Genomic DNA, 144,179 nt, shown 5'->3' on the forward strand with positions numbered 1-144,179 from the left:
TTAACATTTTTCCTTACGCGTTTTGTTTCCCAGGGCCAATTAAATATGAAGTGAAACTTCTTAGGCGTCGATGGAGAGTAAAATTTTAAGGCCATGCAACGTTTTGGGCATTTTCGTTCCGGGGGAGAAAAAAAAGATTTAACGTTGAGGGAAAGGGGAGAGAGAGCCATACCTTATATATAATATATCTTAGATACACTTTAGGCTATTTTCTTTAAGTTTTTCCTTGTGGTTGTTAATTTCTAGTGAGAAATAAATCTGCCTACTTTTTGGCCCTCGTTTGTGATGCAAACTTGTAGAAAATAAATTTTGTTGCCTACTTTTTGGCGTTATATTTCCTTGGTGCCTACTGTTTGGGTCGTTTCTTGGTCCCAATTTTTTTGGTGCCTACTTTTTGGCGGTTATTTCCGCTTCCTGGCTAGTGCTTGTGCGTACTATAAAGTGCTATCCATTCCGGCGTCAGATTTATTGGGATTGCCTTGCGGTAATTTGCGCCGTTGCTGCGGTCGTTGCGTTTGTGCGGGTGATAAACGCTCGGAGTAGTGCGCGTTGTTGTCACGGTTTGTGTCCGACGTTTACCTGCACCGGTCGACCCTTTCTCCGTTTTTTGTAAATTTTGTCTATTTGTATTTTCTGCAAATGTTGTAAATTTATTTAATATAGATATATATTCTTTCATTCTCTCTCGGGTCTCTCCCTCTTTCTTTGTCCGCCTTGAAATTTTCACTTCTGTTATGTGTATTACGCTACACGCACTTTTTTTATTTTTACTGCCATCTTGATCAATATTCCTTACAAAAGACTTGCTGAAATGCGGTGATATGATCCTTTGTTTATAAAATCCTTAAGAAACTGTCCCTGCTTGGACCAATTAAAAAACTTGGAAATTAATTAAGTTTTACAATTTATTTACTGATCTTATCGAATTCGTACCAATTTTATTCTCAAAACGTTTTTCAAAATTTTTACTTTTGCCAAGGCGCATTCTTTAAAGGTGATGGCACTAGATCAACAACAAAGTTTTGCCCATTAGTTTCGCCTATAATTCTGTATTTTCATGAAAATATGAAATTCCAAGCAACTCATATTCTTCCGACGATAGTGCCATAATCATACCCCAACTTACTATATAATGATAGGCACTTTTTGAATCACACAATCACGTCCAGCGCACAAAAATATGTACTTATATAAACCTAGTTTCATGTTGTTCGCATTAGCCTATTCAAAAAACCATGCGATTTTGAGGGTAAACATTTCTCTAGTAGCATTTTTCTAGCTTTATTAAACCTACCACAGATTTTAGCTTTCCACTTATATAAAAGCGTTAGATCACTGTAATACAGTGTTATTATTCAAATTCTGGAGCTGACTGACTGCGTGGCACGGGTAAATTATACGTTGTAAGGGCTTACTATCTAACTCCTTTTATAGCAGGAATATGAAATCTATTAGAATAAGATATGTTGCTTAATGCATTAATTTAAATTTATGTAATTATTTAACCTTTTCAGAAATGCGGTGAATGAACATATAAAACGAAATTAACAAAAGCTTCCTCGAAAATTAATTGCTGATTTCAAAACGATATGAAAATGTTTAATAATGGAAATGTATTATTATAATAAAAAAGAAGATATTAATTTCTAAGTACATTTTCATTGTCGAGCAATAAATTTCATTTAAGGTGCATCCGAGAAATAAATAGACTTGTTTACGAATTATGAAACGTTTTTGGGATCAGAAGACGAATAGTGAATAATAGTTGTGCTAAACAAAGACATAACTTATAATCAAAGCTTGAAATATCGTTGAATTTGAACTTGAATGAATGTTGTTCAATGAATCCTTCTGGAGTAGAGAAAACTTCTCTTTTTGACAACTCAAACAGTCAAGCCATGGTTGATGGTACGAAGCGACCACAAATTAGCGGCGGTCGCTTCGATTTTGAAGATGGAGGAACATATTGTGGTGGATGGGATGACGGCAAAGCTCATGGACATGGCGTGTGTACCGGGCCTAAGCATCAAGGAGCCTATGCAGGCGCCTGGACTTATGGCTTTGAAGTCTCTGGAGCCTATATATGGCCAAGGTAATTCATACTTTTAGCACAAAATTATTATTATTATTATTATATAATTCGTACGTGTGTTTTAGCGGTGGTTTTATGCTATATATACCTATTTTTACATAGTCAAAGGGTGCAATTATTGTCCCGATTTTAAGCACTATTATTAAAGATGATTAAATTTGGCTTCCCTTTACAAGGATTTAATTTTACAAGGCTCTTACGGAGTGTGAATGATGTTCAGTACCTCCTTGCTCATTCGTCTAAGTGTACCTAAAACTAATATTTCATTCGAGTTTTCCAACACTATTTCAATTAAGCAATTAGGCAATAACGCTACAGTCTGCGTTCCTTTGGCAACCTGCATTTTTTTTTTCAATAAATAATATTGTGGTGGTACTATTTACCTATGTAATACATTTTGTGCCATTGATTTAGGAATATTATAGAAATTGCTTAAAAAATGCGATTTTAACGCTCGCTGACAGACTGACAGCTCAATTTTGGTTAAGAGGTATGCTCAAATATAATCTAGATTGTTCCTATTCACTGTATTACCGCCACTTTCCAAAGATTTGGGATTCTTCTATATTTAGGTAACAGTTTTTACGAACCCCCACAGACCTTTAATCTGATTGAAAACCGAAGAATTGAGAGAACGTCCATTCGAAGGATGTTCACATGTGTAGTTCTTTTCTTAGTTCGATTCTTGGGTGCGAATGATTACTGTTCTACAAGTATTCAGATTTTGGAATGTTTATTTGAGTATAAGTCTTATTTTCGCTTAATTTCATGAGCGAGATATCGTCTCAATTTTTGTTTTTTTATCACATTATCACGAGTGAGAAGTACAATATATGTCAGCATATGATAAGCTCGGAATATGATAGATTGATAAATTTTAAAATAATTTTTGCTCACTCATATGAAGAGTTGCCCGAACGTTGCGGACATCATTCGCTCATAAATATAAAGAAGACGTTGCAGCGCCTGATCGTCATCAAATGTGAAAATTGTGGTAGCTATAAAGTCAGTAGTGATTATGAATTTTAATGTAGAATATATAAAGAAACTTAAGGAAATATATTTTAACTACATATTTATAATATTTTATATATTTTTTACTGCTATTATTATTTTATTTGTAATTGGCGCTTATACCCTTTTTGGGTGTTTGGCCGGGCTCCTCCTCCTTTTTGTGGTGTCCATCTTGACCTTTTTCCACTAATGGAAAGACCTACAGTTTTAAGCCGGTTCCGAAGGGCTGACATTTTTTATGAGGAGTTTTTTCATTTTATTATGAATGTGATCAATTTAGAGGTATCCGATTTTAAATTGGAATAAAATAAACAAATTCAAATTGATTGGGTAATTTTTATTATATTTGTGTAGAACCATTCATGACACTTGTTTTTTAAAGATAATCCCTTTCAAATACTGGTCGCGACGGTACCTTAATTCGGCCATCTGTAAACACCAATTTTAGAATGAATCGCTGGAGAACTTCGGTGGATATCTCGTGTATATATATATATATATATAATTGGCGCGTACACCCTTTTTGGATGTTTTGCCGAGCTCCTCCTCCTATTTGTGGTGTGCGTTTTGATGTTGTTCCACAAATGGAGGGACCTACTGTTTCAAGCCGACTCCGAACGTCAGATATTTTTATGAGTAGCTTTTTCATGGCAGAAATACCCTCGGTGGTTTGCCATTGCCTGCCGAGGGGCGACCGCTATTAGAAAAATGTTTTTCTTAATTTTGATGTTTTCACAGAGATTCGAACCAACGTTCTCTCTGTGAATTCCGATTGTTAGTCACGCACCAACCCATTCGACTACGGCGGCCGCTGAATCTCGTGAATAACTTTAGTAAATTCTAGATTTTTTTATTCTTTTAGAATTTGAGAATACATCTAAATTTATATACTTAGTTCTGTCATAAGTTTTGTTACAAGTTTAGTTCTGTTACAAGTGGAGTTCGTTATAAATATGAAATTATAATACTTTTTTTAATGAAGTTAGTTTTATTTAATCTTGCGAATATTAAAAAGAAAAAATCATTCGAAATGGTCACCATTTGCCACAAGCCTTCAAATGATTAAGCCATTCAGCTATTGCAGCACGCATGGTTTCCATGGAGATTGACGTCGCTGATCGAACTAAAGATTGTTTGAGACCTTCCAACTTTCTATGAGATCTTCGACAGGCCAAGTTCCTAAATTCTGTCCACAAACTTTAGTCCAATGGATTCAGATCTGTACTTTCAGACGGCCTATCTTCTGCGGCATTGACCCCAGGAATATTGCCACTACTGGGTGGTTTTTGCCTTATGGGCTGGAGCGGAATCTTGCTAGAAAATCCAACGCTCTTCATTGAAGAGAGTACCGCTCAACTGCTTCACCACGCCTTCTAGGATATCCTCCTGGTACACTTAGTTTTTTCCTTAGCTCCACACTGAACTACAACTCCAACGAAGAGAGTGAGTGGCATACCTAGTAAAGCCTAATCCTTTTTTACTCTTAATGAATTCTTCATTAGGAAGCCGAGCATAGACTTAGTAATCATAAGTGTTTAGAAAAGGCTCCCTCATCTTTCTTTTCGTGAATTTTGGCGAAAATAGGAGTTCCTAATCTGTAATGTTACTTAATTGCTACTTTACCTACATACATATGTATATTGAATGAGTAAGCCATCTTGAAGTCTAATGCAGTCAGACATTTTTTATTGCGACAAATATCAAGAAGAGCAATGGTTCCAGATGGATTGCTTGAGGTTCACCGCATCAGATACAATATTATTTATGTGGACGAATTGCGTGCTATCAGCATGATAGGACTCCAGTTTTTAAAGATTTCGAAAAGTCAATGAAAATGACATCTTATTGTTGCTCGATTTCAAATTGTTTTAAAATAAAATTTGAAAATAAGGGCAAGTTGGTAGAAGTGAACCTACTTCTAATGAAACCATGCTGAAAAAGGGATATGAATCCCGTATTCTGGAAAAGAATCTGTTTATGAACTAGTTTTTCGAGAAAATGAGGCATACTTGAGATTTTGCAGATATGACGATAATTTTGGATATCCGGTTTGCTCCCAGATTTATTAATGAATGAATTCTTCCAATCCTGAAGAAATTCCCCTGGAATTAGCAATTTGTTAAAAATTATTGGCAGAGATAAAACTAATGCTGTATCGCAATTCTTTAATAAAGTAGGAGGGAAACCATCTTTCCCAGGATTGGGGTCGTTTGACAAGACCGAAAGGCCAACAAGAACTTCTTCCGCTGAGAGCTTTAAGCCCGTAAGGCCAAGTGTGCTGTTATGTGAGCTTTAGATTGTTCCCGTTTCAGACTGAGGCACATAAACAGAGCGGAAAAAATATGCAAGCGAGCTAGTAATCTTTTCAACGTTTGTAGAAGATTCCCCCAAATTCTGTACCATATAAGGACTGTGTTTTTATTTTTGCTGTTTATAAATTACCTAAATAAACTATTGAATCTTATTTCGTTCCCATTTTTGAGGACATATAGCAGTTATGATGTAAAAATTTGCTCAGTTTGTATGCCTTGGTTTTCTTATTGTTCAGATTAGCAAGCCTAGATTTATACCAAGCCGGTTTGGACGAATTTTTTTACTGGCATAGCAGGGACGAATTTTTCCATTGTCACTTCCAGGTTCTCGGGATATTCGTCATATGGCTGTGACATAACAGCTTTGTCTTAAACCGAATTCAATCTACGCGATATTTCACTGAATTTGACTTCTGTGAAGTATAGGTGTTGTTACTAGAAATTACTAATTCTATACAATTATTAAATTCTAACTCATAGTGTTTTGTGATGCACGGAGTTAGCAAGAGGGGATGAAGAAAGGTATTTGATGTCAGATTTAAGGTGACTGCTAATAAATACCAAATCGAGAATACGATTGATGCCATTATGAACTCCGTTGATTTAAAAGATTAAATTCAGAAAGGTGTCGAATACCTTATATTCACTCTCACGTGTTACTTCAAATGGCAAAAATTGCTTGACGTCATCACCAAAAGACGTTTTAACGTTTGGCAAATTGATATTCAATGAACAACAGTTTTTTGTATATATGGTGGTATATAACTTTCTGATGAATATCGGAAGCTAGGTTGAGTTGTCTACTGGGTAGACTCACACGAACAACAAGTACACCGCTGGATTTAGAGAGACCAGTAGTATGGGGGCATCTGTCTTTGCGAAATACTTTATACACTTGACAATCGAATATTTCTGTAGTTTTTGCCAAGTTTCTGCCAAGTTTCTGTTAAAAATATGATGTCATAGAGGGCCGACGATGCCAGCATTCTAATAATAAATAAGGAATTCTGCAGTCTTGAATGAATTACTAACAGTGTTGGCGCTCGCTAGGCCTGCTGTGGTTTCTCTTATTCTCTTGAAAATTGTAAGGACGGCTGTACTTTTATGTTCTCTTACCAAAGCGATGTGTTAAAAAGTTTAACTTAATATTTGTTTGCTACAGCAAGTTTAAACGATACTCTCTTATAAGCTTCAATTTCGGCATTTTTCTTTACTGAGTCATAGCATCTCATATCCCTCTCATCAATAGCGGCGTGAACGTGTACGTAGTTGATAATATTTTCAGCGGTCACAGTGATTTTGGACCTTCATTGTCCCTTCTTGGTTCTTCAGAGGACAAGGTAGGGTTTTTAAAAAACTAATTTTTTTAACTGCAAAGATAAATACCTAAAAAAAATTGTGCGTCATATACACTTTATCCTTTTAAATAGATTATTTAATGTACTTTCATTCGACATATCGCTTTCTAAAAGAAAATGAATTTTTACAACCATGGGAGAACCTCAAAGTGAAAACAATGTTAGTGATAATTTATGTCAGCAAAAATTTACAACTACAAACTGTCAGCAAAAATTTACAACTACTCCCAAATGAGTATTGAGGGAGTTTTTGATAAAAACCTCACTTTCCTCTTAAGCGAGAAATGAGGAAGCTTTGGATAATTACCCCTCAAGCCTCCTAAACAAGCAATTAAAGATGAAAAGAGAAGTTGTGTGAGTTAGCTGAAATATTGAAATATCTTAGACTTCAACTCTTTAAAATTCAAATCGTGCAAGCCCTTGAGCATAACGATTACAATTTGCGAAAAATTTCTGCGAGACAACGTTGGAGCTATTTCCTACGATTTCCATTTTCATTTAAATGGAAGTGTAAATAAGGAAAATTATAGTTACTTCTCGCTTAGAAAATAGTACTCACTATTGTAACATCAGCAGCCACTTCACAGTCTAAAGGGATAATGTGGAATAATGAAACCATATTTTTTTTGAAAATCGTCGAGGTCAAGCAATTTCTGTGGACGGTGCATGATGAATGATTATACATATGGGCATTTTCACAAAAAGGTCAACCACGAGTGCAAAACTCAAACTGTTCCTGGAAACTTTTTGTTGATGAATAATAAATCTCAAATGTGTTTACTTTATAAATATAAAAGAATTTTTATTTTCTTTTAATTTTGAGCCGAAATATACAACGAATATACAAAATTTACAAAAATCTAACTCTTTTGACCAAATATACCAACTTTTTTCCTTGTAATATTCCCTTATTCAAAGCAATACTATGATGTTTTTATAATTTAAAAATCTTCTACTGATAGTAACGTAATGTTTAACAAGCAGAGAGACTTAGTGGAGATCGGTTAACGGTAGTTTTTTTTTGATTACTTCTGCTAATATTCGTATGTCGCGTCCGTTACCGAAAAATAGCATTTATTGTTCTCATTAGTGCAAAAAGTGTTGAAGTATAAAATGCTTTCAGACTTTAAGCAAATAACTTATTTCACTTAAGAAAAGTAGCCATTGACTCTCGATAAAAACGATTAATAAAATTTATTGGTGTTTGAAATTTGTCGCGTCCGTTACCGCGAACCTTAAATTTTAAATAAAGTCGTAGAAATTGCACAAGATTAAAATTTTATAGATGGCAAAAACGGCAAAAGAAACAAGAAAAGCAATAACAACGAAATATAGAGAGAAAATGAAAGAAGACGTCGAGAAATGGCAGGAATACAAGAAGAAAGAAGCTAAACGAAAGCAAGAGTATCGAAAAAGATTATCGCAAAAAATGAAAAGTGATAGCAATTTATTAGAAAAGAAGAAAGAAAAGGACCGTGTTAGGCAGCAAGTTTTGCGTCAAAAAAAGAGCGTAAATAATATTGATAGTTTGAATTGCGATATTTACAGCTGTAAGCAAACGATGGGAAAAGCAATAAAAAAAGTTGAGCGTGCGTTACCTAAAAACCTGAATAGAAAAATAGCTATCCTCAAATCTTTATGCAATAAATATCTTAGGCCAACAGAAACGATGGATGAAAATACTACCAAGTCATCAAAAAGCCTGATGCATGAAAAATTAATTGAAAAATTCTTTTTGCAAGATGGAATCAGCGTTCAAGCTCCTGGGAGAAAGGATACAATGCTAATCAATGGGAAAGTAGTCTCAAAACGTTTTATGCTTATGACCTTAGCAGAAGCATATCAACTCTTCAAAGCCGAATATACCGAGGAAAAAGTCTGCAAAACTATTTTTTATTCGTTCTAAGCCGACTTACATTCAGTTAATCAATAATTTACGACACAATATGTGTATCTGTAAGTACCATGCAAATTTTATTTTCTTACTAGAAGGCTGTGCAAAGATTATACCGCAGATTCCTGCCAAAGCTGATTTATTTCTTACAAGAGTTTGCTGCGACGTTATGAATGAAAAGTGCATGGCTAATACTTGTGCCAGCTGTGTACGCGATATTAAAGACGATCTAGTTCCAATACAGTTTATTAATCAATTTGATACGCAAATCAAATGGAAACAGTGTAGAAAAGTAGACGATCGCATAACTTTAAACTACACTATAGGTCCTTTAAGCGACTTAATTCATGATGTAGAGATGTAGCTACCAGCTTTTAAAATGCATTGTTTTATTAAACGTCACCAACAAAATTACTTTGAAATCAAAAAGAAAAATTTAGCAGCTAATGAAATTGTTATTCAAGTTGATTTTGCTGAAAATTATCGCTTGACATGCCAAAACGAAATTCAAGATGCCCACTTTAGTTATAACCAAGTAACAGTGTTTACGTGCATAGCTTGGGTTCTTGGTGAAACCAAGTCCTATGCTGTTATCAGTGATAGATTGACTCACACTAAATTCGACGTTTACTGCTTTATTTCCAAAATTATCAATATCTTACAAAACCAGTACAAAGGAGTTACCAGCATTTATATTTTCTCTGATGGAAGCTCTTCCCAATTCAAAAATAAGTTTATTCTTTCTAGTATTCCAAGACTAGCAGCTGAATTTCATTGCGGAATCTTAGAGTGGAATTTTTTCGCCACTTCACATGGCAAAGGTGCTGTAGACGGAATAGGTGCCGTAGTTAAACGAAAAGTCTGGCAAATCATTAAAGCAAGAAATATCATTCTCGGTGATGCCTTATGCTTCTATGAATGTGCTAAGAACGACATTGATGGAGTTAAAATTTTGTATATCTCTGGAAAACAAATTGATAGTTTTTCTAATCAACTGTCAGAGTTATGGCAAAATGTTCCAAATATCAAAGGAGTTAAAAGTATGCATTGGTTTTCATATTTCGACAGTAAATGTATTGAAGTTGCTCGGACGGCCTATTCATTAAAGAAAATAATTAAAATAGACCATCCTAAAAACTAATAACTTTCTTCTTAATTTTTTAAGCCGTTTTTACTGTAATATTACTTAAGTTTTTATTTTCAATAAAATTGAAGTGTTATAAAGAAAAAAATTTTATTTCCTAGCTCATGGAAAATTTTGTCGCGTCCGCTATGTCGCGTCCGTATTTCTTCTATACTCAATTAAAAAAAAACGAAGAGAAAATTATCATATTTCATAAACCTACGAATAACAGTCAACTGTTCGCATTTATTAACATATATATTGTATATATATAAAAATCCTTAATTTGCTGAATTTTGTATATTTCTGAATGCACCTCAAAAAAACTTCTATTTTTTGTCGCGTCCGTATCACTTTATAATTGCTTATAACTACGTACTTATTTGTAAAAGATCTTTCCCGTATATACTAAAATCTAGCACTCCGTCAGCCCTTTAAAACAATATCAATATATATACACTTTTACTTTGCCTTCATTGTTTTGGACGCACTTAAAAGCGTACAAATGTCGCGTCCGTTCCCGTGAAAATGCCCATATATATACTAATCCTACACTCGGAGGTTTGCCATTGCCTGCCGAGGGGCGACCGCTATTAGAAAAATGATTTTCTTAATTTTGGTGTTTCACCGAGATTCGAACCAAAATTCTCCCTGTGAATTCCGAATGGTAATCACGCACCAACCCATTCGGCTACGGCGGCCTGAATGATTAGTTTGTAATAATGAGAGAACATCAACGGTCAGCAATGGAAGGATAAAATTAAAAGAAATTAAATCCGCTCTTACCATATCTTTTTTGTTATAGCTATTGAAATAAACTTTTACAATTAGTAATTATTTTTTAAGTAGCAAGTAGATGAAGCAACTGGTATAAATATACATATCTTCGCAGAGCAGGAATAGAGTCGCCTAAAATTACATTTGTTTGTAAAATAGTAATTTATACTTGTTTTATGAGATATGAGACCTCTTCTTTTCGCCAAGTGTTAGAAAGTGGCGAATATATGAAGCAACTGGTATAAATGAACATATATTGGCAACGCGGGAATATAATATAGCTGCCTTAAATTACATGTGTTTGTACGGCAGTGAGTTGTATCAGCCTAATAAGGTATGAATCTTACTCGATATTTTTGTTGTTACTTTCACATGCAAATTCTTCGTCAAGTGAACCGACAGGAAGATAGCGAGCAGAGAAGTGGCGAGTAGAAGAGGCCTATTGTTGCTTATCTTCATAACTCGTCGACAACTCGATTTTATGTTATTACTTACTCATGCGCGTTTGTCGGTTTGAAATATTTATCAAACTTATAACTAGTTTGGAATTTAAAGTATGCAAATTTAAATAATGAGTAATTATAGTATATATTTTAAGTGGAAAAGAAGGAGAAAGTATTAAATATCATTAAATGCCTTAAAGTAGAAAATATATAGAAACCAAAAAATGACAGCACACACAGAATAATGGGATTATCGTGGGAAACGGTTATTTCTCGATACTACTTGAGATGCTGGATGTAAACTAAAATATTTTCGAGTGTGCATTGGTTGAAAAGTTGGCATGATATTTGAGAGGATTTATTTAAGAGGTGTTTATGTATTATTATAGTGTGACCAAAATGGCATTTATGAGTTTTTTGTTTGGGTTTGTTTTTTGATATTTTTTGGAAGACAACTACATTGTTACTAGTTAAGACAGTGTGAATGAATTTGTTGATGTCTGTTTTGTTAAAATTTTGCGTTTTTTCCGAAATTGCTTGACCCCATATCTACACTTTCTATAAATAATGTTCAAAAAGCTCTGTTAAAACAGAAATCTCAGGTGAAGGTCGCGGATGTTAAAATATGTCTGTCTTACCGAATTTCTCGCAATTTCGTATTGTGACAACTCAATTTTCATTTTTTGCTCCATCTGCATTGACAACATAAATTTTCTACGTATTAGCGAGTATTTTTAAATGTAACGTCCATCGGATATTTTAAGATAAATTAATCTCTATAGGCAGAATGAATGCTTATGGAACTTCAAATTTACAATATGTAAACTAGTGGATCTAAAAAGAAAAGCTTGGTTGCATATAGCAATAGAATTGGAAAAGGATTTGGAATAAGTTAAACCCAAATAAAATATTTACGAATCCCCTACGTTGCAGAAAAGAAAAAAAGGATAGCAAAGAATCGGGTGCAAGAGCTGATACCATATATGTATGTATGAGCCTCACTTATATTATTATGATATGAAATGCCAACGAGTAACTTGGAAATGGTATAGTAATTAAATATAAATTTCAATCATATATGAATATATTGTAGTTATATGCATATTTCTGATTGTGAGAGAATGCTGAGTTGACGACTAAGGTTTTTGAAGGTGTAGGTTTAGGTGACACAATGCCACCAAAGCCTTCACCACAATAATCTCTACCCGTGTTGCATCGTTCTGCTCGTCAACATCAAATACTTGAGTGTCATCGCACACAAATACGTTGGAATATGATATTCTCCTAACAGCTATTTAAAATTTTTCTAATGAGAATAGTTTTGTTTGCAGGATTTAAAACTATTTAAATTAAAGACTATAAAGTGACCCCATTTCTGTTCTACTCCGGCTTGTAAAGAAGAAACTCAACACCACTTCTGCGCAATGCAATTTATTAAGAATATAATGCTATAAATGTTTCAAATCAAATAAGTGTAAAAAAGTTGGGAAATGTTTGGAGATAAAAACACGATTTATTGCCGAAGCTTTGATTTTTATTTTCAGTATGATAAGTATGATAGTATTCACATATCTTAATGCCCAATTTTAACAATCAATTTGATAATTTATCAGACTGCTAAATTGTAAAATTTTGTTAAGAAATTTTCCTATTTTCAATTCAAAACGTCAGATATATTAAATAAATGTTAAGTTATTAGGTTATAATTAATATATTTTGGTTTTGTATTTTTATTTTCTGTGCTCAAGACCGGATTAATAATAAAATGACAAACTAAATAGATTTTGGCTTGTATTGTTTTTTGTTTTGTTTTTTGATATTTCATCCTCAACTAGAAATAATCTTCAGGACTTAAAGATATATCATTGATAACACTATACTAATTACAAACATTAACATAACTTATACTCTTGGTTGTGCCTGCCTTGGTTGTGCCTGACCGACTAATTAAATATGTATGCATAAGGGCACTATGTTGAATCAAATTTTCGAACAAAAGAATATTAACATGAAGAAGTAAATAAATTAAAGAGCAGTAATATTAAACAAAAACACACAAACAACAGTAGGAACGATGGAGAATGGAACTTCTTTCATCTCAGCGGCTACGTGTTCTTGTTGTCACAAGCTGGTTGACAAGGAGTACCGAATTGGACTCCATACGAACGTATTCCACTTTCATCATGTGTGGTTATTGCGCCGTTTAAAAACTAAGTTTCTCTAAACGTGGGAGTAATTGTCAGTGTGCTTGCGTCATAAGGAGTAGTAATTATATGAATAACCCCAAGAAACTAACGTTTATTGCATTGCGTCTATTGTTGGCTTCGTCATCAAAATGTGTGCCTCTATATTAACTTTAAGTTTGATTTGTAAACGGAAATCCTTGTATTTAGTTTTGGTTTATACCTGATATATAGGGAGCCGTTGGCCATTACATGAAATTATGTGAATTAGGTAAGGTTTCTCGAATTTGTGTATTTTGCCCTTAGTGTTGCTGTAAATTTGTTGTAGCGTATACTGTGTTAACGTTATGTTAAAATTTCGATTTTTTGATCGTTTCCGATATTCATGATTGATAACTGATATGCATATTTTCGGATCTGTTTGAATATCTATGTTTTCCTTCTTATGCTTGATGTAATTATTTTGTATGAGTGATCTGACTAACCCAGTAGAGAAATCATTCTGTCCCAGCTTATTTTAATGATGTGAACATTATCTCATAGCAGACGTTGTCATTTATTGGCAGGATCCTTGTATCAAATTGTTAGTTAATGCTTAGAATTAAAATGTGTCAATCTCCCAGTTGCTGTAGGCTTATTGTATCAGTCGTTTAATGAACATTTCTTAATACAAAACTTTCAAAGTCAAAAATAAGTCCTTCGGCAAACGAGTTTGATCTTTATTTGAAATCCACTTTGAGGCTAATATCTAAACAACGCTATGATATGAAACAGCGAAGCGATATCAAATGACACTAAACGTTCACCATCGAAGAAGTATGCCCTTTTTCTTGTTTTTGAATTCCATCGGGCCTTTTACATTGTATTTAGAAGATTTCCTTGATTTTTGAAAACGTTGACAACATATGTATTTATATAAATTATGAGACGGAGAATTGACGGATGAACAAGTAGGTCTGAGCGGAGTCCCTTCTTTATGAATTCTGTACCAACCGCATATTCTTGGTGCATTTGCGGTTTTACTGGTCAATGATTTTGCCGCAGCTGCCGTAACCAAATGGGCTGGCGTGTGACTAGCATTCAGAATGCGGATTCCAAATCCTAGGCACGAAACACTAAATGATAGAAAAAGTTACTTTCTAATAGCGGTCGCTCTTCGGCTGGCAATGGCAAACCTTCGAGTGTATTTCTGCCATGAAAATGCTCCTCATAAAAAAAACTGAAGGTTCCTCCATTTGGAGAACAAGTATTATTTATCTACGACCGCTGTATAATGTAAAGTGAAATTGATGAAGAGTTACTATCTTTCCAATAAAATTCAGGTGGCAACGTTACTGAAAAAAATTGTTTTTGGAATAACTATTTCTTAAAAATATTAGCCGTGATACCCACGACTATGTCTCCTTTTTAATAAACTATTATTTTTAAATACAAATTAGTAAAATTGAACAATATTTTAACCGCTTTTGTAGTAATCCACGGTTTCTAAAATCTTTGAACGATTTTCGTTACGCAGATCGAGGAGTTCATTTCCTCAATTATCACTTCCTTCGAAGAATTTTTCTGTATCTGTTATCAAGGAAAGAACACGATTTTAGTTTCAAGTGTAATATATTCCTTTTTTCCTTTCAGTGGTTCGCACTATGAAGGGCAGTGGCAAAATGGACGTCGTCACGGCTTGGGCGTGGAACAAATCGGCCGACAGATATATCGAGGTGAATGGTCGAAAGACGGGCATAAAGGAAGATATGGCATTCGGGAAAGTACGGTTTCAACTGCGCGATACGAGGGAACTTGGAATATGGGCTACCAGGATGGTTATGGTTGTGAAACTTATGCTGATGGAGGTAAGGCATTAAAATATGGATAATAATTTACATATATATATGCTACACCTGAATTTCATAAAAAATTAAATAATTTAGGTACTTTAGTTTTTCCTATTCCAAAATAAATTTTCTCCTGATCCGCATACATACTTATACGTATGTAATTATATAACTAAAAACACGGAATTTTCAGATTTAAACCATTAATTTGTAGTGATTGCTCTTGCGCTTTCTTTATTGTTATGGAGAAAGTAAGATGGGCGGGAAACTTAGGCGTTTGAATTAAATGGCACATTAGCAGGTATCGCAGGAATTCTTGGAATCAAGAATAATCTGTGACCCAAGACTATTATAATTTTGTTAACATAACATAACACATAAAAATATAAATACGAAGCAAGTAAAGTTTTGAAAAACGTGCGAAACCAGGCCCTCTGTTAGGTAAATTCGTGTTGCTCGATGACGACTTATTCAAATTCGGCCAAAAATAATAAAGCCCAAAAGTTTTCATAGCTATTAAATTGTACCGAAAAGATGCACTATGCAAATAATTACCGAAAACAAGCGATGAGTTCAAATTAAATTATGGTTTGTTTCGATTTTAAAATTTTAACAATAATCATTATAAACACCTTATAATATTTAAAATGAGCATTAATTCATTAACCATTTTTGCATGATGGAAAGAATAATGAGATGGCGCCTATCATAGTGCCGTTACTTTACGCTCAGCGAATTTGACAATGAGTTACGTGGTTTTAGCTCCAGTATAGCCAGATTACCATTTTCGTAACTTGATTTAGCATTTTTTTTGTTATTTAGTCTCGGAGTCTTAGTTCTTTCTTCATGCCATTTTTGTGGTCTGTTCTAATTAAAAGTAATGTTTATAATTTTGTAAAATATACATTTTTTAAAAATTAGTTCAATTAATTAATTTGTGGGTAGAACAGCTTTTATTTTACAGAGTAAGCCATCATGCCAGACACGGTCGAAGGCTTGAGATGTGTCGAGATATGCAGCTGTGCAATACTTCATCTGTTCACATGCTTTTTTATATTATTTACGAGTCTATGCACTTGTGTTTTTCTGAAGCCGAATTGGTGATTTGCGATTAATTTTCGGTCTTCAATTATGGGCATCATTCTTTTTAGAAATAGTGACTCCAAAACTTTTTAGGGCTTGTTGCCTAGCTGATGGGTCGATAAGATTCCACTTTTCGGCGATTTTTCCGTGTTTAAGGATCAGTTTGATTAGTGCAACTTTTCATTGGGGAGGAACAAAACCAGTTAATATTGAGGCATTTTATACATATACGCGTGAGGAACTCCTTTTGCTGAGAGTTGCTTGAGCACTTCTCCAGTGATGAGATCATATCCGAGGGTCTTCTTAGTTTTAAGCTTTTTTATTGCTTCTTTCACTTCGTTTTTCGAAAAAAACGTTATAAGTTAACTTTTTGAGCAGTACTTAGCGAGGGTTCGATATCATGTGGGGTAAATCTTCGGAATAAAGCAAATGTTTGAGCTTTATCAAGATCCGACTTAACCCATTTGTTATTTTTTAACTTTTTTGTTTCTTTCAAAATAGAGTAGTCTGAGAAAGAGGATGAATCGAGGTTACTGTGATAGTTTTGTAGTTGAGAGTTACGTTCATTTTTGAGAAGTTCCTTAAGTTCTTGAGTAAGCTAGTTCAGAGTTTTTTTGTCTCCAGGGAGTCTGATTTGTTGCCAATGCGTTCTCGCCTGCCATTTTTCTATCAGTTTTTATTTAACTATACCAGATATCTATTAGCAAAGTGTGGATTTCCAAGCTGCTCTCAGGACGCAGCTATGAAAATGCTCTACAGATTTAGATATATCTTCGTTGGTCTTGAGAGGGTGCTTTAGATCAATTAACATTAGTTATAGGTTATTTCACTAGGCGGAATAACTCTTGCTACACAAAAGTCGATTAAATCGGGTATTTTATTTGTGTCAGTCGGCCAATATGTTGGGGAGCCTGAAAAGGCTGTGATGAGACTCAATTTCGTTACCGCTGCTTACAGCTGGCGACCTTTTGTGGTAGAGAGTCGAGATCCCCACTACGTGTGTTTGAAGTTATACAGGTAGTCTCTCCCTGCAAGGAATCTGTTGAGAAGAATTTTTCATATTCCTCAGATTTTATAGCACGCTTGAGTGGAATTTCTAGGAGGCCTTGCGGGTTTTCCACAACTGTGTTCGTGGTTTGGATAGCTTCTGTGTTAAGAGTTAATGATATAGTGATTGATGGAGTTTTTTATGAGAATAGCAGAGCCAGCATGCGATTTTTTAACGTTGTGCATTGCATTATATAACTTACAAAAGGAGTTTTTATCGGTGAAATTAGGCGTGTCAATGTCGAGTGATTTGAGAAGCAGTTTTATTTCTAAAATGTTTTTGGAGAGCCCATTAGCGGAGCAGAGGAGAATATTCACGGGTTTGAGGGGTTAATTTTGGAGTCGTGAGGGCAACGAGTAGGTTCATCATTGAATAGACTTGTTGCAAAACTTGTTTAAGGAGTGCCATCATTTCTCGCATTTCACTTGAGGACTCCGTTGTTGTTTCTTTGAGCTGATGTACTCATATTTTCTGGGATATTTTTAGCAACTTGAGAATATGAAAGTGAGTTAGGGTTGTGTCTGGGCGCTTGAGTAGCAGGGATGGACTTTAATGAATTTTGAGCGAAGGGTGTTGGGTTCTCATCCTTTTTTCTCAATCGTGGGTATATGAGCTTCTGTAGATTTTTATACATGATGCAGTTTTTATAATTTGCTGGATTATTTCCTTCGCATAAGGCACATTTGGCGTCGTCTGTTTTCGTCTTACGCGTTTAATTTGAGGATATGTGAGCTCCAGCGCACTTAATGCAAACGGGTTTTCTGTAGCAATAGGTTTTTTGTGACCAAACTGCTGGCAGTTATCGTTATGGAAGTTATTTAAATGTGTAATAAGTGTTTTGTTAAATAATATTGCAGAATAATAATTCAAAATAATTATAAAAACTTTTTAATCATAATATAAAAATTTAATGTATTTTTGGCACTGCTATTTTAGTGTTTGCAACTGTATACTTGTATGTACGTATGTGGCCACAATCCACAATCGCCTAAGTTGATTTAAGAAAGGTTTGAGATTTATATGCTACCGCCTTATACCAAGAAAGGTCTGTATTTACGTGAAATCCCTAATTTCTGTACATGTTTCTTTAACAAGTTATTGATGAAAATATATTGGCTTCAACTGTCATATGCAATTTGCTGCTCTACCTTCAGCAAATACAGTTATCCACCACCTACAATAATTTCAAGTTAAGGTTACGCTGGGTAAACATCAAAACGCGTTTTTGAGAGTATTGAGTACTTTTTATAAATACGCAAAGCAAGCACTTGGAACTAAACAAGTTATTATATACTTAAAAGTACACCACTTTATCTACTTAGTATTACTCTAACTAAATTATATTAATTATACAATAAAGTACATATTACTATAACTTGAAAAGCAGGAAGAAAAATTTAGTATCACTTCACAGCATGACATTTGCGAAAAAATTGTTGAAATAATATATTTCCATATAGGTAAATACCAAGGCCAATGGCAAGAGGGAAAACGGCATGGGTATGGAATCCGTACATCCGCTCCCTTTGGGCTAGCATCTCATTATCGTCGAAAAGATATTCATTCATCACTGAACTCTCTACGCAGTTCTGACATTGGCGAAGTCGATAAAGGCCGGTCAGAAGAAATCAGAGGTGGCTTTGTCCTGACTGCAAAATCTGATAAACTTCCGACGCGGCGCAATAGTTTAACGGAAAAGACAAAAAAAGGATTTTTATCGGTAATAAGGAATTCAAAGTTAAAAATATAATTTATTTTAATTATTGACTTCCGTTTGGCAGGGGTTTAAAATGCGTAAACAAAAAAGCACAGGGGATTTGGAAAAACGAGGCACATTGACATCGAGCAGCGTAAGGTCCACAACGTCCACCTCATCATGGGTAAGCACAGGGTCAGAACAATCGAATTTAACTACGAGGTAAAGAAATAACTTGTGATTAAAATACGATTTCAATAACGTCTTTTGTATTTAAGATCAACGCGTACGGATTCTAATGCTAGCTTTACAATGGAAGATGAACAGCTAGATTCTGCAGTGACAGAGACATATATGGGGGAATGGAAGAAAGACAAACGTTGTGGCCATGGTGTTGCAGAGCGTAGTGATGGTCTAAAGTAAGCACAAATTTACATTTACACATTTATTTATACTTGTATCCGCTACTGCTAAAAATCCGCTAAAAATCGACTACGGATCAATTTTTTCGTATGATTTATTTAAATCTAAAGGAAAAATTGATAAAAGATTATTTATTTTATTGACATAACATAAGCATATGATTTTGGCATTCATCAAATCATAGGATGGAATCCCTTATGTGCATCTAGCACGGGTTTCCTTTATCCGCTGCTGCATTCCCTATTGCCTTCGAGCAGATTATTAATAATGAAATAATATTAAATCGTATTGATCATTTAGATAGAAGATGCCATCTTTTATACCGAAAATGAGATCTTAGCTAGCCTACGCCTATTGTTATTATAGTCAAAACACCAACATATGTGTACATATCTAAAAAGCAGAGATTTTAATCTAATAATACTTCGCTATATTGAAAAAACTGTCTACAGGCCCATGTAGTTTTTGAAATGTAATAAGGCTATACATACAGCACACGTGGATATTTCTAAATGAATTTTATCGCATTGGGAGGGTAAACCTGGCACATTAAACATGGAACTTGATTTCATTCAGCACTCTTTCGCCAGTTTCGGCACTTACCTCACCAAAGGCAACTTCGATTTTATGTTCCATACATTTATCCTTAACAACCTCCACAAAATAGTTCAATGGAGTCAAATTTCAGTTTGAGGTTGCTGTTCCGGCACGTGTGCTGGCCTGTAATGGCGGCTTGCCACATTTCTGTTCGTCAACAAATCTCCGAGGTAAAGATGGGCTTCAGATGAAAATATTATTGTAATTTTGGGCAAAAATGCTCATCTTTCATTTCCATATGTTTTAAAAGCGTGTATGACCGTGCTCATGAAATCACTTTTATATACATACGGACACAATTTAAGTGTGATACGCTAACTCAAAAACTTCTCCAAGCGTGATACCACATATTTCTTCGAATCAGCTTTAATGTTTTCTCTCCTCATCTCTCAAAGGATTCCTTTTTAATACAAACTCTTGACTATACTACAAAGTATATTAAAACCATAAACAAAACGCTGTTCAACACTTTTCGTCTCGCGGCATCCCGCAAACCTTATTATGATTGACCGGAACCTCACAACTTGGTTCGGTTAATGGCCCCACACATCATTGATTATTGCCCAAGAATGATAAAAGGAAGATTACGGTCTGGATGACCCATTACCTTTTTTTAAATAGACTCAGTCTCATATGTGTGGCATTATTCTGACAATAGCACCTTGAATGGTAGCCTCGAGCTAGTTCAAGGGGTGTCAAGACGTTGAATTGCGGTGGCCTACTGAAACCACAGCTTAGATATATCGATGTTGTCGGCCTGCCGTCACAGAAGGTCGATTGACATCGCCCTATATCGAGGATCGTTGATGGTTACGGTATTTCCTTCTTCACTTTGAAATAAATAAGGTGATGATGCCGCCATGCCAAAAATCGCACCAAGCAGTAAGTATATGTGAATCCCTTGATCTTTAATTGAACATTCGAACACTTGGATTGTGCCTAACAATGACAAATTTACATACCCACTGAGCCAAAATTGGTCTTTGTCCTAGCAGAAGATTATGTATCGGATTTATGTATTTGTAAATTTACAACAGAACCAGAAATTCGATAAGGAACGAAAACAAAACCACCACCCACGGTTGTGAGCACTATATATAAGGCGCAGAGGTGTGGCCAAAATCTCTCAGAGATTTTGAAGCAATCAGCTGATTCAGATTACAAGGTTAGCCATCCGAAGAAAAGTTGTGAAAGTAACTTTTTTTGTGTGTGTTCCCGGAAGAGTTCAGAGAGTTTTTGAGTGCCGTAATTTAAAATCTTTCCAGGGTAGGCATGCATTAAGTTTGACTGCCAAAATTTGTCGTAGATATTTATGGGGAGGTGGTCCAATAGAGCCTCCAAGGCCTGGGTGGGTATGATAGATATTGATGCTGCCCTTTGTACCCTTTCCAGTTTGCTCTTGTATGTCATATTTTCCAAACACTGACTCCGTGGAAGATAATGGGCCTTGCAATCCCAGTGCATCCGTTTTGCATTAAAATGGGACATCTTTTCGATGTTTCAGTTCTAGTTCAGTCTATGGTCTAGAAAAGTCCAGAGGTACTTTACCCTGGGCGCAAATGTAAATCTCACCTCACTTAGTGAAGGGGCCTTGAAAACGGATATTTCATATTTTTTTGTGAATGCCACCATTTCGGTCTTTGTGGGGTAGACACTCAGTCAATTCTTAATGGGCAATGTATATAGAAAGCGTTTTGCAACTGTTCGCTCAGAACTTGGATCCGCATAAACGATGTCATTACAGCTAGTATTTTGCAATCTTAAGAGTAGATTGCTTACAGTAAGATTACAGAGTATGGGGGAGAGGACTCCTTCGTGAGCAGTGCTTCTCACTGCGTATCAAGAAGTAGCTGAACAACGAAGGCGGTAACAGCATCCGGGTCGAGGTTGTTGAAAGCTCTTCTATATCGAGAAACATGCCTCGTGTAATTTTCTTTAAAGGCATGTCTCCTTTGTACAATAGGTACATGTAGAACTGTGTCGTGGACAGCTTGCTTTAGGGAGTTCGTGCTGGCATGGTGAGATACGATTCGGGTGGATTTGTAGTCGGGTGTGGACGTACAACAATCTATCCAAAATTTTGAGAAAGAAGGGGATAAGATCTATTGGCCTAAAGTCTTGGTATTCCATACGCCTCCTCTGAGGATGGAAACTACTCTTGCCATGGTCCATCCCTTAGTATGAAGCAAGTCTCATAGATATTCGAGAGAGGGAACTTAAAATATAACAAGCCCTTTATAGTTCAGGGGGAAATATGCCATTTAGAGAGAGGCTAATCACTCTAGATCGTGTTAAAATTAATTATAAAAACCTTAAACACATCATGTGTAATTTCAATGTTTTCTTTGATGGGGAGCAAACAAGTTTTAGAAATCCGTCGCTTCAGATGTTGGTAAATACAGTGCAGTGTATTGACCCTTACCAGACTTATGCACTCTCGCCTACAGCCAGTAGCCAGGAGCACTACTCCCCTGTTACAGCAAAACGAGGTCATTGTATTCGTCAGCCCATCGAAGCCATAAATGTTGCTTTAGGCGATGACATAGTTTCTAGCGCTTCAGGTGGTCGATATTAGAGTCAAGCAGGATCTCTTCTAAGATGCAAGTTGTGAATTCACCTGTAAAAAAGTGTGCAGGTGTCAACGTTTGATGATCAATGCGAAGTACTGACAATAATCGAAATTTTCAATACGTGCAAGAACTAAATTGGATAGCACACTTTATCAAAGAAGCTGACTTATTTTGACTAAATGTTTATACTAAATGTTGGACACTTTCAGTATGTCAAATGACTTTATGTGCACGTTATTTAAGATCGCTAAATGATATGATTTATGATTACAAAACAATTAGTTCATATTTTTAAAGTTATTCGAATTAAAAAATTGGCATTTTTAAAAATGCAAAAACAACTTTTAAAGCTTATTGTGCGCGCTTTTGACTGTAAGAAATTAAAACCGAAACCGTAGTTTGATGCTGAAGCCACACTGCAATTTATATACCACAAAATGCACCAAATTTGTTCGACGATTTCTAGTTGGACAAATGGCACATGGGTTGCTTTGTCTTTAATAAATAAATGTCTTTAAAAAATAAATGTCATGAATGATTCTACACAAAAATAATAAGGATTGCCCAATCAACTTTAGTTGTTAAAATCCGATACCTCTAAACTGATCATCCTTAAGTACTATATATGGGTGCTTAATTTATATGAAACCTCAAGCACTCGCCATGACAAAAACTCACCATTCACCAAATATTGCCGAACTCGCGAACAATTCTAAATAATAAGAAATATTGTAATGTCGACTAATTTCGAATGGCCGTCAGTGATTTCTTCAATTTAAGATTTAAAACTTTTGTCTGGCATATCAAATCGGCTTGTTTTATGAAAACTCTATGCCGGAGAGAATAAAATGAAATGTTCGACAACTGATTTACCTTGTTTGCGTCGTTGAAATTTCTTTGATGATGCATTCCATGTGAATTATTTTAGTATTTAAGAATAAAGTAATGTTTTTGTGAAAGGATCATCACGACATAATGAAAAAAACTCGATTATTGTGTAGGTTGTGCTGCTCGGGCTTGAACGTTTTCTGTAATAAAATGAACACGTTGTCTATTTACTAAACACATTGTCAAATGAACGACGGTTAGATGTCGCTTGAATATGATACAACATTCCAAGCAGCCATGTCTCGTCCTTTGTTCACATACTTGAAAACGTATTTGATTGATTTGATCGAATTGCAATACTCTGGATTGATATGCGCTTTGTAAGTTTTCGAAAGTATTGAAGAGTATGGTACAACCCAACGACTATCGACTTCAATTTCAATGCCTCTCACTGTCAAAGCTATGGATTTATAATTTTAGCCAGTTGATCGAATATGATATTGTGGATATCCATCACAACCAGCTACAGTTTCTTGAAACAAATTTCTCGAATATCGTTTTGAACATTTTCCATCAACCATACGTGGAAAGTTGGGATTCAAAAGGCCACATGGACCATGAATACTATTTTTGGTAACCACCTGAAATACATAATACAATTTTTATTTGAACACCGGAGCAGGAATATCATTACTCGTTTCTAATTAGATGTCAAAATAATTAATTTTCATTCCCATAAGAATTTTCACTCACAATATTCAATAATATTGTCAACTAGATGTAAAACTGCCAAATTTAACGTTAACAAAACACTGATCCCAACACAGTGTCACCTATCGGTAACTTTTCGTGCACATTATCTACACTTTTCCTGATAGCGAACTTAAAATAAGAGTGGCTGACAGAATTATTTAAAACGGTAAAAGTTTTTATAAGTAGTGCTTAAAACAGTAAAGTGAAGAAAAGTAAGCCGTCTCTATTTTTTTGATTTATGAGTCTAATTCGCAGCAATGACGGCCGCCGTAGCCGAATGGGTTGGGGCGTGACTACCATTCGGAATTCACAGAGCGAACGTCGGTTCGAATCTCGGTGAAGCACCAAAATTAAGAAAAACATTTTTCTAACAGCGGTCGCCCCTCGGCAGGCAATGACAAACCTCCGAGTGTATTTCTGTCATGAAAAAGCTCCTCATAAAAATATCTGCCATTCGGAGTCGGCTTGAAACTGTAGGTCCCTTTATTTGTGGAACAACATAAAGACGCACACCAGAAATAGAAGGAGAAGCTCGGCCAAACACCCAAAAAGGGTGTACGCGCCAATTATATATATATATATATATAATAGTTGATAAAAAAATGTAGTACTCGTTTTGGAAATGCACAAAATATTTAAAAAGACCAAACTGTCACGTTCCGCCAGTGAAAAATGCAAATAACACCTGGGCGAGAAGTGATAAGCATAAAGCTATAACATTTACAAAGCTTCTATCCCACATCTTTCTACCGAACGAGAACTAATAATATATTCCTCCTTAGATCAAGAAACCACTCTAATCTCTAGTACATATAACTTTAAGCGAACTGAAAAGAGAAATCAAGATCTCTAATCAATCTAAAATTAGCAATCCGACTCCAGTTTGTTCAGAATCTGTGCAAAGTTCCTGAGATGATTATGATTGCCTAACTAGGAAAGGATCCACCTATTGATTCTTCATACCGGCAAATCTCCTTGTTGCTACGAGTTTCAAAACTACTAGAAAAACTCATCCTATCTCCACCATAGATCAGGTGCACAGAATTACACCTGAAATAGAAAAAGCGTTCGATAAAACAAACATATGCTCAGCAGTCTTGCTGGACGTCGCGCTAGCATTCTACAAGGTTTGGCATGAAGGCCCTTTCAACACACGAAATCGTATATAACTGAACGCTATTTACCCGTAAAGGGAGCGTGCCGTAAGGGAGCATCCTTGGACCCCTTCTTTACCTTCTGTATACGAAGGATATACCATCACTATGATCGCCACCTTTGCTGGCGATACAGCAATCCTCGCAACTGGAAAAACCGCCGAAGTAGCGGCAGTTAAACTTCAAACCGCTATAGATGCAGTAGAAAAATTGATGAAAACTTGGCGAATAAAATTAAACAGTAACAAATCAATTCATGTGACCTTCACCAATAAAAATGCAAACCATCACCCAATAATACTACTAGGAACTTCGACTCTATTGGCAAATAGTACCAAATATCTTAGCATAACCCTCGATGCTAAGCTACGTTGGAAGGAACATATAAAAATAAAACGAAGCGAACTTCATTTGAAAATACAATACTAAAAATGAACTGGCTCATTGGACGGAATTCAAAACTTGCCATATATAACAAAATAATGCTATACAATCAAATTATCAAACCAGTGTGGTCTTATGGCGCACAAATTTGGGGCACATAGTTCAACGATTTCAAAATAAAATTCTCAAAAATATTATGAGCGCACCTTGATATATTCGCAATGCAGATATTTATCCAGACCTCAACATCCCTATGGTCGCTGAAGTTATTAAAATACAAGCAGAAGCCCAGAGGCACATAAACGAAAAAGCCAGGAAACTTTTCAACACCGCAGGCCTAACCCAGCGTAAGAAACCATATGATCTTATTGGTAGTTAATATAAAGAAGAAATTTTAAAATTCTCTTCATAAAAACTCAACAAAACTGTTAAAATCCTGCTGTTTGTTAGTTTCTTTTAAACTAGTATTAGTGTTAACAAGCATTGTATACCTAAGTATATATATTTAAATGTTTGTAATAAAATAAAAATAAAAAATCATTGAGCCTCCTAAACTTTGTAACGGAGCAAGACTGGTAGTAAATCAAATCATGATCAAGAAAATTGAAGCAACAATTATTACTATATGCGACCAAGAATCTCATTAACCCCCACAGATCTTCCATTTAAATTTAAAAGGATTTAGTTTCCACTGAGACTTAGCTCCGCCATATAGATAAGCAAGTGGCAAGATCAAACGTTAAAGACGGTGGGCCTCTAGTTGGAAAAACCTTACTTTACCCACGGTCAGTTGTATATCGGACGTTAAGGAGTGTGAAGTTCGTACTCTACAATACATTGTTATGTTTATGTATCACACAATGAAACTAAACATATTTTTTATAAGGAGGCTGCTGAACTACAAAGCCCTCTTGACAACTATGAATAGCAAAGGAATCAAACCAATTTTTGCTTTCATGTACATATGTAACTATCTTTTCACTAACGATATAAAAGGTATGATGCCATGTGCTTAACTTTCTAAAAAATTGTGGTATGCTTGCGGGTGTATGTTGGTTCGACGAGAACTGAGAACATCTTCTCCCAATTGAACTTTTACTTAACATGTAGTTGACAAAAAGTATTATAAAACAAGAAGTACTCTATTAATGAGGGAAATATTTTTTACTTTATTACAGATATGAAGGAGAGTGGTACAATAACAAGAAGCATGGTTATGGTGTAACTACATTCCGTGACGGTTCATTTGAAGAAGGGAAATACAAAAACAATATTTTAATTACCAGCCAAAAGAAAAAGCACTTATTTCTAGCGCGATCACGGAAATTTAGAGACCGTATCACCATAGCAGTAAATTCTGCACAAAGGGCGTTAAAAATGGCAATGCAACGATCTGATATAGCCATTTCCCGTACCTCAACTGCATCTGACAGAGCTCAAAACGCCGATATTGCAGCTGATCAGGCTCGTGACGATTGTGAAGTTGCAGTTAGAATGGCACGGGAATTCGCTCCGGATTTTAAGCCATCAGTTTTAGAACGATTCGAAAAAATGCGGTTTCGTAATCAAATCAAATATACTACAATCGCAAAAAACAGCATTTTATCGCCTTATACTGGAAATGTTGCAGAACCTATCAAAACTGGGTCTATACTGAAGGAAATGAGTAGATCTGATCTCAATCAGCACATCCGTCAAGAATCGAACATGCAGCTTCAAAATTCGGTGCAACCACAAAAGCTTCATGTAACACCTCAAACAGACTTTGTTAGTTTAGTTAACCAACAAAGCTATTCCGGCAGCAATCCTTTTACTCCGATGTATTCTTCACAAATAAAGCAGAATGAACAACCATCTAGCCAATACCAGGAAAACGCTCAACAAAATAATGTAGGCCACTTTAGTAGACACATGGAGCTGGGTACAAGTAGTTCCATAGGAAATAGCAACTTAACTCAAGGCAGCAGAATGGAACAAAATGAAATCCCGGCACAGTATAACAGGAACAATCCGAACAAAACTAATTATGTTTCGAGCACGAATTCAGACCAACTTGATGGCAACGTGTATCCCATTCCTGGCCTTGAATCGAACACAATGCCAAATAACTTTCAAACTATTTTAAATGAACAACATTTACAGCAAACTTCACTGCAAACGTCTACGCAAGCATTGCCCAACAAAAATTCTCATCCTACACGTGCACCATCTCAACAAAGGGAGGTGTTCGGATCAATAAGGAAACAGACTAAACCACATCCTTTCAATGAAATGAATCAACAATTATCTATCGATTACTTTGATCATTATAAAAGACCTCCAAGCCGAGACTCGTCAATAGATCGATATGCCAGAACAACTAGTCGTGTTAGTGAAAGCGCAGGGTACACTTCACGACAATCTTCGGTGGATAAAACTTTGCCATTGCAAACACGAGATGTAACATCACCCAACAAAGAAATGAGAACTCGTGAAGGTTCAAACTTAAGGGAGAGTTTACCACGTTCCGCTGCAATGAAACCAGCATTTAATGTATCAAATCAATCGATCAGTGGGATGGAAAAAACGTTACCAATCAATAAACCTTTCGAAGATGTTCTTTTGTATCAGCGGTCACTAGGCCAGGATATTATTCCTTCGCCAATGACTCCGAAACGGACAGAAAGCTTATATACCCCTCCCAAAGGGAATTTTCCAAAAGATGCTGCAATGAGCGCTTATAACTATGCAGGAAGCAAACCGCTTAAGGTACGTAACTGTCTAAACTTGCCTATGTTTTATGCTATAAAAGGTTCCAAATTATTTCACCAAGGTTAGTTGGCTCTGCGAATAGAAAATAATTTATTTGCGGATATCTTTAATCAATATCTGAGGTATTAAAATCATGCAAACAGTTATGCCCAAGCTATATGGTACAAACCTCTCTATTTAGTGTACTGTGTAACCCTCGATATATGGAGTTAGTTGAGCAATAGCGCATACCGATAACACGGCGTCAGTAAATTTCTCGGTTCGAGAAAGAGAGAATATCGATCAAACCGCCTGACAACATACGCATACACAAATGCCATTGATAATGATTCAATATTTAATATAATCGCACGAAACGGCTGTTTATATTCAGCCGCAATCCACCATAACAGGTTGTATGAGCACTAACATTAATGAAGTATGCGGTTCTCAAAGGTTCTCTGATATGTCAAAATACTGAATACAAGCACTCTTAAAATATTGTTTAACACTTAACGGACCGCATATGCGCAGGCGCGTAGTTTTACATAGTAGGTACAATTCTGCGTATGGGATTGCAAAAACCATCTTATTTTGTTTTTTTCACACTCATTATTGTTATACCATATTTATTAGTGATGCGTAAATTGTTGTGACATGTTGTGAAACAAGTTTTGGAACGCCTAGTTTGAAAGCTCCACATCATTTGCAATGGAACTAAAAAAACTGTTTAGTCTGATCAAATCGAACAGTTCCGGGGTGGAGACAGGATACCAGATTTTACCGTAACACTTGCTCCCGAAGTTCAGGAAAATAACATTGGAAAGTGTTGTGAAAAGTACCATACTTTAAAAAGATAAAATGTAAATTATATTCCTATCTAATTATTGCTCTGATTATATATGGGTTTACAAATGTTTATTTAAATATATTCTTTTCTATATATATACAGTATATACTCGTGTATATAATTGGCGTGCCAACTCCTCCTATTGCGGGGTGCGCCTTGATGTTGTTCCACAAATGGAGGGACCTACAGTTTCAAGCCGACTCCGAACGGCAAATATTTTTTATGAGGAACTTTTTCATGGCAGAAATACACTCGGAGGTTTGCCATTGCCCGCCGAGGGGCGAACGCTATTAGAAAAATATTTTTATTAATTTTGCTTTCACCGAGATTCGAACCAACGACCTCTCTGTGAATTCCGAATGGTAATCACGCACCAACCCATTCGGCTACGGCGGCCGCCTAAGGTACTTGATAGATATGGTGAAAAAAATGTTAGGGGAGATTTGACCTCAACGTTACTTGAAAGAAGCGAATGAAATGAAAACAAAGTGTGTAGTTGAATACAAGTGGTGTGATTAGTTGAATACAAAACAAAAACCAAGCGTGGTTAGCAAATTATGAAATTGTGAAAAGTTTTGTGTTCTAAATTAAAAAAACAGCATAATTCGCATATTTTGCAGCTATATTTGGGTTGCACACAAGAGCTACATGCATGTGCAAGAGCTAAATGTGAATGTGTTACTACTGGCCCTTAGATTACCTGAATCAAGACTGCCTTAACTTAAAGATTGGTTGCCTACGGTTTTTGTGCTATCTCAATTTCAATTATACAAAAACTCACTTTAAATAACGCGTAATAAAATTACGCACTTTCGCACGTTTGTACTCAGCGTATTCGGAAACAAACCACTGCCATGGCATGAGCATTGGCTGTGTTGATTTTTTTGGTATTTCACTAGCACAAGCTAAATTTTGTTAAACATATCCCGAGTGACGTCAGTCCATCAGTTGATTCTGTAAAATTCGTTCAGAACCGAATAACGGTCTGTGTGCTGGATATCTCTAAAAATCGTTTCACCATGGTAGAATTGTGTCCGCACATTTTGCCATACACGTATTTACACACAGATCCCATAAGTCCTTCAGCCAGCCACGAAGTAACACAACACAGTTTGAGTTTTTGACGTGATAACGTCTTATAAATCGATTTAGCCGGCTGCCCGCACGAAAAAATGTGTCGTTACCTTGCTCATTCGTCGTTACCTTGCTCATTTGTCGTTACCTTGCTCATTCGTCGTTACCTTGCTCATTGTCGTTACCTTGAATGAACTGCAAGCGAAAGCGCGGAACGAACGACAAAGCAAACAAAGCAAACGAACGGCAACGTTCGACATCTTGCTCTCTCCTACTTAAGTGAGCGTATATATGTATGTATATGCGCATATGTACATATATAAATTCATGTATTTGTATTTGCATATGCCTTCTTATTAGGTTAGGTTAGGTTAGCCTGGTTGGCAATAAGCCACGCATAGACCTTTTGGTCCCTAGCGATACCAGATGGAGACCGACCTCTATGAATACCTAAAGTAGACATCATGTAGGATGTCAGCTCTTTTGGCGAATCTAAGTAGGGCTGGGAGCTCCGCTTTTGAGACGTCTTCCAGACCCTCAAACAGTGGGGCTCCCAGGTATCTTAGTCGCGTTTTTGATAATGCGGGACAAACGGACAGAAGGTGTTCTAAAGTCTCCTCAACATCCTCTCTGCATTTGTCCGTGTTAGCAATCCCTATCTTGTACGCATGTGCAGCCAATAAATTGTGACCTGTTAGCATACCTATGATAGTTCTGCATTCCTTTCGCGAGAGCGTAAGTACGAATTGAGTAAGTTTTTTGTCGTTAGTTCTACACATGACTTTTGCTGTTTTGCATGTGGTCAGGTTAGTCCACCTAGCTTCCACTTGCCTTTTCATGTGGTCGTCCATTTCCTTGTATATTGTGTTTAGCGGTCTTGGTATGTCGTTCTCTTGTTCAAATGGTAGTCTCACAGCACTTTTTGCTATCTCATCTACTATTTCGTTCCCCATAATGCCTTTGTGACCAGGTACCCAGTAGAAATGCAGCCTACTGTTTCCGGCTAACCTTTCTATGGCCTCCCTGCTCCGTCGAACATTTTTGAACTTAATACAATATGAGCTTATTGCTCTTATTGCTGCTTGACTATCCACGTATATATTAATTGTTGAATTTTTTCTTGTTCTAGTGTAGGCTAGCTCCGCGGCCTTCCCCACAGCAAAAACATCCGCTTGGAAAATACTGCTGTGGTCTGGCAGCTTGATAGGCTGCCTTATCCCTAGTTTTAAGCAGTAAATACCCGCTCCCACTCCGTCTAAAGTTTAAGAGCCGTCTGTATAGATGTGAAAAGTTCTATGGCCAGGCTTCATGCCTTTGTGCCATCCGTCCTCTTCAATTGTAGTGCGAAACCTTCTCTCCCAACTAAAGTACGGAGTCATGTAGTCTGTGCAACCTGAGCTCCACTTTCCTATTGAGCTGTGACCGAAGGTTCTACAGGTGAATACTCCAGCGGTCACCAACTTCCTCGCGGATTTCGCTGCCAGGATTTCCGCCATAAGGTCAATAGGTGGCATACTGAGTATCATTTCCAGCGCCGCCGTTGGAGTGGTCTTCATCGCTCCAGTTATGCACAGAGCAGCGAGTCGTTGAATCCTTTCCAGCGGCATTAAGTATGTCAGTTTTTTTGTCGCAGTCCACCATACTAGGGTTCCGTACAGCAATATCGGTCTGACTACTGCTGTGTAGCACCAATGCATCAGAGAGGGTGATAGACCCCAAGTAACGCCCAGCATTCTTTTACATGCGCACAACGCATTACTGGCCTTTTTCACCCTCTCCTCAACGTTGTGCTTCCACAGCAATTTTCTGTCCAGTATTACTCCGAGGTACCTTGCATAATCTTTGAGAAGTAGTTCGTTGTTGCCTAGCTTCGGGAGGTTCCACGCCGGAACTTTGTACTTTGTCTTATCTTTCTGCTAGCTAATAGCTGCCTTATCCATAGATAAACCGCGGGTTGCACCCCTGATATATCTAGAAATACTCCTAGAGCATACTCCTTATATTCTAACGCCTTTTCTATGCTTAGTACAAGTGAGTGAAGTGCAGTTTCAGTGGATCTGCCTTTAGTGTAAGCATGCTGCGCCTTTGATAATTCGTCCGGCGCAATTGTGTCTCTAATGTATGTATCTAGAATCTTCTCTAACGTTTTCAGGAGAAATGAAGTCAAACTAATGGGCCTGTATTCTTTTAAGTATAGAGGGTTTCTTTTTCCTGCTTTTGGAATAAACACAACTCTCGCTTCTCTCCACAATACAGGAACGTAGCTGAACCTCAGGCATCCCCTGAATATCGTTCTTAACCATGGTACCACAAGGTGGCTTACCTTTTGGAGCATCGCTGGGAAGATTCCATCCAGTCCTGGCGATTTATATGGGTCGAAACTTTGTACAGCCCATTCTATTTTGTTGGTTGTAATTACGTTCGTCAGGATTTCGTGCACAATATCTCCCTTAGGTTCGAGATCTGCAGTGTCCGCACACCCTGGAAAATGTGTACTGACTAGGTCTTCTAGAGAGTCCTCACAGCTATCAGCCCACTCCCCGTTAACTTTTCGTATTGTTCTTGGCATAGACGGATTCTTGGATAGCAGTTTCCTGAATCTAGCCACATCGTTAATGTCTTCCATACTGCTACAGAAGTCTTTCCAAGATTCTCTCTTGGCTTTACGTATCTCTTTCTTGTATACTTTTAGTAGATCCTTATACTCTTTCCAACAAAACTCATTGTCAGCAACTTTGGCTAACCTATAGAATTCATGTACTCTACGTCTTTGTGCTCCTAATTCCCTGTTCCACCAAGAAGGCTTCACCTTGCGTCTATTATGTGTTGGAGGGCAGGATCTTTTAAAGGCTCTGACAAGAGTAGTTGCAAACAATTCAACCCCTTTCTCATGTGCGACGTGTGACTTGTATTTCCGGGGTATCATTGGTGTTTTTGATAGTATATCCCTATACAAGTCCCAGTGCGTATTCTTAGGATTTCTAAAGGATGTAAGCTTGTTTTTTGAGCGGAATATAACCTGAAAGCTTATGTATCTGTGATCAGAGAATGAGGGCCTACTCAACACTTCCCATTCCTGAACCATAACATGCCTGCTTGTGTAGAGTGTTAAATCGAGTACATTCTTCGAGGTTGGTCCCACATATGTTGGTCCTTCACCTCTATTAGCTATTTCTAGGCTACTCTGGAGAATATAGGTAAATAGTGACTCACCTCGGTCGTTAATGTCTGCACTTCCCCAGACCGTGTGATGTGCGTTTGCGTCCGTACCTACCACCAGAGCATGCTTCTTTCTGGCAGCTGTTTCTACCAGCTTCCGAAGTTCCGTCTGTGGTGCTTCTTCATCATGTGGTATATAGCAGGACCCAAAGAGTAGCGTCTCATCCTTGCAGCCCTCCAGCGCCACCACTGTCAGATCGTCTGAAGAGAGATTATGATCAATATAAGAACATATACTTTGTTTGACCATTATCACTGTTCTTACCTTATTTTTTACAACCGGGATGTATGTGTTGTAGTTGTGTGACTTTAGACCGGAGACTATGTTGCCCGATGCTATCCATGTGGAGGTTTATCTGAAGGACTTTCAGCATCTGGCCTCAGTACCTTCTCGGGGTTGGATACTACCTCCAAGTCACCCTTCTCCACTTCCTGTATATTGAGGGAATCTTCCAGGATCTCTTCTATACCGAGATCCTTTTCCACCTCCCCCGCAGCGAACGTGTTGTGGTTGTCATCTGTCGGGTTGCGCTTTTTGAGGCGAAGATGCACGCTACCAACTCCCCAAGCCATCCTCCCGAATCGCGCGTAAAGCAGGTCCTCTGCCGGCTTGTTGATTTGGATGATGTAGTCCTGGCCACCATCAGCAGTTGCTGGTTTTGCCACGCTCAACACTTTCCAATCGTCTGTCGGCACGTCCGTGTTTTGTCGTTGTAGTAGTCGCAGCGGTTGTTGTAGTAGTATTCCGGTTTTACCACTCGCGGAATGAAAACCTTTGCCTTCGGTATTGAGGGAATGCAGCTGCGATCAACAATTTCCAGTGATGCCCCCTCCCACAGGCCGTGAAGCGTTTTTACCGCTTCCTTTAGCCATGTGAGCGTGGGGTCATCCTTGCATTTTATGATTTTGACGCCGCTGAACCACCCTGCTCCGTCGAATGCTGGCATGGGTGCGTTCGGCTCTGCGTCCATTTTTGTAAACAAGGTTTCCAGTAGCTTCATTTCCACTACCTTCCACCGTTCCTGCGACATTCGCCCCAGCTGGTCGCTACGGTCAGTGAGTGCCACTATGAGGTGTCTCTTGGCAATTTCACTGGCCGCTGCCGCTGCTTTCGACGTCGTAGGTCTTTCGTCACCGTTTTTCGGTTTAGCCGTCTCGTGCCTGTGCTTCTGCTTTTTTGATGGCCCTGAGGCCTCACTATCCGCAGAACGCTACCTCTTGATGGCTAGCTCTTCTTCGATTTTGTTCGCATATTTCGGATTGGAAGCCGCGAACATTGGCTTTGCTGCGTAGAAGGCCCGGCCATTTTTGATCTCCTCTCTGGCCCAAGCCAACCGTACCACCTCTTGCTTCGTCAGGTTGGACTTGCTGCCAAATCGGTCACAAACTTTGACCGCGGCCTTGTATCGGGCTTTGGCCTTCAGCTTCTCTTTATCAGGCTTGATCCTTGGCCTGTTCTTGCTATCCGAAGCAGCACCATTGGACCCAGCCGGAGAACTCAGAAGAGCCTCTTCCTCAGCTGTGTTAGTGCTCCCGACGCTTTCGTGGTCCGAGTCTTCGTCGACAACGGCACCTCCGCGCTGCAGAGCGTTATTCGTGTGTTTGACAGTAGAATTACGACCACTGTAGCCTGCTCCCGCTGCAGTGAAAGTTTTGTTACTTAAATTTTTGTTGGTATTCATCTTTTTCTTACGACCACCTGCTCGACGAGGCGAGCGCAGTGGTCTATTTTTATAATGGTGAATTCAACACGGTCCACCACGGCAGCGCCCCATGCCGTGGCAAGGCCACAGTTACTTTCTAAGACGGCCCGGTGTTAGGAAGGCGCCGTTGAAATACAGCCGGTCTGGTGTACCCCCTGGCTGCAAACCATCCAATGGGCACGGTGTCGCATAACACCCTGGGTTAGGGGGTGGGCTAGGAGAGGAAATAACGGGTTGTAGGGGGTTTGGGGATGACAAAGGGATCTTCGTCGGTACGGTGATCTTCGCATGGTGATTGGGTGGCCACCAAGTACGCCGTAAAGCGAGTGGATGGCTAGCCAATCCCCATGTGGAGCTTCCCTCTTAGTTCGTGTTGGGTTGGCCCCCATGTTATGGGGGTCAGACCACCACTTAAGCCTCATCCCCGCGTCAAGGAGACCAACATGATGAGGTGCCTTCTTATTGATTATTATTAATTTGATTTACTTGAAGAATTTAAAATAAAACCAAGTTTGTTAATAATACCTGTTGTTTTAATATTATTATTAATTTTTTTATTATATATGAAGGAAAAAATGTATGGTAATATTTACCACATACCTTATAAGATATGTTGTATACTAATATATGTATATAAACATGCATATACATATACAATTTCGCGCAATTTTCAAAAAGAACAAATCTATATGTAAAGATGCATACAAATCATATGGACATATCAAATATACGAATCTATTCCGTACGCAAGCAAATGTAAGCTAATGTTCTTGAACTGCAAGCGAGAGCGCGGAACGAACGACAAAGAGCACAATCGGCCCCCGCGTTCGGCAACGTTCGACATCTGGCTCTGTCCTACTTGAGTGAGCATATATATGTATATATATGTATGTATATGCGCATTTGTATACAAATATATATATAAATTCACATATTTGTATTTGCATATGCCTTCTTCCTGTGTGCATGGTAATGAACCATTTCTCTGTTGAGAATAGGTCGATGAAAGAAAAAGTAGGAAATGAAAGGGAGTGTTTCGAGTGCAAAGTGTCTTGAAAAAGGCAAATCGATGATGGTGCCCCTTAGTCTTGTTGACTTATTAACGTCTGATGCACAATCGAAATTGAACATATCTTTCATGGATTTGAAAAATGTTTCGTCATTTTTCACGTTTGTGTAAATGTAACTTGACCTATTCCATTGCAATTCCATTTACCCCTCCTCTATATCCATACAAAATATCTATCAAACAAATAAAATTAAGATTTTGTTTTGAAAATTGCCACCCTTACATCAGTATTTTCTTATGACGTTGTCACGTTAAAATATCTTCAGTAAACCGACTTTACAGACAAACAAACCGATGTCATAATCCCGGTTACGTCAGCCAATCAATTAATTCCTTCGAATTCGCTGAGAGCCGGTTAACATTCTAACGTTTGCCACACCTCTGAATATTTTTCTCCATGACCTTGTATAAGAAATTTCTAATGGTACCAGTTATGAATTTAATTTTGGAGACATAGTCTGAACATCTTATACTTATATGTACTATAAATAGAATTTGAGAAATAATTATAGTATTAATTACTTTTCTCTCTGAAGCAGCTTAAAGAAAATACAGTAAAACCTTAAAAGAAAACTGCTTAGTGCTCTGGTTGAGCATTCGGAAGGTACGAGTTTAACAGCCACTGAAGTCCATAAAAAGTTTGTAAACTTATTTCACAAATAAATAATAACATAGCCATAGTCATTGTCCTTTTTGTATTTAGTAGCCCTGTCAAGTCCGTTGCGTAAAGTATTTAACTGGTAGTTTTTGTATTCACAGCGCCACATTCGCGATTAATATGCTGTGTCAACTTTTGCTGTACCATAAGGCTAGACTGAAAAAAAAATTTAGAAACAGGGTAATTCTTATTTATATTTGTATGCTAAACAAGTTGGTAACGAATTTATATAAAAAGAAGCCATCACAAATGGAAATAAAATGTTCACTAAGAAACTTTCAGAGAGTGCAAATTGCTAAATATGATTAATAATCAAATTATTTTTGTTCTGTAGGCTTTCAACGGCTTTTTTTATACAGCAGCTAAATTCAGACGGTATTTCTTTTGACAGAAATTAGCAAATCTTTTGCAATCTTGTTGCTGTTGTTGTTGAGGTGGTTGAGTATTTCTGAGCTGAATATGTTCCTAATTAGTGGCCAGCACCGTTTTACTACCACTATCCCGTGTGATGATGCTTTTTTTTCATATATAATATTTTTTTTTTTTTTTTTTCCAAGTCAGATCCATTTAGTGAGGTCCAAGTATAGCAGCAAATCCTTTATCTCGATGTCTGAGATTTCCTTAATTTGCTGTAGGAAAGGCTTACCGAAGGATCGGAGTCGTGCCCTGGCTAGTCCCGGACATTCACATAAATAGTGGAAAAGACTTTCCTTTGCCCCTTCCGCTTGACAGCTTCTACAGATAGGATTGAAGGGTAGATTAAGTCTAGCTGCATGATCTCCTACTTTCCAATGTCCTGTAAGGGTTGCAGTGATGCGTGAAATGTTTGGCCGAGAACATTCTAGCAGGTCATTCGTCCTTTGGATTTTGTATGACGGCCATGTGTTTTTTGTTGCAATCTTACTCTCCTACTTTTTTTGGGTTAAAAGCAAATGACTAACTGACACTTCGGCATTGCACAGATCCATAAGTTAAAACACTCTCTGGTGGTTATCAAAAAATGCCCGCAGCTGAGATGATTTGATTCCAAAATGCTATTTTTCGTAACATGGCTGCATAAAAAATTATTATACGAGTATTGTATTTCATAGAAAATCTTATAAAAAAGTCTAAAAAATGACGTAAAAATTCAGATATTTCTCAATAAAAAGCATTATTATAGCTAAGAAATGTATTAAAAATATTTTTTATTGTAAATTTTCCTAGCCAAAGATATTATTTTGCATTTTTTCTATTCGCGGCCGGCGAAGCCGAATGGGTTGGTGCGTGATAACCATTCGGAATTCACAGAGAGGTCGTTGGTTCGAGTCTCGGTGAAAGCAAAATTAATAAAAACATTTTTCTAATAGCGGTCGCCCCTCGGCAGGCAATGGCAAACCTCCGAGTGTATTCCTGCCATGAAAAAGCTCCTCATAAAAATATCTGCCGTTCGGAGTCGGCTTGAAACTGTAGGTCCCTCCATTTGTGAAACAACATCAAGACGCACACCACAAATAGGAGGGAAGCTCGGCCAAACACACCCAAAAAAAAGGGTGTACGCGCCAATTATATATATATATAGATATATATTATAATTAATTTTATCATAAAAATTCTAACTTGGCATAGCAACCACGCCACTACGCTCAAGCAAACATACCAAACACTCACCCCATCACACTTGGCGGCCTGTCAAACTCACACCAAGGGTGCTGTCAAAAAATAGAACGAAGAAAAGTGTTTTTACTTGTATTTTTGTAGCCCAAACAAAATATGTAAATATGCTTATTTGACAGTTCGTTTGAATGTATTGGTTGAAAATTTTCATTAAGTGGCATTAGTTTTAACCCGGATGAAATTAAAATTGAATTAAAAGAAAGCAGCGAAATTCGTGTTTTTTGTTCAAAAACACTTAAAGACTTACGATTGTGTTTATGCTATCGAAAGAATATTTGACTTCGGTCAATTTAACCGCCAAAAAGTAAAATTAGCAGCTCATTTTTTTTTCGAATACTACAGCGGGTGACATAAGACGCTGTTATACCACTGGCCATAGCTTGCACAACATGCAGTTGTGCCGATTTCATAAAACTTTACCAGTTTGTATGATTGCTTCGATACCCTAAAATCAAAATTCGAAAATGTTACTAACACTGTATTGAAGAACCCATTTGGCTTCAAAATTGAAAGGCAGATTTATATATTAAATAACATGATGAAATGAAAACCAGTTTAGCGCCATTTGAAGATAGGAATAATTGTCACGAATACGTCACATATAAAGGCTGATTTTTAAGAGCTATAGGAAAGTTTTTCAAAAAAACACGAAAAATTCTGAAAGATGCATGAAATTTTTATATAAATCGATAGTACAGTCCAAATAGTCCATCCGCTTAGTACAATTTTGGCATACTCTTTCCAATGTTTCGGCCGGTATCTCACATATAAATGCTTTAATGTTGTCTTCCAATGCGTTAATTGAAGCAGGCTTGTCTGAATAGACATGAGCTTTAACATAGCCCCACAAAAAATAATCTAAAGGCGTTATATCGCACGATCTGGGTGGCCAATTGACAAGTCCCGAACGTGAAATAAAATGTTTACCGAACTCTCCTCTCAACAAGTCCATTGTTACGCGTGCTGTGTGGGATGTGGCACCGTCTTGCTGAAACCACGTCATGCAAGTCAAGCTCTTGCATTTTGGGCAAAAAAAAGTTGGATATCATTTCACGGTAGCGCTCACCATTCACAGTTACGTTACGATTCGCAACATCTTTGAAGAAGTACGGTCCAATGATATCTCCAGCCCATAAACCGCACCAAACTGTGACCTTTTCAGAATACATTGGTAGCTCTTCCAATTCTTTTGGCTGATCTTCACTCCAAAATCGACAATTCTGCTTATTTACATACCCATTGGTCCAAAAATGAGCTTCGTCGCTGAAGACAATTTTTCGACTTTAAACTTTCTTAACAGAACACGCATTTTTATAATAGGTAAAATTCAATGATTTGCAAGCGCTGTTCGTTTGTAAGACGATTCATGGTTAAAATATAGACCAAACTGAAGATGTTTGACATTGAAACAAAACACGAAGCGTGCGTCAGCTGCTTAAACCAACTGTTTAAAAAGATAAAGCTAAAAAATCCCCCCGTTAGGTTTATAATACCTTCACATATAAGTAGATGGTCTACTTTTTCGTGCTTAACTCCGAATCCCTAATTAAAAGCGAGATCTCCCATACGCGCCGTTGGCATGCAAAACTGCAAACAAACCCACACGTAACACTAATACAAGAACCATGGGTATGTCACAAGCGTATCTGCCGTCTAGGTGCTAGGCCGTGGGGACAAATATTTCATTGTGAAGGGAATGTGAGACCGCGAGCATATATTATCATGATCAGGTTGATCGAACACACGATGTTAAAAGAGCTATGCTCCGGAGATATCGTTACTGCAAATATAAAGTACTGGAAGAGTGGGAACAGTGTCGAAGCTATCACAGTTTCCTACCCTACGACTCTTTACAGCCACCTCCTTCGAGGGAGCTAAGAGAAGTAGTTAAGTATGCAGAACCCAATAATCTAGGGCTAATACTGGGCTGTGATGCAAATTCACATAACATTGTATGGGGAAGCAGCAAATGCAACCCCAGAGGTCTCAAGTTACTGGTTTTTATCCTGCCATCTGATTTGGTCATTCAAAACACTGGTAACAAACCAACCAAAAAGAGACAAGAGGTGATTGATTTAACACGTACCAATAGGTCAGTTGGAAATCAAATCAATAGATGGCGAGTTTTGGAAGAGGACTCTCTTTCTGATCATCGTCTTATCGAATTCCGACTGGGAATTGATACAATATCAATACTTTCCGGTAGGAATCCTCGAAATGGGGACTCGGACAGGCATGGTGAGCTTGTAACAGAGCGATTACCAAACCTGAAAAAACTCAAATCAATAGAAATTATTGAATGTGCTACTAAGAAATTAGAAGGTACTTTAATCAATTGCTTTGTGGAACTGTGCCCACTCAGGCAAAGTAGACAGGGGAAAGCGATTCCTTGGTGGTACCCTGAACTGTCGAAGCTTCGTGTACGGTCCAGAAAACTTCTTAATAAGGCCTTAAAGACCTAAACAGAAGAGGACTGGGCTAATCATCGACTTACACAGCGAGAATATAAGAAAAAAGTACGGAAAGCCAAACTTGAATTCTATTGAAATTTCTGCAGTAACGTCGAAGCGCGTCGAAATGAGGGAAACAGCGAGACTTTATAAGGTCCTTCATCTAGACCGCTCAGTAAGGCTGGATTCCATTCGAAAACCTGATGGTTCATACACCATTTCCTAATCGGAAACGTTTAATGCTCTACTCGAAACCCATTTTCCGGGTAGTAGAACTCTCTCTGAAGTAGAGAGTGGCATGAACAATAGCGGTACCAACGGTGGAACCTCTAGGTACAGCTGGTATATTGCTAGTCCGATAGTCACAAAAGAATTGATAAGGTTTTCCTTGTCTTCCTTTGAAAACTTTAAGTCCCCTGGACCTGACGGAAAATATCCACCAATGCTTAAAAAAGGAGGTGACAGGCTGATTGAGGCCCTGAAAAGAATCTTCACAGCCTGTCTTGCACTTGGTTATTTACCTTCCCAATGGCGACTAGTAAGAGTAGTATTTATTGCGAAACCAGGAAAAGACGTCTATTCCTTAGCAAAAAGTTTTAGACCAAGCAGTTTGACATCGTTTGTGTTGAAAAGTCTAGAACGAGCGGTGAAGTAATATATTCAAGTCGAGAAGTCTACTTAGTAGAAATCAACATGCTTACCAGAGTGGAAAATCATGTGAGTCAGCCTTACACGATCTTGTTAGCAAGATTGAAGCCGGGCTGGAAGCTGACGAATACACAATGGGCGTGTTCGTGGACATTGAGGGGCTTTTGATAATGCCACTTTCGGCTCAAACCATTGTAAAAGGGATATATTCCATGCTCTCTGAGAGGCTGTTAACCGCTGGGGAGAACAGTGACCAACTAACCGTCAGGGCCAAGCAAGGATGACCCCAAGGGGGTGTTCTTTCTCTGCTGCTGTGGTGATTGGTCGTAGACTCTCTACCAGCGGAGATGCAGGAACTCGGTTTTCATGTCCAAGCATATGCGGACGATGTTTGTGCGCTAACATCGTATAAGTCCCTAAGGAGGCTTTGTACGAAAGTGCAGACGATACTGAACAAAATCGATGACTGGTGCATGGGACAATCCGAACAAAACCACCATAGTCTTGTTTACGAGAAAACGGAAATTGGATGGACTCAGTCTTCCAACACTGAAAGGTGTGACACTTGGTCTTTCCGATGAAGATAAATATCTAGGAGTAATCCTGGCGGCCGCCGTAGCCGAATGGGTTGGTGCGTGATTACCATTCGGAATTCACAGAGAGGTCGTTGGTTCGAATCTCGGTGAAAGCAAAATTTATAAAAACATTTTTCTAATAGCGGTCGCCCCTCGGCAGGCAATGGCAAACCTCCGAGTGTATTCCTGCCATGAAAAAGCTCCTCATAAAAATATTTGCCGTTCGGAGTCGGCTTGAAACTGTAGGTCCCTCCATTTGTGGAACAACATCAAAACGCACACCACAAATAGGAGGAGGAGCTCGGCCAAACACCTAACAGAAGTGTACGCGCCAATTATTTATTTATTTTTAATCCTGGATAAGAAGCTGACTTGGGAGACACACGTTTCACTGAAGGTGAATCGCGCACTAAGGATTTTTCAGTAATTCCGCAGAGCCTTTGGTAAAACCTGGGGTCTGAAACCTTTTGTGGTCCTATTGGGCTGATAAGTGCGCCCAATCATCACTTACGCCTCAGTGGTCTGGTGGCGACGGAGCATGGCTAAGTCCACAATCCGGGAACTACACAGGCTGCAAAGAAGTGTACAATCTCTGGTGATACCCTAAGTGCTATACTTGATTTGCTCTCCCTGGATCAAAAGGAACAAAAGGAAGCAATAAAAGCAATGTGTAGACTCCATAAATATGGTTTCTGGCACAAAGACGGAACTTCGGGATACAGAGAAATCTTTAAGATGCTATCTCAGCAGTATCCACTGTTTTTGGCACCTAAAGACGACCTGATACCCACAGTGTCATTTGGAAGTAAATTTGATATCAGATTTCCAGCAACAGCAATCCAGAATACATTTAGGGAGGTTTGACGGATATTTTCTTCACCGATTGGTCCAAGAATGAAATAGGGTCTGGAGCCGGATGGTACTTAAATGATAGTAAAAAGTATCACTATGCCGTGGGGGAAATGGCAACTGTTTTCCAAACGGAAATTTTAGCCATCTTGAAAATAGCCGAATCGATAATCGAGAGCAGATGGAGCAGGAAAAGATTGGAGTTTTCAGTGACAGTCAGGCTGCACTGAAGGCCTTGGAGAACGCGAAGCAAACCTCAAAGGTTGTTCAAGAATGTAAGAAGAAGCTTAATTCTGTCGGAAGACTAAACAGGCTTGTACTCATATGGGTTCCAGGACACTCCGGTGTTCAAGGAAACGAAATTGCCGATGAATTGGCCAACCGTGGATCAGCGGTTCCCCCACAAGGGTCAGAGCCAATAATCGGAATCAGTTCCGCAGGAATCATGAATTGGATCAGCGATTATGTATGCAATCTACATAAAGAGCGATGGTCCGGTCTAGAACGCTGCAGAACTGCAAAGTGTTTTGTGACAAGTCCGAACAGAAAACTGTCAAACTTTCTTCTAAAACTTGGAAGGAAAGACATTCGGTTGATGGTCGGTATCATTGCAGGACATATGACCACCATTGGAATCACTGAGGACCCAATGTGGCTGTCATGCTTAGAGGAGGCGGATAGTCCTGAGCTCTTTCTCTGTGACTGTCCTGCCTTTGCTAGAGCACGGCTACGAGTTTTGGGTTCCGATGTCGTAAGAATGAGTAATATTCGTTCTCTCAAACTGGGGGATATTTACAGATTTGCCTAAGAATCTGAAAAATTCTCACAGGACTAACTATCTCTATCTCTGTCTCTATTCTTTCCTATCTCTTTCTCTGATACTTTCCTCCTTGACTATCTACCCTCTATCCAGAGCTTTAAACACAGTGGGCGTTTTAGCCTGAGTGTTTTAGGAGCCACCAAATCTCCTGGTGCTCCTTAGCTCGACCTTTTCAAATTTCCATTTTCAATTTTTTCCTATACAAAATTTCTCTGTCAAAATCTGGGATTATAAAATAATCCTGATAATAACCGTACTTTTTGACATATAACCCTATGTTTTCTGTGTAATAAAAAAGCATCAGAGTATAATAAAAACTAAATAAAATGGATGCCGACAAAGAAAACAGGTTTGTAGACATAATTCTAATAAAATGTTTCTGTATCCATAAACGTGTGTCCTCTTATTACTTATTATAAAATGTAATATCGAATTTCGAATGTGTATTACTGCCATACTTTTTTTAACCTTAGTAAACGTCGTTCACGCATTTCCTCCAACTGTCTATTATTAGCAGCCTATTGCGCAATTAAATTAGCTATTCCTTCTTCTTGTCTTTTCTTCATATCGTTAATAATAATTAAACAAACCAAAAACACCGAAATATTCCACCAAAATAATTTCTATGAAGAAAAACCTTTCACAACAGTATTGACAGCTGATTGTCAATTTTGCAGGTAATCTGCCATATGAGAACGGTGGATTTATTGGTAATTAATGCATATGTGAACGTATTTTTACACTACTACGTTCAGCAAAAATTTAGAGTTAAAAGAATTTTAACGGACCATTTGAACAATAATGGCTTGGAACATTTGTTTGGCACCATGAGGTATGCAGGTGGCCTCAATGACCACCCCAGCCCACTTCATTTTAAGTACCATTTGCGGAAATATCTGTTTGGTAAAAAATTTTGTAATTTTAATTGCATATATAATATATACGTGTGTTATGTACATTATGATTAATTTATTATTTTAGCAAAGAAAACCACAATACTGAGAACAACGCTTAATGTTGAAGTCGATAAGACAAAGTGGCTTGACATTGAGTTTGACAATGATAATAGATCCCTCTGTAGAATTCAATGAGTTAGATGCAATGATCACGCGAGTAAACATAACAAAATCGAAGTCGGTATTGAGGTCGATGAATTTTGCGAAGATGCATTGAAGTAAATCTCAGGAAACTTAATTTTATAACCGAAATTTCGGACGAAATTGGATTGCCATGGATAGACCAAAAGGAGGAAAATTTGATCAAACGAAATGCAAATTAACAGAAACACAATTAGCAGTAAAAAATATATGTAAACATTTAAACATTTATTTTAACTTAATGTATAAAAAGATTATTTTTCAAAAGCAGTATTCATTTTCGAATCAAACATTTGAACAAAATTTTGAACCAAAAGCAATACAAAAACAAAGATTAGTATAACTGAAAAACTATAAAATAGCTGCGTAAGTTATTAAGTTTTATTTCAAACTTGTTTTTTATATTACAAAATTTTAATTGAAATATCATGTAATATTCTTAGGCACGTTCATCCCATTTGCTTCCCTTGGGTTAATGGAAGCAAACTACTAACACTTATAAATCACTTCACATATAAATTGTCAAATAAGCCAGCCATTGACGGCTCTCTGTGTACAATGTGGGTAATTATTAATAACTATTTCTAGAGATAAACACATTTTATGTATGCAGCGAAAGATTTGCCGTATTTGTTTAATATGGAAACACTTTCATTGAGTCATATTTCTAAGTTGAATACGTAGCTATAACCCTATACTTCACTGAAACGATCGAGGCGCCTTCATTAAGGAAAATTTGTCTTTTAAATCCTAAAATAATAAATATTTGAAAGAAATTTGCCTAAAGTAAAAAACGACACGAATGCTTATTGCTCTCAGCATGTAAAAATATAACAAGTACTATGGCAACATTGCTTGATGTTTCTTACAAATTGCTGTTGATGTTTCTGACACATATTAAAATTATTTATAGAATGACCAAAATATTTGTCGCAAGAAATTGAAAAAGCAGTAGTTTTATATAAAAAATTCCTATTATTACATTTCTAAAGTTAAACGGTCAGTGCTCGATTTAATATCAAAATACAAGTGGAAATTGTGTCATGAAAGAAAATAGAATTCATAGTGTATTTGGTGACTGCATAAGAAGTTTTTTATATATTATATACATATATTTGCTCACTAATGGTGAATCGATTATTAAAAACTTTGAAAGAATCAATTTTTTGTAAATTTTCTTCGATTTTATTATCGCATTTTATTTATTTATTTTTTACATTCCACCATATATAATTTGTGAAGTGTTTGTATAGTATTTGCTAAAGCTATTTTTAAATATCCATTCTGTCCATAAAAGTAACATCATCTGGCAAACTGCCTAAATGAACAAGCCAACAAAAAACAATCCGCAAAAAAGTCATGTAAAATGTGCCAATAACATATTGTTGTGAGGCTAGTAACACATTCAAAGTTCTTTTTTAATAGTTTCAACGTTGAAAAGTAATACAAACTTAATGGTTACAGAATTATGATATTATTATAAAATGGAGTGGTATCCTGAAGAAGATGAGGAAGAGTTGATGTATTCACCAGCTTTATTGGCAAGAAGGGCATCCGAGAGCTGGATCATTGAGCCACCGATAGAGGTTACTTAGAATCCTTAAAAAAATATTATATAATACGCCGATATTCCCTAAGTCCATCTTTTATTTTAGAAATTTTCTTTTGAAGTATGCATATATAGAACTTAAATAAGTAATATATTTTTCAGAGCACTCCTATAAATGTAACTCTGCAACGGAAGAAGTCGTTACCTGATTTTCAGGACCTGCCCCGTGCTACGGAAGCTATGAGTCGTGAGGAAGTCTCTGCACTGGGTTCGGCGAGACGTGAAGCTGTGCGGCGCCAAATACAAATCAATGAAAGACTAAAAGCAAATCCTTTATTGTACATTTTTAGTCCACAAGTTAAGGTAACCATTTTGCATTAAAATAGGAATCAACACATTTAAAATAAATATAAAAAACTTTTTTTACAGGATTGGTTTTCTCGTCAACAATTGGTGCTGCTTGTACTTTTCCTGAATATTATTTTAGGTTTAATTTTCGTGAAAATGTTGACATAGCAAAAATAATTAGGTGTCAATACATATAAGCATGATCGGTTTTAATTAATATTTTAAACTACTTAAGATCATATACGAAGGATTCATATGTTATTGTCTATAAAAATTGAGAAAAATATCAGTTTGATCCAAGAGTCGAAAGTGGTATTAAACGTGTATATTACAAACTTTAACAATTCGTCGTTCACTATTATGCATTTGGACAGTTCGCGCGGGGAGATTGTTTCGATTATTACAATTCATGCAACGTGTTAAAAATGTCAGGGGACTTTTATGTAGACCTTTAAGAAAATCTATTAATCTTACTGCATATGACTTAGAAAAGATATTTACGTTTAAACCAGGTATAATAATTGTGTTGTATAATATGGTACAGTAGAAAGCATTTGACATTTGCGGATACTATATTATAAATTTCGTGTTAATAGAACTTGCTTCAAGATCTGGTGTAATAAAGGGCTTGTTCGAGGTACATACGTAAACAGCAGTATTCCAGCACTTATATCCAGCGTTTGCAATCTATTTGCAAATGCTGAGCTCATATTTTTCAAATGTTCGGTACTTATTTTGCATAGATAGATGAAGGAGTTTTCTATAAATATTTTTCTTGATAATTTCGATATCGACGGAAAATTACTATTGAAAATGACAAAGAATGGAATGGACGACATGTAAACAAATCTAATGATGCAGTTAAAAAACTTTGCGCGCAGCGACGGTCGAGTTTTTTGACAGTTAGAACGCAATACTATTGCCAAAGTTGACAGAATTTCACATCAAACGTAATACTTTAAAAAATCGTGCAATCGGCCGCTGTGCCGTGACTGCAACTCGAACAAGCTCAAAATGAGGTGATGTCAATAAAGAGGTGGTTGTGTTGAATTTAACAAGTTCGAAAACCATATTTCAGAGTATTGTCCACTTAATTTATATTACTGCGTATCTAACAAATCAAAACAACAAAGTTTCAAGAAATATCCTAAATATTTCTTGCATTGAAACTATGCGTTTCCATAATCAGTTTCGGCAATAAATTAATTTATTTTGTGATATTGATGTAAAATAAAATTGAGGTATATTAAATTATACGTGGATTGTTCGAGATTCAAAAGCAATATTTAAGGTAATTGGTAAATGAAAAAAATATATTTTTATTTAAAATAGGAATGTATATCAGATAAAAACTTAAATAAAGCTTTACATAGGCAATTAAAATTTAGTAATGTGTTTTGCAGCGTGATTGTTTTACCGTCGAATATTTCAAATTTGGACCATACATTGGATTCAGAAAATTAATCACATTTTAATATGTTGAATGTTGATATTGAAAAAACGACTTTTGAATTGGAAATATTTACTTTATCTTTAGCTTATAGAAACCATTAACTGAACCTCAAATGTTAATATAGGAAAATAACAGAATAGCAGTACCAGATGCAGGTCGTTAGCTGCTTTTTTAAAATAAATTGATAATTCTGTTCACGTAACGTTTTCGTACCCAAAATACTTGCACGGAAAGAGAAATTGAGAATGCAAAGTGATATTTCATTTTGAGGGGGAAGTTGTAACATTGAGCAGTTAGGAGCCAACTGTTTAATTTGTCCCAAAAATCTAGTCGGCGAATTTCCTCGTCAAAATTGTTTGCATACTCCCCGAAATCTTTAGGGAATGGTGATAGCGAAACAATACTGCTCGAATCGGGGATGCATTTATTGGCCTGCAATACGGTATACTCCGGCACAAGTTGCGCTCTAACGATAGACCTGGAAACGTGCAGTTTCGACGGGGTGGGTAAGGAATGTTTGATTAGTAGATTTAAGGAGGGACGTAAATAGGTAGTTGGTGTGGTGTAGGATACCTACCTTCACATGTTGGTTGTGGCACACGCTTGCGCTTCCAGCTGTTCTCAGCTCCTCGCAAAGATGAGGGGCCGTGCATACAGAATGCTGGTTCTAAAAATTCCTGGGTGGATAGCTTCTTTGGATAATCAAACCACCCAGACGAAGTTTCAAAAAAATTTTCACATGAATCCAAATGAAATCCACACAAAGTAGGTCGAAAAACAGTCATGTTCCGATGAGAAAAGATAAGTTGAATGCAGAATCAGATAGTTGGATGTACTCGTATTGAACATTCTATTCTTTAGGGCGCACGGTGCAGCTAGGCTGACTGTGGTGATGGTTTGCACAATAAAGGCAGCGGTGCTTGTTGAGACATTTTGAGTCCGCTACTCTAGTATGAGAAGCGAATCGTGATAAAGTGTACCTGAGATTCGACAGGGCATGAAGGTCCCAACACGATTTCTTACACGACCGCAGGATCGCAGCATCAGAAGGGGGCAAACTGGGGGCGTTAGGTGAAATAGATAACGATGGAGTTATGGCGTTGAATGCAATTGGGGCTTGCGGTCGCAAAGGAAGGGCGTGTGATGTTTCGACCAACAGGAGTGGCACGATAAGGACTTGCAGTCCCGAGTTTGACGGGCAGTAGTTGACAGTTAAAGCAAAGATCGAGCTTATTAACTTACCTCGGGCGCAAGTTCGGAGAGATATTTGTAAAGCCTTAACATATACTTTGCATGCTCGGCAGATCCACAAAGCCCATGAATACCTTTTTAGCCTTTGGAAGCAACAAACGGTTTTCCTTATTCACGCTCTTGTTAGCGTTTACCGCCTGACCAATCTGTGTCTGCTTAGCATGAGCTATAACATCTTCTGCATCTGATGTTTCTGTAAGAAAATGGTTATTAAATGACACTCTAGAGCGCTACTTCCTGCAAATCGCCTTTCACCCCATTCATACCGTTCCATATATATCGAGTACAGAATATTTTTTATATTCAAACCATAATTCTTTCAATTCTTTCTAGCCAGACCGATCCTTTTGAGGGGAAGCAAGATTGGTTAGATAAGCTCCTACGGACATCCACATTCGCTTTATCGCTCTTTAAAAATGCATGCACGAAATCCCTGGGGTATTCCACAAATTTTAGAAGGATTTTCTCCTGAATGGATCTTTTATGTTTTCTCTTAAAAAAACAGTAATTTATGTTAAATTTCTTACTCTTTTGGCCGAACTCCTCCTCCTATTTATGTCGGGCTTCTTGATGCTTTTCCATAAATGAAGGGACCTACAGTTTTAAGCCGACTCCGTACGGCAGACATTTTTTATTAGGAACTTTGCATTGTTGTGAATAACATATACTTGTTGAGTTCTGCAGATTAGTGAAGAAGGCTATATTTTCTGTTCAAAATCTAAATGATAACGACAAAATTGGACGATACATAGGAGCAATGAAGATGATTTTGGCCAATTTTGAGTTTTACCAAATACGGCGGAGACCCTGTTGCTTTACATTTGGTCGTGCACCTTGAAAATGGTGAGCGTGTCTATCGCAAAGACATTAATATATACATATTATACTAACGTTCTCTGCTATTTCAAAGAATTAAAAAGTGCGACTCATGAAACCGAGGCATAGCAGTTCAATGATAATACGGTATATACTTACACATAGTAGAAAAAGTCTGCGTTCACCTATGCAAATATTCTTTGCATTAGAAAAAGTTCAACACAATAAATATTTCAGAAATTTTTTTTAATGAGTTTTATTAAGTTCACTTAAACGTAACTATCACACATATTTCGCTACCAATAACAAAATCAAATTTAAAATGAGATCACATAAAACTAAAAAGGCCATTCAAACTAAACGGAAAAAGTTTGCGTTCACTTCAATAATAATAAAATAAAAGGCTTAAGATCATAGAAATGTTTTAAAATTAATAGCTAGTTGGATATCCCCGGCTTTTTATGACTTCTAGGAGGCGTCTTTTCGTTGATCCAACTAGGTTGGCTGTTATTTCTGGACTTATGGGTACCCATTCCTCTTTAAGCGCGTTCTTAAGCATTTCCTTGCTAGTTATTGTACGCTCTCGTATTTTTTTTTTCTAGAACGTCCCATAAGTGCTCAATGGGGTTAAGGTCAGGTGATTGTGGGGGTGTGCGAAGTTGTTTTGGAACATTATACAACAACCACAACCTAACAACCTCTGCTGTGTGTTTCGGGTCGTTGTCCTGTTGGAAAACAAATCTTTCACCGAGTCCCAGTTTGATTGCACTTTCTCACAAATTCGTTTTTAAAATATTGAGATAATCATGTCTGTTCATTATCGACTCAAAAAACTGCATATTTCCAACGCCCGAACTAGCCATACACCCCCATATCATGGCACCTCCTCCCCCATGCTTTACCGTAGGTACCAGATTTTGTCTTCCAAGTGCCGTTCCGTTTTTCCTCCAAATAATTTTACGACTTTTTATCCCGAAAATGCAAAACTTGCCCTCATCTGAAAAAATCACACTATTCCAAAACTCAGGTGGCTTGTTTACGTATTCCTTGGCGAAAGCCATCCGCTTAAGTCGATTTACTCGCGATATGAAGGGTTTTTTTTCGGGCCACTCTGCCGTTAAATCCGATTCTTTTTCGAATTTTTCTTACTGTATCTGGATGTACTTTCTTTTGGTATTTTACTTCTATGTCTTTTGAAATTTGGCTTGCTGTTAGTCGTGGATTAGACTTCACAAGAATAGTTATGTTGCGTTCTTCTCTTTCCGTCATTTTTTTTGGACGCCCAGAACGAGGCTTAGACTCCAAACAATTCGTTTGCTTGAAGTTGTTTATCACTCTTTGGACCGAGGAGTATTGCCTCCCAGCAATTTTCGCGATTTCCCGATAGCTCATACTATTTTGCCACAAGCTTACAATGATTTTCCTTTCACCAATATCTATTTCTTTTCGCCTTTGGTCCATAGTAACAAAAAATGTATTTCTAATATAAATTTTTCCCTCTTTAGATTTGTTCTTAACCGCGTCAACTATATTACATGAATGATTTAAAATTAAATTTAACGTAATTGCCATGCAAATAATCGTCACTATTCGAAATGAACGCACACTTTTTCTGCTTAGCCTATTTAAGTAACTGTACTACAATCCCGTTATCTGAACACGACGCAGCTCAAACTCCAAAAAATTTTGTTCATAACCTCTATGAATAATTTTCTTTGAAATAAGTGAAAAGAAATAACTGAGAGTTTTAAGATAAACACGTTAAATTATTTTAATACTTTATAACAGTGGGTGAACGCAGACTTTTTCTACCATGTGTATGTATATATGGCAAACACATTAGTCTGTAATTTGCCTTCGGATCTGTCGTGGTCTTCGTTCTAGTACCCTCAATGGATGGTATAAGTGAAGATTTTACCCGCGATTCAACTCAGCGAATAGTGCGAAAATGTAGTGAGCCGTTTGGCAAAAGAACGACCACGCTAAGAGTAAGTGTTTGAAAAATATACGGACCATCTGCGCCGCTATCCACGAAACAGCTGTTTAATACTCACCAATGGAGCGATCCACATTTTGGGGTTGTGTGTCTAGACTATCATCCGCAATAAAGGAAAGTGTCTTGGCTGCACTGCAGGTGGTGCTGAAAACGCAGTATCGAGTGCCTAAGCTTCTAAAAAATGGAGAATACAGTACCGGTATCCAGTTTGAAAGCCTGTAGTTCAATTGCAATTGGATAAAAACTACCGCTTACAGTGAGAATTGTTATTGGTCGTATATTCGACCACTTTTTGCACATCGGATGCAAAGAATGTAGCAAATAAAAATACGATTCTACATATAATAGTTATGTACCATACAAAATATGGTAGTACATACATTGATTATGGTGTATTTATTTTTATGTATTCACTAGCTTATACCCGTGGGTTTCACCCCACATTTCTATCAAAAAGTATGCACTGTAAATAAAACAACTTTAACTTTTTTAAGTCAGTTTAGGTATTATTTAAAACGATCGGATATATAATATGACATTTTTTGTTATATTATTTTGAGTATAAATAAAAAGGTTTTTCGGTGCGCCAACTCTGGAGCAGGCTTCATATAATTGGCCATGGGTAAAACATGAGTTGGTTAGATTGACTCCTGCTACAGCTAATGATTGTTCCTGAGCTTCATTTATGGCATTGCGAAAGCCAGTCTAATAGGAAATTGGAGGCGTTTAAAATTGAAAGGTATATCCGTCGGTATCATTGGAATTCTTGGTATGAAAACTTTGTGGTTTTCAAAATTTCCTGATAAACCATAGCTTCTATAACATTCGGTAAAAGTTTCGAGATGATTAGCCTTGTGCCATTGCATAAACGTGGAGGATCCAAATTACGCAGCATAATTATCATGGCCCCCTTTTTAAGCATCAGTCGATGAGGAGGCATTCCTGATGGGTCCAAGGAGTTAAGAAACTCAATGAACTGCCTGAAATTCTTCGACGACTGTGTCAATGGAATGATAAGTTGTGACAGTTCCTGGTGGTATTTCTTGAATTTTAGAATTAATGACATTTACATCGTCATTCTTAGGTGCGAAAATGGCCCTTTCTCGAAGCCATCTATAGTTTGTGTGATTGGCTGAAATATTTGGAAATACCCTTTCTATCAAAGCATCGACTGATAACATAAGTTGACAAAAACCTGGAGGAAAAGAAATTAAATTTGGTGGTAAAGAAATTGGTATTTTTCCATTGCCTATTGTAAGTAATTGTTCAGAAAAAACTTCTTCTGAAGCATCTCCTCCCAAATGTGCTCTCATATTTGTAGAAAGAGTCAATTTTTCAAGATTACGTTCAGTCCCATAGGTATGACGATTTTAAGCAGGCATTCACTTCATCTGCGGCGGTTCCTTTCCGAATAACTGGAAGAATTTGTCGAAAATCCCCTGCCAGTAAGAGTAAGGCACCACCCATGGATTGATCATTACCTCTCAAGTCTCTCAGAGATCGGTCTAAAGCTTCTAGCGACTTTTTATGGGCACTCATCCCACACGATTAGCTTACATGTCTTTAGAACCCTACCTTGACCTGAGATTTTGCTTATATTGCACATCGGTGTGTCAGATATTTGCATAGACAGTGGTAACTTAAAAGCTGAGTGAGCTATTCGTCCGCCACACAAAAGGGTAGCCGCTATTCCTGAAGAAGCAACTGCCACAGCGACTTCTTTCTTTTCTCTTACATCAGCCAATATCAAATTAAGCAGAAATGTTTTGCCGGTTCCTCCAGGCGCATCCAAAAAAATCAATCCTCCCTTATTTTCAATAATCATTCCTTGAATAGTTTCGTATGCGACTTTTTGATCCGTAACCAATAGAGGCTTGCTTTTGCTTATAAAAGTATGAAGAGCCTCGATATCGTAATTCATTTTCCGGGAGATATCTTTGTAGGCCAAATCGATCCTGTCTCGAACGGGAGAAGGTAATCCCAAATGCTCCAAGGATTTGCTATTAATTGAAATACATATATTTTCTATGTCGATTAGCGCTTGGTTGTAAATTTGCAAAGAGCAGTTCAGGTTTGTATTATCGTTTGCAGCTCGTGCTGCTCTCATGTAGTCTTCACTAAGGTTATCTTTGTGATTTTCCCATAGTGCTTTTGGATCTGATGGCGAGCAGGTTGTCAATATTATTGCCAATAAGCTGCGAAGCTGCCAAGGAAGGCATGACAGTCCAGCTTCAGATAATGTAATTTCCCAGATTATCGTTTTCCAGTAGACCTAAATGTTGGCAAGCAATTTTTGGTATTCTACCATAATTGCGTCCAGTGATATGCAGTATGAAAAATCCCATTTGTATAGGAGGTGTCACGCCCCATTTCTAGCTATCACCAGTTTTCATGCAGGTGTTAGGTATTAACCTTATATAATCTCTTACCAAATTTCAGTTGTCCAGCCCAAATAGTTCCGGAGATATGCACAATGAAAAATTGCATTTATAAGGGAGGTGCCAAGACCCTATTTTCGTTTCTCTCAGTTTTCTTGGAGGTGTTAGGGATTAACCTCGTATAACCCCTTCCTAAATTTCATTGGTCTAGCCTAAATACTTCCAGAGATATGGACTATAAAAAATTCCATTTGTATGGGAGGTGACACGCCCCCTTTTTCGTTATACACAGTTTTTCTGGATGTGGTAAGGATTAATGTCATATAACCCCTTTCCAAATTTCAGTAGTCTAACGTAAATACTTCCAGAAATACGGACTGTTAAAAATTCCATTTGTAATGGGAGGTGCCACGCCCCTTCTTAGTTATACGCAGTTTTTGTGGATGTGGTAAGGATTAATGTCATATAACCCCTTACGAAATTTCAGTAGTCTAAGTAAATACTTCCAGAAATACGGACTATTAAAAATTCCATTTGTATGGGAGGTGACACGCCCCCTTTTTCGTTATACGCAGTTTTTCTGTATGTGGTAAGGATTAATGTCATATAACCCCTTACCAAATTTCAGTAGTCTAACGTAAATACTTCCAGAAATACGGACTGTTAAAAATTCCATTTGTATGGCAGGTGCCACGCCCCCGATATATATCAAAATATTTTTTAGCCTATGACCATCCCGGTAAGGTATCCAGTTCGTGTTTCAAATTTGGTTACAATCGGTTTATGCGTTTAGGACGCAAGTCGATCTATAGATACATACATAATTTGAATTTTATATATATTGATAGAAGAAGATTATGATGCATTTATTTTTGTTGAAACTTGGCTTAATTGTAACTTTTTTGATGATGAATATTTTGATGCCAAACTATTTAATGTTTTTCGTAAGGAGTTAGCAAATGCTTCGTTACTGGTTTACCCAGCTGCAAACATCAAACTATGTAATTCTGGCAACGGATGCCAGTTCAACTGCTATTGGAGGGGTTGATCACCAATTCGGAAGCAACAATTGCAAACTGCTTGATTTTTTCTCAAAACGGCTCAGCGACACCGAATCCTGCTATCCGATGTATGGCAGAGAATTACTAGCGATTTATCGTTCAATAAAGTACTTCAAGCGCTTACTGGATGAGCGCGACTTTGAAGTTTACAGCAATCACAAGCCACTGTCATTTGCATTCACTAAATTTTGCGAAAAAATTATTCCATGTCGTGCAGCGCAATTAAGTTATATCAATGAATTCACAACAAACATTCGCCACGTTTCAGGAAAGAACAACGTAGTTCCGGACTTGCTCTCAAAAATAGACTCTATTGAACTAAGACACATAAATTTTGAAGAAATGGCCATCGAACAAGAAAACGACAAATCGCTCAACTGACTGTGCAACAACAACAATACGAGTATTGAACTCAGTGAAATCACAATTCCTGTCACTATCATGTGATATTTCGGTAACCGTATTCGCCCTTTTGCTTCTAACAAACTTCGAAATCTCGGCAAACTACACAGCCTGAATCACTATGTGCTACCAAGAAAACAGTTCAGTTCAGCAGTTCTTCTATGGGAAGAGATTGCAAGCAATTTGTGCGTAATTGCCTTGCACGTCGGAAAGCCAAAGTTCAACGTCACACACGATCACCAATCGAACATTACGACACGAGATGAGATCACTTTGAACACATCAACATCGACCTTGTGGGGCCACTAACCAAATCGAAGAGCTTTACATATTTACTTACCTGCATCGATAGGGCAACCCGCTGGTCCGTTCCAAATTGCGAACATTTCTGCCGAAACGGTTACGAAAACCTTGCTATCAGAATGGATCTCTCGCTAATTATACAATCGAGCAGGAAGTTTGGTTCGGCGACCCGATCTTGTATATTTGATTGGCTGTGTATCGATTGTAATAGGTTTAAAATTCACTAATTAATTGTCTAAGTCGTCGATTAAGTTTTCGACAAACGCTGGTTTAAGGCGATCAATCGAAACAATTTTATGTTCGCCTTGATGTCTAGCTTAAAGTGTTTAGCTCCGTGATCTAAAACTTTAAATGGGTTGTATAGTGCTTGTAATGGTGTTTTGAGACCGCCAATTCGAACGAAAACAAACCTTGCTTTCGGCAGCTCTGGAAGTATGAAAACTGACGGCGAATCATGAAAAATTGTCTCAAGAGGCTTCACTTTGTTGAATGATTGTTTTAATGAAGTGATAAAATCATTGGCGCTCGTTTTGATGATAGGGTCGTTGAAAAACTGTATTGAAAGGGGTTTTTCCAAAAAAAAGCTCAGCTGGAGATGCTTTATGATCGTCTTTGACAACTACGCGTAACCCAAGTAAAATCAGCGGTAATTCAGTGATCCAATCGCCATCTGTTAACTTCGTTTTTAATGCAGCCTTCATTAGCTTTTGGATTGTAAGGGGTAGTTCTGAGATGCTTCACTTCGAACAACTTATTTAGTTCTTTGAATAACACGGACTCAAATTGAAAGAAATTAGATTAGAAATATCACATGACAGTTCAGTACTGGAATTGTGATTTCACTGAGTTCAATACTCGTATTGTAAATTTTGTAAGGTAAATTTTCAATCATCTATGAAACTCCAGTAGATAATGACAAATTAAAAATTATTTGCAGCGCACAGTGGTCAAGTAGCCAGACGTTTTGGTCATAAAACAATAAGTCAAAGAGAAATAGTACGATTTTGATGAAATTTTTACATATAGGGTTTTTTGTGTCGCTGATTCTGAAAATGAAATCAGAATTTCAAAATTCAAAATGGCGGACCCAAAATGGCGGACATTTTTCGCGAAAAGTGTTCAGATTTTACTAAAATTCACATTACCAAGGTTTTTGGGGTCGCTGATTGTGAATATGAGATCAGAATTTCAAAATTCAAAATGGCGGACAGTTTTTGCGAAAAGTTTTCAGATTTTACTGAAATTCACATTACCAAGGTTTTTGGGGTCGCTGATTGTGAATATGAGATCAGAATTTCAAAATTCAAAATGGCGGACCCAAAATGGCGGGCAGTTTTTGCGAAAAGTTTTCAGATTTTACTGAAATTCACATTACCAAGGTTTTTGGGGTCGCTGATTTCGACAGTAGACGTACGATTTTCAAAAGAATATGCCACATTAAAAGGAGGGAAAATATGTATTGAAAAATAATACACTTTAACTGAAAGTGACGTATCATACATTTATTTATGAAATAAACTTAAATTTTAATTTCATATCTCCTCGTCATTGTTTACATCAAGGATGCTGTCTGCCTCAGCATCTGCGAAATCATGCCTTTCATAACTGACAAAGTGACAAACTTTTTCCTATTTTGGGAGGAGTCTTTCTTAAACTAGAAATCAACGGATACGAAGAAGCTAGAAGTCGGAGAAAAATGTCTTCAATATTTTTTTCTCTCGAACATTTGCGGGAGAAGTGTTCGCGATAATTTCGTACGTCTTTGTTTCGTGACTCCTGAGCTTCTTCGGAGAGCTGTCCTATTGGCAGAATAGCCAGTTCTACTATTCGCGGGCCATGCAACAGCACTTTGTGCACAGTTGTTGACATACAGTACCACGGATATAACTTTACAAATAAATCGGCGGTTTCATCGCAATATTGGCCGAAGCTATCTACTTTTACATGAAACCCGCTAGAAACGACTTGCAAAATTATATGAAATCGTTTGATGAGTTCAACGTCGATTCCTAGAATGCGAGCAGACGTCTCAGTGTTTTCAAAAAAACGCCGAGCCGTATTCCCATCATTCGAGTTACCCATGCCTTGCTTTGGGCGATCAACGAGGAGGTTTAATTCATCTTTGAAAGCCTTTTGAATGAAACTTTTTCTTTCCTTCAAAGAAAGCTTAACATCTTCGCCACGACCTTGCCATTTTTCGCTTTTCAGTTTATAACCAACATGAAGTAAGCATTCAAAAAATCGGATCCAACAGTGCAATGTAGATAATCCGTAAATTAATTTTGAATCATCAACTTCCAGCTCTCGCATAGCCTCCAAATCATTAAAATTTTTCGATGTCGCATTGCAAATATAACATCTCATTGCAGATTTAGTGCCAGTTACTGTATTGCAGACTTTGCCATCAATCATTGTAAAAGTCAATTTAAAACCTACTTTACAATCTTTTCCGTCTATCACTGCCTGCAAAGGTTTCAGATTTGAGATTTGTTCGTCGACAATATTTTTCTCTTCAAAGTGTGGATTCTTCGGTTTCGCGTATGAATTGCAATCTAATAGGTCTGCAATACCATGGAGAGGAGGGTCGCGGGTTTTTCCAAATAACAACATCATCGTATTCGTCCTTGTCGTAGCCAATGAGTTGCAGGGGCACGAGGGAAGTGAGGAGAACATTTGTGTCGCAGTTATTAGGGTCGGAAAATTTTTGCTTATACTCCTTTTGCCCGGAACTTCCGTCGAACCCCCACTTTACAACGAGCGTTAAATTTTCATAAATGCTGGCTTTCATGGTATGTAAGACATCGTTTTGGAGTTCTAATATCCGTTGCCCTGTATGATTCAAAAGTGATTGCAATCTAACTTGTGCGCAGTTTTCGGAAATAGAAATATCCTCGGGATAGCATAGTTTTTTCGCGTTTAAAACGGAATTGTAACTGGGGAAAACTTTACAATTATGCAATTGCGTGATGTGTCTCATATTTATGTACTGAGACTTAGTAAATTTCGAATCAAATACGAGTGCTAAAGCGGTGTTTGGGGACATTTGTGTTTCCGTTTTAGCCTTCATGGCATTGATGTACTTGCTTGCTCGCATGGGAGATGTGGTGGTAACATCTGCGACGACTTTCGATGCTAAGGTAGCTCCAGACTCACGAAGAACCATTTTCGTGGCGTACGATAGCTCTTGTGCACTGTAACTGTCACGCAATTTCTGAGCTTTCCTTCTCTTTGAGCGATCACTGGATTCCGAAAAAGAAGTTTCTGGACGCCCGCGCCCACCACTGTTCCTTGGTGTCGTTGACTTCAAACTGTCATCAGCACTGACTTCTAGATCCATAAAGTTGATCTGGTTTAATGAAAACTTCATTAATGTATATAAATTACTATAAATATATTTATATTAATGTAAATTTATGTAAACTATTCACCGTTACGCTCGTTGAATCGTCCAACCAGCTTTTATTACTCTCCAGAAAACGATTTTCCGTACTGTGAGCATTTTTCCATTTCTTTTTCAAAACCGAAATAACTTTTATCAAAGCCATTTTTGATTTTTTTTCGATAACAAAGGAAGGTGTTGCGTCGTCCATTAGTTTATTACAGAGAATTTCTATTAAATTATCAAATTTTTCTGACAGAAAAACATCATGGATGGCATCGAATATTTTCATCCGTGTCCATGAAAAAATTTTGCTCTTGAATCCTATTAAAAAAAAATTACTTTAAAATAATAATTTAATTACCATTTAAAAATACTTATTACATTAATTATTTTATTATTATTATTATATGATTTTTGAATATAATCAAAACATGATTTTTAGCATTCTTTTGCATTTATTAATAATTATTTATTGTTTTAATAACAATATTCACTACAGAAATTGGGATAAAAGTAGAAATAAACACTCTGCATATATTACATTCATTCCTAACATTTCCCAGGCATACACACAAATAAAGCCAGTTTCGATCGCCCCCCGCGGCTCAAATGCCCCAACACGCGCTTCAAGCTCGGCAGCGACCTGCTGCAAAGAAAGCGTATTTTTGACGAGCGGGGATAGCGCGGGAGCAAGATCTAAACGGATTCGAAATCTGTATACTTTTCTGCACTAGGAAACGTAAATATCTCCGTGGCAATTCGTGGCAATAAAAATAATTACCTACGAGAAGAAGTGCAATTGAAAAAAAGGGGGGAAAAAAGCTTGTATTGCGTCATTAATATTGCCTCTAAAAATACAACAATATGGCTACAGTAAAGTATTTTCGTAATGTACGTACCTTTCCGAACAACATCCATTTTAGTTTGCCCTTTTTCGTTGAAAAATGGTGAATTTGCAACTATTTTTGTGTGGCGCTCGAAAACGTGCATGCGTACTGTCGCGCGCGATTCCCGACAAATGTCAAGTTTGAGCGTTCACCGCGGAACATCTGTTCAATGTAAACATCTGTCCCTTTGGATTTTAATGCTCCAGTGCCATCTGTTGACGAATATATGAAGCTTTACCTCAAACGGTAACTTTCGATTTTGGGAATTTTGGCCAGAACGCCGGGCTACTTGACCACAGTGCAGCGGTAAAATTAAGGCAGTGCAATTTTTTTAATAAAAGAACTGAAAGCCCGTCAATATATGTTTTAACAAACGCTTTAAGATTGTTAACGGCGCTAATAGCATCAACGTGGAAAGGCTAAGACCAAAATTTAAAGCGGAGCTAAAGTTATGGGTAAAATCGGATGAATAGTTCCTATCAAATTCTGAAAACAAGTTGGCAACATCATATGAGGTGCTAGCGAACTTATTTTATAATATGCCAAAAGGCCTATCCGAGAATATTGTTTCTGTGAAGAAATTTGTCCAAAAAATTAAAATCTTTTGATTAGCGACAAAAAATTGATTTCCATTTAATTTAAATTAAAAACAAAGATTCTTTAACTTTTTTACGTGATTTATAGCACCTTTTCTTTACAACCGGAATATTATTTATGCAAAGTTCAAACATTAAAGTTTTAAAAATATGATAGCAACTAGGAACGTCCCATCCGTATTCCATTAAGAGTATTAATCTTGTCAAAATCGCATACTACAAAGTTAAAAGATATTCTTTCATCCGGAACCATCGATTCTTTCCCCCGATAAAATACAAGACTTAAGATCAGAGTAACATGATGTTTATCACAAGATGTTATAAAAGAAATATAATTCAAATTATCACTAATAACGAGTAGATTTAAGATTCCGTCCAACTTGTTAAAAAAACTATAAATTTGTATTGAATTAATTATAAAATTAACTTAAAAGAATATCAATAAAATAAGATTCATGACTTCAAGTAATATTTAATGGAATAAGACGCGAGTTTATAAATCTATCGAACCAACTAATATTATAAAGGCTAAAGTCACCCAAAACGCATATTTGATTATCATTTAATTTATTTACGGCTAATGAAATACGGCTAATGAAAGAAACAGACACATAATTGGTCTAAAAGAGAAGCCTCGTTCTCTAACGAGCTTACGTTGAATAACAATGAGAACACCACTACTTCTTGCAAATCCTGTCTGAAGCATGACTCTCCTTACGAAAAACATTAAATAGTTTGGCATCAAAACATTCATTATCAAAAAAGTTACAATTAAGCCAAGTTTCAACAAAAATAAATGCATCATAATGAATACATAAAAATAAATACACCATAATCAATGTATGTACTACCATATTTTGTATGGTACATAACTATTATATGTACAATCGTATTTTTATTTGCTACATTCTTTGCATCCGATGTGCAAAAAGTGGTCGAATATACGACCAATAACAATTTTCACTGTAAGCGGTAGTTTTTATCCAATTTCAATTGAAGTACAATACATACACAATGTAACTATAGGCCTCTTCTTTCGCCGAACGGTAGCAAGTGCGAATAAATGAAGCAACTGGTATAAATGAACATATAATATATCGGCAACGCGAGAATAGAGCTGCCTTAAATTACATGTGTTTGTAAGGTAGTGAGTTATACCAGTTTAATGAGGTTTACCATAAAAAAGCGGCCGCCGTAGCCGAATGGGTTGGTGTGTGATTACCATTCGGAATTCACAGAGAGGTCGTTGGTTCGAATCTCGGTGAAAGCAAAATTAATAAAAACATTTTTCTAATAGCGGTCGCCCCTCGGCAGGCAATGGCAAACCTCCGAGTGCATTTCTGCCATGAAAAAGCTCCTCATAAAAATATTTGCCGTTCGCAGTCGGCTTGAAACTGTAGGTCCTTCCATTTGTGGAACAACATCAAGACGCACACCACAAATAGCTGAAGGGGCACGGCCAAACACCTAACAGAAGTGTACGCGCCAATTATTTATTTTATTTTTAACCATACTTGCTAGGGGCCAATCTTACTCGATAACTTTGTTATTGCTTTCACATACAAATTTTTCGTCAAGTTAATCGAGCCTTATATAAGTATCATATTAAGCGGAAGCGATTTAAGATTTTGAAATTTTGTTTGATTCCTTTATTTCGTACACCTGATATGAGATTTAAGTTTATATGGGAGATGACACGCCTCCTTTTTCAATACCTACCACTTTTCGTCGTATGACAGGTATTTTAAATTTGTATAACTGTATACAATTTTATTATCTTAGCTTTTATGGTTCCGGAGAAAATAGAGGGGGCGTTTGATAATGCCACTTTTGATAGTATGTGTGACTCTGCTAGTAGGCACGGCGTAGACCGGGTGCTAGTAAATTGGATTCGTTCGATGCTGGCCCAAAGAATCGTTTCGGTGCGAGCAGAGGAAGATCTGCTGGTGTCATCTGGGGTTAACAGAGGCTGCTCCCAAGGCGGTGTGCTGTCTCCATTACTCTGGTGCATGGTAATCGATCCTCTACTCACCACCTTAAATGATTCGGGAGTCTACGCACAAGCATATGCGGACGATGTTGCTTGTTTGGTAGCAGGCTCTTCGCTTATGAACATCTGCAGGAAAGTGCAGAAAACTCTGGATCGGATTGACATTTGGTGCTGTGCGAACGGGCTGTCGGCAAATCCCGCCAAGACTGGTATTGTCCTCTTTACCAGAAGGAGGAAGCTTGACGGACTCGTTTTGCCAACGCTAAAAGGAGTCACAATCGAGCTATCCAAGGAAATTAAATATCTAGGAGTAATCCTCGATAGTAAGCTCCTATGGAAATCACACGTTGAGACAAAGGCATCCAAAGCGCTGACAGCTTTCTGGCAGTGCAAAGGTGTCTTTGGGAAAACGTGGGGTCTCTCTCCTAGCAAGGTCCTATGGATCTACATGGCTATGATAAGACCCATTATCACCTATGCATCAGTAGTCTGGATGAGTAGACTATCCCTAGCGGGAGTCAGGAGGACCTTATCGAGACTACAACGCACTGTGGCCATCTGTTGCACCGGAGCTTTTCCGACTACTTCAGGCCCGGCACTAGATGCTCTGATTGGTTTACCACCACTTGATGCTTTCATCCGAGGAGAGGCCCTGAAGGCCATCTGCAGACTGAAACACAGTGGGAACTGGTACGGCTCTTGTCCGGCATTGGAACACAGAGAAGGCATGGACATCGATCCAACGATTCTCTCCATGCCCCTTGACTCAATGCCATGAAGAGTCGTACTTGAAAAGAGATACAGTGTAGTGCTGCCAGAGGCTCAGTTGTGGGGAGACTCAGAAAATGAGCCCGGCAAACACTGTTTTCGCATTTTTACGGATGGCTCCAGGACCGAGCATGGCTCCGGCTCTGGGGTCTACGTGGAATCCAGCAGGACAAAACTGCACTTTGCTCTTGCAATGCATGCATCTGTGTTTCAAGCGGAGGTGTATGCAGTTCAAGAAGCGATGAACTTTGTTGTGGAAAAACGATGGAGAGGCAGATCTATATGTGTCTGCAGCGACAGCCAAGCAGCGCTTATGGCCTTAGACAGCCCTCAAACCACATCAGGGATAGTGAAGTCCAGGCTGAACTATGTCGGTAGACATAATAGCCTGATGCTAACATGGGTCCCGGGACACGTGAGTATCGCGGGTAACGAGACCTCTGACTCCTTAGCTAAGATGGACTCTGAAGCCAACTTCTTTGGCCCAGAGCCCGCTTTGCCACTCCCCTCTGCGGCCATCACGGCCACGGTTAGCAAATGGGTAACTACTACCCACAAGCGAGCTTGGCAGGCTGAGAGAGGCTGCAGATGGACAAAACTGATGTTACCTGTCATGTCCGATCGACTGTCGCAAACCCTTCTGTCATTAAGCAGAGGGGAGTGCAGACGGCTGGTTGGACTGATGACGGGCCACTTTCTGTGGGCAAAGCACATGGAAAGGTTGGGCATCTCAGACAGTGTACTCTGCCCAGCTTGTGAAGAGGAGGATGAGACGGCGGACCACATCCTGTGTGTCTGCCCCGCCTTCGCCCGAATCAGGTTTGAGGTCTTTGGCACTGATGTGTTAAGAAGCGACCATCTTGGCTCCTTAGCACCACAAGATCTACTCAGATTTCTTCGGAGATCGGGTAGATTTAAAGAAAATTAAAAGGGAATCCAAGTGTAGTACAATGGACTCAATTAATGTCTGAGTGCTGCACTTGCTAGTTGTCCCGACAAAAAAACAAAAAAAAAAATCGTGTAGATTTCGGCTGGCGATAAGATTGGGTTAGTGATATATAAAAAAAACCAACACAGCCTTCACTCATGTTGCTTTGTTGTTATGGGAAATGATCGTGCATAACTCGGCTGGCGAATCCCTCGTGACGTGGCAGCCGAAATTCCCCTTAGAATTTTCCTTTTCACCATAGTTATTGGTCAAACCTCTTAAATCTATCATCTTTGGGTAACGTCAGCCCATCAGCCGATTATTTCAAAATCGCTGAAATGGCTTGATCTCGGCCACACTTATAATAATCTTTTTACCATGCAGGTATTGGCGCTTTGTGTAACTGTTTCAAATTTCGAAGGTGCCAGACCATAAGCGCGCTACCACTATTAAACTGCCGCCTTGTGCAAAAGATGTCCAAACAGCTGTTCAAAGTGCCACCGGTAAACATATATGGACCAAACGGCAAGTACACAATTCTGTCAATGTTCGAGGATGGCTGGAAGACCACATATCCAGCGTCACCATCTTACGCTATAATGGTATGATAATAGAGTTGTGGCTGAGCAGCCATTCAAGGAGTTTTTGGAGATTGTGGCCAATCGGGGGTTTACGCTGCAGATTGTGCAGTCATAGTGAAAACCCTAAATTTGCCATCTTTTTCAAAATACGACTTTGAAAATTCAATAGATTGGCCGTTGGAAGATTACAATATGCATGCAAGTACATTTAGGTGCTTCCTCAGCTATAGTGTAAACGGATACAGGCAAGCTGCTAGCTGCTGAAATGCGGTTTTGATGCGACTAAGTTCGCATTAACAGCAAGTTTTCAGGCACTGCACGTACGAGAATGGCAATAGCTGCACCAAATTATTTCTGACCATTCACAATAAAAAACATAGGTACCAATCCTGTGCCAGTTAAACTTGACTGCGATGCTGATAAGTAAGCCAAATCAATATTAGACGCAAAAACACGACTAGTAGGTAATTGCTGAGAAACAGGGCTGCGTTTCCTCCTTAATTTTCGACAAGCAGTGTGGAGGTGAAAACGAGTTTGATATCAGTAGAAAACGTATGCGTCATGTCCCTGAATTTGCTCTTCGTTGCAAATACGAAATACATAGCTCAATACGTAGAAAAAGGGCACACCAGAAAGCTAAACAGCTAAGAAATCGGTTCGTCATATCCACGTTACAGTTAATTTATTTTTTACGATTTTTACTAGTCTGACGTCAGCTGCGTTTGCAATACAAAACAAACGAACAAATCAAACAAAAGTAGGAAAAATTACGTGATTCTGAAAATTCAGTGAATGGCTTGGTAGTTTTGCGATTTGTGAGATTTAAATTAATCAAACTAGTGAAAACGAAGTGCCGTATGTTAAGTTGTGAAAACACAAATTAATATCATGCCTCCAAGTGAAGTTTTTTGCGTTTTTATGCGTTTTTTTTCTTGCCGTGCAAGAAATTATGTGTGTGTGCGTATAGTTTCCTGTGCTTGGTTATTTCCATTGCTTTCGTCTACAAACGAGTAATTTCCCTTCCTTTTGTTTGTTAATTCATCCGCTCTTACGACACGGCGAATTCGAAAAGCGCAATCTGTTTCTCTATCATTCTTGAGGTATAGCCATACTCGCTAGCGGCGAATCTTCCTCGATAACTTTTTTCTTCTTTCACATGCAACTTTTTCGTAAAGTAAGCAGAGCCCAGAGACAGCAAGCAGATTAGTGACGAATATAAGGCGGCTACTTGAGGGACAAAGGAAAATACGGGTGTAGAAAGGAAATTACTGAGAAAAATAAAGGATCGTAAATATTAATAATTTAACGTTTTTAGGCATCTGAAAGTTTGTAACACATCCAACACTATTGCTAACCATTAATTACAATTCAATTCAGCTTATGGTTGGTTGGTGGAAGTGGGGAGCGCTTCCGCACCATTTTGTTGAGGTTATGTTCAGCGCTAAATTTTCATTCAGTGGTCATATTAACTTCACGCTTATTAAGTCGTACTCAGTTCTGTGTTTCATTCGGTGCATAACATCCGAATTCTCTAATCTATATACCGATAAACTGCTTTAACTCATTTGAAGGTCGCCTTTCGAAAAGCAAATTTGAACGTGTTCAAAAAATATTTCTTAAATATGCTTTTCGTCTATTTCGGTTGAAACTCTTGTTCCATCTTACGATTTTCGACTTATATTAATTAATCAGGACGCTCTGGAGAAGAGAAGGAGAGTCCTTTCAGTTTCCTTCAATTTAAATGTAATTAAAGCTATCATTGGTTGTCCAGTGATACTCGAGCGGATAGCTTTAATGTTCTGCAGTGGACTCTTCGCAATTTGTACCATTTCTATGAGGACCAATTTGAGACTATATTTGCTAGCAACGCACCGATCGCTCGTGCTCTTCGAAGACTTTTTAAGCTATTTAATTGTAATCTTGACTTAGCTTTATCTAGATCAACTATCGTAAAAAAGACTTAATTGCTCATTGGATAATTTAATTGTTTAATATTGCATTTACATAAATGCTAATATTTTAACTGTCCGAGAGACCTGTTTGTTGTATTTATATCTAGTCTGTAAGGCACTTTGTACTGTAGATTAATTTACGTAAATGAATAAAAACGGGAAAAGTGCAGTTCCTGGAACGGGTTCCTGTTGATGTTTTAACAAAAACAATGCCGCTTCGCCAAAGTTAAATTAATAATAACAAAAACATATTTAGATATTACAACTTGTTTGTTGGGCGTTTGACCGAGGTGTGGGTCTTGACGTTTTCTCACCTACAGTTTTGTGCCGCCTCCGAACGGCAGATAGTTTTTTTTTACCATTTGGTGTTTCATGTCCGGGGTTTCGAACTTCGGTAGTCACGAAGAAACGCATTCGGCTACGGTGGGCTACATACTTATCTCGACCATTAGCGATCATCACCCGCTATCACTGTCATTGGTTCCCCTGTTTTATTACTGGTTGCTTTTTGTTGCCCGGAATAAGTGGTTTTCAAAGGGATGCGGTAAGAGACCTATTATTATTACATATACATATGTATATGCATGTACATGTGTACTTACATCCTGCAGGAAAAAGTAAAACTAGTATAGAAATATTCTATTTCAGATACTGGTATTTAATAGAAGAAATCATACTAGTTCGTTAATATTCACTATTTTTGCCACAACCAAAGATTGTTACAAATACTGGCTTCCCTACTTATTCGTAGAAAAATACTTGCAGCAACCAGACACTAACTAGCATGCATTGTATTTATATTTTTAAAGTGAATACATTCAATTTTATTTCTTTCTTAGTTTTTAGAGAACCAGTTTTAATTTTTTTAGAATTAATTTATAGAGGAAGTTTGAACCAATTTTTGAATATTTAGCAAATTACCCTATCTGAAAGAAGTTTCATTTGAGAAAAAAAAACATATTTTGTACCACATATTACTGCCTTATTACTATTATATCATATTAAAACAATTGAATTGATATTTTTTGTACTTTATCTGGCATAAAAATGATCTAAAACTGGTTATTTTATAGTGGACAAGAACTTTTTTGGTTAGTATGAGTAGGTAATTTTAACCGGTATTTTTCGGACAGGTAACACTTCGGAGGACATCGCCGTGTTAAAATTGCCACGTGCTAACATGAAAAAAGGTAAGCTCGATCTGGTTAAGCTGAAAAGCGAACGGATGGTATTCTAGTTCACAACTTGTATTTTTTCCTTCACGCCATATACAATACATATGTACGTACGTATGTATACCTATACCATTCAATATACCCATACCATTCAAACATATACTTGTACATACACACACCTTTCAATTGTTCGTTTTTAGTCTACAGTCAACAGTACCATTGGAAAGAATAAGAACTCGTAGGTGTTGACAAAGCGCGAGCATTACAAGTAACGAATCGACAGCACCTTATACCTCTTAAAACTGGTATAAGCCATTATTTTCAATACATCTAAATCTCTCTGCTTCCAAATTGCAACCATAAATTAAAGTTAAAATAAAATGTCAGTTGTCACAAATTACGCAACCTTTAATTAATGCGTCATGAGAAAAAAGCTTGCCAAGAGGAAAAAATAAATTAAAAGCCGCACCGAAAATAAACAGGCAAAAAGAAGAGCAAGAGTAAGCGAAAGCGAAAGCAAGTAGAAACTGTCAAACACAAGAAATTACACATACACACACACAATTATAAGTTGTTGTTAAAGTGGTATTTGGCAAGTGCTAAAGTTTTTAATTAAACGTGTATTTCTGCTATAAAAATCTCCTCATAAAAAACCATCTGCCATTCGGAAGCGGCATAAAACTGTATGTATAGGGTTATTCAATAGGTGCGCTTCAACTTTTTTCCGATAGGGAGGGCGAACGACGCAATATTTTTTATTTTCCGCTTGTCATTTGTAAACTTCATTAGTATACATTTCATCATGGAACGCTACACACTTGAGCAACGATTGCAAATCGTGCAAATTTTTTATGAAAATAATCGTTCTGTTGCTGCTACTTTAAGAGCATTACGGCCATTTTACAGTCCATTTAACAAGCCGTCCCGTTTTGGGGTTATGTGAAGTCATTGGTCTACAGTAACAAGCCGGCGACGACTTGTGAGCTCAGAGCCAATATTGAACGCGAAATTGTTGGAATTTCGACCGATTTATGCAAAAGAGTGGTCGAAAATTGGGTTCAACGATTGGACTTCGTATAACGTGAACGCGGAGGTCATGCAAAAGAAATCGAATTTCATACTTAAATGTATATGTTCAAACTGGATAATAAAAAAAAAATTAGTTAAAAAAGTCAAACCGTTTGTGTTTTATTCAAAAAAGTTCAAAAGTTGAAGCGCTCTTACTGAAAACCCCTATAGATAGCTATGCTCACCGCAAATCGCAGAAGAAGCTCGGTCAATCACCCAAAGGATTTAAGCGCAAGTTATGTATATATTTATATAAAGGTACTTCTGAACAAGATTTTGATAATGGTAAATAAAAAAAAATAAATAATTGGCGCGTACACTTCTGTTAGGTGTTTGGCCGAGCTCCTCCTCCTATTTGTGGTGTGCGTCTTGATGTTGTTCCACAAATGGAGGGACCTACAGTTTCAAGCCGACTCCGAACGGCAGATATTTTTAGAAGGAGCTTTTTCATGACAGAAATACTCGGAGGTTTGCCATTGCCTGCCGAGGGGCGACCGCTATTAGAAAACTGTTTTTATTAATTTTGCTTTCACCGAGATTCGAACCAACGACCTCTCTGTGAATGATAATGGTAAATGCCTCAAGTAAATAACGCTCGAGATTTAGTTCAGGCTTATCTTTCCAGGTTTATCTTACCATCTTGTCACGACGCCATCGGCAGGAAAAGCAAACAAACCACATTTAGGGATTTTATTATAATTTATTCATTCATACTTATTGTAAGTTTTTCACAAACGTGTAAACATAGGCTTGTTGGTTTTCTACACCGACGTCACTCAATAGTAAAATTCGTCCAGAAAGAAGTAGCGGTTTCCGGAAGGCGCCACCGCTGATTGTAAGTCATACATAATTTGACGAAGCTGTGTGACGGTTTCTATCTCATTGCTCGAACCGCTACAGTCTGTGAAGGATTGTGGTCGTAACCATAATATGGTTCCATAGACCAACTCGGCTGTTGAAGTACCAATATCTTATTTATAAGTAGAGCTTAGATCCAGCAGAACTAGTGGTAAAAATGTCTAACTGGACGACAGCTATGGCACAAGTCAGCTACTTAAGGATACGGTGTTATCGTGTTTGAACATGATAAAGCGTAAAATTTGATTAAATGAGCTTGGTGTACTGGTGGATGAGAAATTTAATATTGCGAGAAAACATTTAATGTCCTTGGCTACTGTAGGCTGTTTAAATTTTGTGGTAGCCTAAATGCGATTGCGAAGCGGTAGAATACCATTTTAGTTATTAAGTGTCCCAGGAATTCAAGTTCCATACACTAAACACTGACCTCACAGCAATAATAAATTATTTTCCTGCAGGCGTTGAAAAAAAGTCCTCTCTCGGTGAACAAAACTACCACTTTATAAGGATCTCGTCATCCCAGTCCTATCGTATGGCGCAGAAGCTTGGACGATAACAGCATACGAAGAGACGTCACTTGGAATGTTTGAAAGAAAGATTCTGCGGAAGATTTTTGGCGCAGCGAATGAAAATTCAGCACCTTTGTTGTTTGGGCCAATGGATGCAAACGCTCCGGCTCTGAAAGTATTCGATGCAGTGCACGCTGGTGGTAGCAGAGGAAGACGAAAGCCTCATCTGCGTTGGAAATATCAGGTGGAAGCACCGGTTAGCTCGATAAACAAACGACTGGCGCACTATGTTAAGCTCGCGTAAACGATTATCGCGCCAATCAAGAAGAAAATGAAGCGTTGAAAAACATACTGTACGCGAATGCCCGAATAAATGAAATATGTCGCAACTCAAAGATTATATATGTATACTAGCGAAAACCCGCCCGTTCCGCTGGGCGTCTTTAAAAAAATCTAGATTGATTAATTAAACGTGGTTTTCTCTGGAGAAAAAATACTCACTTGTTGTTTGCTTGAAAATCAGGTCAGAAAGTTTGAGCGCGTCGTTGCTCCGTTCTGCATTTGCATAGATGCGCTCCCCTTTACACATAAACAACAACATCAATCGTATGATACATGCACTTCGTCGTGTACGAAAAAGCGGAGAAGGAGAAGAGAACTGTTCTATTCCCCTCCGCTTTTTTGCGTGAAGTCTGATATAAAATAAGTTCTATTTACTCTTCTTAAATTTATATAAACTTTTCCAGGCGAAGGAAAAAACTGACATATATTTGCTTCAACCGTATACTTGTGAGTACACAGGTAATACGTAAATACCTATATGAATGATATAGGTAATATCTCATATTAGCATAACCTTTCTGCAAAAAATTAAGGAAACGATCACCAATCACGCTGGCAATGATACAATAAATTTTTCACTATAACTGACTTCAGATTAACGTTTATATAATAAGCGTATATGTAACATTTTAAAATTTTTTTCGAATTTTTTTTTAAATTTTAATAATAAGTGGTCTTCCTCTTCCTCTTCCTGTAGCTATTCCTTTTCCTCTTCCATCTCCAGCTCCATCTCCTTTCTTTATCCCGGAAACGGGCAGTAAAAATTACTTCACTTAAAAGCTTTCATCAACAGCTTCCATCTGATACCCATATTGTACAAACACATCCAAGGGTACCTTGGTCCACCTTTTCGGCTATATCTCGAGACCTGATCACTCAGAGATCTAAAAAATACTCTGTATTAAAGCACTCATCAGTAACTTTGATTTGATACCCACAATGTAAAAACACATCCTAGGGTTACCTGGGTTCTCGTTTTGGCCTTCGGCAGCGCCACCTGGTGGCCAGTGGAATCAATAAGCATATTATACTAACCTGCACCGTGGAAAAATATATATATATACCAAATTTCATAATAATCGGCCCAGACACACACGACCAAAATGTATTCAATTCTAATGAATGTTATGTGCGGTACAAAAAATACGTGCGGCAAATAGCAAAAACACACTCACTTAACCGACGCACCGCACACACACGCGTTATCGGATTTCAACCAAACTTCACAGAAACCTTTGCCAAAGCAGCACCAACAATGTGTGAAACTTTCATTGTTTTCCTTACACGCGTTGCTGAGATTACCCCGGATAAATGCACACTTTTTTTCGGCTTAATTTATATATATATAGATATGTAAATTCATACAAGCTGAACGGGATCTTAAAAGTTGTCTTGTGTACGTCCTCTGGAAGGAAGGTCTTCCTCAAATCGATTTTAAAGAAACGGTTCTACCTGCTAGAACGTAGGAAAAATCGTGTATGAACGGCAGTGGATACTGATCCGGATCTTCCACTACGTTGAGCGCGCGGTAGTCCCTACTTGCCATCCAAGGACCATCTGCCTTGAGCATCATACGAACCATTTAGACGGCGTTTTTGCGCCTGTTCGTTTGTCGTTATGTGTGGTTCGGTTAATAACGCCGATCGTAGTTTAAGCGCAGCCACCTCAGCACGCGGATCTACTTCAGTTGTGTGTGCTAAACTGGACACCTCGTTCACTTGGCTTTTACGCACCTGAAATGACTGACAACAAATTCTAAAAATTTTTCATTTCTCCACTATCGGCCGATAGTAACGATAATGATTGCCACTGCGACTTAATGAGTCAAGCGACTGAGCTGTAAATCGTAAAGTACTTGTGGCTCAAGGCGGAACTGGTCTCGCTCTTCATTTCGTTGAGAAGGACGCCCACGAACATGTCGCGAAGCACGAATTGTGACAATATTAATTTTAGCCACTTCGTCTTCACCCTATCGTTCAGGTTCATAATGGTATTTGTCCAAAACTGCTATCATCAAAAGCGTGTAGTTAGACTGAGAGTAGGAATGGGAGACAGAGGCAAACTTTGTTTTCATAGCTCATTAAAGCAAACATATAGTACAGTATTTTTTTTTATTATCCATTTATTTATTGCAATTTGCTATTAAATAGCATCTAACAATATTTATAGTTAAAACTAAGATACTCTACGAGACACGCATGGACATTTTTGCTTTTGAGCACATGAGATCTATAAGTATTGTTGATTTCATCATCAATCTGTTAAAGGAAATGGGGTTGATGGTAATTTCTGTAATTAGTGGGTTTGGGTGCGATTGAAGTCTTATATTGTGTGATGAGGCCTGCTTTTTGATTTCTTCAGCTAATAAAAACGTCGAAGTTTGATTCCTAGTGCCTTGCGTTTAGTAAAAATATGGGTTTGCCATGTGAGCTTGGAGTCAAGATGCATTCCGAGATATTTTGTAACGTTACTTTGAGGCATGATTGTGTTATTGAGTTTTACGGGTGGGCAGTATTTCGCTTGGGGGTAAAAGTAACTTGAACAGATTTTGTCTCATTTGATTTTATTTTCCAGTCTTTGAGTTATTTCATCAAGTCCTTTTTGGAGTTTAAGAGAAGCCACATCAGGGAGGGGGTCAATTGCGAGTAAGGCGGTGTCATCTGTAAAAGTTCCGACGATAGTTTATTCAGTAACTGGTAGATTGTGAGTGTAAAGCAAGTAGAAGATGGGACCCATAATACTACCTTGGGGTACACCAGCTAAACTTTCGGAGATTTGATAAAGATATAATAATTTGTGGGTAGAGCAGCCTTTATTTTACAGAGTAAGCCATCATGCCAGACACGATCGAAGGCTTGAGATATGTCGAGAAAATCAGCTGTGCAATACTTCTTCTGTTCAAATGCTTTGTGTATATTACTTACGATGGTGGCATGTGTTTTTCTGAAGCCGAATTGGTGATTTGAGATTTATTTTCGGTCTTCAATTGGGGGCATCATTCTTTTGAGAAATAGAACAAACTGATAGTCGGTCAGTTTTTTGGCGCTCTTTCCGTGTTTAAGGATAATTTTTATTAGTGCAACTTTCCATTGGGGAGGAACAAAACCAGTTAATATTGGGGTATTGTAGATATGCGTAAGGAAATTTATTTCTTCTGCTGGGAGTTGGTACTTCTCCAGTGATGAGATCATACCCGGAAGCTTTCGAGGTTGTAAGCTTTTTTATTGCTTCTTTCACTTCGGTATTTGAAAATTATTGTATGGGTGGGTCATCTGGTGGATACGCTTCAGGGTGTTTTTAACTTTTGAGCAGTACTTAGCGAGGATCCAATATCATGTGGGGTAAAAACTCGGGATAAGTGACGAGCAAATGTTTGTATAATGAAGAATGTAAGGTAAAGCAATTCAATTGATTCAATTAGTTCAATTTTTGATTTTTCGTGAAATATCACATATTAGATCACATTTTTAGAGAAGAAGGCTTTAAAGTATGTATTGTTTTATGATCAAAAATAACGATTATATCTCTCAGACGTTGCTCTAAGTAGAGGGAACTAGACTTTCGTAACCTGATACGATTCCGATATATTCTACATCGTAAAATCTCTGTAGAAGAGAATGTGTGAAACCAAAGATATACCTAAATTATGAAAAGTGCAGTAACTGCGGGGGAATCACAATGATAATTATACAAAGTGCACAATATCTTATATATATCAATAAAAAATACCATTTCTGGAAATATTAATAATAAGCATTCCTAATTCCATTAGAAATCCGCGATAACCACTTACGCGATTTAGGACGAGTTAAAGGAGTTACATGAGTTTCGAGGGCTCAAAAAATCGATTTCGTTTTTTGGCTTATTAATTGCTACAATATCTCAAGAATATTATCCTAAATTTTCAAGTCGATCCGAATAATAGTTTCGGAGATACAGTCTTTGGAAGGTGTGCGCTCCAAGTCACTTTTATTGTTACTCAAAACTTAAACGCGTTTTCTCGGAACCGTGTTTTCAAAGCCGGTTGTCAAATGTTCTGGAAAACTACTCAACCGATCTTGATGAAATTTTACTCAGATGTTCGTGATACAATTTACTCGTGCTTGGACGAAGGATTTTTTTGTTCAATTACAACTATTAAAAAAAAAAACAAATGTCAAGCAAATTTGACCGAAATTTTCATTTTTTCGGAAAAACGTCTGCCAAAATTCCAATTTTTCCTTTTTTTTCCTTCGTTCAAGCACGGGTTTATGGTCTTAACTAAAACACTTATTTTTGTTTTTGATGATCCTGTCAGGAGTTATGCTGACAACGCGGACGCACCTTTTTTTCGAGAGGTCACCGGAAATGACGTCACAATGGAGGAGTTTTTTGGAAATTTCAGAAATTATTCTTTAAATATGTATCTATAAGACAGAAAAAAGTTTAAATTAAATAAATAATTTTTTACATAGAAAAAAAAATATAGAAAATATGCCTTTTTTACCAGACGAAACCCATGTAACCCCTTAACAAAGCACGCCAGTCGTTTTTTTCTCGTGTTAACTGTATCCAGTTTCGATATTTGTCGTCGGAAAGTGCAAATGTCCCAAAATCTTCGAAGAAGTGATTTAAAACTGTCGAATTAATACACAATGGTACCCCCTGAAAGCTAATCCCGGATTTTTCTAACGATCATGCAATTGCATTTACGTGTAAACATAAATACATTCATACCTGCATATACTCGTATACTTAAACATGCATATACGACTATGTAGGTGTAGTAAAAAATAAAAACTTTCACAGCGTTGAATTTAAATATATAAATTACAACCTATTTAACTGTTAATCTTTATAAAAAATTGCATTTTGTTTAAACACGTAAAGTACTTTGTAAATTTAGTGCATGCAAATTTCCGTTTGAGCAAGCCTTTTATTTTAACCATATTGATAATAGCTTTCGCCTTCTCGAACAGGTGTAAATACCGTTAAAAAAAACGCAAGCCTGGCGTTATTTAAATGTGAAAGGTATAATCAACAATGAATTCACTTTCATAATCATGCTCCGATCAAGCTCATAGCTCGCGCATACATTCATTCTTGGGTGTAGTGGGCGTCTTGATGATTTTTTTTACAAATTTATGGATCTAAAGTTTTGTGCCGCCTTCGAACGGCAGCTGGTTTTTTATGTAGAAACACTCAGGAGGTTTGTCGTTGCATGTCGAGAGGCGACCGCTATTAGAAAACACTTCTTTGTCAATTGGTGTTTCATGGCCCGGGTTTCGAACCTGGCCACTACCGAATTGTAGTCATGCTCCAAACCATTCGGTTACGGCACACATGCTTAGTCATTCATTAGCATATAACGCAATGCTGATTGCACATCACACCGTAAATAATAATACATCATTGTACACAGGTTTGTTTCCAATGCTGGCATCTTTCAAACCCAAGCAATTTGGTTGAAAATCAGGCCCACAAATATAGAAACCAAATTGGAAATTCTGACGGGTTTTATAAAGGGTCAATTGGATGTTAGTAAGAGTACCTTGAATTTAAGAATGGTCCAGTGGATTTTAAGAAGCCTCAATTTGATTTTGGAATCATCAATTGGATTTTAGAAAACGTCTTTTTCTGTTGAAATAAACAAAATAGGAGATATGTGGCTACAAACTTTGAAATCAATTACTACTTCAGTTTCCAATTGGTTTGGTTTATGCCCTAAAATGACTGTTCCTCTGTGAAATCCACCCATTTTAAATGCAAAGTTTAAAACCAATGAAGGCCAGACAAGTTGATCTTTTAGGCTTAAAATGTGTATTTATCGAAACTTATAGAACCACTATGCTTCGAACTTTGTACTAGTATGTACCGTACCATGTACCATGCATGTTTTTATGTTTATGATCGTTAAGTTTAGAAAACTTTTATAAACGCTGCTCCTTATTATCTCTTTATGGAGGTATGAAATACGCTCAAGCGGTTCCCTATTCACTGAACTCCATATGTTCATCTTCATCCCCTTCGACCTCCTCTTCAGAATTATTATCATTACTGGAATGCAACGTTATTTCGATTTCGATGACAGAATTGTTGTGATGTCCGTCGCCGCCTGCTTCTTCATCCGTTAATATTTGTCTACTAGAAGCATGTTCGATGAACAAAGTATTAGCTTGGTTTTGCAAAGTTGAGCGACTGTTATTAGGAGTATTTCCAGTAGCCGATTCCTCGTTTATGGAACAGACCTCGTCGCTTCCATTGGAATCAAAAAAATTAAAAGCTGCGGATGAATGTTGGCATAACTTCGGCGAATTATTATCGTTTCCTGAAGATTGAATTTTGTTTGGCTGCACCAAAAATTCTTTCCTACAGACATCACTACATTGTTTTTCACATTTAAATTGTGTTCCGTTAATACAACTTGGTTTTGCATCTTCATTTTTTTCCTGACAAAATTTTGTTTCATTTAAGTCTTTAGTTGAAGCTCTGCAAAGACCATTCACAAATCCACATGGCAGTGTAGTTGCTTGCGCTTCTGGTTCTGGTACTGTATGTTCTTGGTTAGGGGGAGAGTTAATTCTTTGATGGCATTCTTCACATATACTACCAATACTGTTCTTTCGAGAATTACACACAGTTGAGGTTGAAGAATAAGAGTCCCTTCCGAAAACTTTTACTTCTTGTTGATTGTGAATTGGCAGAAAAGATTGATTTTGATTGTGACTAAGACTTGAACTGCGGAATCTTCTATCAACTATGACATTATCTCTGCTTCTTAAATTTCGTCTGGTGCTACAACTAGAACGGTGAAAACCGTATGGTTGATTTCTTGGCCTGTTCCTTATCAATTCTACAAGGTTAACACTTTGTTTCACACGATGTCTTCGTAATTTTTCATGCTTCATATTGATAAAAGATGGCTCCTGCTTCTAATCTGCGAATGTTTTAAATATTATTTGAAACTCAAAATTTTGTGTTGTTATAATCGAATTTCAACCGCAGAATAAATTTCCTAAAGTCTAATGCCAAAATCCGAAATTTCACTTTTAGTTTTAATTGATTTAATATTATAGAAATTCAATGCAAATTTGATGCCACGTAGGTCTACAGTTGTTAAAATTTTACAGTGATATCTTTATGCCATATGCAAATTAATAGTTCTCTGATTATTATGTACACACTCCTGAACCGTTCATCCGATTACGATGAAATTTGCAGGTGGCGTTGAAGCCGAAATATTTATAAGAATCCAATTTTTATATGGATATATTCGTTACTTAAAAGTAAAATGGCCTAATAGGGTAATCAAGATCTGTTACAGGAAATCATTATTCAGTGATCAAAGCATCTACTCCAAAGAAATTCAAGTAAAAATCGTAAGTAAAGTATCCGGCCGAGATGCCTACTCATTCTTTTCGCTATGGCAACACATTCAAAAATAATGCGTATTGGAGTTTCCGTAGACTAGTCGCAGAAACGGCAGGAGTTGGTGGACCATATCCCGAGCCCTTGCAGATAGCTATGCAATCTGCATTGACCTGTGAGAATGCCAGGCGTACCCTCATAGTTTGGTAAGAGCTTACATACGTCATGTAACCGTGGCTCCTCGCTTCTAAACTGCTCATTGATAGAATGTTGTTTGAGCAAGCAAGGTAAAACCTTATTAATTTCGTGGTGGCAGCCTCTCTTTCCAATGCGTCCGCTACTTAGTTCCCAGTATACTCCTGTGTCCTAGACCCCTTGTACGCCTGATGCGTTTATGTGTGGGTGATTTTAATTTATCGATGCATTAAAGGACTAATGAGGACTTTACCTGAAAGGATGACTGTAATAATGGCTGTTTTGGGCGGGTTTAAAGTCAGCACACCAGCACACCATCTTTATTTCAGGTTTACAGGTATTTGCATTCCATCGCAAAGGGTATTCTTGAACCTTCCCCTTGCTATGATTATGTTGTTAGTCGACAGGTGCAGTAAGTAAGCGATTCTATTAAATTCTACATGAGAGATGATAGCACCGCCCCCTACGGGCACCCTTTACCCATTTCAAGTTGGATACTACTGTCCGGCATTGCGGTTTCAGCTATCCTTGTAAGTAGAAGGAACTGTATCCATCTGCAGATGGGTGTTTATGTAGTACGAATATTTACTTCTTATTTTAATTATGTAATTTATATATTAAATTTATACACGCACAGTCGTTCCCATGCTATCATAATTTTGTTCACATGGCGGTTGTTCGTAACAGCAATTGGAATCAAGACGGATATAGACAGTTCGGCTGCCCCTGCGCACGATAACTCGAGCAAACATTTGCATATATAATTCAATGACTCATGTCCTAGCTATTACCTTTGGTTACTGGGAACTAAACATCAACTAACACAATGTAACCCACAAAAAACACTACCGAAAATTACCCCTTGATATCCATGTGCGTGCGAGACATATGTAAGTTACCCGTGCACGTAATAATAATAATGAATATAACAATAATATTACTCTTTTAATTGAATAGAACTGAAAACCCCATTAATTACGCATTTATGAAGATTATTTTTTAAATAAACATTTGGTATATTTATATTTATTTCATTAAAATTCCAATAAACATGAAATAAAGGGAGGATTAAACATTTATATGTAGATATTATGTGTATAAATGAAAATATTTCAAAACAACATAAGAAAATGTTAAATAATTTAAATACAAATGTTCCAAGCAGCATTGTCGACACCTGAATTACAATAGTAAAAATCGGTATTTGTGTTGGTTTCGGAGGTTGAGCACTGGTATTGAATCTGATGATTTTCTGCGTTCTTTTCGAAAGAACTTGTGATTTGATAATCATCAACCGCTGGTAGATCTCTGGAAATGTGAGGCAGTGGAATTTGTGGCATTGCAACTGGTTCAAACGGTTCAAACATCGTGTTAAATATTTCAGAAGTTTGTGCAGCAAAGTATGCAACCGACCTGGCAAATTCCTGCCTCTGGTTGTTAACGATGGTAAGGGAGCTGGAAGACGAAGAGCATGGCACAGAGGAAGGAAAATAATCATCTGAATTATACCCTGAACTAGACGTTACGCTCGATGTGTCGTCATAACTTTCATTAACGCGATAAGTATCGTGATATACTGGTGTACAAAACTGAGCGTCATTTGCTGAATTTAAGTCCACTGTCTTAGTTACGTTGTTTAGATGTTGTAACTGATGTCGTTGCATGGCCGGGGAATAATAAAGCGATACCGAAGACGTGACAGCTGATGGAGTTTGACGATTTTCAAGTATTGTAAACGCATTCTCATGCCTATGAAAGTTAGATGAGCTCATTTGACTTAAATTCGAATTACTCGTAAACGTGTTGGCATTAACATACAAATTTGAAGGCATGAAAGATGAAGTTGCTGGCAAAATTTTTAGATGTTCCGAAGTTTCCTGCTTGTGCGCCAAAGGAACCACTTTGTGACAGCTTTCATAAATACCACAATGATTAACAATACTGTGTTTTTCCATTAAGTTTAGATCATGAGGAGCATTTATTAGGCAACTTGCATTACTTTGATGTTTGTTTTCTAAATTACGGATGGTTTTTCCACGTGAAAGGGCAATTGAATCGTTGCGTACTCTCCGACTGTTACCAAAGAGACGTCGAGTTTCAGTTGAACCCTTTACTTCAGGCCTTGGATGGTCATGAGTTCCTTTCGCTTGAAAGAAGATGACATTATTGGCCCGACGCCAAAAATGAGTTACTGGATAACCACAGTGCCCTTTACAAGTTTGTATTTCTAGCCGACCCGAACAATTTCTGAAAATAAATGAAATATTAGTTGGAGTATGTCGTACATTTTTGTTAAACAGTATTCTATTTGAAAATGAGTTTTGAAAACTTTTTTTGCTCAAATATAATTCACATATAAATTGCATATGTTTACCATCCCCTTGACAGCCCCATTTGGGAAAAATTCAAAAACAGGTCGGTTAATTGATGGTCACATGTGTTATGAATAATGATTCAAAAATAATAATAATTGAATGATGGTTATTAATGATATGTGAATGAAGAAAACAAAGTAAAAGAATGACGAGGAAATGACAAAATAAAAAATACATAATATACGAAAGCAGAGTGTATATTATGATCTCAGCTGCGACCAAATTTCACAAATTTCTGATTATTTCTTTACTTATAAGCCTGTCCGAAGTATATTAGTTGTAATTGGTTCAATGGGTCGGATCAGTAAGAACGGTTTTTAAGCATCTATTGTATCCAAGCTTTGTTTATTTTGTGATATCCGCTATCGATAGTGGAGAGCTATCATTCTAGATACAGATCACTTGCATGGTCGCAAAATACCTGTTTTTTTTTAAATCCATTTATTTATTGAAATCTGTTTATTAACTTTCATAGTATACTAGATATGCATGGAAAACACCCAGTTTTGCAAACAGCTTAATAAATCCGATGTTGACTTCATCTTCAGTATGTTAAAGGAGATGGGATTGCGAGTTATCTCTGATATGAAAGAGTTTGAGTGCTTTTAGAGTCTTATATTGTGCGATGTAGCTAGCTTTTTTATTTCTTGAGCAATTGTAGGAAATTTGAGATCACTATGGATTTGGACATTTGTGATATAATATGGTGTGTTTCTAATCATTCTAAGTGCTTTCGATTGGAATCTTTGGGGTATTTCGATGGAAGAATTGGTTGCAGTGCCTCAGGTCCGTATCGGTTTTAATAAGGCTGTGCAGAGTGAGAGCTTGCTTTTAGTAGTTTTAGCCAACCCTTTTGGGGGTTACAGTCAATTGCGGAACAACGGTGTCATCTGCAAAAGTTCCGGCGATAGCTTCCTCAGTAACTGACAAATCGTTGGTATAGAGCAAGTATAAGTTTATTATGCTGCCCTGGGGCACACCAGCTAAACTTTCACAGAATTCCGAGTGGTCTTCGTTCTGCTTATAGTATACTTATGCTTAGAAAATACGTATCTGACGCACTATCCAGCTGACCAAAAATCAGCCACAATATCAATTTAGTGTCGCTATAAAAGTTGTTACTGGCCTGAGGAGCAAAGACCGCTTTGTACCATAGCTTTCTTAGAACAAAATAAGTTTTATTTAAACCTTGGTTTACATAATCCGAACATCCGAAATATTAATTAATTTTGTAACCGAGACTAATTTCAACTGGTGCAGAATTGATCGATGTGCCCTCCAGAGTTAGTGTTGGAACAAATTCCACAGTATTCAAACGGTGTGAATACATATGACTTTAAGTCATATTATTCGACTTGGCCTAAATAGAATTAGAGTGGATATCTTCATTCACTTTAGCTTTTAAGTTCTCAGTGACACCAATTCGGTGAGAAAGATAAATTTGGACATACAAACGATATCATTAATGAAAATCCTGAACAAAATTGGAGTTTTCTTAGCTCAGGACAGCCTTTTTAACCACCACCTTTCCCAACAATTACTAAGGTAGTTTTCGAGCAAATACAGCAAATTCAAAAACACTTGTTCAGTTTAAGTACGAATATAATGCGATCAAAATTCTTGGAAGCAACTATTCGGGTTAAAATAGTTAAATCACCCTTATCGAAAGCAGGTTGAATATCGTCGGTTACTTTAAGCGTAGCTATACCACAGCTGTGACTCCTTCTGTATTTAGCCTGGATCTCCATAAAAGCTTATTTTTGCACGATATTCGACTATATGCATGACGGAAATCTGACGGAAAAGCACGCAAGGGGTTTTTGGAAATTAGAGTAATCTTGACTATTTTCCAGGCATCCGGAAATTAATGAATGTACTTTGAAATATGTATAAGCTTGCGCTTATGAATAATTGGATTTTGTTGCGCTATACAATATAATATTTTAGACCTCCAAATCTTCAAAAAAGCCTTCAAATGCAGTTTGTTTGCGTTTTTATGCGGAAGACGCCGCGGCAAGAAAGTGTGTGCGTGCGTATAATTTCCTGTGTTTGGTTGTTTCCATTGCTTTCGCCTACTCTTCTTCTTCACAAACAAGTAATTCCCCTTCCTTTTGTTTGTTTATTGATGGACGCTGCCTGCTTCACGAAAGCGGTAAAGTGTTGGAATTTAAGGTGGCCCCTCACCTTACAACCATTTGCTTTCTCACGTTAGTTCACTTCATGACCGTTATCAAGAAGCTATCCAGGAAGCACCTAGCCGAAGCTGGAGGTCGTGAGTTACTTGGACTACCCAGGAGAGGAATCGCTTCCAGCAATTAGAGAGCTAATGCACCTCTGTGAATATCCCCGCCCTTCGGTAGTCAAATCACAAAAGATGGTGGCTCAGTTACAGATGTAGCAGCTCGTATTTTTAAAGCACAAACAGCGTTTCATAAACAAGCTTAGCAGACTATGGCGTCACTAAAACCACACTTAAAATCTTTAATACCAGCGTTAAATCGGTCCTCCTATAAGGTTCAGGGGCCTGGTTTGTGTCTGACCCCATAAGTCGACGTCTTCAAACGTTTGTCAACAATTGCCTCAGAATTATATACCGTATCTTTTTGCCGAGAACGATCTCCAATATGGACTTTCTTCTGCTTACTAAAGCTGCCCAATTAATTCCGAAATAAAAAAGTAAAAATGGAATTGGATTGGACATACTCCCCGCAGAGAAGACGACAATGTTGCCAAAATGGCTTTTCAATGGAATCTGCAAGAAAGTCGACGGAGAGTTTGCCCACGTCAAACTTGGATGCACACAATCGCCCACGAGAGTCCTTCAACCATCATCTGGAGCCAAATCAGACACATAGCGGCTGACAGAAATCATTCCAGAACATTTGTTTCCGCCCCATGCTCCGACTAGAAGCGATATAATATGCATTATGATGTTTTTCTTATATAGTTTGAGAACGCCATCTAAATGTATAATTTATAAAGGAAAAAAAATTCCTGGGGTACTTGAGCTAAAACTATATTATTAAATTTCAGATTCGACAAACTAAATTATTAAAAATTATGCTGAATTTGCCACGGCAACCGCAGAGTTGCATTGCCAAAATAACGTGGTTCTTCCCTCGAATCGTATTGATAAAATGACTGACAAATTCGAGCGTTTCTATAACATATCGCAACCCTTTAGTTAGTAATTTATATGACTCTCAATTCTACCTATACAGCAACTTTACTTATACAGCTATATTAGTTATATACATATATATTGCGCGTTATTTATGAACTGCTTTTTTTCATTTTTGAAATTCGTTTATATAAAAAGTTTTTTTTTCTCCTTTTAGCTCATTTATACCAATCATAACCTACAATTATCTTTTATAACATGTATGGAATAATATAGCTGTAAAGTTTACTGACGAACTAGATCCTCATGAAATGTATTATATTTAAAATAAATCAATAGACAAATAAAAATATGTATGTGTCGGTTTTCAAAAGCATATAAACAGCTACGTAATGATGACGAAAAATCAGTTGCCCTGTTTGGGTTACTAACAGAATTAAGAATCAATAATGATTAACAAAAATATCAAATGCATACTCATAAACGTAAACTCTTTGATATCAAAGCACAAAAGGCACTACTTTAATCTATTTTTAAAAAAACTCAAACCGGATATAGTACTTATAGCCGAACATCGCCTCAATCCAAGACACAACGTTAATTTCAAAGGTTATAACTTTATTAAACAGACCGACAGCGCTAGACAGGTACATAATAGGCAAAACACGGGTGGTACGGCTACTGCTATTTGCATAAGAGAAGAATATAAATACGAAGTTATAAAAGTTCCAGACACCTATCATTTGGAGAAAATAGCTTTAAAAATTTTCTGTACAAATGGGGAAGAAATCTCGTTTGTATCATTATATAATCGCCCATCTGATTTATTACATGTAAATGATCTTAATTTAGTTCTAGACTCTCTTAATTCAAATAAAATAGTAATTGGAGGAGATCTCAATGCCATACCAATTGGGGAGACTCCGTTATAAATAATAATGGGCGTATACTAAATAATTGGCTTCAACACTGTCCCACATTAAACTTGATACCAACAAAGCATCCCACTAGGGTATCTAGGCATTCAGCTTCATACTTAGATATATTTTTAGTGTCACCGTTTGTTGGAATACAATTTAATGAAGTAAATGGATATATTAATTGCTTAAACACTCATGAATACGAATCGGATCATAGTGGAGTAGAATTGATCATAAAATCAGATCATAATGTACTTAGTTGTCCGTTAACTGAGTTTTTCAATTATGATGTAAAACATTTTAATGATATATTGTTAAGCAATCTTAGTACAAACTATTTACCAATCAATCGTAACGTAACACGAAATGAAATTGATAACTGCATTATAAATTTAAATAAAGCCATCGACACAGCTCTTAACTCAGGAGCTGTTCCTAAAGTAGAAGTGCGCAATCGTGGGCTTATAAACCTACCTAGTGATATACTACATTTAATTTCCGAAAAGAAACGATTACGTCGCATTGCGTCAAGATGTGTTAATCCTCAGAGGAAAAACACTTTGACAGCTATAGTGCGTAATATTAGTAAGATTATAGAAGAGCGTATTTGTATACACGAAGAAAAATACTGGACAAATTACTTTTCCAATATACGCATGAATAACAAAACATACAATAAAATTAAGGGATTATGTGGATTAAAAAAAGTGTTAAAGATACCAGACCAAATCCGGCTGGTAACAATAATAGTGACAACATTGTTCTTACAGAAAACTTACATAAAATAAATGCATTAGCCTATAAGTTTGAACAAATACATCGCCAGAACCAGCAACTCGGAGATACAAATTTTACAGCTCATGTTGAAAGTAGTGGTTAGAATTAGCTAACACAGCTGAGCCAATTGTACATTTTACGAACAGCATAACAGCTGATGGTGAACAAACTACAGTTGAATCTCAATACACTTTTATAAACGCGGAGAAAATTGAAATAATCTTACGATTAAAAAATAATAAAAAGAGCTGTGGGGAAGACGATATCTCAAACTTTTTGCTAAAGAAAACAACAAACACTTTCTGGAGATTCTTAGCAATTATCTTTAATCACTCACTTGATATAGGCTATTTCCCACTGGAATGGAAAACAGCAAAAATAAAATGCATTCCGAAACCAAACACTGACCTTAGTTCTCTTGTTAATTACCGCCCAATATCTCTTCTTTCAAATATTAGTAAATTATTGTAAGATTTTTTGCTTGAAAAAATAAAACAACATATTGAAGAGCGACATGTCTTAAAAGACTATCAATTTGGGTTCCGGCCATCTCATTCAACATGCCACGCACTAACTTTACTCTCTGATTTTATTTGTAGTAATTTAAATAGACGACAGGCGACGATATTAGTCAGTCTAGATTTGGAAAAAGCATTCGATACTGCTTGGGTGGAAGGAATCTTATTTAAAATGTACAGGAAGTTCAACTTCGAAAAAAATCTTTGCATAATGTTGTATAGTTATTTAAAAGAGCGATCATTTTATGTTAGTGAAGGTATATTTAATTCTTTGACAAGAGACGTTAGCTCAGGTGTGCCACAAGGTTCTTTGTTGGGGCCAATTCTCTATAACATCTTCTTAGCTGATTTCCCTGACCCACCATTAAGTTCAGAAATTAATAATAGCGATATTAAAGTGCTCATATACGCAGATGATATAATTATATTGGGATCTCACCAACGCATAACCAAAGCTAATGAAACCGTTAACTCATACCTAAATGAGTTAAATACATACTTTCACAAATGGAAGCTAAAACTAAACTTCAATAAAAGCGAAACAACTATTGTTAAAGGAATACGTAAAAACTTATATCCAAATGCTCGTAAATATGAGCCTCAAATTAAAATAAATGGATTCAACATAAAATACAAAGAACAAATCAAATACTTGGGCATAATTTTGGATGGCAAATTCACCTTTGTAAGACATATAGATTTCATTTTGACAAAAGCAAAAAAAGTGTTCTTTAGCTATTGTAATTTATTAAGAAGGCAGGGTGGACTATCGAACTGTATTAAAATAAATATTTACAAACAAATAATTAGACCAATCATATCTTATGCTCATCCGATATGGTTCAACATTTCTTCGAGCCAAATGGAGAGACTCAGACGATTTGAACGATATGTTTTAAGAATTTGTAGCGGTCTTAATCGCCAACCTTACAGAAGTGGTACTTTTCGGAAAAGAGTTTCTAATAAAAGCTTGTATGAAAAATGTAAAATATCACGCATAGACTTTTTCTTAATGAAATCGTCAGTAAGATTTGTTGATAAACTGACATTCATAGAAAATGAACTGATAAACAAATATCTGTCAAAGGCAAGGGAAATATCATTACCTCTAACAGAAAAATATTTATCACCAATATATTTAAAAATACTAAAAAATAATAATATGTTACATAAAAATAGTAAAGCAATATATTATCATAGGCGATACAATACTTACAACTTCAACGATGAAAATTTAGTTTATAACATTGATCAATTTATAGCCAAATAAATTATAGAAGTTTATTATACGTTATCTCCTTTTTAAGCCCTTTTTGGGAGAATATAAATAAGTTTTAAAATTATGCCAAAGACATTCCAAATAATAATGATAACCTATTGTATAATCAAAAGAAAAATAAGTTTTAAGCTCCTAGATAAATACAAATGTATGTTAGGATAATGCTAAATAATCTAATTTTATCAAAACTTTGTAAACTCCTATGTTAAAATGATTTTGGGCAATAAATGAAATGAAATGAAAATGATTTATGAACTTCTTTTTTTCATTTTTGAAATTCGTTTATATAAAAAGTTTTTTTTTCTCCTTTTAGCTCATTTATACCAATCATAACCTACAATTATCTTTTATAACATGTATGGAATAATATAGCTGTAAAGTTTACTGACGAACTAGATCCTCATGAAATGTATTATATTTAAAATAAATCAATAGACAAATAAAAATATGTATGTGTCGGTTTTATTCATTGTTAGCATGCGTTTTGGAAATAGTACATGACTCTACTTATATATTATCAGCCCCGGTCTTTCCCTCAATCAAAACAAAAATTCAGACCTCTGCTTCGGAGTTCAAGCCAAGTGGTGCAAATCGGCGAGGCATTGGGAACACTGGCAATTGGAAACTTGCATTTTCTGAAGTGGTCACATCACAACCTTCCACTTCAAATAGTGCTGAAGTGTGACTGGAAACATTTTTTGACGCTTGTAGTTCCATAAATTATAAAAATTTGAAAAGTTGCAACTCTGGTTTCCAATACAAACCGAAGATAATTGAGGTTTGCAGTTGAAACGATATTAAACTAAGAAGTACTGGCTGTAATTGTGAGCGAATTGTCATGCTCTTCCCCGAAAAGAGGAGGTAAGATAAAGAAGTGCTGCGAGTCACTTCATTAAAAGCTACCACACTTTTCCGCAGATGATTGGTGATAATCTCTCAGTAAATCAATATAATATTGTAATACACGCAACCGAGATAAAAGTAGAAGTAAGTTGTATCCGGCATATAAATAAATTAAAATTGCCAAAGAGGCTTATTGTCCTTCAGGGACTGATATTACGGAGGTAACTGCGGAAGTTCCACTCCAGGCCTTAATTAATTATACTACTTGTGTAGTTAGATAGACAAGAGTGAATGAAGTGATTCTTTCAAATACAAAAATTCTCAAATACTCTATCCTGGACTTAATAATTAAATGCGGTGTGATGGAGCTGCACATATCCAATATAAACAAACCTTAAACGCGAACAAACAGATAAAACACTTCTTTCAATTTCTAAGACGGCAATTGAAATGGCTGTAAATGCTGAATGTGGCAAAAATATAATATACCAAAATCCATCGCATCTTCAACAAGACTCTGGCGGCCTATGAAATTTGTCTTAGCCAAGGAGACCAGGAATTAATTATTATGGAAGTTAAAAGAAATAAATTCAAGATTTCATTCCAACCAAAATGCTCGTCGGTAATTTCGAGGTTTTGATAAAGTCTACTTTTGTCCTTTGCATGAAAAATTTATAATGCCCTTTCTTTTTTCTCATATGTGTGAAGCCAAGCCCAGTAAAATGAATAATATGAATGTAACTCGTGAAAGTAAAGAAAGTGGACGCGGACTTCCTTTCATTTGGCCGATCTGATCCATGCATTGAATTTCGTTTACACATTATTTACAAGCTGCCTGCCAATAAGGAAGAAAGGTAAAAGTAAAAGTTTAATAATATAGTTTAAGTGGGACGCAGGAGGTCTTTAAAAATTACTGTGGTTTACTTGTCGACAACACTCAGCCCAAGAGGTGGTAACATTAACAACAGTAACTCTGTTCGAAATTTATTACGAAATTCAGAAAAGTCTGCTAAAATAACTGGTATATTTCATGTATTTTAAAAGCGATTAACTCAAGTTTTAAAATTCATAACAATAAATTGGAAGAATATGCGAAGGTAACTGGGGAAACATTTATTTTATCCAATGTTTACAACAGTGCACAATATATTATGCCATAGAAAATATGTTTTATTTGCTTGTATATTCCCAATAAAAAATATTTTGATTGTACAGGGTTTTTGAGAAAAAATTGTATTCGGTAAAAGAAACGGTGGAAGATCCGTTACGAAATTAGCTTTGTAGATATGTTTCAGATGAATGATTTGTTCTCCCTATTCAAGGAGCACATGTGGTTCGTACAATTATGGAATTTACTATGCTCTATTAGATTCCGAGTTGGAATTAAGCTACCGCAAAATGAAAGGCATGACTGGAATCAGGCAGAGCATCAACGATAATAGCGAAGTATTTCTTTCCCGTGTTTTCAATATATGTAACTGAAATGACATTATGGGTAAAATTTGTATAAGCTCGTTTTGAATTCCAACTGAAAGATATTGGATATGCAACCGTTTGTGCTCGCGTTGAGACCCTCTAACTTTCTCCAAGAGCTCACTAAATGTAAATAAAATCATAACGACGGATACGTTTTAGAATCCCAAAAAATTGTCATTGTTTTGTTCTCAATAAGATTATTTCTACCTCTCAGCGTTAATCCTCTTTCACCAAGAAAAAGAAGAATTTCCAATTTTCGGCATAAAATTTCTAGCAATTTTTCGTTTTTTTGATTTCATTATTAACACGTTGACTGCCGTAGGGGTCCCGGTGACCGGCCCTCGAATTAGCTGCAGCGCCGTGGAGGCCACTGGTGAGCGGTAACGCAGCAAATAATTAAACATGTACATAGTGCGCCGGGTTAATATTCGGCGGCTCCGTTAGCTAGATCATGTCGTACGAATGGACGCAAACGCTCCGGGCCTGAAAGTATTCGATACGGTGCCAGAAAGTGATACCAGAAGAAGAGGAAGACCTCACTGCGTTGAAAGAACCAAATGGGGAAGGACTTGGCTCACTTGGCATTTCTGGCACGAAAAAAAAAAACAACACCAAGAAAAAATAAGAAGAAGATTACATACAATACAATATTACATACAACGTATCACCGTGAGCATAGCAGGTACATAATGCAAACAAAGTATGCAAATAATTTTTGAAGAGAAAGTCCGCAGCTTTGTTTTTGTTCTATAAAAACTTTTCCTTGAACGGGAAAAATACAAGTGGATCTGTCGCATCTATTGAAACCCCATGCGGCTACGGCGGCCGTACAAAAAGGTATATTTGCGCATTTATGTGTTAGAAAATTTTACATCCAACTCATTCTAATTAGGCTGAAGGGGCTGGCTAATTGCTTAAAAATATCTTCCTTTTCTGTATCACTTCTAGTTGAAGAATCAATATCAGATGTGGACTATTGGTCTTTTTAGAAATTTAGTGCTCTTCCAAATAGAGTCTTCAAAAGCTATTGTGTATAAAATATTCAGGAAGGATCTTAAACTTTCCCTCTTCAAAATTCGAATCGTGCAAGCATTTAAGTCTAACGAGTACAATTAGTGTAAAGATTTCCCCGAAACAATGTTGGCGCGATTTCGTACGGAAACACTATCTTTTAGAATGGTTAAACCCATTTTCATTTAAATGGATTTGTTAATAAGGAAATTGCCGTTATTGAATGGAAACCCACTACTAAAATGTCAACAGCCATCCCACAGTCCCAAAGTGTCGGTTGGGTGTTATTGCCAAGTGGTGGAATAATTGTACCATATTTTTTAAAAATCGTCGAGGACAACAAATTTCTGTGAACGATTATTTTCTGCCAATAATGAGAGAACAACCATCCTTTAATACACAGACGTGGGTTCAGCAAGATGGCGCCATGCCGTACATGGTCGATACTGCGTAATTTCTTGACTATTAAATTGATAAGCCGCTTCATTGACATATCCTGGCCACCCAAGTCCACCGAGCTTACCCCTATGGACTTTTTTCCTAAAATAAAATATCGCACAGAGTACGGATGGTAGGCTTCAACGTAACGGTCAATATTTAGAAGAAATTCATTTGAAAAAAAGTTACATTTACATTTGTGCGAATTTGTTCAACATTAAGAAACGCCTACCACTCCCATCATTTTCTTTGGTGTGCTGAACTCTCTGATTGTCCTTGCCATGCCACGTTGTCGTCAAAGTGTAGATTTTTAAAACGTGGATCAAGCAACAGAAGCACCGAAAACTGAGAATGTTATTCAATATTTTTAAACTTGCTCTATTCCATTCTATTATGAGATTGTTCTTTAATACAGCCCCCAAGTCCGTGTTGGTTGTAGCCTCTGTAATTTTTTTTCTCAACAGGCTTACCAGTGGTAAACTATTACTAGATGTTAAAAATTTTTCACCACAAGCTGCTTTTGTTGCATTCTCAATTGGCTTGAAATCTTTCAAAATTTCACTGACTAACTCTACAGCTTTTTTCTGGCGAAATACTTCCCGACATTGTTTTTAGGAGCAATAGTATACTATATAAATAAAAAAATTAAAAACTCAATATTTATTTATTTATTTTTTTTTTTTTTTAAAGCTTAAATAACAACAGAATTGCTAAATAAACAAAAAGATAACGCAGCGCTAGCAACGGAGGCTTTCAGCTGGCTGGTGAAGAATTGCTGGTTTATATACGTCGTAGAAGATCAGAGTCCTTCAGAAATTTATAGATTTTGGAAATGTTGGATTCGGAAGGGTTCATTAGTGGCGATAGTGCATCATGACCGTCAAAGTTCTGTCTATCTAGTCCAGGGCCAAAGGCTAACAAGTGCAGGATACTGACTGGAGTATTACAAAATCGACACAGGCTTGGTTGCCTCCCTTGCAGTAGATATGCATTTGTAATTACACTGTGACCAATGCGTAGGCGAGTAAAGCGTTTTTCAGTAAGAGCGCTTCAACTTTTTTTTTTTTTTGAATAAAACACAAACGGTTTGACTTTTCTAACTAATTTTTTTTTTTATTATCGAGTTTGAACATATACATTTAAGTATGAAATTCGATTTCTTTTGCATGACCTCCGCGTGCACGTTTTACGAAGTCTAATCGTTGAACCCAATTTTCGACCACTCTTTTGCATAAATCGGCCGAAATTCCAGCAATTTCGCGTTCAATATTGGCTCTGAGCTCACAAATCGTCGCCGGCTTGTTACTGTAGACCAATGACTTCATATAACCCCAAAGAAAATAGTCTAGAGGCGTCAAATCACACTAGCGCGGCGGCCATTCGACCGGTCCATTTCTGGAAATAATGCGCTCATCGAACTTACTCTTCAACAAATCAATTGTAGCGTGTGCTGTGTGGCTTGTGGCGCCGTCCTGTTGAAACCACATGTTTTCTAAGTCCATACCATTCAATTGCGGCCAAAAATAATCGTTTATCATGTCGCGGTATCGATTTCCATTCACAGTAACGTGGCGATCGTTCTTGTCAACGAAAAAATATGAGCCAATTACGCCGCCGGCATGTAAACCGCACCAAACAGTGATTTTTTCGGGATGCAACGGTGCCTCATGAATCACATGTGGATTGCTTTCTGCCCAGTAACGCATATTTTGCTTGTTGACAAAGCCATTGAGCCAAAAGTGAGCTTCATCACTGAAGATGATTTTTTTTGGAAAATCATGCTCTTAAAGTAGCAGCAACAGAACGATTATTTTTGTAAAAAATTTGCACGATTTGCAATCGTTGCTCAAGTGTGTAGCGTTCCATGATGAAATGTATACTAATGAAGTTTACAAATGACAAGCGAAAAATAAAAAATATTGCGTCGTTCGATTAATTCTGGAGTAATGGTGGCTATAGTGAAACCAGTCAGCTACTAGTTTGGTTTGCCTATGCTGCTTTATAAGTCGATAAACATCATTTTTACATATAAGAGATATTCATATCCTTGGCAGTATTATCAGCAATTGTGTTGCCATTGATGCATGAATGCCCTGGTACCCACATGATTCTGATTTTATGAGAGTGATAAATCAGGATATTTCTTATGGTCAATAATGTGATTGGATTTATTATAGGTCTTTATGGCCTGTAAACAGGGCATGCTGTTTGTGCATATGATGTATTTTCCCTTGGATTTTGACGAATACTGCATGGCGTAGAGAACTGCTGTTGCTTCAGCGGGGAAAATTGAGCAAAACGGAAATAGTAGACCATACGATATAGGCTCTCCATTTTCTTTCACGACAGCAAAGGAAGTGTAATTGGCTTTGGAGCCATCGGTGAAGATTAGCTGCCGAGTAGTGCTTTTAAAGCGAGATGAAATTTCAAAAAAATGTGCGCAATACCCTGCCGATGTCGTATTAGATGTTTGCATGTAACTTAATTCGTTTATAAAAGATGATTTTTTCAGCACCTATGGTGGGTGATGGCCATGTCTTTTGATAATAATCTTAAGGGCAGTCCATTGTCTTTTGCAAAAGAGGCGCATTTGCAAATTGATGAAGCTATCTTAGGAGTCCGTGCACGCATAGCTGCCGAGTGAAACAATTTTTGTAGCAAAGCATTAGAAGTGAGAGCAAGCTTAGGATAAAGTTTCCTTATATTGTCCTCCACATTGTCGATTAGTGATCGTAGACCTGATTCTGCCAAGATGTTTTTTATTGGCGAAGTAGGAAATGCACGTAAAGATCGTCGGACAGCAGTGGATGTTGGCCATATATTTCTACCCCATAGTTGATAGAGGATAAGAGGAGCGCCTTTGTAACGTTGACCAGCAATTCAGAGTTGATAAGCGAGCGTTTGCAAGATAAACCTTGCGGGGTTCCATTGTCTAGGGGATCAGACGTTGGAAATAAGAACACTAAGCTTACGAGAGGATAAGAAAGATTTAATAAAGTTGTAGATTCTTGGTCCGACCTTCCACTTGTCGAGCTACCTTAAAACGACCTGAATACCTATCCGGTTAAAAGCCTTGGGAAAATCCAATGAGAGGAACGAAATATGATTTCGTCTTGATAGAGCTTCGGAAACGAAGTGATCAAGATATAAGAGAGCATCAACCATCTGAAAGGCAACTTGATTGTGGTGGATGAGCTTATTTGCCTGCACATACCATGATAGTCTAGTAGCAATCTTCCCTAAGCAGGGAAGAAGAGATATAGAACGGTAGCTGTTTACTTCGCATTGTGGCTTGCCAGGCTTTAGGATAGGTACGACGGAACTAGTCTTCCAAAGCATGGGATAATTACCGGTTGAGAAGATGTTGTTGTTATGGTTGAGGAGGCGAAATAAAAGAAAGAAAGGGAGATATTTTATATTGGGATAGGATATTTTATCAAATCCTTTAACAACTAAGAGAGCCAAATGGAGTTCCTGTAGAGATAAATCAGCATCCAATTGCTTAGAAGAAGAAGATAATCTTGAAGGAATGGGACGATTAGATTGAAGTTGAGAAAGTTTGCAAGCGGAAAATTAGGGAGGAAAGTTGGAATCAGAAGAGGCATTAGAAAAGTGGACGGCTAACTCTAAGGCTATACCATGGGGATATAGTAGATTGCCTTGGGACGACTTAAGGGAAGTAATAGAAGAGTGGGAGGAAAAACCAGTAAGTTTTTTTATGTCAGCCCATACTGCTGGTAAATTTTTTGAAGCAGCTGATCTTAGACTTTTTGGCACTGCGCCGAAGAAGTGCATTGCATTTTTTGTACAAGATAAGATTTGATTGGGTCCGACTGCGCTTGAAATCATGTCAGGCGTTCTGCTTTTTAGTTCTTAATGTTGAAAGATCGCTGTTCCACAACAAAGGAGCAGGCTTGATCGGCTTTGCTATAGAAAGTGGGATGGATTGATTTGCTGAGGAACGGACTATTTTTTGGATGTTACAAGTTTCTTGGTTGATGTTAGATGAAATAGGGAAAGAACAAGAGAGAGTTTCACAAGCAGACAGAATTTGGACCAGTCCACTCGGTTAGTTTTGAAATAGATTCTGGGTTTGAAAAGGGGGCGGGATAATTGGATTTTGGAGAGGATAGAGAAATGCTCACTACCATGAAGATCGTCAATGCAGACCCATGATACTTTGCGTTTTGATTAAAATTTCCAAGTCAATATAATTATTAAAGTAGCCATTCATATTCCATTGCAGAATAGATAGCATATTGAGACTATAAAAGAAAAAAATAGTAAATTAATATAAAGGGACTAGATCTTAGAATTAGGGAGGATCGATACTTTAGGTTCTGAAAAAAGTGGAGATTGAATGGTGAGAGGGTACACTTTATTTGGCGTAATAGTTTTATTTTCAGATATACTTGTACTATATTTAATATTGTTATTTGAAACTTTTGCTACACTAGCAAACGAATTTGGGCTCGGAGAAGGAGGAATTTGATCATTATATTTTTGATCGCGTCACACATACTGCATTTATTTATGGTTTTAATTTTAAGTATTTCTTTAGTTTGTTGAAACTTAGGACATAAATTTGAGGAAGAGGGATGATCTGATTGGCCGTTAGCGCACATAGCTCTAGTGCATTCGGAAGGATAGTGTGGGGGGAGGTTGCACGTGTCACAAATTCCTGAGTTGCGACAATTTTTTACGGTGTGGCCAAGAATCTGACAAACCTTACAGCGCATGGGGTAATTCGGGTAATACGGACGGACGGATAAAGTTCTCCAAGCGACTTCAATTTCGTCTGGAAGGTTGTATTTACCAAATGTTAGTAGGATGGTGCCAGTGTATTTGCGAACGCCCGCGCTGATCTTGGAGAATTTGAATGCTGATTTAACACCATTTCTTAAAGTCCTTCAACGATCTCTTCTTCGGACAAGTGAGAAATAAAAGGAGCGTATATTGTACCTTTGACGCAGTTAAGAGATTCATGTAATTTAACTGTAATATCTGTAACGCCCGGAAATTTGTTGGCAACTAGGAATTTGTCAGCGATTTTCTTATTATTAACAAGTAACAGCAGAGAACCGTCGCGAAGCTCAGTATTATTGTTGACTTTTTTACTTATTGCTTGTACAGGTATGCCCTTGTAGACAGCAAAACAGGATAAAATTGACAGCGGTTTCTTTTCATCCAGGGCTCTGATAAAACCTGGGGTCATCAGTTTTGGTGATTGGAAGTTCAGGAAATATATTCAGTGCAGAATTTTAAGGTGCTATTGCGTTTGGCTTTAGGTGACGGAGACAACAGAGCGAACCTATTGTTTCTAAAGTTAGTGGCACCAGGGGCCATAGTAACAAATCAGTAATTAAATTTTATCAAATTTTCAATAATATGCACTAACTAAACAAATGAACAAGCGACCGAAAATAACGGGAAAATATAACTGTTCAAAATATAACTGATAGAATGCTCGAAATATAAAGGCGGAACGAAAAAACCGACTGTACGCTGCGAGAGTTCGTTTCATGCATTTTTTTCGATAGCAGAAAATCGCCGAAAACACAAAACATTTGTTTTATTTATGCCTCTCACAAACAAACTAAACATGCTTTATTGCTAAAACCGTGAACATATCTTCGAAAAGAGTGTACCAACATAAAAAATAATAATCGAAAGTCGAATGTACTCGTACGTAGCCCGCGTAATTTGAAACCTTCACCTTATTTTTTGAACACACCTCGTATGTAATAAACGCAGCAGAGTCAAACTAAAAATGCCATTGAACTTTAAGCTGGCCAATAATTGAAAACACAGTAACACACTTACACAATTACCTAGAACTCTCCAGCTTAAAATTCGTATATACACACAGCTCTAAAACCACCACCCATTAGTTCGACCAAATCATAACTGGCAGGAAGGCGAGATATTTGGCATAAATTCGAAAAATAAAATTATAAAGATACTTAAAATACTTAGTGGAGTTGATTGTAGTGCTGTGTATAAGAACTGAGATAAATTTCAGACTCATTCGATCAGGTCTAAGAAAATAGCAAGTTAAGGCCGTAAACAAAATTTAAAAAAACATAACATTTAAATAAATGCAACTACAGGGTGTGTGATTGCAGAATTAGGAATTAAAAGCTAAATTTAAAAAAATTACTAATGATAAAAATGTATTTCAATAAATACCGCAAAGAAGGCAAGTGCGGATTTTATTTGTTTTTGTATTGTAATTATTTTCTCTAAATGTTGACCATTACGTCGGATACACTATTGAAATCTGGTCTACGTACTCCGTTCCACTCGTTATAGTCGGGATAGCATTAACCTCGCGAACGAGGTTTCTTTTTATTTTCTTTTAGTGTTGAGATGTCGCTGTATTTGTTTTATAGTTTTATATGTGTGTGTACTTAAGGAAGGATGTTCTCTTATTATTCGCTCAAGATAATCATTCAGTACACGCCGATAAGAGACACCGTCCACAGAAATTGTTTAATTTCAACCATTACAAAAAAACAAATATGCTGCTATTACACTAGTTTACACCAAAAATGGCCCTCGACCAAAAGGCGTATTTTAAACTAATTTGAGGTCGCTGAAACCAAAAATGAATTTTATTTTTTTTTTCAAAGAAGGGTTTCCGAGATATTCCCCAAAAACCTGTTTTTTGGGCAATAGTGCAGTTATTACCTGCAATCTCGAAAACAGTGCGCGCCATTTCTTTGAAGTGCGTAAATTTCGAAAGGCACATATATAACCTACATGGCAATATATGATTCGTGTCAATGGAAGTCATAGTTTTCGCAAAACAGCTGTTGAAAGTAAAAAAAAGGCATTTTTGACGTTTTTTACTAAATTATCAAAGTTTATTGACTTTTTTCTGGAACAAAAAATTTTTTTATATCGACATAAAATAGGTTTTCTGAAAGACAATTTTGTCACCTACATCTTAAGCCTAAATTTGTCAGAATCGACGAAAAATTCTAGAAGCTATGGCCCATAAAATCAACACGTGTGACTTTGCAGCTTTTGACTTGGCTATGTTTGAGGTCGAAAATATGCTTTTACTCTCAAACTTCTTCTTTTACGTTGCACGGAATCTTCACGAAGTTGCATCCAGCAGTAGTCGCTCATAATTCCTTGATCCCAAAAGCCCTCATAACGCTTTTCAATCGTAGCAATATCTCGATGAAATCGCTCACCTTGTTCATCACTTTCAGCCCCCAAATTAGGAGGAAATCCAAATGATTGTGAAGTAGGTGCATTTTTAACGACATGCGAGCAGCTGTTAACAAAAACAAAGTTAATTGTAAATTTCCCAATAATTTTCCAATCAATTTATATGATAAATATATTTTGGAGTGTGTACGTTTTACAATACTAACCAATAGTTTTAAAGTATTTCATCATTATATGAATCAAATGACGGTCGTTGTTTCTCCTGTTGTTTCCCAAGAATCCATGAACAACTTTTTGGAAAGCTTTCCAAGCTTTAGCTTCGGAACTGTCAAGGCATTGTTGAAATTTTGTGTCCGTAAACAATTTCTTTATCTTTGGACCGACGAATATACCCGCTTTGATTTTCTCTGTTGACAATCTTGGAAACTTGGTTTTCAAGTATTTAAGGGCTGTGTTTTCCGGTTTTTTTGCCAAAGCTTTCACAAAATTCTTTATTAGCCCAAGTTTTATATGCAAAGGGGGGAAAATAACTTTTTTTCTCAACAAGTGCTTTTTTGGTAACGTGGTTTTTTCCCATGACATGCTCCATAAGCTTCGGCCAACCTTGTTGAGTGAAATATTTGTCATCCGCTCTGCTATCCCAAAGACACAAAAAACAACTGTATTTGGTATAGCCACCCTGCAGACCAGTCAGTAGAGCGTCAACTTTCAAGTCACAGCATATTTTCCAGTTATACGAACTGTAGTCAATTAATTGAAGTAGCTCTTTCATTGTCTCATAAGTTTCTTTGACATTCGTAGAATGAGCAACGGGGATCGATGGTTTCTTGTTGCTTTTGTGCAGTAAGACAGCCTTAACACTATACTTGCTACCATCAATGAATAGACGCCACTCATTTGGATCATGAGTTTCTCCAAGTGCCGCAAACAACTTATTAACATTATTGCTGTAGCAAAAATTTTCTGTTTTTGAGAAATACTGTTCGAAATTTTTATTGCGGTTTCGGTAATACGTTACGTTAGTACCTGATTTCAAATAACCGCGTTCCTGTAGACGTGAAGCTTGGAGTTCTGATTTTTCTTTCGATAAGTTGAGATCACGACATAAATCGTTTAATGCTCTCTGATTAATTTGCTCTGCCTTCTAACTCGATGTGCTTGGGGAACTGCCGACACTCGAAATCGAAGCTGTTATTCCTTGAGAACTGAGGGACTCTGCTTTTGGTGTTGGTGGTTCACGTTTTGGATATTGGGTAGAATGTGGTGCGGTTTTTGTCACTGATGACACTTCGGGATACGTAGCTTTGCTATATTTTCCTCCTCGAAGTTTAGTCAGGCAAAAATAGCAATCACTTACATGATCAATAGGATTCCTCCATAAATGGCTTACCAAAAGATAAGTATGACCGTAAGCCTTTGGTAAATTTGTTCAAACGTGCAGAACATGTAGCGCAGACAGAGTTTGGAGTCCACGTTTTGTCCATATCTTTTGCTCGTAAACCAAAATATTGCTCGTAAGCTGCTAATAAATGCGTGGTCAGCTTTTTTCGAGCACTTTCTTTGAAGATATATAAACCACAAATAAAACAGAATTTATCTGGTGCGTGCTTGCACATTTCAGTGTATTTTCTTATAACACAGATATAAACAAAGAAAAACAAAGTAAGTTCTGCTCTAGTGCAAGGCGCAATCTCAACTGCCCGATCGCCTGACGGACTTACGAAAGGAGCCTGTATAATTTCATCGTCTCATTATTCTATTGCTCTCTTTCTTTTACTTACATATGTATTCCGCGCCTTACGACCAGACCTTACTCGACAACAGAGTCCGTCTCTTTTCCTCTGTCGTCGTGCACAAATTTATACTTGCAGAAATATGGCGCCACCGAAAATTGTATACAGACGTACAATGGTCATACCTACAAGGCCATAGCTCTTATTTAGCTAGAATTGGTTCAATGGGCAATTAGCTGGAATTGGTACAATGGGCAAATAAGCCTATTCTGCGACATATATATATATATATTGTATATAAATATATATGTATATTTATTTGTATGAAACAAATATTGTTTTTTGCGTGACTCAATACGCAGGCTGGCATGATTTACTTTTGTTCGAAACCGTATTGTATACATCAAAAGGATAGATGAAATTGTCTTCATTCACATAATATGTTATAACTTCTACAATTTTTCGTCGATTCAGACAAACTTAGGCTTCAAATGTAGGTGACAAAATTGTCTTTCAGAAAACTTATCTCATGTCGATATAAAAAAATTTTTTGTTCCAGAAAAAAGTTAATAAACTTTGATAATTTAGTAAAAAACGTCAAAAATGTCTTTTTTTTACTTTCAACAGCTGTTTTGCGAAAACTATGACTTCCATTGACACGAATCATATATTGCCATGTAGGTTATATGTGTGCCTTTCGAAATTTACGCACTTCAAAGAAATGGCGCGCACTGTTTTCGAGATTGCAGGTAATAACTGCACTATTGCCCAAAAAACAGGTTTTTGGGGAATATCTCGGAAACCCTTCTTTGAAAAAAAAAATAAAATTCATTTTTGGTTTCAGCGACCTCAAATTGGTTTAAAAAACGCTTTTTGGTCGAGGACCATTTTTGAAAGTGAAAAATTGTAAACTAGTGTTATTTCACTGTTTCACAATGCACACCAAACCGTCACTTTGGGACTGTGAAGTGGCAATTTTGCTTATTCCCAATAACATTAAATGAAAATAGGCGCTTAGATGATGTCGGCTCTAGTACCTTTTTCCACGGCCGGTAAAGTCTGGCCAAAGTCTACACCGAACCAAAAAGTTACACCGCCAAAAAGTGTATCGCAGTTTCTCAAGTCTCGTAAAATGCAATCGACTACTCCCATGTGGACACGGTTACTCATTATTGTGAAATAAGCTGTTCTACCACCTGCTAGGACAGTTGCTGCTATTCCGACGACACTAAAGCGCTCGTTACACATCCAATTAATCTTGCTCGAGCAGATATATCGATAATGTTTTTTCTATGTCTCTTGGAGCATCGGGGAAAAATGCTTCGGGTTTGTCGTGGTTAATAACATATTGTTTGTGACTTTGTCATACGTTTGTCTGGGATTAATTTTTTACTGGGAGCCCGTAAATATTCCTCTAACACATTTTTATCGCATTGATATCATAAACCACTTTCGCATATGGCTTCAGCATGTTCTTGATTTCTCGCTGGTGATTTCTCTGAGCTTAAATCTTTTTCGCTAAGTGCGATGTCATCAATAGGTATTGTTACGTGTTTCTCAAATAAAACGTCTCTATAAGTATAATACCTCTGAGGACTATCACTGGATTGCTAAATAAAACTGAAAAACTAAAACCAACACAACTTGCTTGCTTCATTTAGTTTCAATTCTTAATCACTTTTTATCATTTTGCTCGTTTACATGTTCAAACGTTCAACTTAAGACTGATTACCTCTGCAGTTCTGTATATATACCTATATTAAATGTGCTTAACAACTATCATGATTTCTGGATGTGGCAACTCGTATTTTTTAGCAACTTCTGTCCAATCGTCTGTCATTTGTGATTTTCCTCATTCGTTCGATGTTGTTGCCAGACGTACTGAATTGATCTAATTAGACACCAAATTCTTTAATCCAACCGGGCCGATCTTTCCAGGTGAACTACTTTGATTTTCCCTTGCTCATTTTTGCATTGCTGTATACGAAGCACCACATCATTGAATCCTTCCCAGGATGCTTGCAGTTTTGGAAAAGCCTCTTTCTTTCTTTGCGGATTATAAAGAAGTACCAAACAGTCTTCGCTGAATCCTTCGGAGTTCACTCTTCGATCAAATCGATCCTTCATCTTTTTACTCACTAGCTACTCACATGATGGTGTAATTTATTCATCTCAACGTGCAGTGTTTCCCAATGAATATTGTCCAATGCAGGAGCGACACCTCGAATGCTAAATCACTCGACGGCTTGAAATCACGTCCAAAGGTGGTCCCGAGTTTCACATACAGCTCAGCGATAGACCAATAGAAACATTTGGATATATTTGTCCCGATTTCTAAAGTCGTTCCCAGGAAACTTGTAGTTTTGGAGAAGATCTTTACGGATTATAAATAAGTACCAATTTACCTTCGCTAAATCCTTCGGAATTCATTACTCTTTAGTTAGATATGTAGCCTCAAATGATGGTGTAATTTATCCATGTGTTTCCGTAGTGTTTCCCAACGAATATTTTCCATTGCAAGAGCGACTCCACGAATGCTAAATCACATCCAAAGGTGCTCCTGGGTTGCATGTACAGTTCAGCGATAGATTAAAAGGAACATTTGGATATGTTTGTCCAATTTTGTTGGGGCTAACTAACTTTCCAAAGTGCTCCTCCAGAGTGCGGTTGAATCTGTCCACCATTCCATCCGTTTGCGAGTGCAAGTGTATGATTTTCTTAATGCCCTCATAAAAAAATATCTGCCGTTCGGAGTCGGCTTAAAACTGTAGGTCCCTCTATTTGTAGATCAACATCAAAACGCACGCCACAAATGGAAGAGAACAGCCAAAAAGAGTGTGAGCGCCAATTATATATATTATATGCACATAATATACAACACATCGCTTTAAATACTGCGAGCTCGAAGTTTCTTCCTTGGTCTGAATGTAACTCTTTAGGTACTCCAAACCAAGTCACCCTGTTCTACACACAAACCCTAGCAATGGTTTTGTCCACTTGGTTTGGTAGCGCGTACATTTCTGGCCACTTACTGAACTAGCCCATAACAACGAGCACATATTTGTTGCCGAATTCATTTGTTGGAAACGGACCCCACATCCATGGGCAACCGCTCAAATGGTGAACCCACTTTGTATTGCTGTAATCTTCTACAAATTTGGACCTTTCGCTGATATACACTACACAGCATTAAGTATTGCAAGTATTGTATTTCTCTACTATATACCCATTAAAACCGCTTCTTCTTCTGCTCCAGCGTTTTAGTTATGCTCAGATGAGCTCTGCCTAGTCCATTGAGGATTTGGGGAATACTTTCCATCTTCGCTTTCCGATACGCGAAACAGAACTCTATCAAAGATTTTAAAGCTATTCCACTGCACCCATTATGCCTTAGGCACCGGACTATCTAACGCCATTCCAGTTTAAGATTGTATCTCTCTGGTGTCTTTCACTTCCAAGATCTTCTCCAGGTGAGCATCTTTTAAGTGTCTTCTTCTCATAGCACTCATGATATAGGAACTTACACCGGTGGTTTGCCTTTAGCGCATTTGGCCCCACTTCATCTCCGTATACGACCATTTTCCGTATCATTATTTTCCGTTTCCTTTGGATTGGTCTCCCTATGTTTGCCATCTTAGCGGCTTTTTTCTGCTGCGTGATTTATATGGGCCGAGAAAGTTTGTCTTGGGTCCAATCTTATACCTAGGTACTTTATAACTTTTTTATGTATAGCATATTTGAGCAAATTTGCATGTTAACTTCTAACGTGATGTGCTTCTTGGTTGGAAGTATTAGCTCCGTTTTCCTTGTGATTAATTTGATTGCACGTGAATCTAGCCTCGTTTGTGACCGTATCATGACTTGGTTAAGTTTTCTACGAGTTTCTTCAAGGTTTCGTTCTATGATGACTGCGGCGATATCGTCTGCGTATCCGATTAGAAAGGTACTATTTCTATATTTTGACAATTTCGATTGCCCCAATTGTAGACTTTCCGCATCTAAAGACATTCTGTCTTTCTGTTGGTCCTCCGGCATTATCATGGAAAGAGTTCTTTTACGGTGTAATTGGTCGTGCTCGAGCTTAGTTGCGGTGTAGGTATCCAGGCTCCGAATTTTTTCAATACAATCTTGTACCCAAGTCCTCAGGGTTCTCTGTTTAGATCTGCCCGGCGTTTCTCCAATTTTTTTTCTTGCTTCCTGCAATAGCGGCTCTTAGCTACAGTTTCCCACTCATATATAATAAATAGCAATGGCTTGAAGTTTCACCTAGCTCTAGTGCATTTTCGCCTGATGCGGAGACAGTCACGTCTGAATTCGGTTATTTCGACCGTCCACCAATAAATAGAGTTTCTATTTTTTTTCTTTGTCAGAGTCGGCATCGGTTTATTAGAAGCTTGTTTGAGTGTTCCTTTATGTTCTATTCTAAAGAAATCTATTGGTGGTCGCTGCTTCTGAGGTCTTCGAGGACCTTCCATGTCTTCACTACTCCAGCAATGCGATCAGATACGAGCATGATATCTGGTGTTGTTTCTTCGCAACCGAGTCTTCTAAATGTGGTTACCGCTTCATGATCACCAGTCCGTGCTTAGCCGTCATATCCAGAACCCTCCTGCCACCGCCAACGATTACTTATCCAGAATCGACCCCGACATACCAAACATATGTCTGCATGTGAAGGCACCCCGCACGACACTAACCACCTTTTCACATGCCCTCTAAATCCAACTCATCTAACACCCCTGTCCCTCTGGACCCAACCCGTCGAAACAGCATGTTTCCTGGGCCTACCTTTAGATGAGCTAGACGAAGATGACCGGTGATATGCCCTACACTGGCGGGGCTTCTATTACTGTTAACAAACAAACAAACCGATCCTCGCGAGCCATATCCTCAATGTAATCTAGTTTGTTTCGAAATTCTTCGATGTTATCACTATGCGGTACATAGCAGCTTAATAGTGTGATTTATTGGATGCGCGCTCACACAAAGCCATTGCCGGTCCCGTTTTCTGTTGTGTTTACCCCACTTCCTAGCAGGACCACAGTTCCGTAGTACCAGTGGAGTTCTCCTCATTAATTACAACAACTTCGATGTTCTTTTTTGCTATCAGTTGTGATAGAAGCACGTCTACGGTTTTGCTTCTCTACATGTTTGATTCTAGTATATTCATTTCTTGCTTTGGCTCCTATATAACGCGCATTTATGGCTGACTTATCGATATGAATTTCACCTTTCTCCTGTGTTAAAGTCACGTAGGCACGAATCTGTTCTCTGCTGTTCTGACAAGTTGACGCCTATCTATTCCGTTGTTATAGTGAGGGTCGTCTTTAAAGCCTCTACGATTTCCTCTTTTGTAAAAATAGAATCTAAGTCTCGTAACTCTGCCGTAGTTTTTGTTTCAAGGTTTGTATAATAGCCGATGAGTAATTTTTAGTGCCTCGTAGAAGGTGGCACTTCGATTTCATTAGTTTGTTTAGTTTAAATGTCACTAATCACAATATTACCAAGACATTTACTGAATTTCCACATGTAAATTTCAAGCATGTATTTTCTTCTTTTGCTTGTTTTGTTTACTTATATTTTGTATTATTATAATGCATGACGTAGACCTTGTCAAAATCGAGAAAAATAAAGCAACGATTTTCAGAAGCCGCCATCTTTATATCTATCTCGATTATTTTATGCGGAACGAACCACAAGAGTACCCGATTTTCAATGTTCTTTTTCTTCTACAGATTTTTCTTTTGTATATATGTATCTCTTTTAATTTCGTTTTGATATTGGGCTATATGTGAAAGCAATGGCTCATAGAAGTATTTTGTAGCCCCTTGCTTCTACAAAGTTCAAATTGCATATGGTACGCATTTCCAAATGAAATTGGGTAGACAACAAACGCAAATATTGTACTGTTAAGTAATTATAACAAAACAAGAGCGTTGCAATGAGATTCTTTGCTCACATAAGTATTTTTCTTATTGTTTTTGAAATCGTTACTCGAGCAGGTTTCGTTTGTTTACACGTATTTATTTTCAGCTAAAATAGTGTGTATTCTTTTTAGTGTTTCTTAATATTTTAATTCATTTCGCATTTATATCTTCGCATATATTATAATATCTTTAGTCGATGTCGCCAAACAGTAGAAAAAGAAGTCAAACGGTGCAAAGAATACGGTAACCGCTACCATGACCCCGGTTACATCAACCAATCATGTGATTCATTCAAAATCGCTGAGAGCCGGTTAACGGTCTGATGTTGGCCACACCTCCTGAATTCTTTACATTTGATGATTGTCAGATGTCAACGAAAGAACACGGGTAGTGGCTGTAGTAGTTTTGTTGTATATAACTAACACAACCTTAACTTAAACTTCATTATTCATATTGATATATCATATCCTTTTCTACTCAGCAAATCAGCTGATTCCTTCATATTCGCTTAGAGCCAGTTCACGATGTTGGCTTCATCTTTGCATGATGCATGATGACGTTACAATTTTTGAAAATGGCTACGACACCATCAATCATATTTGACACTTGTGAACTCGAAAGCTGCAGTATTCAAATAGACAGGCAATAGAGCGCGGAATAATTGTGTCGATCCTTTTGACCAATGGTGTTGGTCAGCGTGAATATAGACATCGATTTCCTGATTGTGTCTCGCCAACTGAGCAAACATTCCAACTCGACTCAAGCATACTGGAACCACGCCAGACGTTGCACTGGTCGTGCGGCCGAGAATATTGCGGATGTGACTGCCGATGTCGAAAGAAGAAGGAAGTAACATCAACCAAACGACGGGTCACGCAATCGGGCCTTACAGTTTCTTTTAGGGAAAGACTTACATATGTTCCCGCACAAAGTGCAAACAGTGCATCAGTTAGTACATGCTGACCGTCAATCGCGTGTGAATTACTATCAAGCTATCCTCAATATCAACAACGAAGAGGACAATTTTGAATCGAAAATCGTCAAAATCAAAGCCACTGTGTAGCTTGGCATGCACGCGGGAGAAGTAATTGGACTGTATGTTTTTGAGGACGCCAACGCCAGTACGGTCACTGTTACAATCACACACACAGCACCGGCTACAATGGATACTGAGAAGAAAGAGTTAACTAGATCGCGTTATCTCTCCCAACAAGATCGTCCGATTAAACCACCCCGGACTTCTTTCTTTGATGTTACTTGAAGTCGCAGGTTTATGTCAGCAACCTTCACACAATTGCAACCAAAAATCTCTTCGAAATCCATGGAAAATGCGGTAAACAAATGAACACAAATGTGTATCAACACTAACGACAGTCACTTGACGGATATCTTCTTTTACACTTAACAGAAAAACTTGTAAAGGTACAAATAAAGACTTCCATCACTCAAAATCACTGTTTGTTTTATTTTAATAAAAAAAGGTATTCAAACACAAATCCCGTGTAACAAATAAACAAAGCATATATTATATGTTTTGGCTCCTGATGGAAAATCTGTGAATATTGCATACACCGGAATTTTATAAAAAATGTAATAAGAGTAACTTGAATATAGACACATATGGAGGTGGTTATAACCACTTAATGGACTTCATTTAATTGTGCATTCTGTTCATTCGTTTGGATCCATCATTTCAAAACGTTCGAAAAAATATATTTTTTTATTACAATATAATTCATTAATTAAGAGTATATTTTATTATAACGCCTATTTTTTGCTAAACTGGTGCAACAAGGCGCAAATTGCTAGTTTTTATCAAATATTTAGTAAGAACAGTTTACCCTTTCACTCTTTATGTATATGTACAATAAATGTAAACATGAACAATTAAAAACATTTTTTTTTTTTTTTGTAAAGTACGAGTATGTAGAGTAAAGCTTGCCTAAGTTGGACACGGGCTGTGCATGATATTGTTGCCAATATATGCGAGAGTAGCACTCATAAGAAAAAACATTTTTTTTATTTTACAACTTAGTAAAAGTCTACATTGTATTCAAGATATAATACATATTCACATTCATAGAAATTTAAGTACAGGTACTCATATCTAACTGATTCCTTAAATGTTACCAACTTCATATTTCATAAATAAGAAAGCACTAATTTCGGTCCGGTCCGAACTTTATATATCGGACATTTTAGTTAAATTTACTTTTGAGCTGTTAATTTTGGAATCAAACTAACTCATAGGCAATGAGAATTGAATGGAATTTAGATAAGGTTTATTTTTATTCAAAAAATAATGAACAATTTAATAAACGGACTTATTAACACTATATACATACATACATCTGAGCTTAAATTATTTATTTAGCAGACAGACGGACGTAAATTTAGGCGTGGCGCGCCCATTTTTCAAAAATGTTAATGCGTCGTATTGTCTGTTGGCCGATTAGCTATTTTCAATACCAGTCTATCTTTGACAGAGCGTAATATGTGTACCAAATTTCATTGAAATATATTAATTTTTGCTCGAATTATCGCGCACGTAGACATGGCTAAATTAACTCCTCTCATCATTCTAAGCCTCTCCGTATATAAAGTACATTCCTAGATCTTTTCCGTTTCCTTAATGTCGTTACATATACTGGTTGTATGTATGTATGTATAATTGGCGCGTACACCCTTTTTTGGGTGTTTGGCCGAGCTCCTCCTCCTATTTTTGGTGTGCGTCTTGATGTTGTTCCACAAATGGAGGGACTTACAGTTTTTAACCGACTCCGAACGGCAGATATTTTTATGAGGAACTTTTTCATGACAGAAATACACTCGGAGGTTTGCCATTGCCTGTCGAGGGGCGACCGCTATTAGAAAAATGTTTTTCTTAATTTTGGTGTATCACCGAGATTCGAACTGGCATTCTCTCTGTGAATTCCGAATGGTAGTCATGCACCAACCCATTCGGCTACGGCGGCCGCCATACAGCTTACTGGTTGTATACACAATTATAATACCCTTGTTCACACTAGTCACACAGGTATAGAAATGTAACTACATACAAAAAGCTCTTTATTGACAAAGCTTATATTTCAATGGAAGGATAATAATTTTCGATACACTTGCTTCACTTTCACTTGAAATATTTCTGGCGCTGTTCTGTATCTAACTTACCAGAAAGAGAGTTCACAGTTCGTAACAAAATGTTGGCCTTTAAATTTTGTAGCTTTTTAGGATCAAACTGCTAGCAGTCATTTCCAGCAGAATGGTGTAAGACCCTCAGAAAACTTTATTGGTGTTCCCAGATCTATCAGTTTGGCAACTTTATTTATATTTTGATATATTACTTCAAAGTATTTTTGCAAGTCGTCCGAAAAGTTCACTTTGCATTTCGAAATTAAAATTCCAAATAGAAAAGATCAGGTTAACAAGTTAAATTTCCAAAATGTGCTGAATTAATTAATGAATAGCTTAAGTTCATACTTATTTAAAGCAGGAAAATACTTTCAATAAAAGGTGTCAATGAAACTCGAAAAGACATAACACTAACATTCATCACAAATGCTGTTCTGAGAGCATCAAATACAGGAAAGAAAAATTTATATTTCATTGGTGCTGTCACAATGTAACTCTGCTGTGAGACTAAAAACTGTTGACGATTGATTGCCTTTGAGTGATAAAATTGTTAACAGCACCATATTTTAATTTTGTATGGGAAATAGCAACAACGCAGGATGTTTCCAAAAAATGATGTAAATTTTGTGACGAACTGTGAGCATGCCAAGTGTCCAAAGTTAACTATTTTATTTTAGTACAGAATATTTGTCAGACTTGTGCGAGTGTCCAACTTTACTGATTTTACTGTATTTAAAAATCTCGTTACGTATTTACCGATTAGGGCACTGCCTTCCCTGCTGCTTACGACGCGCTTTATCACAAATGGCTGGCCGCAAATTTATAATGTTACCGTTAGGCAGTTTACATCTGGCCGTGCAATATAGTACTCCGAGACAGCTCTTTTTTAATATATTAATATTGTGATTGTTTGTGTTACGCATTGCCCAGCCTGAAGAATGCTTTTTAGCATCTTCATTGGAAGCGCAATATACTAAACGGCGATGACCGTCGACCCACTCATCGAAATCATCAAATTCATTCACAATTGGTATAATCACGTCATTGATGTCCCAAGTACTTTCAGAACGTAACTTTAACGTTGCTGGGTTCGGTGGACGATAATGAGTCGCTCGTTTATTATTTCTAATCATTTATTTCAGTATTAAATTTTCTCTACGATTAAATTAAGAAGCTCGCGCTTACAACGACCTTTCCCGATTATAGAATCTATAATAGCGTCCTGCATGAATGTAACCTTTTATTCGGCCTTCGTCATTACTCAGTCGGAAAATTTAAGAAAAACCAACAACGAAATTATGTGGTGTTCCTTTGACAAATCAAACAATCGGAATGCTGCCTATTTTACACATACAACTAAAATGACTAGCTGATTGGTCGAGCAGTTACTGGTTTATCCATAGCCACGAACCTTTATCCGTACCAATGCCTTATGTCATTGTGTTGTGAACAGTTAGCTTATTACCATATTAGGGTGTTCTTTCTTTTACATTTGAATCTGGTACACATAATATAATCGTGGTTGTCCAATATTACGCTAAAGCTTATTGCAGTTAATTTAAACCTGCATAACTAATAGTATAAGACGGCCGCCGTAGCCGAATGGTTTGATGCATGACTACCAATCGCCAGTGCCCGGTACAAAAAGTGGTTTCTAATAGCAGTCACCGCACGGCAGACAAAGGCAAACCTCCGAGTGTACAGTAGGTTCTGTTTTTATGCGGTAGATACGTTCCGCAAGAAACAGCATAAAAAAAGCTACTAGTTCTATAGTAAAACTATGGATACGTTTCAAAAGTGCTAAAACCGCATAAATCTGAAATACTGTAATAAAATCGCATAAAAAAGGGCACTAGTCCCATATTATAACTATAGATACGTTCCATAGACCTCATGAATCTGAAATAATTAAATAAAATCGCATATCTTTATTTAAGAAACGTCAGAATCGAAAAATAAATTTAAGTCAGAAATAGAATCAGACAATACCCACATGTTGCGCGTTCGTTTAGGATTTGGTGTAAAATCACTTTCGTCACTTGAGGAAATGTACACGTCTGATCTAAATAGTTATGCAGGCGGTTCCATACTTGTAGGGTTAGCATTTCTGATGTAATCTGTGATGAGTTTTTGCTTAGCTGGTTTAGAATCTTGTTTATATGTACAATTCCCGATAGGTCGACATGCATTTTGTAATTTAAAAAAAAACCGCACTATTTCAAAACCGCATAAAAACAGAACCTACTGTATTTATACCATGAAAAAGTTCCTAATAAAAAAAAATCTGCCTTTCGGAGGTGGCGTAAAACTGTAGGTTCCTCCATTTGTGGAAAAACATTAAGACACACACTCGAACAAAGGGTTTTTAAGATCTCCGACTCTTATGGTTTTAAATGCCATTTATTTAGGTGCTGTGCTACTTAAAGTACAAAAGTGCTTAATTATAAAAATAGTATCCTTATTTTTTTAATCAAAATTACCAAACATTTCGTTGCGAACAAATATTGGAGAAATTGTAGTACTAATATTGGTCAGGTACAGGCATTATGTCGATTGAATAATTTTGTAATCCAAATACTTATGTATTACCATAAAGGCATATTTGACGACGTTTTATAATTATAAATTCATAAGTATATTGGTGGATTCTTTTCGGTTCCTGCTTTAATCATGTTTGGCACTCATACGACAATGCGAGGTTTAAACTTCTTCTTACTAGTGCAAAGGCTCACCCTAGCTTTTATACACGCCTACGTGTATGCTATATCTCATAGCTCTGCGTATAATAACCATTTAAACATTTCATTGGGTTGTGAATATGTTTATTCACACATACATACATACTTTCATGCGTTATATGCAGCTATGCTCTTTGTTAAACAACAGTTAAATTTCGTGTGTTCAGGAATAAAATGCGACCAATAGCGTACTTATACGGTTTTTTTGGTCTAAAAGCGTAAGAGGCTTTTATGGCATGGTGGCAAAATTTGCCTGGGAAGATTGGCGTATTCTCTGCATACAACATGCATATGCATACTTAATCTGTATTTACATATTCGGCCATATCGACTTTAGTGTTTTCATTTCTCGAAAAAAATGTTACCTCATTAAAAGGCAACATTACAAAAATATTGCATATTACATTTGAAAAAAGAATAAGAAAAGTTCAAGTCTTCCACAAATTATATATTGAACATCACAAAATTAAAAGATTTGCTTCCATTTTTGTAAGAATTAGAGTTTTTGCGCAACTATAAATATACTGACAAACTTTTATACACACATAAATGTAAGTCAGCTGAACAGGGTTCACCCTCACTTTTTATTCCACCACAGCCCATCCTCGAATCAATTCTGGTTCATAGTTACGATCCCGTCCTACCTACACTTAAAAAGTAATGAGCCTTCCCGCGCGGAACGTCTGCCAAGCGATCAACCGAATCGGCTGGTGGGGGAAAATGATCGTTGGACCTTCCCCTTCCACTAGAAACCGGTCCCAGTTCGCTGGCACAAGCGGTGCAGTCAGCATCGCTCCGCGCGTAAAAGCTGTTTTAAAAGTATGTTAGGATTTTGCAGTGGCGAAAATGCAGCGATCGTTGGAGCAACGTTACTCGATCAAATTTTGCGTAAAGCTAAACAAAACGAGTACCGAAACCATTGGGCTACTCAAGGAGGCTTAAGGGGACCAATCTCTGTCCAGTGCCCAGGTAAAACGGTGGCACAAGTCGTTCAAGGCCGGCCTCCGACGACGCAAACAGACGAAGACCTCTACATTGGCCAAGATGGGGGTTCCGGTGCTTCCCCACGCTCCCTACAGCCCAGACCTGTCCTGTCCGGACTTCTTCTTGTTCTCGCGCCTGAAAAGAAAGCTGAAGGGGGCGATCCAAACAACTGTGACAGCCGAATTGAACGCGATTCCGGCGGATGAGCTTAAAAATGTTTCCTGCAGAGGAAGGACCGCTACCAGCGGTGCATTGACTCTCAAGGGTCCTATTTTTAAAATTTAGTTGTATAAGCCAGAAGGTTTAATTAAACTGCTTAAAAAAAATAAGGCTCATTTCTTTTCAATCAAACCCTGTATGGTATATCGCACTTTTCAGTATCTCCTGCGGTGAATAATTTCAGTCTGCATTTTCCTGTCCTCGATGGTAGGTATTGGGTGAATGGCAATTGCGCGAATCGACAATTGTTGCTTGTCAACAAAAAAGGAATTACCGACACAATACGATGCTTTCTACTGCTTCTCTCATGGGAAATCAGCCATCATTCTATTGTAAAAACCCATATATATTCGTCAGTTTAACGATTGGTTTAATGAATAATTAAATTGTCGAGAGGATGCTCGTAGGAGGTAACTTCCCTGCGTGCCCTAGGGCACCATGACGCCAGATCAAACATCCACTTGATGTGAAAATGGTTTCAACAAGAAGAAAAAAGCCTCGGACGACCACCGCCATCCGATCAAATAGACAGTCCAACAATAGAACGCCTTCCGACCCCAAGGGGAGTATAGGGAAGATCTCAAAAACCTACATATTTATGCGAAGTTACCCCCAATAAGAGAATAAAGTTACAACACAAAAACTAATTGATCAAAAAAGGACCATCATTGGGAACAACAGACTTTCATATATATAAATTAAGGAATATAAAGCAATCTGAAATATCATATCCCGACTCAACAGCGGCTCAACAACAGTGGCACAATCAACTAAAGGAGGGGTCTCCAAACTACGGCCCGCGGGTCAAATCCGGCCCGCTAGTGGCATCCATCCGGTCTGCAACAGCTTAAGACTAGTATCATCAATATGGCCCACGGCAGCTAATGTTTTACTGTTGTTACTATTGCTGATATAATTTTAGTGGAGAAGAATGAAAAGATAATTACTCGATTTTATTTACTTGCACGGTAAAACATTATGACAGAAATATGAAGTACCAAAGCATATTAATAACTAAAAAATAATTAATTGAAATTTGTCCCAGTAATAAAAGAAAAAAAGACTACTGAGATTTATGTAGTTGTGATTTTCCACCGACCATTGTTTGTAGTTGTGGTTTAATTTTACTTGTAGCAATTATTAAAAGATATTTAAGATGCTGATCAGTTAATTTAGATCTGTAAGCATTCTTTGTGTATTTCATCTTGGAAAACGCAAGTATGTAGCACCAAAAACAAAAACAATACACGAGCAAACTTATGCAAATTATCAAACTGTGCCAGTGGAAGACTCATAAAATTACAACAAAGATGAATTTATATATTTGTTCTTAAACACATCACTGCACTGTAAATCAATAATTTCCATTTGGGTTTGCGGAGCCAGGGTTTCAATGTCAGAATCAAAAGGATTTTGAAAAAGCTTAATTTTATTCGCAATGGCATGAAAATCTGAGAAACGACTATCGAAATTATTGTTCAGAGTACTTAAAGTTTCGACTGCAAAATCGTCGAGAAATTCTGTCTCTGTAGTGTGGCTGAAAATTTCACATGTTTTAAAATGTGTGAAACATTTTTTACGTAATTGCGATTGAAATAGTATTATTCTTTGCCTGAACTATTTGATATTGGTGTATAAATCAGGGAGAAGCTAATTTTCTCCTTGCAATCTCAAACTCAGTTCATTCATATAATTTGTCAAATCGACATACAATGCTAATTCCCAAAGTCATTCACTATTTCCTAATTCGACACAAACGCGATGCTTCTCATTCAAAAATATTTCGATCTGTGCTCGAAATTCAAAAAGCGCTTAAGGACTTTTCCGCAACTAAGCCAGCGTACGGCAGTATGATATGGCAAGTCATTTTCTCCAATCTCTTCAATAAACTCCCGGAATTATCGATGATTAAGCCCTGTGGATCTGATGAAGTTGATCATTGACATGACTGGTTTTAGAACTTCAGACAAATCCAAACATTTTCCGCACAAAGACTGTTGATGAATGATACAATATAAAACTAATGGTTTTGAACCACCATCATTCCTAAATAAGCCACCTGTTGTGGATAGCTGAAATAGATATGACGTAGTAGACGTTTTAAAGTTGCGAGACCCCTGGCCCTAAGGCTTCAAAGTTTGAAAACCCCTGATCTAAAGCATTAATAGCATCCCTTCAATGAACACAGCTAATTCTGAACTAGCGATTTCACCAAACTTCGCTGTTCGCAACTAGTCCCCACTCAATATAATATAATCAACGGGCGAATTTAGAATAAAGAATTTTCTCTTAGAATAAAGAGTTTTAAATACAAAAGGTGTCTTGTAGATAGATAGATAATTTCTCTTCTGCCCTGTATCATATTTTTTTATTGTAAAAGATATTTAACATCATCGGACTTAACAACCGCGCTGTTAGTTCTGCCTTTTCCAAACTGGATAAAGAAGCAAAGCTAATGGGTCTGGTGGTGAACGATGACAAAATGAAATACCTTCTATTACCAAATAAACAGTCGGCACACTCGCGTAGCGGCACTGACGTCACTGCCGACGGTTCTGATTTTGAGGTTGAAAGAGACTTCGTTTATCTAAGAACCAGCAAACGCCGGTAACAATGTCAGCCTTGCTATTTTGGACTAAGTAGGCAATTGAGTAGTAAATACCTCTATCGATAAACAAAACTAACACTCTTGTTTTTTTTTTCGCGCAGAAGCTTGAACGATGTCAACTTCCTATGGGGCATCCCTTGGAGTGTTTGAGAGAAAGATTCTGCGGAAGATTTTTGGACTTTTACACGTTGGCGACGGCGAGTATAGCATGCGATGGAACAATGAGCTGTATGAGCTTTACGACGACACAGGTATAGTGCAGCAAATCGAAGCGTATTTTGATGCCAATGATTCGTGTGCAACTGCTCGTAGCAAAATTTTGTTCACGTTACAATATTCAACATTTACGTGATGCCCAAAGAGAAGATTGGATTCGATTATGGGTGCGAAAGTTCTGGGCAACAAGTTGGGCGGCAAGCAGCGCACTACCGAGGCCCAGTCAGGCTTAGAGAACAAATTAAAATATGGAGCTGCGCCGCTAAAAGTTTGCATGATAATCCGCGTCAGCCCATGCGCAAGAGAACGGCTGCCCTTGGACTTCCACAAACTATTATGCATGAAATATTGAAGAAGGAGCTCTTAAGCCTATTCTGCGAGACAATGTTGGAGCGATGACGTCGGCAAACACTCTCTTTTGTAGTGATGAAGCCTACTTTCATTTAAATGGAAGTATAAGTCGGACAAGTTGCCGTTATTAGTTACCTTCGATCCAGTGGAAGAGGGGTATTAGGTGAGGAGGTTGAGAGAGCATATGAAAAGGTGGCTAGTATCATGCGATATGCCTTCACATACCGGACATATATTGAGTAAGTCGGGGTCTATTCTGGATAAGGAGTTTAACCTACTACAATATCCATATCGTAACTGGGCCAAAGTTACGCGGGTCTCACGATACAGTTGAAGCTCTTCGTATGTAATAGGTGGTGGGTAGATTCGATAACGGCATTTGGGGGTAGGGAGTTTAGGAAGGTGGTGAGAGTCTCCCGATGAATGTCGATTAGTCTCTGTCTATATACTGTCCGGTCCAGCAGTTGCAGTTAAAGAAATGTCTTTTGATTCGTCTGGGAGGTGGCTCAGCAAATATCCTACGGTAACATCCAAGCAGAAATGAGTTACTCAACATTTTGCTGAACTCCTTGACCGGGAGCATGGAAGCCTCGTTGGGGAGGTGTTACAGGGGAAACATCAAGAGGCATCCCGTGGCTGTCCTGATAGCAGAATTTTGATAGGTATGTAGCTTTGTCCCTGCGAATCACTAGTTCCAAACGACCAGACAAGTGCAGCACAATTCAGAACTGGCCGGCCAATTGCTTTAAATGTCGCAGCATTTTATTGTCTTGTTGCGGTTTTGGACATAAGTAGCAATTAGGGTTGTATGCACTGAAAAGGAGAGAAAACTGTCGAAGGTGACCCTCAAAATTTTAGGGTTGTTAACGGTCTGTATTGTAAAAGTAAAAAGTAAAAATAAGAGTTTGAAATTTAAAATTGTGTATGAGTTTAAAATTATGTGTTATGTATAAAATAAGTACGGCTGCGCGAGGTTATGGGGGCAGAGGGCGTCGATAACGACCGAAAGGGACCTACAGGAGCTGCAACAGGTATAGGCATGAGAGTGATTATGGCTGCTTTATCGCAAATACCAGCGGAAATATCATCGAAAAAGTCACAAATGTCAGTCGAGTTGTCGTCAAAGATAAATGAGAGGAGAAATGCAGAGAAGAAACATATTATGTGGCATCTAGAAACCATTGAAGCTGAAGTAGCTGCAGTGAAGACTCGTCTCTGTTAACTTAAATAAAATCGTCTGAATATGTTTACCAGTGGTCCGTCCTTCGACGGCAGTGTATCATTCTCAATACTTAAGCTCCAGTTTGAAACAACGGCAACCACAAATCAATGGAGTACTGCAGACAAAGTTGCTGCAAAGTCTAACGGCAGCAATAGAAAGACGTTACGGCAGTGACCACAGGCAACAAATGTTCCAGATGAAACTGACGAATAGTTATCAGAAGACAAATGAGAGCTTACAGGAATACGCGACAGAGATGAACGGTTTGCACATTTGGCGTATGCGAAAGAAACTGCAGGCTTAGTTGAGAAGATGAAGTGCCAGGCATTCATAAGAGGTATACGAGATCCGAACACAAAACGGGCAGCATACTCAACTCCGAAGGGGATGTTTGCTGAAACAGTGTCATTTGCGCTAACATAGGAAACAGCAGCTCTATTGAGCAAGCCAGTGCACAAAGTCCATCGCTGTTGAAGAGCCTACTTCGATGGAAGAAACCATGAGGAAAGTAATAAGGGAGTCCTTTCCTGAGTTTGCACGAAGAAGCTCGGATTTAAAGAGTTACAACTGCAGTACCGGACATATCCCGCGATTGCTGTATACCACGCAGCCAACGGAAGACGAACCCAAGAAGAAGAAAGCGAAACGCTGAAACTGACAATGGCGCTCCCAATACACAGCAGGCATTAAACCAAAACGAACCAGCTCTTAGTTGAGAGAACTGGTCCCAACACTGAGTGCGCCACAGTCTCTGTCTCGCAAATTGGATGAAAAAGGAACAACTTGACGATAAGGGGAAACTGTAAACCGTAAACCCCAAGTGCTTACTCTGGACACCAGTGCAACGAACTCGACCATTTGGTCAGATTTGGTAAAGAGTAGTGTGAAACCACTGGTTGGCTACAAACTCCAGACAGCTACAGGAGAGAGAGCTACGATGTCCGGAAAGGTAGTCTGCAAAGTCATTATTGGAGCTTTGTCAATTGTTCACACATTTTTACTGGCGGAAATACGGATGAAGTAATAATTTGCATAGATTTCATGCTGCTGCACGGATTTACGTTGGATTCGGATAAAAGGGTTCTCACGTGTTAGAATATGGAGATACCGCTGAGCACTCGGGAAGGAGCCAAAAGTGCAGTCCAGAAAGGTAACCTTCAACGAATTCCGCCAAAATCTGAAGCAGTCATATGGGCTAATGTGAAAGGAGGCTGTGGAACAGGCGAATTGTAGGTCATAGACTACTAAGAACATGGCAAACATAATCGTGGTAAGGACACTAGTGAAGACGGAAAAAGAAAAGAAGGTTCCAGTAAGGGTCCTAAATAATTTCAAAACACCAGTTATTTTGGATAAAGAAGCTGCAATTGGAAAATGTCGGCCTGTAGAAGCCATAGTAAACAGCAATGGACCAGGGAGCAGCAAGAAAAACCTCCTATTTCATAAGGAATCGGTTACAGGAAGTAAAAGAGCTAGAGAGGACGAAAGCTTAGAGATTGCTGGAGAAATACGGCTACTTGTTCAACGGCGATTTTGGAAAGTCTGCCAACGTGAAACATCGAATAAATACAGGAGATGCAAAGCCAATTCGCCAAGTTCCACCTCGAGTTCCACTAGCAAAGCGTGTAGAAGCCAATCAGATAATCCGGGATATGCACCAAAGTGGAGTTATTTAGCGATCAATAAGCCCGTGGAGCTCATCGCTTGTTCTGGTTAATCAAAGATGGAAACGCCCGATTTCGTGTGGATTATAGAAAGCTGAATGAAGTCACGAAAAAGGGCAGCTGCGGCCATCTGAAAAACTTGGAAGAAGTTCTTCAGCGCATCGCCTCCACAGAATTACGATCGAATCCGAAGAAGTGTACCTTGTTCAAAACAGAATTCACGTTTATTGGGCATACGGTGACACACGAGGGCATCAAGAGAGACGAGGAGAAAATAAAACCAGTAAAAGATTGGCCACGACCGAGAAATGTGCACGAAGTACGAAGTTTAGTAAGACTGTGTACGTATTAGCGTCGTTTTGTTCCAGGATTCGCAAATGTTGCGCGGAATCTCCACAATGTCACTAAGAAGACTTGCCCGTTTGTGTGGCGTGGCATCAGACGAGAACTGTTAGCTGTGATTGAGTGCGTAAAAAATTTCCACAAATACTTGTACGGTCAACGATTCTAATTAAGAGCAGACCATGTAGCAATAAGACTCCAGTTATTCCGGAAGGATAACTTGCACGGTGGATCGAAAGGCTGAAAAATTACGACTTCGAGATCGAGCATCGAAAAGCGGAAAAACATGGGCATGAGGATGCACTATCTCGGCGAACTTGTGTTATAGAATGTAAGCATTATTCCAAAATCAAGAGATCTGAAGGGGTAATTGGTATCAGACTAATGCAGTTGCAACCCGATGATGAGTAGGAACCAAGTGCAATAAGAATAAGTCAATTGAATGAGGCTGACCTGGGAGAGATCATGGAAGTAAAAAACGCTGGGGAGAGACCATCTAAAAATGAAAAGGCGAAATAAAGGCATGTGCCTAAGGCGTATTGGGTACAATTGACTAGTCTTAAAATAATTTGTAGAGCTGTGCATCGCGTATGTGAAAATGAAAATGGAAATCATACCCGAGATCTTTATATGATAGTTGCTAAATCCAGAATTGCATTTGTGTTAGAGGAATTCCACTGGGTATCACTAAAACGCTGGAGAATATTAAGCAGCGGTTTTACTGGATAAATTGCAGAGAATCAGTAGCCGAATGTATTCGAAATAGCATGCTACTTCGGAATAGAGTTGTGTTCGTGTATCCGTACGAAAGTATCCCGACAATTACATAATTCGAAAAATTCACTAAGCCGCTGGACCACATTCATGAATTATATAATTATATGTATCTATAATTGGCAGTTACTCCCTAAGTGGGTGTTGATGTTTCTTGGCAAATGGAGATTCCTACAGTTTTATGCCGCCGACGTCAGATGATTTTTTATGAGAGGTTTTTTCTTGGCAGCAATAGACTCAGAGATTTACTATTGCCTGCCGAGAGGTGACCACTATTAGCAAATAACTTTTCCTATCAATTGGTGATTCATACCCGGATTTTTGAGCCTGTACACTTCTTCTCCTTGATTAGCGCGATAACCGCTTACGCGATTTTGGGCGAATTTAGCAAGGCGCGCCAGTCGTTTCTTTCTCGTGCTAACCGACGTCAGTTGGAAACACCGAGTGAAGCCAAGTCGTTCTCCACCTTCCCCAAGCTTCTGCGTCATACAATAGGAAGGATATGATGAGAGCCTTATAACGGGTGATTTTTTAGCTATTATATTTTTAAACAGTTGGTTTAAACAGCTGACACACGTTTCGTGTTTTGTTTCACTATCAAACATCTTCAGTTTGGTCTATAATTTAACCATGAATCGTCTTACAAACGAACAACGCTTGCAAATCATAGAATTTTATCATAAAAATGCGTGTTCTGTTAAGAAAGTTTTTCGCGCGCTTCTTCCATTTTATGGTCAGTTTAATCGACCCACTGAAGCGGTTATTCGAGCTATTGTGACTAAATTTAGAACCATATTTACATTATTGGGCATAAAACCACCAATACGCTTACGTAGAGTACGAACTGAAGAAAATATCGCAGCTGTATCGGCCAGTGTTAATGATGACCATCAATTATCGATTCGTCGTCGTTCGCAGCAATTGGGCCTGTGTTACTCAACAACGTGGAAAATTTTGCGAAAGGATTTAGGTGTAAAGCCTTTCAAAATACAGCTGGTGCAAGAATGGAACCGAACGACCTACCGCAATGCAGAATTTTTGGTGAATGGGCTCTTGGAAAGTTGGCCGAAGATCCACTTTTTTATCGAAACATTGTGTTCAGCGACGAAGTTCATTTTTGGATCAATGGGTACGTAAATAAGCAGAATTGTCGATTTTGGAGTGAAGATCAGCCATAAGAACTGCAAGAGCTACCAATGTATCCAGAAAAGGTCACTGTTTGGTGCGGTTTGTGGGTTCGAGGTATCATTGGACTGTACTTCTTCAAAGATACTGCGAATCGTAACGTAACTGTGAATGGTGAGCGCTACCGTGAAATGATATCCAACTTTTTTTGCCCAAAATGCAAGAGATTGACTTGCATGACATGTCGTTTCAGCATGACGGTGCCACATCCCACACAGCGCGCGTAACAATGGACTTGTTGAGAGGCAAGTTCAGTGAACATTTTATTTCACGTTCGGGACCTGTCAATTGGCCACCCAGATGGTGCGATATAACGCCTTTAGATTATTTTTTGTGGGGCTATGTTGAAGCTCATATCTATTCAGACAAGCCTGCTTCAATTAACGCATTGGAAGACAACATTAAAGCATTTTTATGTGAGATACCGGACGAAACATTGGAAAGAGAATGTCAAAATTGAACTAAGTGGATGGACCATTTAAGCGCAGTCGCGGTCAACATTTGCATGAAATAATCTTCAAACATTAAATTATATGGATTCCACTATAGATTTAAATAAAAATTTCAAGCGTCCGCCAGCAATTGTACGCTCTTTAGAAAATTGTGCCTGATCGATTACGTTCTGCGGCTCGCACGGTCTTCTTCAACATCAGGACATACGACAGCGAGTCACCCTGTCTGAAACCTCATTTTGTATCAAACGGTTCGAGGAGGTTCATCCCCAATTCTCACGGCGCTGCAAGTATTGAACAACGTCATTCTGCATAGCCGCATTAGTTTTGCGAGGATACCAAATTCAGACATTGCGGCAAATAGGCAACTTATTTTCCTATTGTCGAATGCAGCTTTGAAATCGACGAAAAAATAGTGTGTGCCGATTCTCCTTTTATTGGTCTTTTCCAAGAATTGATGTGCTGTGAATATCTGCACATCCATTGCTCGTGCATGCCGGATTGTTGGGTAGTACTCTCTGTGAGCAGAAATGAGAGCCGAGTGGAGAGTCTTCTGGCTGCCTGTTGCGATTGGAGCTTTCCGATGCCGAATATTCTTTGTGTAGTTAGATGTACATTTTTTGCTGCACAGAGGCGTGAGCGTATTTTGGTTGCAACGAGGTAATGATCCGAATTGGTGTTGGGTCCTCGGATCGTACGCACATCTAAAACACTAAAAGTATGATTTCTATTTATCACAACATGGAGACATCGGTGTATCTTCTTATACATGTCCGTTACCGAACCGTTGAGCAGGTTAAATTTTCCGACTGAGAGACCGAAAATTCTCTCATTTTTTATGCCCGGCGGGCGCAGCGCTCATAAGAACATTCCAGGCGCTCATAGAAGGAATCTTTGATCGCATCGTCCTTCTCTTCCATCGGGCCGTGGGAGCAAATGAGCGAAATGTTGAAAAATATCTCTTTATTGCGAGACGCTCGTCCACCAGAGTGAACGACAGTACTTGGCGATAAAGTCTCTATCCCACAGCAAATCCAACATCGAATGCGCTGCTTTACATGGCGGCTGTAGTAGACGTCGCAAGGTCCAATCCTCTTTTTGCCTTGTTCCGTCCACCACATCTCTTGAATGGCAGTGATGCCAGCCTTTACTCTCACGAGGACATCAACCAGCCGGGCAAAGGCACCTTCCCCATTAAGAGACCGGACATTCTAGGTGCTTACCCTCAAATCATAGTCCTTGATTCGTTTGCAGAGGCCGTCATCAGAATAAACAGTTCTCATCCGAGGCTTTGTTATCGTTCTCTTTGGGAAAGGATTTTTACGTAGCGGATCCCAAACCCAGCGCATAACCAGATATCCTCGGATGCTTCGCCTTCTCACATTAACTTACTCTCAAACGGATCTTCTGGAGCTACCCAGAGGATACGTGGCGAAGTCGGGAAGTTGTGGGCTGGTTGGACCGTATGCAGAAGAATCGTCGTGGCCTCTCTGAAGTGTATGGACTTCCCCCACTTGCGTGGACTTCTCCACATGGAACCATCCTCCTGTCACTATCGAATGGCTACGGTGGCCGCATTATGAGCGCAAAAAGTTCCCAAAAATTCTGCCTACTGATTTATTGTTGTGTTCCCGCAAACAAGCGCATTCCACCACATTACAAGCAGTAGGGTTGAATTAAATCAAATTTGTTATTAGAGGAACAAGCCGAAACTTGCAGATAGTACGATTACGGATCTTCATCAATAGTGAGATATTAATTATATTTTGTCAGGTGTCCGATCCTTGCACTCTTTAGCAAAACCACGAAAAGATATGGCTCTACTCTGCAATCACATATCTACCAAATAGGGCAATAGCCTCATCAAATTGATTATAATCGAGAAATCTTTGATGCAGAATTAGTTGCACTAGACAATATTGTTAAATCTCTCTCTGGTAAATCTATAACAGATTTTCGGGTGTAATACGACAACTGCAAATTGTGATTCAAGAGGGGAATCGATTGAATTCTGATCAAGCAAACGTTTACGAATAAAAAAATAAATAATTGGCGCGTACACTTCCGTTAGGTGTTTGGCCGAGCTCCTCCTCCTATTTGTGGTGTGCGTCTTGATGTTGTTCCACAAATGGAGGGACCTACAGTTTCAAGCCGACTCCGAACGGCAGATATTTTTATGAGGAGCTTTTTCATGGCAGAAATACACTCGGAGGTTTGCCATTGCCTGCCGAGGGGCGACCGCTATTAGAAAAATGTTTTTATTAATTTTGCCTTCACCGAGATTCGAACGTTTACGAATACAATGCGCTATTATCATTCATAAATAAGAACAAAAAAAGTATAGGTCTCTTCTATTCGCCATTTCCCCGCTCGCTATCTCTATACTCGATTAACTTAACGAAAAATTTGCATGCGAAAGCAACAACAAGATTCGACGCAAGCAAGTATCCTACCTACTCCTAAAACCATACGTATCTACAGGAGCATCCCTACCATCCCCGCCGCTATCTCGCCAAGCAGCTGCATCCCCACCCCATGCATCAACCACACATACATCACCACTATCTCCCCTACATCTTCATCTCCACTTAAGTAATAAAATGTTATACAAATATTATGAATAATTATAATAAATATAAATGCCTCGTTTTGTAAAGTGCAACAATCTTCTAAATCTAAATACATAGATAGTTTTTAATAATCCAAAGGCGTTTTCTACAACAAGGCGTGTAGAAGAGTGGACTTTATTAAAATTCCGTTGCGATGCAGACAAATTGCCGGATCTTTATCAAGTGGTAAGAGCCACCTTGTTAAAGGGTAAGCAGTCACCCAAAATGAAGGAGTCGTCTGGAAACAAATTTTGTGACTCCGATTGATTACACCTTACGAAATAGATTCAGCATCTACTACTGCTTGAAGCACTAAGCTGTAGCTATGTTTCCCATTAAAATAGCTTTCTTTATTAATTTTGGGATCTTTGATGCGAATATGCGTCAATGGAACCAATAACCCCTGCTTACCCACCCTTTTCTTGCAACTTCCTCCTCATATCCTGTCGAAACGTTATGGTGTTGCTGATGTACCAAATATACATCATCACTTTTTTTTTTGGTGGCATGCTTTCCCTCCAGCCAGAATTGGTTCTTGGTGGAATACTGCTTGCATATCTCTTTGAAAAAGCTTATGGTATATATATACATATGTACATATGTGGACTAAATTAAAATTATTTTGTTTGCCTAACGATTAAATATTCTACAGTTGATCGCTGCAGTCGCATGTGCCGCTTTGCCTGCGCTACCAACATATGTCTAATTATACCAGTTGCTTCATCTTTTCGCCACTTGCTAACGCTGGGCGAAAAGAAGAAGTGTTATAGCTCATAAAACTGGTATAACTCACTATCTTACAAACCCATATAATTTTAGGCAGCTCCATTGCAGCACTGCCAAGATATCTTTATTTATACCAGTTGCTTATTTACATATGCGTTTGCTTGTTTTCATTATTGGCGTTTTTATGCCTGTGGTGTTATTGTTTATATTGTAGATATTTGTGGGGATAGTGTAGGTCATGATGTTGTTGGTGGCCCTGTTATAGATGGTGTTGTATTCCATTTCAAACATAAGACAAGGAAATATAAATTGCTTTATTTAGAATTTGATGTTACTCTTCCTTGTTTTGCCTACTATTCGTCATAGCGAATGTTATTTTCTTTCGTTAAAGCCTCAACTGTTTCCTTCTGTTTTCGTCTTCGTTTTGCGGAATACAAAAAAGCGAACGATTAGACTCTGGCAAGAAACGAACATTCGCTTCGCAATAGAGAAGGATGGTGTAAGTCGTTGGACTGGTTTAAAAAGTGAGCAATATTATCAGCCACCAAGAGCAACCGGATGCAGTTAATACCTTAATACTTTCAAAATGTAATGCGAAAGGAAAGATTACCATTCCATTCGATAAGGACAGTAGTAAATATGATACTAACAAGAAACAGTATAATTTTTAAAATCTCTCCTGCGCCGCGGCATAAACTAATTGTTGCAGGAGGAGCTCCTGTAATATTACTACGTAATGGATCAAGGCGGTTAAAACACATTTAATTGAGTGTACAATATTAACCAGCTGTAGTACTGGAGAAAAAGGTTTGATTCCAAGAACCCCGATAATACAGAGGGATTTTTCATTTCAATTTAAACGACTCCAGTTCAAAGTTAAATCACGTTTTACAGTGACAGTACATGAAGTTCAAGGCCAAACACTTAAGGTGTCCGGTTTGGGCCTAAGATCTCTATATATTCTAGCTCCTGATGGAAAAACTAAGAATATTGTATGCATTGAGGTTTTATAAAAAATGTAACAAAAAGTAACTTGAATATTCATATATACATATGTATGTGTAACTACTTATTGGAGTTCATTTAATTGTGTACTCTGTTCATTCATTTGAACGCCATCAAAATTATCCGAAAAATTATTTGTTTATTATAATTCATTAATTATTATTAAATTCTTATTTGTAACGCTTATTTTCCGATAAACCTCTGTGAATTACGTAACAGGTTGCTAATCTATATATATATCTATATATATAAAAATGAAATGATGTTCGTTTGTACGCATTTTTTTGGGCCGATACGAGGCCAATTTTATTCGTTCTTTTTTCATATTATAGGGATCCACTAGGGGAAGGTTTTTAGCAAAAAAAAATTTCTTTTAAATATTTTCTTCATATAAAAAAAAGAAAAAATCAAAATATTGTACAAAACAAAACTTGCTCGATTCTTAGATTAAAGTAAGTTTCGAATCGACATTCATTTTATGTGTACAACTTTTTTTGAATTTTTCGTTATTGTATACAGAAATTTCAAATGATTCGAATGAAATTTTTTTTTTTTTTTATTTCTTCCATAAAATATTACACCTGTCGTTAGACAATAAGTAATTTGATTTACAAAAAGATGGATTGAGAGTGATATTGAAGGGCCAATGCCCCCAAGCTCATTTAGAAGAAATATATACATATTATTTAAAAACAAGTGGTTAACAAACAATGACATATACGATTAGTTGACAATTGATTACAAGGATTTTGCAAGATCTGTTGGTGTTTGACGGTTAAGCCGACTTTGGGTAGATTTTTCTTTATTTGGTAGTCTTCTCATCATAGGATTTGTATGCGTTAATAGTCTATTTATGTATCTTCTGCTAGCGCTTTGTATTGTTTCATCAATAGTATCGATGTCAAGGTCGCGATGAATATCTGCGTTAGGTATGTGCCAAGGTGCATTAGTTAAGGTCCTAAGTATTTATGAAAATAATGTTTCAATTCAATTGAGCAATGCTTTCTTTGACCAATTCTATATGGAAATGAATGCGTTTGCAAACGATGTTTTCGGCTATGAACAAATGTTGGAATCGAATGAAAAAGGAAAGAAACGCGAAATGATAAAAAAAATTCTTGGAAAATTTAAAATGAATGGTGCTTCATTGGAAAAATTCAAAGGTAATAAGAACATACACAAGATAAAGTTAGAATTCGAATTTTTAGATTTATTTTGTTTGTTTCTCATTTTTTCAGAAGTACACCACACAACAACTCATTCCAACTCTGATTTTGAAATCCTGTTGGAATTGGTGATCGATAATTTTGTCACTATAATGGTCAATGGAAATTTGCGTGTATCAGACCCTGCATATTATTTACCATATCAACTTTTTATGGAACATATGGACCAAATGAACACAAAAAAATAATTTAGTTTTGTTTTGATTTTTGCAACATTTTGGTTTTCAGTTAATACAATAAAAACAATACTGTTTTTTCGTGAACACAAAATTCTAAATTTATTACGTTGTTTGTTTAGAATTTTTTTAGAAACAAAGTAAATTTTTTGGTTTTGAGGAAATTTGTTTATTGTTGCTATTTGTGAAAGCGTAGATATTTGTAAGTATTTGACTAAAATCCTAAAAGTTAATGGAATACCACTATGACACAAAGAAAACAATTTTTCAAAGGGGTGTTTTTCGAAAATTATAAAAAAAATTGTTTTCAAAAATTTTGAAGAAATAAAGTAAAATAAAAAAAATTCGAAAGCATGAAATTTTTTCAAAACCAAATTTTCCTCAAAAAGATAAAAGAAATTTCTTCGAAGAGGTGTTTTTCTAAAATTACAAAAAAAAAAATTTCTAAAATTTTAAACAAATAAAATAAAATAAAACTTTTTCAAGGGTATGAAATTTTTTCAAAACAAAATTTTCTGAAAACCAAACAAAATTAAAAAAAAAAAGGTGTTTTCAAAGCATTTCATATTCCACTATTAAAAGAGAATACATTTTTTCGAGAGGGTGTTTTTCAAAGCGGAAAAAAATCTTTTTTAACAAATCAATTTAAACTTTTACAAAAGTATGAAATTTTTTCAAGAACAAAATTTTCTCAAAAACGTTAAATTAAAAAAAAAATAGTTTTTTCAAAATATTTAATTTTCAGCAATTAACTGAGAAGAAATTTGTTAGAGCGAAGTGTTTTTCAAAACTTCAAAAAACACTTTTTAACCAAAAAAAAATAAACCTTTTTTCAAAAACAACAGGAATGATAACATTGCCTAACAATTTCTGCACTTTTGCACAGTCTAAAGAGGCATTGATACAGAGTGTATTTCCAAACATAGTTCAACATTACAAAAACCATGATTGACTCAGCGAAAGAGCAATTTTAGCTGGGAAAAATAAGGACGTCAATGATATAAATTCAGCTATTTTAGATCAAATACCTGGTGACATAGTTGCGTATAAGTCAATGAACACTATTACTGATCAAGATGAGGTCGTAAATTATCCAACTGAATTCTTAAACTCACTCGATTTGCCAGGCTTACCACCTCATAATTTACGATTAAAAATTGGAGCACCGATTATTATGCTGCGCAATAGTAATGTGCCCCGACTTTGCAACGGTACCAGACTCGCTGTGAAGAAGCTAATGGGTAACGTTATCGAAGCAACAATTTTGAAAGGGAAGTACAAAGGAGAAGACATTTTGATAACCTGAATTCCACTGATTCCGGCGGATTTACCATTCGATTTCAAACGTTTGAAGTTCCCTATTCGCCTTGCCTTCGCTATGAGAATTAATAAGGCGCAAGGACAGTCTCTACAAATGTGCGGTATTAATTTAGAATACCCAATTTTTTCTCATGGACAATTGTATGTAGCTTGCTCACGAGTTGGCAAACCATCGTCATTATTCACGCGAAAGATGAAAAAACCAAAAACGTTGTCTACCAAAAAGTGTTACAATAAAGTTCGAATGAAATTGTATAAAAGAATTTGCTTTGTTTCGTATTAATTTTATTCTCTTTCAGCAAATCATTGAATTTATCGTCTAGCGAAGCGGGCGAGGGTACGCTAGTAATTTTATAAATACCTTTTAGAAAGCTGACTTTCAATGAGCTTTTAATTTACATATTTATACCAGTTTAGACATAATGTGTCAGCTTCATAAATTCAAATATTTTATACGACTTTAAATAGTCTTTAAGGATCTGCAATCCAGCAATGCCCTGTTTTTACGCAATTTCGGAAATTACATTTCTAAAAGGACGACTTTATTTTAATATGAGCAACATTTCAGTCGAATAACAAGATATTTTTATAATATTTGAATTCTATTAAAATATTGTTTCAATCTATTTGTAATTCTCGTCTATTTTTAAAATAAATTGATACAGGATATTCTAAAATATTGTTTATCACCACGAATTATTGAAATTCGCGTAAAATTTAATAACTAACTCGAAATTTTATAGCAACCTTACGAAATCACTGATAGTATGTACACTATTCATAGATCAAAATAAGAAAAAAGTTTACCATATACTCACTTTCTCTGCTAATGTTACCGTTATTGTTACATCATTACAACTCTATTTTAGCGAACTATTTTTTAATCGTTGTTCTTTTCCAGCTGTGTATATACATAAAATCATCATTGCTCGTACATGACTTTCAACAAAGACTTAAGCAACGAACTTGGGGTAAACAATGTCAAAAATACAGACCGGTGTCACACGGTGCAACTTGTCTACTTTATATAAGTAGAAGTTATGATACTATTTATTGCCAAATAAAAAAACCTATATATGTAAGAATTCGTTGGTGTAGTATAATCAAATAACAATAACCTATATATGTAAGAATTCGTTGGTGTAGTATAATCAAAAGATTTCACTATTTTGTTATAAAATGTATACTTCAACTAAGTCAAAATATGGTAGACCGTTCAAGAATAAGCGATTTTGTCAATAATGCGTAAGTTTTCATATACTTGTAAGTATATGGTAATTTTAAATCTCATCACTCCTTCAAGAAATGTAAATTTTCAAAATGAAACCAAAAAAATAGAATTCCTGCAAGAAAAGTAAAATTTCAAAATGAAAGCTAAAAAATGTATTTTTTTGTCAGTGGACATTTGTTGGCTAAGCCATATTAAGTTATCTCAAAATGACAATGCAAATGACCGGATACATTGGACAAAAGAAGCCATTGTGTTTCATCACACAGTTTTAGTTTGCCTACCATCTTTGTTCAACCAAACATTGTGGTGGAAGCAGCTGTAAAGGCGTCACCAAGAGTGTTCTCTAGGTTGTACAACGCATGCTTGAAGGTAGATGTTTTGGACCTTGGATACATCGGAAATTGGTGCTCCTGCTAAAGCCGGGAAAGCAACCTGACCAACCGTGATCATACCGACCTCTATGCATGCTAGACATGTTTGAAAAAAATATTAGAGCACATTATTAGCAAACGATTGCAGGAGTATTCAGAAACGCTCGGTAGACTTTCTGAAAATTAATACGGCTTCTTAAAAGCACGAACGACTGTGGATGCTATCGAAGCGGTCATGTGTATTGCGTGTAAAGCCACAAGTGGCAGAAGCTGGAGATCTGGCTCTAAGAAATATTGTGCAGTTAACATATAACAATGGATATTAAGAATATATTTAACTCAGCACACTGGATCCAGATAATGAGTGCTTTTAGAAATTACGATATACCTGCAGCGAATATTTGCAAGTTATTTCAATACCAAGGTACTGTTTTAAGATACGGGCATTAGCTTAGAGTCGCACAATGTAACTGGAGGAGGCCCGATACTATGTAACGCGATGTGTGGTGGCATACTTAAGCTTGATCTCCCAGGAAGAACAAAGCGTGTAAAATTCACAGATGATATAGCACTGGTAGCAAAGGTAAAACACATATGTTGATATACCACAAACACATTGTGTATCGATGATATCTCAAGAGTGCAACGAGAAAAGCGAAGCTCGAGTAGGCAGCACATAAAACCGAATTAGTCCTTCTAAGCCCACGACAGATATGTGAGGAATTAACTATTACGGTTGGTGACCGTCCAGTGCAGCAAAACAGAAATAGGGAGCAAAAACAATTGCTGAATGGCAACGGCGATGGGAACAATTCGAAAGAGGTCGCTGACTTTCAAACTTATTCCCGATGTTGTGGAGACAATAAGAGTTATAACTTGTAACATCAAGTGGACGAACAAAAACTCAGTTTCAACACATAAACAATTTATGCCGAATATAAATAAATGGCACCGCCCATTTCTCAAAATTTCGAACTCGTTCTTTTTTATTCTTCATGCGAGTTCCGGCACCAAATGCGAGTTATTTTACTTCATTTCTAACAGATTTTAATCTTACTTTATTTATAATAGAGATACCACATTTTTTTATTTTTTTATTGCACTCATTTTGAACATAAACATACCTTGCGCTAAGTTGAGTGGGGTTACTCAGTTTCCTATAAATATCTCCACTTTTTCCCGAGATATAACTTGCAACATAAGAGGGAGGGACAGAACTTTAATCTTAGCATACAAACACGTGACCGTTGTTTTATCCGATTTCAATAACCTTCTTGATTGGAGTTATAACCGCTTACACGATTTTGACCAAACTTAGCAAGGTGCGCCAAGTGATGCCAAGTCCTTCTTCACCTGATCTTTCCAACGTAGAGGAGGCATTCCTCTTCATCTGCTATCACCAGCTGGTACCGCATCGAATACTTTCCAACGAAACTATGTCTATGACGTAAAGCTCATACAGCTCATTGTTCCATCGCCTGCGATACTCGCTTTCTTTCTGTAAAAATCTGGCAACTACACACATTTGACAACCCACTTGCTATCTACCATTTTGAATTTCATACTTATTATAGCTAACGAGATTGATTGAATAAAGACAAGCTAACAAAGGTTATGGGCCCAGCCCCCAAGTAAAAGTTAAAAGGTCTGAAAATAATAACGTTGTTCGCGGAACACTAAAGTCAATCGTTTGTCGATTGTGCGCAATAAAACGCGGTATCAGTTTTTTTTATCAATTTCGTTCGTCGATTGAAAAAAAAAAAACATAACCTCTACTCAACATGAGCCACGCGATGCAGCTTGAAAAGCTTAACGGCGAAAATTATTCCACGTGGGTATTACAGATGAAAAGTTGCTTGATTACCCAAGATTTGTGGAAGCCAGTGGTTACAGAGTGTCCAGCATCGGGTCAGGAACGAGATCGGTGGTTGTCGGACGATGAGAAAGCGCTGACCACAATTACTTTATGTGTGAGACCATCAGAATTACTGAATATCAAAGATTGCAAAACAGCGAAAGATGCATGGACGGCATTAAGCGAGCTATATAACGCGTGTGGACCTGCGAGGAAGGTCAATCTCTTCAAAAGACTAGTCAGATTCAAGTTTCACAGCAGTGAAAAGTTTGCGCCTCAAATAAATGAATTCTGCTCAATAGCAGAAAACTTGCGCGAGATTGCAGTTACGGTTCCCAGTGATTTGCTCTCAATTTTGCTTTTATGCAGCTTACCGGACGACTTGGAGAGTTTCGTCATCGCAATCGAAAGCAGAGACAAATTGCCAACATTGGATAACCTAAAAAGTAAAATACTCGAAGAAGAGCAAAGACGTGGTGACAAATACGAACCAAACAGCGAGAAAGTTCTAGCGATGAACTCAAAGAATGGTGTAAGAGGAAATAAAAAACCGCAATACTCGCAGCAACAACAAGTCAAGTGCTACGAGTGTGGAAGAAGGGGCCACATACGTGCTGAATGCAGAAGGCGCAAAGATCAACCTGCTCCAGTTGCACTAAGTGTAGTAAATTTGCAGAGCAAAACGGATCAAAAAGTGTGGATATTGGACAGTGGTGCTTCGTCCCATATGTGCCCGCATAAGTCATTCTTCAATAAGTTAAGCAAACACTCGCAAAAAGTGTACTTAGCAACGGGTGAAGAAGTGAGTGCGACGGGGATAGGTACCGTAAAGTTAAAGTCAAGTTTCACAGAATTGATTTTAAATAAAGTGTTGTACATTCCGGACTTACAAGCAAACATTATATCATTGAGCAAAGTGATAAAAAATGGAAATAAAGTGTATTTTAATGAAACGAAAACAGAAGTAAAAAGCAAAGACAATAGAACGGTTTTCGCGGCTAAAGAAGACAACGGTGTGTTTTATACCTATTTAGAAAAACCAAATAGTAACAACAACAAAGAGCAGCTAATGACAATGAAAGAGAGCGAATTAAAATTATGGCACCAACGGTTCGGTCATTTAAATTGCACGGACTTACTGAATCTGTCAAAAAGGGAAATGGTCCGTGGATTGGAATTTCGATCAGAAATTATATCCGAAAATATAAACTGTAATACGTGCGCGTTATGTAAAATAAGTCGTAAACCATTTCCAAATTATTCCAGTGTCAGCAGCTCGAAATTGCTAGAAATCATACACAGTGATATATGTGGCCCAATGCGTGTGCCTTCACAAGGTGGTGCAAAATATTTTATCACTTTCATCGATGATTTCTCTCGCTACGTTTACGTCGATTTTTTAAAGAGAAAATCAGATGCATTCAATGCATTTAAAACATTTTAAAATCAAGTTGAAAGGCAGACGGGTAACAAAATCAAAAAACTGAGAAGTGATAACGGTTTAGAATATGTGAATTCTAATTTTAAAATTTTTTTGGATAGCAACGGAATCGTACACGAAACAACCGTCAGCTACACTCCACAGCAGAATGGTACTGCCGAAAGGTCAAATCGGACGTTGGTGGAGATGGCAAGATGCTTGCTAGAGATGTCAACCCTTCCTCAGTATTTATGGGCCGAAGCAGTAAATACCGCCGCATACATACGAAACCGTTCGTGCACAAAAATACTAAAAAATAAAACGCCATTTGAATGTTGGGTCGGTAAAAAGCCTAGTGTAAAACATTTTAAGGTATTTGGTTGTGAGGCCGTTGTGCTTGATAAGAGAAACAAAAAATCTAAATTTGAACCAAAAGGTGTAAAAATGGTGTTCGTTGGATACGCGTCTAACACAAAAGGCTATAGACTTTTTGACTTAAAAGAAAGAAAAATCGTAATTGCAAGAGATGTTTTATTTTTTGAAGAAACTTTCGATAAAACTGAAAACGAGTACAAAATAGAAACAGAACGAAAAGGAGGAGAACAGTATGAAATAGATTTCGGGATGAAAGAAGAAAATAAAAGTGGCGAAGAAGCAAAAGAAACGGAACTCGAAGACAATTTTTTAAGTGCGAGTAGTGACGATAATGATCATGACTATGATGACATAGAGACAATTGCAAATCGAGTGGTGGCGCGAAAAGAGCAAAATCGGTCAATTTCGGGAAGGTTCGGTGAATCGAAAAGAGTCATGGGACATAAAAACCGTTATTTACACGCAGTAGTTGAGAAACCCAATTCGGTTAAAGAAGCACACGAATCGCCACAAAATCGGGAATGGAAAAATGCAATGCAGACTGAGTATAACGCGCTTACGAAAAACAACACATGGAGCCTAGTAACCTGCCCAGAAAACAAGAACGTCATTGGATCGAAGTGGGTATTTACTACGAAACATAACGCTGATGGCACTATTGATCGGTATAAAGCTCGTTTGGTGGCGCAGGGCTGCACACAAGTGGCCGGCATTGATTACACAGACACATTCGCCCCGGTGGTAAGGCACTCTACTATACGTCTCATTTTGTCGCTGGCAGTGCAGTGTAAGCTACTAGTCAACCACGTCGATGTTGTTTCGGCGTACCTTAATGGCGATCTGGAGGAAGAGGTGTATATGAGGCAACCACAAGGCTTCATAGACAAAAATTTTCCTAAAAAGGTGTGCAAGCTCAACAAATCATTGTACGGGCTGAAGCAGGCTGGGCGAAATTGGAACACGAAGGTCAACTCTATCCTATGCGAAATCGGTTTCAAAAGATGCAAGGTCGACAACTGCGTATACACTTTGATGACAGACAAGGAGATTAACATAATTTCAGTATATGTCGATGACATTATACTAGCATGTTCGTCGGCGGAAACATTACAACATATCATTAAAAAGCTTCAGTCACACGTCGAGGCAGTCGACAAAGGCCCTCTTAGATACTATTTGGGGATAGAGATCTGTCGTGATGGACAGCGCGGTTCTATATCTATATGCCAACATAGATACGTGACGGAAATGTTAAAAAAATGGAACATGGATGAATGCAAAGGAGCGTCAACGCCATTCGCTAGCGGCACCGTTCTGGATAAATGCTTAGATCCAGACTGTTTGGGCTATGAAACTAAAAACTATCAATCGCTTGTTGGTGGTTTGACATACTTGGCTACCGTTTCGAGACCAGACATCGCTTACACCGTATCCAAACTAGCTCAATTCCATGGACATCCACATAGAGAGCATATGTTGGCAGCAAAAAGAGTGCTTAGATACCTGAAATCTAAGCCTCAGGGTACGTTAACTTTTCTACCTAACAGCCATAGTCTTATTTGCTTTACAGATGCTGATTGGGCTTCTGATAGTACGGATAGAAAATCGTACAGTGGATTCGCTTTGTTCCTAGGCGAAAACCTGATTGCGTGGGAATCCAAGAAACAAAAGGTGGTTTCACTTAGTACTATGGAGGCGGAGTACATCGCGATGTGTTCCGGAGCAAAAGAAGTTACATTTCATAGAAGTCTGCTGCAGGAGATGGGTTTTAATGAATACACTAAGAAGCCAACAACAATCATGTGCGACAACCAGAGTGCGCAATTCTTAGTAAAAAATCCAATTGTGCATCAGCGAAGCAAGCACATCGACATTCGCTACCATTACCTTCGAGACAAATATCATGGAAATGAATTAAATATTGAATATGTCCCATCAGAAGATAATGTAGCGGATATACTTACGAAGAATCTTCCCAAAGACCGGCACGAATACCTAACTGGCGCTATGAAGCTGAAATTTTGAATATTTTTCTTTGAATTTTTTTTTTGTTGTATCGAGCTGATTAAATTTTTTCGTTGTATTTTTTTTTTGAATTGTTTAATGTATTGTAAGAAAAATTTTGAAGTGTTATTTTTTTTTTGTTCATACAATACTGTAAAGCAATTGGGTTGAGGCGGAGTTTGTAAAAATCTGGCAACTACACACATTTGACAACCCACTTGCTATCTACCATTTTGAATTTCATACTTATTATAGCTAACGAGATTGATTGAATAAAGACAAGCTAACACTTTCAAACACTTTAAGGGATGCCTAATCAGATGTTGTCATCGTCCAAGTTTATGCGCCATGCGATACGATAGGCATGATGAGAGCCTTATAAAGTGTTAGTTTTGTACGTCGAGAGAGGACTTTACTACTAAATTACCTGCTTAGTCCAAAGTAGGGATTGTTGGCAAGAGATTCCGCGTTGGATTCTAAGGCTGGATTTCAAAGATTACAACAATAACCGTGTTTTTACGAACATATGCATCTGCGCTTACAGTAAAAAAACGTACATCGACAATTTTCTATAATCCGTAAAAACATTTGGGATCAGTGTTCAAAATAATATCAAATCAATATTTATTGAAGTAAATTACGATTTAGGAAATGCAAGCGGTAAGAAAAGTTTTTAATTAATAGAAAAATATGTATTCATGAATTAATTGTTTTCAGAATTCTAAAAGTGTGTTAAAGTACGTACACATATGCAGTAATTAGCAATAAATCCACAAAATCAATCTATGTCAGATTACCTGCAAAATTGACAATCAGCTGTCAAGACTGTTTTGAAATGTTTCTTCATAGAAATTGGTTTGCTGGAATAGTTTGGAACTTCCGGTTTGTTTAATTATTATTCAATATGAAGAAAAAACAAGGAGAAAGAAAGTTCTAATTTAATTGCGCAACTGGTTACTAGTAATAAACAGTTGGAGGAAATTTGTAAACGATGTTTACTAAGGTTTCCAAAAATTATGGCAGCAATACGCATTCGAAGTTCGATATTACATTTTATAATAATAAGAGGACAACACGTTTATGCACACACGTTTTTTTCTGTAATATGAATCCATAATTAATAATATTTAACAAAAATTTCATTAGAATTATGTTCACAAACCTGTTTTTTTTGACGGAGTCCTCCTTACATTCGTAATAATAATTATCGATAACACAGGGTTGATATGGATTATTTTATAATCTCAGATTTTGGGAGAGAAATTTTGTATGGGGAATCTCGCTTTTTAATTACGGATTGGGAGTTAAGCACGACAAAGTACATCATCCACTTATATGTGAAAATGCTATTAGAAGCGTTTAATTACTACAGGAAAAAGGATTATAGTATCCACCCAAATGTTGTGTTCGGCCCAATTGTCCCGTTTTGAAATTTCAAAAGGAAAAACCCTGGAAGTGTTGCTCGTAGGTATGGCAATATCTGAATCAACTTGTATGTATCTGCTACTTCTATACTTTTTGTAGCCTTCTATAACGTCTTTGAAAGGTAGCTCTGTTGCAATTATGCTCCTACTACACTTAGATCCGCCGAATCTACGCAATATGACAACAATGTGCTGATTCCACGTATTCCAATCACTTCTACCGATTTGCCGTTCAATTTCAAGAAGCAACAGTTTCCAGTACTGCTTCCGTTTGCAATTACAATAAATAAAATACGAATACAATCTTTAAATTTAATTTAATTGAACTGGAAAATCCATGTTTACCCCATAGCTTGCCAGACTTGCAACTCTGTATAAATTATTCAGTTCTAGCCCAAACGAGCAGACCAAAAATATTGTCTGCTTGCATTAAGATAAAAAATGACAATTAATATCGTTAATATTTTTCTAATTGGTTGTTTTTACTTTATTTATTGAGGCTTAACAACGCACGCCGGGTATTAGCTAGTTTCAATCTAAATATGGAAGAATCACTTCCTGTATAACGCGTCGATTCGTATGCCACGTAAGATGATGGACAAATGGTTTGATGACTATTATTAACTTGCCATTTTCTTCAAGAGTTTTTAAACCAATCGTATCGGCGGTATAAATTTTCCGTTTGTGTAGAGGTATTGTATTAAACGTTTGGTTGAAAAAACCGAAGTGACTGCAACAAAGAAAAGCAAAAAATAAAATTTTCAAAATAATTTTCTTACCAACCTCGATTCCCAAGGCGTAATCACACCATCATTTGGGCCGCCAACTAAAATCATTTTATTTAAACGAAGTAAGGCACTTTTATACTGGCTAGAATTCAATGTTGGAAATTCATTGTTTATAATTGGCAAAAATTTGCTAAATTTAAAGTACAAGTCCTGTTCCAGAGGATCGTTCCAGTAATTCGCTATTGATATGTGTTGCCCCACATTGGAATAGAAGAGTTCATAGGCACTATTCGCTGCCAGGTCAGGAAATATTAGGTGCAAGAAATTCGCTAAAAATAATTCGATATTACCATTCGAAAATACTCCTAAACTTAGCTTACCTCCGAATTGACCTGCTTGCGGTGATGATAGTGAAATGAAGGTTCTTACGTTATGAGAAGGTAGGGTTTGTATGGCGGCTCGTGCTATTAGTCCCCCTTGAGAGTATCCTATGTAAAAAGACCAATTTTATAGAGACTACAATTTCGAAGTAGTAAACATATACGTCATGCCTACTACATTGATACCATCCGGATGGATCTTTCCGATTTCATTCAAATAGTTCCGGAACTCTGCAACTTGCCGCCAGGAATTTTCTAAACTTGACCATCCGCTATATTTGTCACAGTTGTAGATTTTTGTTCCAGGATGTCCCTGAAATGTTTAAGGATATCTAGTATTTTTTCTCACTATACCAGTAACTGAAATACATATTATGGGGTTCTAAATAAAAAGGATACCCTAAACTAAAAGTTGTAAGTAGTAAGAAAACGATAACTCAAAAAGGAATGATGATATTATTTATGAACTATTTGTATAAATAAAAAACTTCTGAAAAAAACTTGTTTAATCACTTCCAAAAAGGGATGTTTATACTTATACATACATATAGTATATGAGTGAAAAATTCATTGAATTAAAATAAGAGCAGGAATAAATTAATTTCACTTGCAGTATTCTCACCAATCTCGAATACGCATCAACTGGTTTTAATAAGGCGTATAGTGGCACCAAATCACTTAACGCCATAAACACTCAAATAAATCGTGGACTTAACCATCCAGATAGCGTTGGATTTGACAAATGCCGGGACTAGCAGTCACGCAACACTACTACCACGTCCGTAGCATATTAAAATTAAACATCCAACGAGAGTAGGATAAAGTAGGGAGCCCGCCTTTCAACTTGTTCATTTCGAAGCTCTCTCCAAACTTTCTAGCTTCTTTCTGCACGGAATTCTTCGATAGTTTACTCTTATTCTCAGCGCATACAACCGCGATTACCACGCAAGCGCAAATCAGATCCTCACGTCGCTAGGCGATACCAGTTGGGGGCAAATACAAATAAATAGAGACCATAAGCACCTTCACAAACTCTCGCCTCCGAGTCCAATTACCACCGATTGCAGACAAAGACCTTCAGCCGCTTCATGAGGCCTGCATTACCCTGGCAGAATTACTGAATACTGTAGCAGGTTGAATTCCTACATATCCAGAATTGATCACATATATACTGACATATTTTCGACATGTATTTCGTAAAGGCCTACAATTTATAAATAAAAAATATTTTTTTCGTCGTGGGCACGCTCACAGTCGTTTCATCATTATTGGAGCTCTACATTTCTCTACAAATTAACGTTGCCTTTTATAGCTTCAATCCCTTCTTGTTTACTTGAAATGGCCTCACAGAAAACAATCAAATACCTTAAATCGGCTGATCATGGCTACACAATTGTTACAGAATATCGTTGAATTACTTTTTCTTGGAATTTCTATTGCAGTAATTTGATTATTATGTTGGCATACCGCACCGTCCTGTTGAAGCCACATATTGTCAATACCGGTCTTTAAGACAAAGATCTCGGTCTTTTGTAACCCAAGAAAGGTTACCGCTTAGAAGTTATATTCTAAGTAAACCTTTATAATTGATCGGTTAGCGAGCTCAGTTGCACATTTTATTTAAAAGTGTTAATCGTTTGAAAACATGGAAACTAAAGGAAAGGAAATTAGTGTATCAGAAAGAAAAAAATTTTAGCATCTTGGCAATAACTACCAAAATACTGGCAAAGCTATTGGGAGAATGTTCAACGTGTAGGAAACCGGCATTTTAAAATCTAAGTCCAGGTGTGGGCACCCAAGAACACTTGCGATCCTAGAAGAGCGCAGCATAATCAATATGATATGTGAAGGTTAACCTCCCGAGTTGCATCATCAAAAATTGTTCGAAACGTCAACCAAACGTAAATCAAAAGTTTTACATAAAGCTGGACATCGTGGTCGCTTGAAGAAAGCGATTTATTTCACTTGTGAACAGAAGAAATCGCATTGAGTTTGTTAATAATTATAATGATTAAGCCTCCCGAGTTTTGGAAACAAGTATTTTTTTCAGACGAAAGAAAATTTTGTATTTTTGGGATAAGAGATCCTCCAATAATTTGAAGCAAATCAGGCACTGCTCTTGAGAATCAAAGATTTGCTGATACAGTCAAATTTTAGAATTTACTGAATCGACAATGGATGAATGGGAGTATTTGAACCTTTTAAATAGGAATTTGAGTATCACAGTGCCGAAAATATTGGCTTATCAAGAACGTTTTGACTTCATCTAGATAACGGCCCAAAACACAGCCGAGATCGTTAAGCTTTGGCTATAGTGCAACGCTTCAAAACAGCTCAAAATACCCCATACTCGCCAGATCTCAATTCTATTATTATATTTATTAGAAAAATGAATTGGACAGCTTGAAGTAACATGTAAAATGGATTTGCGAAGTTTTATGCGGGCAGAATGGACGGATTACAACTGAGGAAATAGAGAAATATTAATTTTTGTTTTTGTATATTACTTATAAAGCTTTTTCCATTTGTTTTAAAACTTAACGCAGAATTTTTGGTCGCTTCATTTTTGTTACTGCAAATATTGCATGTCATTGCAGTTACTTACCGTTATGTAAGAAATGAAGTGAGGAATCTCATTATTTTCTTTTGCAACTTAAGAATGTATTGAAGGAATAAATACATAAAATATGTTTCCAAGTATTAATTTACCTTGAGTTTTTAATCAACTTTAAAATGTTTGAAAGGTGAACATAAAACCCATAGAGTCTGGGTTGTATATGTACTCTATGTGTATTTATATTCCTGTGCGATGTTTGCGGACTAAACGTGTGTATGTGAGTGTTGTAATTAATTATTTATTCTTTTTGTTATTGTAGCAGTTTTCTTGTTTTTCCGATCGCCATCATCTAACGGTAGGCCCAGGAGACGTGCTGTTTGAACAGGTTGCGTCCAGAGGGAGAGGAGTGATAGGTGAGTGGGTTTGAGAGGGCAAGTGAATGGATGGTTGGTATGGTGCGGTGTACCCTCATATGCCTTCACATACCGGAGGTATGTATATTGAGTATGTCGGTGTCTATTCTGGATAAATAGAAGTTAAATATTCATATCGTAATTGAGCTGAAGATACTTGGGGTCTCATAAGGCAGTAGGTGGTTGCTGGGCTCCTATAGCGACATTCGAGGGTTGGGAGTTTAGAAGAGTGGTAAGAGTCTACCGATGAATATCGTTTAACGTATCTTTATATAATGTCCAGTCCAGTAGTTGCAATTGTGTTTTGCCCTGAATCTCGTCAGTGTAATTGAAGAGATGTCTCCTGACACAACTTGGAGGTGAGTCAGGTTCTAACAAATATCTGCAGAAGTGATTCCTACAGTAACATAGAAGTAGAAATTACTTGCTGAGCATTTTTCTGTGCTCTTTAACCGGGAGCATGGAAGATTCATTGACACCCAAGATTTTGGAGTACTAAACGGTCGGTATTAGTGTATCATCGATTTTCACCTTTAGCTCTAGTTCGAACGCCCTCGTCCAGGTGGTAAAGAGGGCCGCCGTGGATTAAGTGGGACAAAGTTGGAGATTCTTCGCAGTGATAAAGCGATAAAGGCTAACGAGATAAACCTTCAGTCTATGCCATTATCGAACAATCGTCAGCATACAAGACCAGTGAGACTCTCTCTAGTGGGTGGGGAAGCTTCGAGATCTAGAAGTTAAAAAACAAGGTGACGGGGCATCACCGCTTACCTTACTTTATCCTCATCTGTTTTAAATTTTGATCTTGAAAGATGACTGATGAATGAGTGGTCGTAGACAGTTCGCGGACCACCTCTTTAGTCGCGCGGGAGGGTCGACACTTTAATATTATCTGGTAGCATGGAGTAGCTGATTGTATTGAAAGCCTTCGACAAGTCCAACGCTAATAGGACAGTCCTCTTGCAGGAGCAGTTTTGATTGAGCCCGCGGCTGACCTGAGTATTTAGTGTATGAGTACTGTTACTCGGATGAGATTCGTGGAACCATGGAGGTTATATTTGCGGTGTTGGTTGAGGTACATTGCGTGAGGTAGAAGCCGTGGGGGCTGTGGGCGCCCGGTAGCGGGAGCAACATGTGGCCACATACCATGTGGATCACTCCCTGTGCATCTTAAGACCTGAGCAGGAGTAGTCTTGCTGCATGGAGCTGCTCCAGTGAAGATAAACGAGGGGTGAGGTTCACCCCACTGGACAGGAAAAAACCGGAGTCATAGTGGGGTCATATTAAATACCAAAAAGATAGAAGTGATTTTTAGCTATGGTCGCCCCTCGGGAGGCCATGAAAAACCTCCGAGTATATTTCTCCTCATACAATTCATCTGCGATTTGGAGTCCGCTTAAAACTGCGGGTACTCCAAAAAGAATTTCGACGAGACACCGATGATGCACAACGCAGTGAAAGTCCAAATGAGGCGGTAACAACAGAAAACATAAAAAAAAAACCACAAAATCGTTTTGAATGATCGAAAAGTGAAGTGAGTTAGCTAGAACATATTGGCGTTATATTGTATGAGCATTTGACTTTGAGAAAGCTCTGTTTAAAGTGGGTGCCGCGTTTACTCACTGTTTTGTTACATCAAGACAACGCACTGTGTCACAAGCCAATCAACACAATGGCAAAACTATTGGCTCCCAGCTACTATTGGCTGCTCGCAGACCTAAAAAAATGTTCGCCGGTAAGAAATTACGCTCGCATGAAAAGGTTATCGCTGAAACTGAGGA

The 144,179-nt window shown here is 37.4% G+C and overlaps 5 protein-coding genes and 1 pseudogene across 7 annotated transcripts in view; 2 read left to right on the plus strand and 4 right to left on the minus strand.

Annotated features, from left to right (window-relative positions):
• The first annotated feature begins 1,898 nt into the window (after nucleotides 1–1,898).
• Nucleotides 1,899–29,836, plus strand: LOC128864722 (junctophilin-1-like). Its single transcript, XM_054104473.1, has 7 exons — nucleotides 1,899–2,092; nucleotides 14,829–15,043; nucleotides 18,617–18,876; nucleotides 18,938–19,074; nucleotides 19,131–19,271; nucleotides 26,740–28,309; nucleotides 29,762–29,836. Exons 1-7 carry the CDS (start codon nucleotides 1,899–1,901, stop codon nucleotides 29,834–29,836), a joined length of 2,592 nt encoding a protein of 863 aa, XP_053960448.1.
• Nucleotides 29,837–34,102: 4,266 nt separating this feature from the next.
• On the minus strand, nucleotides 34,103–35,116 carry LOC128864723 (uncharacterized; annotated as a pseudogene).
• A 10,699-nt stretch (nucleotides 35,117–45,815) lies between these two features.
• LOC128862811 (uncharacterized) lies at nucleotides 45,816–47,200 on the plus strand. Of its 3 annotated transcripts, none has more exons than XM_054101564.1 (4): nucleotides 45,816–45,958; nucleotides 46,424–46,545; nucleotides 46,671–46,871; nucleotides 46,938–47,200. In XM_054101564.1, the coding sequence occupies exons 2-4, from the start codon at nucleotides 46,444–46,446 to the stop codon at nucleotides 47,022–47,024; spliced, it is 390 nt and encodes a 129-aa protein (XP_053957539.1). In that variant the 5' UTR covers nucleotides 45,816–45,958; nucleotides 46,424–46,443; the 3' UTR covers nucleotides 47,025–47,200. The 3 variants fall into 3 exon arrangements, with proteins under 3 accessions (XP_053957539.1, XP_053957538.1, XP_053957540.1); XM_054101563.1 differs by lacking the exon at nucleotides 45,816–45,958 and adding an exon at nucleotides 45,978–46,355; XM_054101565.1 differs by lacking the exon at nucleotides 45,816–45,958 and adding an exon at nucleotides 45,978–46,351.
• Nucleotides 47,201–76,477: 29,277 nt separating this feature from the next.
• On the minus strand, nucleotides 76,478–78,585 carry LOC128863705 (uncharacterized). Its single transcript, XM_054102989.1, has one exon. The coding sequence runs from the start codon at nucleotides 78,437–78,439 to the stop codon at nucleotides 77,522–77,524; it is 918 nt and encodes a 305-aa protein (XP_053958964.1). The 5' UTR covers nucleotides 78,440–78,585; the 3' UTR covers nucleotides 76,478–77,521.
• Nucleotides 78,586–80,162: 1,577 nt separating this feature from the next.
• LOC128864580 (transcription factor glial cells missing) lies at nucleotides 80,163–110,956 on the minus strand. Its single transcript, XM_054104323.1, has 2 exons — nucleotides 110,580–110,956; nucleotides 80,163–81,341 (listed from the first exon to the last, which is right to left on the minus strand). The coding sequence occupies exons 1-2, from the start codon at nucleotides 110,954–110,956 to the stop codon at nucleotides 80,237–80,239; spliced, it is 1,482 nt and encodes a 493-aa protein (XP_053960298.1). The 3' UTR covers nucleotides 80,163–80,236.
• A 27,812-nt stretch (nucleotides 110,957–138,768) lies between these two features.
• The window catches only part of LOC128863941 (lysosomal thioesterase PPT2 homolog), a 10,820-nt gene continuing 5,409 nt past the window's right edge, over nucleotides 138,769–144,179 (minus strand). The window contains exons 2-5 of the mRNA XM_054103370.1: nucleotides 139,600–139,741; nucleotides 139,429–139,536; nucleotides 139,104–139,377; nucleotides 138,769–139,050 (exon numbers count right to left, since the gene is read on the minus strand). Of these exons, the coding sequence (XP_053959345.1) occupies nucleotides 138,852–139,050; nucleotides 139,104–139,377; nucleotides 139,429–139,536; nucleotides 139,600–139,741 (723 nt within the window). The 3' untranslated portion in view covers nucleotides 138,769–138,851. The remainder of the gene's footprint in view (nucleotides 139,051–139,103; nucleotides 139,378–139,428; nucleotides 139,537–139,599; nucleotides 139,742–144,179) is intronic.

Source organism: Anastrepha ludens, chromosome 5, assembly GCF_028408465.1.
Source record: "Anastrepha ludens isolate Willacy chromosome 5, idAnaLude1.1, whole genome shotgun sequence".
Classification (NCBI taxonomy): domain Eukaryota; kingdom Metazoa; phylum Arthropoda; class Insecta; order Diptera; family Tephritidae; genus Anastrepha; species Anastrepha ludens.

Bases quoted from the DNA above. Each gene is read 5' to 3' on its own strand.
- LOC128864722 (XM_054104473.1), top strand. From the start codon at position 1,899: ATGGTTGATGGTACGAAGCGACCACAAATTAGCGGCGGTCGCTTCGAT. The intron at 2,093-14,828 runs GTAATTCATACT...TTTTCCTTTCAG, and splicing joins GGAGCCTATATATGGCCAAG to TGGTTCGCACTATGAAGGGC. The intron at 18,877-18,937 runs GTAATAAGGAAT...TCCGTTTGGCAG, and splicing joins CAAAAAAAGGATTTTTATCG to GGGTTTAAAATGCGTAAACA.
- LOC128862811 (XM_054101564.1), top strand. From the start codon at position 46,444: ATGGAGTGGTATCCTGAAGAAGATGAGGAAGAGTTGATGTATTCACCA. The intron at 46,546-46,670 runs GTTACTTAGAAT...TATATTTTTCAG, and splicing joins TCATTGAGCCACCGATAGAG to AGCACTCCTATAAATGTAAC. The intron at 46,872-46,937 runs GTAACCATTTTG...CTTTTTTTACAG, and splicing joins TTTTTAGTCCACAAGTTAAG to GATTGGTTTTCTCGTCAACA.
- LOC128863705 (XM_054102989.1), bottom strand. From the start codon at position 78,439: ATGAAGCATGAAAAATTACGAAGACATCGTGTGAAACAAAGTGTTAAC.
- LOC128864580 (XM_054104323.1), bottom strand. From the start codon at position 110,956: ATGATTAGAAATAATAAACGAGCGACTCATTATCGTCCACCGAACCCA. The intron at 81,342-110,579 runs GTAAATACGTAA...ATTTATTTTCAG, and splicing joins GGAAGGCAGTGCCCTAATCG to AAATTGTTCGGGTCGGCTAG.